At 34.6% G+C, this 144,179-nt stretch overlaps 1 protein-coding gene and 1 pseudogene across 4 annotated transcripts; both read left to right on the top strand.

Annotated features, from left to right (window-relative positions):
* The first annotated feature begins 54,480 nt into the window (after positions 1-54,480).
* On the top strand, positions 54,481-141,727 carry TFPI (tissue factor pathway inhibitor). Of its 3 annotated transcripts, none has more exons than XM_079134587.1 (8): positions 54,482-54,817; positions 102,163-102,283; positions 108,902-109,099; positions 112,253-112,291; positions 116,329-116,505; positions 117,092-117,187; positions 128,154-128,233; positions 128,519-130,536. In XM_079134587.1, exons 2-8 carry the CDS (start codon positions 102,163-102,165, stop codon positions 128,546-128,548), a joined length of 741 nt encoding a protein of 246 aa, XP_078990713.1. In that variant the 5' UTR covers positions 54,482-54,817; the 3' UTR covers positions 128,549-130,536. The 3 variants fall into 3 exon arrangements, with proteins under 3 accessions (XP_078990712.1, XP_078990713.1, XP_078990711.1); XM_079134585.1 differs by lacking the exons at positions 128,154-128,233; positions 128,519-130,536 and adding exons at positions 138,120-138,299; positions 139,344-141,727 and having other exon boundaries at positions 54,505-54,817; XM_079134586.1 differs by lacking the exon at positions 128,519-130,536 and having other exon boundaries at positions 54,481-54,817; positions 128,154-128,505.
* On the top strand, positions 91,464-102,151 carry LOC306657984 (la-related protein 1B-like; annotated as a pseudogene). The gene is made up of 2 exons (XR_013766614.1): positions 91,464-92,079; positions 92,189-102,151. The product of XR_013766614.1 is annotated as a la-related protein 1B-like (transcript).
* Positions 141,728-144,179: the final 2,452 nt, after the last annotated feature.

Here is a 144,179-nt window from a genome sequence, read left to right as displayed (position 1 = left end):
CCTTAACAATGAGAAAAACGATGTTTATTTTACACTATAAAAAATCTACTTTAGCAAAAATCTACTTTAACAAATGTACCCTCAGGTTTTAGGAGGACAGTCTGACATACATTTCTAGAGCAATATAAAATGTGTCTGTTGTTAATAATTGATGGCCTTAATTGGTTTTAAAAGATTTGATGTAAAAAGAAGTCAATTTTTGCCCATCTTAGCTATCCAGCTTAACTTTTAATTTCACACCTTATTGCCTTTATTTTTGCTGTTCTTGTCACTTGCACTACTCAGTTGTCTTTGTTATGCTTGGTTAACAGCTATTTACTGTGGCAAGAAAGTCCTTGCTTCAAGCAGCTACCCTGCCTGACTTAGTGAATATATTGTACTTCACTTAGTAATCCAATAAAGAGTAATATTGGGAACTAGGAAGAAAAGAATTCACGTATGAAATTCCAGTCTCCTAATCAGTGATTATGAACTTAAGCACATGGGGACAATTTAAGCTTTCTCAAACACTTTTAATAGCAAGGTGCATTCTTCATTAGATGATAGTGATAAGACATTAATTGTTGATTAAACAGTATTCAATAAGCATCTAAACAAGAAATAAAATATCTTGTAACCGAATACTTCAACTTGCTAACATTTTAGCTTTTGATTAAATTTTCATAATTCCACCATCCATCACATATCTTTAGTACAAATGTTACAATACGGCAATTTAATTTTGCGTTGACAATTTTATTAAAATGTGGCATTCTCAGAGGTTGTCACTATAGAAATATCTTACTCAGTATGCCAGTTTTCAACTGGACTTCCAAAAACAATAATTTCACAATTCAAAGAAAAAGTCTTACTCCCTGAAAAGTACCTTTTCTTCTTCTGGTGCGTGAACTAAGTTATGAGGTCACATTTCCCAAGTATCCTGCCCCTTAAGTTATAAATCGATTGCTTCGAAGATTTTTTAATTTTTGCTAAAAATGATTTATCAAATTCTTGAATTTGCATAGTAGTTCAAGGAAAAGTAAATAAATTAAATGAAAACATAAAATAACTTTTCTGAGTACTGTTTCTAAGCGCATTAGAAGGTTCTAGCTTCTAGAAAGCGAACAAGAAACATTGCTATGGAAAAGTATCTCTGCGATGATGGAAACATTTACTTTTGTTCTGTGCACCATGTGAGTGGCAATAACAACTCACATTTACTGAGGGCTCCTCATGTACTGTGGTAAGCGCCAGGTGCTGTGGAAGACCATAGAGTCAACAGTGAGGAAGAGCAAACGTGTCTCTGGACTCCATGAACTTATAGCTTTCTACATCCCTGAAGTACTCTCACCAGATCATCTCAGATATAAATATTCACAGAGCAACAACATAATTTCTCAATTTGCAGTGATAGTTTTAAGAGTTTATTCCTCTAACTAAAATTTGACTGTTGGAAAAATATTGTTAAAATTTTGAAAACCAGGAATTGTTCCATTATAGTTTAAGGATAGTTACCAAATACATATGTAAAATTAACTTTTAAAAATTCTACTTTGATGTGTCTAGAAAAAAAATAAAAATACAAAATTTTTAGGGACTACCTGGCAAGAGAAAAGAATTATGGAATTAATAATCATTGGGTACCACAAGGGCAACTCTTGACTCTTATTTTTATAAATATCCCATTGCCTTATTATATGTCCAGCAGTCATTATTTTTACAATGTGATGCTGCATTTGTGTTTACCACAATTCAAAACTAGGGGATAACTTATTTATTCTGATGAGCTATATAAAGCAGCTACAGAGATGGTACTGATGAAATTTATTATTCTTTTATTATGTGTTATAGATGATGTGTGCAAACAAATAGTGCTAAAACTTTCCAGCTTCTCATTCTTGTCCCTTATAATATTAATTTTTTCTCATTTCTGCATATTAACCTAAAGAGTGTATCTAGCCTGTTTTTAATCCTATTTTTGAGATACTTAGAGCTTGCTTCCTTGAAAGACGTAAATATATGAGAATTTCTTTTAGACAAGTTAACATTAGAAAGATAAATTGGTTGTCTACTCAATTGTGTAAAGAATCATTGCTTTATTTAATCTCTTTTGTAACCCTGGAGGTGTCTAAACTATTGAAGAATTAAACCCTCAATCATATAACTTGCAGGGACCATTTGACAGGAACTTACTAACTAAATAAAAAGTAAATCTCGAACCCTGCTTTATAACTTAGTCCTCTCGGTTCATAACTGCAATTTCCAGGGAATGACTTAATCTCTTTTCTTTCATAATGATGCATACTGGCTATATTTATCCTCTCAGAAGAGACACAATTTTCTTTTACTTTTAAAACATTTACTATGTGAGAAGGCTTAACACTGACATTATATCTATAGAAAGGAGAATTCTTCAAAGAACTCTTGACAAATAAAGATGTGATGGTCATTCACAAATCTTAGCACTCTATTTTATATATAGAACACCTGAGCAACTGAAGATATTAACAATATAAATAATGAATTCAAGATGTTGCATCTTGAATAAATTCTGTGTTGTATTTATTAAGACTCACAAAATACATTCTTATATTCAAGACATTACTAAAAACAACATAGTATTTTCAAATTGCAAACACCTTTTTTGTTATATTTGAAGAAATATATATATATATGAATATATTAATATTGATATTAATAGATATATGATATAGGAAGACATAGCATTTCCTTGGAGGACTTATTTTCACACCATTTATTATCATGTTAAAAAAATACATGAAAATGTATAATCTGCAAACTTGATCCATTACTTCATTACATACTCAGAATGCCTACTAGGTATATAGCTCACATACCCATGCATTATAAATAGAGAGCTCAAAAAAAGGTTGTTATACATTACAGATTATTTTTAGACAAATTTGAAAATAAAACAGTATTGACAATCTTTGATTTTTGCACTTGATCTTTATTCTGTTCAGTGTGCCTCATCTCCCCAGCAGTTTCTAGAATACCATTTACAAAAACAGAGAGTAATGTCCAGTGCCCCAGAAAGTATTTCAGGCCATACATCATATAGATTTTCTCTTTCCTCCAAGAAGCAATTTTTAAGATATTCTACATGCCTGCTAGGTCTATTCCATCAGGCATATTGGCCATTGGCAGGGAAGCAGAAAGCATTATGCTTATCATTCCCTTCAGAGTATTCTCCAGATCATTAAAGCCCAGGGAAGCATAGTTGTAGAGGAGCAATCTGGTTGTTGTATATGAAAAGAAAAAAAATTATTTTCTCTACTCAACATATCCTGAACAAATATGGGGGAATGTAAAAATAAGAAGAGCGAAAAGTGCTATATCTCTCCAGAATTAGCATTATTTGCTACCAAATAAAATCCCCCTTTTGATCTGAAATTCCATATTTAATTTTCCCCACCTATGACAGCTAACCTGTGAGTGTCATGGAATGCCACACAGTAGGATGGTCCTTGCACACTTGCTGAAGTATGACTCCTTTAATCTGGGGAATTTGGATCTTCCTTTCCAAGTCTCACGGTATTTAAGATAGTTTGACCACAGCAATTACAAAGCTCACACATCATGCAGTTTCATTAAGATCCTTTCACTGCTCATTAGCATCAGCCAGACATGACATTAGAATTCTCTATGATTACTAGGATAAATGTTCTCTTCTATTCTAAACATTTCCAGTAGATCATATCATTTGTCAGAGGTTACTGCAGAAGTTTGGTGCTGTATGCTATCTTGAAAGTCTGGGAACCAAAAGCACCCAGGTTTCACTAAATAGCACTGCGACACTGTGGTCATCACTTCAATGTAAGATGGCTTTTACTTCCTGATTAGAACCTATTTAAATATCTTAGTTTCATACATTATGACTTAAAAAATATATCATGGCACTTTTCTTTCATACAAGATTGCTAATGATGATGATGATGGTGGTGGTGGTAGTGGTGGTGATGATGGTGATGAATTTTGCAATGCTGGGTCTCAAACCTATGGCCTCATGTATGTTAGTTAAATACTCTAACACTGAGCTACATCCTACAAGCTAACATTTTAAAGCAACATGATTTTAACAGAAATAATTTTCATAGAAACCACACTTTCTACTACCTTTTATACCACATAATTTATGATTACAGTGTCTGTTATTATTATTATAATAATAATACAGTAGCTGTTATTTTTATTCATGCACATTAAAAGCAGTTACAAAAATTTGCTTTCTGATTATACAACATACAGTCAGTCTTGGGTTGCAAATCTGGTAACTCTTGCAAAACGTTTTCCTAAAAGCTGAAGGCCATGGCTCAGCCTCAACCTGACACTGTTTTCATTTTACAGATGAGAAATCTCAGTCTCAACTACTTTATATAACATGCCAGAGGTTACAGAATTATTGAGCAGCAGAGGCAAGATTAAAACCCAGATGTGTGAAACTCTGAAGTTCACACTTTCTCCACTAAGCTTTTGATGCCAACTTGTGAAGAATTTTAGCACAGGATATTGAAGACCTTTTCAGATTTTCATTGTTTTTGATCAAAGAATATTAAGAATAAGAGTTAGTCTGGATCCTGAAGGAAGTAAAGTCAATTTCAGAGATGAGATTGCTATTTTCCAAGGGCAGGAAAACGATGTTTGTTTTTGATATGTTTTAAATCAGGTAACTTTATCTCTCTTATTTCTTATCTCCCACTTAACTGTGATGTTATGGAGCATTTAAGAGTTTGAAACTAAAAGATTTTCATATTGATTTTCTTCCTATGACTTTCTGAGTTATAAATAATAGCTTATTATTAATATAAGTAACCTATTCTTTGGAAATATGGTGAAGTTTTGTTTGTTTAAACATGCCTTTACAATTCAAGAAATTGTTCATTTTGTAACTGCAATTCTACATAGAAAATCCTCTTACTTTGTATAGTATCATTTATTACTATAAATTAAGTAAAATTGATTATGTCCCCCCTAGCATAAATGGAAAAGCAAATATACTCTAAATTTATATTAATGCACTATAACGGGGCCAGAATAAAGTCAGTGTGAAATGTGGGTACTTCCATCAAACTGTTTCCCGAAGTACGTGTAGGCATTTGAAAATTTTATGTAACTTGGCAGGAAAAGGGAAAGTGTAATAGGACCATGATATTCTTTAATATTCTTTCACAGTGAGAGTATGTATAACCAGGAGATACTGAGATTGACATGGTACTTGAGATTCTTTAACAGACTTTGGTATCTCTTTAAACCTTTTTCTTCTATCATGCAACAAAATTATACATTTGTTAATCATAACATTCTTGAACCATCAGTTCCAGGAAAGCACTTTCATGATGAAGGAAGCATAGCAATGAGTCCAGCCCACAAAATTCACCAGTCTTACCTTCTGCTGTGCTGGGAGTGTGATGAGACAATGGGACAATTTAATGATCTTAATTAATGTTACAGATCAGTGGTTCTAATATGTCAGTTGGTGTTCAGTAATTTTTTTAAACATTTCACATCAAAAAAATAGACCTGACAGTACTATAGAAAGTTATTCAGTAAGTTAAAATTATTCCTTTTAAATCATCTTTTATTCTGAGATTTTGCTTGCCTACTTTTTGCATGTTAAAATATTCTTTCTTTCAAGATGCTAAAGTGAAAGAAAGATTTATTTTTTAAAATATAAACCTTCCTTCCATTCACTTCAGGAAAATTAAAATTTGATATTTGTAAAACACCTAACTTTTAAAAACTGTCATTTAAACATAAAATCTAAAAATATACTAAACTGATAAGCAGAAATTAGTAAAGTACATGTTTTTGGTTAACAGTATCTGTGCTCAAGAAAAGTACCTTGGAACAATAGAATTAGCAATCATTTTTTAAAATAAAGTGAAATATAAATGATGGGAATTTTCTGTTGAAATTAATTGCTCAAATAAGATAAAGAGACATCACAAATAAGCATGTAAAAAGAACAATACAGATCAAACGAAAAGGAATTAACTGCACTTTATTAATTTTGGAAGCAAAGGACAACCCATGAGAGCAGTGTAAGACCATTCTTGTAATCAAAATTGACTAAAGGTATTTGATTTTCTCTTAATTTGAATAACCGAAAGATAATATGTATTATTGAAGCTGAGGCATGCAAGCTCAAAGTCATTCTCAGAAATGTAGCAAGGTCCTAAGCAACTAGAGACCCTGTCTCAAAATAAAAAATTTTAAAAGAGGGTGGGGCTATTGATATGGTTTAGTAGTTAAGTACCCCAGGGTTCAATTCCCAGTGCCAAAGAAAAATAATACCATTACTGATAAAATTAAATATCATTGAGTTTGTCGAGTTTGAATATATCTTTTAAATTTATTTTCAAAATGTTCTAAGTTTGAAAAAACAAAACTTCAGATATTTTGATGGGTAAGAAAGTGGATGTAAATAGTAGGCAGGGTGATAGATTTATCATCTAACCTGGGTAAGTTAATAGCAGACAGATTAGTAGACAGTTTAATAGCTTTGTCATCTGAACTGGGTGGTTCTGACCACATTGTACTTTGCTCTTAAGATACTGCATTCTAGACTGGAGTTGGAGAGGGAACTGATAGCATTTTCTTTAAAAAGACTTTTTGCAAATATATAGTCATGCTCCAACTTCCTCATAAATAGTAAAAAACTTATTTATGGAAAATCAAACAAGCTACTATTACTCTGCCAACAGACAAGAATCGTTTTACCTCTAGTATTGAAACCTGACACTGTACCAATAGTTCCTCATCATATTCATTTTCCATTCCATTTCATCCTCTGCCTTTCTGGATACAGAAAACAATAGCAGAAAACAAGTTATATAGTATAATTCTACTTATCAATATGATGTATTTTTCAGTCAAAGTATATTTACTTTCCCTTTAAATTAGTGCTTGAGCTCTTAAACTAGATTTTATGAATTTCTTTAGCTTAAATCAAATGTTTCACTCTCTGATATCTTTAAAATAGCTGTAAGACTGTTCTTGTGGAATACAATTTTGAAGTTAGTTCTATTAAACAATAGGTTTTTTTAAATTGAAAATAACTCCCTAAAATGATTAAACTGTACATCATTTATTACACTATTTTCTACATATACCTAATAAATGAGAGTAAAACAATACTGAAAAAAGTTGGATATGCTTTAAGCTACAGGTGTTAAGAAAAATCATGATAGGTTAATAAAAAGATACCCAGGAATATTGTCATAGAATAGGATAGAGATATAGAAACATAATATTTAACTCTAGTCCCTTCTTGCTATAATAGGGGCTTACAATTCAAGGTACAAATCTTTGTCATTTTATTTCTAACTTTATAAAAATAAATATGTAATTACTGCTTCAGCTGTGAACTGAAGTAGACAACAATTTGATGATTTCATTAAAAGTAAAAGTTTTTATGCAAGAATTGATAAGGTATTATTATTAAATAAGATACAGGATTCAAATTCTCAAGCCCAATTTAGGTTGTAGTTTGGTGTAGATTAAAATTACTTAGAGAAAGTACTACAGAAAGTTAGTGGAGAAGACAGATTGAGGTAAAAACTTCAGGGTGCTTCTGAGTATGTGTCAGAGGAGAGAGGGCTAAAGACCCCAATCTTGCTGATTTTAACTGCCAGGCAATGGTGATGTAACCGTAATCAAAAAAATCTTCCAAAAACTGGTCTTGCATTTTTAAAATCTAAGTAATCACATATTTTATGTATAAATGCTACTATACATTGTACTATTTTAAGAATGTGTTCTGTGCTTCGTAGTTGAAAAAGTAGGAGGTTGTATGAACTGCCCGTTTCATATTATTTAATCATCTACACATGAAGATTGGAATTTTTGATCATTTTTTATAGTTTTCATTGTTTACCTTAAAACTTCTTCATCTTTCGGAAAACTCATGCTTTTTATCCAAGTTTTCTACATTTGACAATATTCTTGGGGTATTGCTATAAGAGGAACTTGTCTTTAAATGGTGAGACATTAATTAAATGTGTGTTCCTGAGAAGTGCATGGACCTACTCAGCACACATTCCAGCTCCTCTTCATGAACCCAGATAGGGAACTAAAAAGGTAACTTTCCTAGATTCCTTGCAACTACAGCTGTGGGTGTGATTAAAATTTTCTAAAGTAATTCTTGGCCTGACACTTTAAGATCTAAATCACTGTGGACAAGAAGCTAAGTCCAAAGTGCCTGTTTTCTGAAATAGACTAAGTAGATGATTACACTCCATCAGCATTTTTCTGTTTCCTGCTTTCTGGTAAGGCAGTAGGTTCCTAGAACTTTCCTTTCTGCTAAATGCTGATTTGCTCCACAACTGTGGTGAAGATAGTTTCTACAATCAGTGACAGATACTCCAGGTTGGTGATTGTCACAGACAGAACACTTAGTAAGGTGTTTCTTCTCTGGTGTTTGGCTGGGAGGGAATTCTTAGGGACTCAATTAACGAATTACCTCCAGGCCTTCAATAATTTTGTAATCACTCATTTCCTGTATTAAATCTCTCTGCTTAAGTTAAATGGAGTCATTGTCATAGTTCTCAATTGAACTCACAACACATTATCTCATAGGGCTCTTCTGAGGATTAAATTAGGTGATTAATAGAAAGCAAGTGCTGGGCCAACAGTAAATGTTAGAAAAATCAGTACAGAAATCCCTTAAGGAATATATGGTATTTCATTTGTAAGATACACATATTTTATTTATTTGTATGTTTTGCCAGAAGTTTAGTTAAATAAATTTTCTGATGTCTTATTTTTGCTTTTACTTGGGTAATTTTGTTTCCTTCTATTATGCTCTGTTTTCACAAAATTCAAATGCAAACACAGTCAAGACAATTTAAGTATAGAAGGATTAGTGTGCGTGGGTCATTGCTGGAGGTATCAGCAATTGATTTAAATTATCAAAAGATAAATTGAAAAGTGATCTGTTCTTATAACTGATCAATGTTGTGGTGAATACTTGATTTCACTTTATATTATACTATTTTTATAGTATAAATTTTAAAATTTATAGTTTTCAGAAAAAATATTTTAAACAATTTTTTTCTATTCCTAGGTACCCAATGAAGAATTACAGATTAAACGAATAGTTTTAATAATTGAAGAGTAAAAAATAAATAAATGTTTATATAGTTCTCTGTTTAAAACAGAGAAAAATAGAAGACAATTACCAAGTCATGCAGAAAATACAAATATATAACAAATTTATTTTATAGCAAATTATTAATTTCTTCAATAGTACAATATTGAACAGTTAAAGCATATATATATGTACATACGAATGTCACATTTTGTGTACATATATACACTATGTGTAGATGACCTATGATCCTGTAAGGGGCAGAATTGAATTAAATTTACCCTTTATCTCATGCCATGTTACCATCTATATAAAACTTTTCCTTGACCTTCATTTAGTTGTTTCTCCTTATCATTTTTCTTTAACTTTTGTTATCATCCTCCCCTTGCATCCACATCACCATGCATGGTATGTTTTTAATATGCATAAAGCTTTATTTTTTAAAAAGACATGTTATTTGGTATATGTGCTTTTAATTAGTATATAAATTTTCTTATAAATATGTTTACTATTTTTTATTCAACACTATAAAGTCTTTGTCACATGTTTCTCTAGATCTTTGTTCTCATTTCTGCACAATATTCCATTATAATTCATATTTCAATTCTCCTGTTTTAAGGACACTAAGTTCCCCAATTTCCTGCTGTAACAGACAAGTAATAATGGATCATGAAAATGTCTTGTTGGCATATGCTCAGTAGTAAGACTGCAGTATCATAGGAAAAACATAACCACAATTTCACTAAAGATTGGTAGTTCGCCCTCCAGAATCCCTCCTCCAAGTTATATTTGTATCAGCAAGATAAACCTGTTCTCAACTTTCTACAATCTCACCAAAACTTGATATTGTCTGGGTTGCTATTTCTTTCATAACAGATGCATATAACATGGTGGCAATGAAGAAAATATTTTGTCTATCCAAACCAGAGCATTTTTGATAGTTAAGACGAGAGGTAATTATAAGGAAATATCAATCATAAAAAGAGATTATTTGAAACAAACCAGAATCAGCATTCTTTCTATAACCTTGTTTTAATTATTTGTACTTATTTGATTATTAGCCAATTTGAACATTTCCTCATGAAACTCATCAGATAATCCTGATAAATCTATGTATACTTTTCATATTGTTCTCCTGGTTTCCCATATTTTTTTAAAATTGTAAACAAATGGGGTACAACTTGTTTCTCTGGTTGTACATGGAGTAGAGGCATACCATTTGTGTAATCATACATTTACATAGGGTAATGATGTTTGATTCATTTGTTATTTTTCCTTCCCTCCAACCCTCCCACCCCTCTTTTCCCTCTATAAAGTCCCTCCTTCCTCCATTCTTGCCTCCCTCCCACCCCCCATTATGTACCATCATCCACTTAACAGCAAGATCATAGCAAATCGCATACAAAAATATATTAGAAGTATAGTGCACCATGATCAAGTGTGTTTTATCCCAGAGATGCAAGGTTGGTTCAACATTCAGAAATCAATAAATGTAATTCACCATATCAACAGACTTAGTCAAGAATCACACGATTATTTTGATAGATGCAGAAAAAGCATTTGATAAAATACAGCACCCCTTCATGTGCAAAACACTAGAAAAAATAGGGATAGTAGGAACATTCCTTAACATTGTAAAGGCTATCTATGCTAAGCCCATGGCCAATATCATTTTAAATGGTGAAAAACTGAAAGCATTCCCCCTAAAAACTGGTTTCCCATATTTTTAAAATTAATGGACAAGAGTTCTGCTTCTAATCCCTTGATGCAGTTATCTTCTCCAAATCTGTAATTACTTACATGTTTTCTAATGTGTCCTTCACTATACAAAAGTATAAATAAATCTATTTCATTCTTAGGGACTTAAGTAATGATACATTTTCTCATTATAGTAACAAATATAGTGTCTTTTACTCTTTTCTATTAGCACACTGAATTCTTTCATTCATCGGAGGTTCACTTTTATGTAGGCATGAGGTCCAGAAAAACCTTATTTTTTCTACAAATTGTCAATCCCACCTCCTACACAATCTATCCTTTCCTTTAAAAATTTGTTAAGTCACAACAATTATACCTCAAGTTCCCCTATATTCATAGGACATCTTTATGAGCTACTTGGTTATATTACTTTAGTTTTCTGGTCACATGAAAATATGAACTTTCTATAATTATATTTTGTAATGTATCTTAATATATAATAAAGTAAATATCTTCTTTTTATTTCAGAAGTCTTTTAGCTATCAGTGGACATCAACTTTTACATAAAAATATTTTAATCACATGATCAAATTCTATAACACTTCTTTGGAAATGTTACTTTCATTATTAGTAAATTTATAGTTTACTTTGGGTACCAGAACCTTTCAAGGTATGTACATAAGTACCTTCACTATGGTGCTTAAAAAATGAGCTAATGTATTTCCTTGAATTTTTTTTCTAACTTGAATTCTGGAGCTCCTATAAGACAGAACATGAGTCACATTAGCTTTAGGAATGCCTGGGAAATTTTTTGTTTCAGTTTCATGCCTCTGCAGTAAAAAAAAAAAAAAAAAAAAAAAAAAAAAAAAAAAAAAAAAAAAAAAAAAAAAAAAATAGACCAACTAACCAGTAGCTGTTATGTATTTTAAGAGTCAGCTCTGAGTAGCTGCTCCAAATACAGTAACCACAAAAAATGTAACTACCCCATCTATTATGGTTTAGATATGAAGTGTCCCCCAAAAGCTTATATGTGAGACAATGCAAGAATTTTCAGAGGTGAAAATGATTAGATTAGGAGAGCTGTAACTTAATCAATGGATTAATCCACTGATACAGATTAATTTGGTGAAAACTATAGGCAGGTAGAGTGTAGGCAGGTCATTGTGGGTGTTCCTTTGGAGTTTACATTTTGTCCTTGGTAAGCATAGTTTCTCTCTCTCTCTCTCTCTCTGCTTTTTTTCCACCATGACCTTTCACCATAATGTTCTGCCTATCTTATGCCCAGAGCTATGGACTGAATCTCTGAAACTGTGAGCCAGTGCAAGATAGTTTAGAGGTGAAATGATTGGGTTGTGAAAGTTTTAACCTAATGAGGGCATTAATCCACTTGAATGGATTAACTGGGTGGTAACTGTAGGCAGGTAAGGCATGGCTGGAGGAGGCGGGTCACTGAGGGTATTCCTTTGAGTATACATTTTATCCCTGAAGTGCAAGACTCTTTCTCTGCTTCCTTATTGCCATGTTCTGAGCTGCTTCCTTTTTCACACCTTCTGCCATGATGTTCTTCCTCATCTTGTTAGTCTGCACTTTAGAAGACTTGCTAAATATCATCCTCCAAGGACCAACATTGAATGCCACAGAGATATTGCACTTCACAGACAATGTGTCGTGTGTCTGTCTATACACCCTTGAGAGTGAATGTAACAAAACGAGTCCATAAGCTAGAAATTGCTTGTCAGATGAAAAAGTGATCATACACAGGTATCAAAGTATAGGGAATCTCAATTATTATTTTGAAGTATTTGCTTTATTTTAGTTCCATATTTCCAATATCATGTCCATTTTAAGTGTTTAGAAAACTTGTATTCTGTTAATGCTCTGAATATCACAGTGTCATTGGCTTGTTGCATTTCCTTTCATAACAGAGATCCAATGTTGTGTTCCAATTCCTGTATTCCTTGGAAAGTTATGTACAATGTCAGAATTAATCTGGATTCTAAAATCCAGATTAATCTGCAGACTGCACTGTAAAATATTTGTTTCTGCTTTTGTTCAAGCAACACATATGAAGTCAATAGAAACTAGAGGAGGAAAAGGGGTTATTTATTTTTATCATGTAAATCTAGTTACATGACTACTAATTTAACTTTTATACACAACTGCAAGACTCAGAAATATGTTATGCAACTAATATTACATGTATAAGTGTTATCTGCTTCAGATTTAGATATGTTACAGGAGAAATTAGTCATGTGATATCCTGCTTGCAAATATTCATAATTCATATTTGCAGTGGAGTGTAAGACAGTGCAGAATGCTTCAATGTCCCCTTCACCCAGTTTTTCCTCAAGTGAACATGTTATATAACCATGGTACTATTGTCAAAACTGAGGAATTAACCTAACTACATAATATACAATACTATTAGCTACACTATAGACTTTTCATTTTTCAGTGACTTTTCTGCTAATAACATTTTTGTACTCCAAGTTTCAATCCAAATTTTAACAATTTAACACTGTTTATATGAATAATCTGTGCGTTATCAAACCCTTGTAGTCAATGAAGCAGATATGTGCCACCTTGCAGAAGTTTATAATCCAACAGGGTAAGTAGACATTCAATTAACAACTTAGGTGGGGATTCTTTTAAAACAATGAAAAGTGGAAAACAATGTTCTAAGGTAATGCAACATGTGAGACTTAAACCCAGTGTACCTGGAGTCACTGAGGAAAAGATGCTTAAGGCAAGAAAAATTTAATCAGACAATGGGATGGTAGTAGGAGCATGGTGAAAGCATAGAAGGATATATTACATATATATATAATATATATATATACTAAAGAAATACATATATATGAATATCACACCAGTTCATTATGTACAACTATAATGCACCAATACAAATATGGGAAAATTCTTTAAAGAAATGTTTATAGCAGTTTTATTCATAATTACTACAAACTGGAAGCAATCAATATTTATAGAATATAGATATGCTATACATTATTTGTGTGTGTATATATATATATGTATGTGTGTGTGTGTGTGTGTGTGTGTCTGTGTGCATGTATGTATGTATGCATATGACTAGTAACTGGACATTGGGTGCTTTACCAGAGAGCTACATCACCAGTCCTTTTTTTTTTTTTTTTTAATTTTGAGACAGTTGCTGGTGTCTCACTAAATTGCTGAAGCTGACCTCAAATTTGTGAACCTCCACCTTAGTCTTCTGAGTTGCTGGGATTATCGGCATGAGCCACTGTCAATGTACTGCTCAATTTTAGCATATTTTGCAAAATAATCTGATCTGAATACACAGATTTCTCTGTTGGTTATGATATCTTGTTTTCACATACTGATGTAGTAAACTGCTTTCCTTCAGATAGATTTTTCCTAAGAAATCTTAAATATAAAATTTTCAGAGAATATATCAGATTGCAATGGACAATGTATACAGGATGAATTTAATGCCATTTTATATTAAATTTATAAATTTTAGTACTAGTATATATAATATTTTATATGCATATACGATTTAAAATGTTTTTTGAGCAAAATAGCAAAAAGTTTAAATGCTACTCATATACTGCATGTAGGCTAAAGTTTACCCCTCTATTTTGAAAAACACAAGTCATTATTCCAATAGCATGTAAATTTAATTTTTTCTAATTCTCGATGCACTATAAAGCTTTGACCTAAATCTTATTGAAAAGCACTTAAAATGTATATTTGCTTCTTTTAATAAAGTGCTTATTTATAAAATATCCTAAATCATTGTCCATGTTAACAAAACAGTCATATTTGGTAAAGCAACAGTGACATCCAGTGACTACTCAGATTAATTCAAGTACTAGTATTTCAATTTTCCATTCAAGCAAAGGAAATTGAGTTAATGAACAGTGAACTACACTCTTTATTCTGTTTTCTAATGTTCTAAGACTGTTTCCATAAAACAACTCTGGCTAGAAACAGTCAGTCAGTCATGGATAGAATGAAAACAAGTCACAGATTGTGAGAAAATACTACCAAAACATACATCTAATAAATGACTTGTATTCAAAATATGTAAAGAAATTTTAAAATTCAGTATCATATGGAATGAAAATTAAAGCAATATCAAAATACTACTCCATACTTATAGAATGTCTAAAATCCAAAAAATGTATAGTGCCAAATGCTGGCAAGGATGTAGAGCAGCAGGAAATCTTATTCATGACTGGTGGGAATACAAAATGTTAAAACTACTTTGGAAAACAGTTTGGCAGTTTCTTAAAAAGCTAAATATAGCCTTATGGTTAGGCTCTTATCCCGCTATGTATATACCCAAATAAGGTAAAAACATCTCTATACAAAAAACTGTACAGATGGGAAGTGATATTGGCCAAATTACATTGTTATATTGTGTGCAGGTACTAATACATAAAACAAATCCCCCATTATGTTCAACTATAATACACCAATAAACACATGGAAATAACCTGTACAGAAATGTTTATAGAAGTTTTGTTCATAATTATGCCAAACTGAAAGTAATTCTTCTCTTTTCTAGGTGAATAGATAAGCACAAGTAGTACATTCATATGAACAGAATATTATATAGGCTTAAAAGTAAATGAGCTATTAAGCCACAAAAAAGTATGGAGGAAACATAATACATATTTCTAAGAGAAAAGTAAGTCTGAAAGACAATGTAATATATGATACTAATCATATGACACACTGGAAAAGGTAAAACTAATAAGCCATTTAAAAAAATCAGTGATTTCCTAGGGTTGATGGGGGAAGAAACAGATGAACAGCTAAAGCGCAGGTGATTTTTAGAGCAGTGAGCAAAACTATTTCCTATGATATGGTAGTTTAGATATATGATATTATGTATTTGTCAAAACCCACAGTACTGTACAGTATAATTGTGAACTTTAATGTAAACTACAGACTTTTACTAACAACAGAGGATTTATATTGTTTCATCAATTGTAACCAATGTACTACACTCGTGCATGATGTTGAAAACATCAGAAATTGTGTGTGGAGAGGACAAGAATATAATTTGGGAACTCTATTCTCTTCCCATTTTTTTTTTTTTTTTTTTTTTTTTTTGTAAACGTAAGCTCTTTTAAAAAGTATACCTTAATTTGGGAAAAAATAGTGAAAAAATTATTTTATAGGATTAATCTTTCACTGAATTGAGGAATGAAGCATTGCATAACCAAGATATTTTAAGGCATTATCAGATATTATTATTGATTACATGGAGTAAAATATATTGGGCAAAATGAAATCTATATGGCCATGTGATTTTTAATTACAAAATTATGTGAAAACACTAAGAAAAAAAATTTAAATCTATTTTATGGGTCATATTATCTTAGTTTTCTAAAATTTTTAATTGGAGGGTGTGGTCAATGAATCTTATAATTTTGAGAAAATATTAAATTTTCTTTTATGGAACAATATATCATCATTTACTTAAAACCATTGACTTGAGAAATTGAAGTACTCTATCAGTCTGTTTAATCTGACGAACATGGAATTCATATCTCTCTTGAAAAGAAAAACTGGCCCAGTGCAGAATTCTTCAACCAGGCAACCTTTGCTCTGTCATTGCCTTATTCTAGTGAATAATTTCCCCAGAGATGACCCCAGTCTGAAGCTTGCCTGTGCAGTCCTAATACTTCCCCTCCTAGCGCACACATTAGAACCCTCACAATCTGAATGCTTTCCTTGCCTTTTCCTATTCCCTTTTACTTATTCTTCACTGATGTTTTCCTTCAGTGAATCTTTTGCCTGTCTAGTCTACTGAGCATTGCCTCTTTGATGACCTAACCTGCTTCCGGGTCCTGTGATGGTTTTATATATCAACTTGACTGGACTAAGTGATGTCCAGTTAGTTGATAAGCATAATTTCTGGGTATGTCCATGAGGATGTTTTTGGAAGATCTTAGCATATGAATGACAACTGACAAAGTAGATGTGCCCTTACCTATATAGGCATTCAATCTGTAGAGGAACTGAACAGGAAAAAAAAAAAAAAAAAAAAAGATGGAATTGTGCTGGATTCTCCTCTCTTCTTGGCTACTTACATACATTTTCCCCTGCCTTAACATCAGAACACCTGGTTCTTGGGCTTTTAGACTCTAAGACTTAGCAACAACAACACCCCTCATCCTCTGGTATCAGGTCTTCTGCCTTGACCCAGGACTTAAGGAGTAATAAAGAAATCAGATGCAAGTACCTAGTTGTCTTTCTAGCTGGTGCCTTAGGGAAAATATGTAAGTTGTTTTCGCTGAACTTATCATATTGTGGATATGCAAGCTAAGTAAGTATTTGGCATTATTTTAAGACACTGTCTATGGCTTGTTATGTATCAATAGACAATGAGAATTGTAAGCATCACATTAACCCAATTTTGCTAATTACCCCTTAATGAATATGGTTTTCTACATGGGAGTTAATGCCTAACACCCAGTTCACAACCTCCCTTTCTGTCTCTGTTTTTTGGTTTTCTAATCACTGGGGAACACATTCCCACCTTTAAAGAAAACATTCAAAACCAACAATCATGTTACAAGGAAGAAACACTACTTACGTTATTTCAATTTTATCATTCCGTATGACTACTTGGAATTTGTGTATATGCATTTAAAATGTAAAACGTCAAAATACAGTCCAAGTTAGAAAGAATAATATATTTTGCTAAGTGCATATTTATCAAATGTGAAAAAAATCTTACTAATCTAAATAAGTTTTTTTTTTTTTTTGGCAGTACTGGGGATTGAACCTGGGGTCTTGCACATGCTAGCCATGCACTCTACCCAAGCCTTTTTAAAAATTATTTTCTTTTAGAAATAATGTCTTTCTAAATAGCCCAGGTTGGCCTCAAACAAGCAATCCTCCAGCTTCACCCTCCCTCTGAGATGACAATACAGGTATGAGCCAATACTCCTGGCTAAATTTAAATAATATATTTAAAAGTAAAATGCATTCCTCTTTTAAACTATCGATTGATTCTTGGAAAACTATAACAAAAAATCAAGAAAATAAAATACTACAGCAGTTATTGTTTAGCCAGCTTTTTCATCCAAGTGACCAAAAGACTTGACAAGAACAAAATAGTGGAGGAAAAATGTATGTTGCTCAAAATGGCAGAAGTTCAGTCCATGTTCAGCTGACTCCATAGCTATGAGCCCCAGGTGAGGCAGAACAGTATCACCATAATGTTGGAGGAAAGCAGCTCAGGACAAGGCACCAGGAAGCAGAGAGAGAAAACTGCTCACCAGGGACAAAATGTAAACCCCAAAGACGTGTCCCCAGTGATCTATATGCTCCAGCCACACGCCACCTACCCATAGTTATAAAACAGTTTATTCGTATGAATGTATTAATCGATAACTCTCACAATCTAATCACTTCAACTCTGAATATTCTTGCGTTGTCCTACATATTAGCTTTTGGAAGAAACCTCATATACAAAACCTAAAAGTTACAATTCAGTAGTTTCTTAGATTGTTTTTAGATATTCAAGTTGTATTAAAATTCACTTATTAACAACCACTTATTTACATAAATATTTATTTTAGAAGACTTTCTTTTGAATATCAAATGTCTCTAATATTATGCATGATTTAACTTCATAGCCATTATTGAAAACAATTTTGTCAAAAAAAGAGAAATTTTGTCATGGAGACAAGAAGATGTTAACTAAATAATTAACTTTGGGTGTCATGATAGGCAGACCACTGGAATAGGTATTTTAGGTGATAAACTTCACAGCTGAAATTATGCCTATTTTTTTACTATGCTTGGAACATAGTAAGAACTTGGTAGATATATATAAAGTTTATGTATAAAATATTTACATAGTGAGCAACATGTTGAGCTTTATTTTTAAAGGATCATCACTGGTTTCAATTTGTAAACTAAATTAGAAATTTAAGTTTACAGTCAGGGAGTTCAATATCACCATTGCTGAAATAAGAAATCAAGAACCAAAATGATAGCATTTACAAGAGAAGTACTGATATTTAAAACATGCACTGTGTACTCGTTACTAAGGATATAAGGGGATAAATTGGGAATAGAATATAGATTAAAATAAAGAAGTGTACCAAAACTTGGGGAACAATTAGATTGGCGATTATCAAGAACACAAGCAACAATAGGTGTTGGCGAGGATGTGGGGAAAAAGGTACACTCATACATTGCTGGTGGGGTTGCAAATTAGTGCAGCCACTCTGGAAAGCAGTATGGAGATTCCTCAGAAAGCTTGGAATGGACCCACCATTTGACCCAGCTATCCCACTCCTTGGCCTATACCCAAAGGACTTAAAATCAGCATACTACAGAGATACAGCCACATCAATGTTCATAGCTGCTCAATTCACTATAGCCAGATTGTGGAACCAACCTAGATGTCCTTCAATTGATGAATGGATAAAGAAACTGTGGCATATATATACAATGGAATATTACTCTGTCATGAAGAATGATAAAACTATGGCATTTGCAGGCAAATGGATGAAATTGGAGGATATCATTCTAAGTGAGATAAGCCAATCTCAAAAAGCTAAAGGTCAAATGATCTCGCTGATAAGCGGATGAGGACATATAAGTGGGGATATGAGGGGTTAGCATTAGGGTTAGTGTTAGGTTTAGGGTTAGGCATAAGGAGGGTGGTAAGAATGGAGGAAGGAAGGACTGTATAGAGGGAAAAGAGGGGGGAGTGGTAGGGGGGAAGGGAAAAAAATAACAATGAATCAAACAAGATTGCCCTATGTAAATTTATGATTTTTAATTAAAAAAAAAAACCCTTGGGGAAATTCAGCAATTTGTGAATGAGCAGAGAAAGAAACTGAAAAAATAAAACTGGGGCATAGAGAAATAAATTAACTGGAAATTTCTAGAAAGAAACAGTGACTAGACTCAAATTACATAGGGTAGTCAAACTATAGAGGTTAAGATGGTCATAAAAAGTATTTATTTGATGTAACCAACTAGCAAGTCATTGGAACTCTTGGACGGGGGTCCCACACTTGTGCAGTGTGGGTGGGAAGAAGCCTGTGGTGGGACTTGTGTCAGGATAGAGAAATGCATGTAGCCACTATTGACTTGTGCAGGAGTTCCAACTGCAAACAAGTACAAAATGCTCAACGGGATGTCAGTTTGAAGAGTACAATTTCTTTTTAAAAATGAATGCAGCTTGATTATGTTACTGGGGAACACTGAAAGCAGAGATGAATAGAAAGTGAAAAGAACAATTAATGGGAGGAACTCAAGTACAAAAAAGGGAAATAAAATCAAAATCTTCCAGCAACACATTGAGGATTTATTTATTCAGTATTAATTCCAGTCTCCTTTTGGTATTTCTTTCTATACTGCAGGGATAGGAAAGCTGAAGATAAATTCCAGATTATCTCAAAGCAAGAATTTCAAATGTATTTTAGGTTCCAACATCCAATGTACTCACAGGAAGCTTGAAATTGGAACTGAGATGATTGAGAGAGGAAAATTGCATGGTTCTCTTTACTGGCAGCATGTATTTTAGAAGAGAAGGTGTGGTTCTGTATCTAGTAACTCTAACAACAGTGTGTGTGTGTCTGTGTGTGTGGTGTGTGCGTGCATGCAGTGTACGTGTGTGTTTGTGTCTGTGTCATCAATGCTTCTGAGAAACAGCAGCATGGAAACAACTTATCAACCCAACAATAAGTCTCTCATTATGGTAGGAAATGCTAGTATATCAACAGCAGAATTCCACTATTGCAAGTTCACGTTCGAGTCTCTTTCTTCAGCTCTCTCAATGATGTCCAACTGATTTAGCCATTAATATGTACATTTGTGCTTATATAATTAGAGTGGTTTCTTTGCTTCAATTTAACCACAAAACTTCAGAAAAAAGGCATGGATAGAGAAAAGGTGAGGAAAAGGAAGTTTGGCAACATATTATCTGACATTTCCTTTTTCTCTCAAAACAAAATAAAAATTTTCACTCAGAATAAAGAGGACTATCTTGGAGGAGGGGCTTGAAGCATATAATAAATATTTTAACCATGATATGGCATTCAAAAACTCACCTTTGCCCTAATAGTTGAAGCCACTTGTTTTGAAGGGAAAATAGAAATTCCTGAGTTAACAGAAATCCATTCAAAACTATTCTCATTAAGGTAATATGGTAGAGTAAATTGATAAAAATCTTTTCTGAAACCAATTCCTTGGAGTGCTTTATGAAAATGGTATTTTGCCGGCCCACCTACCCCATGCAGATCTCCAGCACAGGCAGGCCCCGCACAGATCCCGCCCACAAACCTTGCTGCAGCTCCCCATCTACCAAAGCTTTGGGTCACCTCTGCCACCATCTTGTATTATCTGCACCACTGCTGCCACCATATTTAGTTGGGACAGCTTTCATCTGGGGACACCTGCTTGAGACTAGAAGCTCATCATCAAAGTACCTACAGGTTAGTTGCTGCTGCTGTCACCAACTTGGAATGTGGCTGCTTATATCCAATAATAAGAGCCAGGACCTGTAAGATCACCACCAAGGGCCCTGCAGGCAAGGTGGCATCTGAGGCATACCTACTAAGTGTGCTAATAGCCCCCTTCTTGCTTCAGAGGTGGGAGAGAGCCTTGCAAGGGGTCAGTAGGTGAGCAAAAGTCAACAGGACCCTCCAGGGCCTCAATACCTAGTCTCTCAACCATCCCTGAGCCACCAACCAGACTTGTGCCTGCAGTTATGTGGCTGACCCACAGCTTCCCAAGACAGGAGCACAGGTCCTGGCACTTAGCCCTCAGGACCTTTGGGGAGAGAGGTTCCTGATTGAGAAGTTGAAAAGGCAGGGGCAGGAGAGATACAATGTAGAGACAAAATTGTATAACAGGAACTGTGGGGTCCACAAGTGAGGGAAGGGCCTAAGACCAGGCTCCTGTGTCACATGAGTACACCTCAAAGGAGAGTCTTGGGGTGCAGTCTTCCAGAGGGACTGGCAATTGCTATACCCTGCCTCCAGGAGTCCCACCTCCAAGTCTAATCCTCCCACCTTAGTAACTGTCACCATCCTCAGGGTGGAGTTACCAGCAAACTCCAGCCAACCCACCTATCAGAAGAGAGTCAGAGAAGATATTGAACTCCAACAGAAAAAATTGTTCAATTTTCCTTCAAAAATTTTTTTTTCCTTTTTTTTTCCCCATTTCTTTTTCTTTTTTCATTACCCACTCTCACATCCCCATCAATCTTGAAATTAAGTACCTTTCATGAATTAGGTGACTTAAGACTGGTAGGTTCAAATAGTATATTACAGTTTTGTTGTAGATTTCTTTCCCACTCTATTTTCCTCTTATCTGTTCCCTTAAAGTCTATTTCTCTCTTTTCTCCTTCTAATAACTTCTTTTGATTCCATTTTCATTCTTCCTATGATCTAGTACCTCTATATTCTCACTTCTTACTTCATTAACATTACATTCTATACACCTCCCCATCCTCTTTGTCCCCCATTAGAAATTGGAGACTTTATTGTGAACCTATTGTTTATGCTATAGATAGTAATGAAACATATCATCTCTGTTTATGACAGTACTGTTAACATCTTTTTTTTTTCTTATGTAATGTTTTTTTTTGTTCTTTTTTTATTTTAATTAAAAATCATAAATATACATAGGGCAATGTTGTTTAATTCATTGTTATTTTTTCCCTTCCCCCCTCCCCTCCCACCCCTCTTTTCCCTCTATACATTCCTTTCTTCCTCCATTCTTACCACCCTCCTTATCCCTAACCCTAAACCTAACCCCAACCTTAACACTACCCCTCCTACCCCCCCCCCATATGTCCTCATCCGCTTATCATCGAGATCATTCGTCCTTTAGTTTTTTGAGATTGGCTTATCTCACTTAGCATGATATCCTCCAATTTCATCCATTTGCCCGCAAATGCCATAATTTTGTCATTCCTCATGGTGGAGTAATATTCCATTGTATACATATGCCACAGCTTCTTTATCCATTCATCAACTGAAGGGCATCTAGGTTGGTTCCACAATCTGGCTATAGTGAATTGAGCAGCTATGAACATTGATGTGGCTGTATCTCTGTAGTGTGCTGATTTTAAGTCCTTTGGGTATAGGCCAAGGAGTGGGATAGCTGGGTCAAATGGTGGGTCCATTCCAAGCTTTCTGAGGAATCTCCATACTGCTTTCCAGAGTGGCTGCACTAGTTTGCAACCCCAACAACAATGTATGAGTGTACCTTTTTCCCCACATCCTCGCCAACACCTATTGTTGCTTATGTTCTTGAAAATCGCCATTCTAATTGGGGTGAGATGAAATCTTAGGGTGTTTTGATTTGCATTTCTCTTATTACTAGAGATGTTGAACATTTTTTCATATATCTGTTGATTGCTTGTACATCTTCTTCTGTGAAGTGTCTGTTCATTTCCTTAGCCCATTTGTTGATTGGATTATTTGCATTCTTGGTGTAGAGATTTTTGAGTTCTTTATAGATTCGGGATATTAGCGCTCTATCTGAAGTATGAGTGGCTAAGATATTCTCCCACTCTGTAGGCTCTCTCTTCACATTACTGATAGTTTCCTTTGCTGAGAGAAAGCTTTTGAGTTTGAATCTATCCCAGTTGTTGATTCTTGCTTTTATTTCTTGGGCTATGAGAGTCCTGTTAAGGAAGTCTGCTCCTAAGCCAACAAGTTGAAGGTTTGGACCTACTTTTTCTTCTATAAGATGCAGGGTCTCTGGTCTGATTCTGAGGTCCTTGATCCATTGTGAGTTAAGTTTTGTGCAGGGTGAGAGATAGGGGTTTAATTTCATTCTGTTGCATATGGTTTTCCAGTTTTCCCAGCACCATTTGTTGAAGAGGCTATCTTTTCTCCATTGCATATTTTTGGCCCCTTTGTCTAGTATGAGAAAATTGTATTTATTTGGGTTTGTGTCCAGGTCCTCTATTCTGTACCATTGATCTACCTGTCTATTTTGGTACCAATACCATGCCATTTTTGTTACTATTGCTTTGTAATAGAGTTGAAGATCTGGTATTGCGATACCCCCTGCTTCGTTCTTTCTATTGAGGATTGCTTTAGCTCGGTTTATTCTGGGTTTCTTATTCTTTCAGATGAATTTCATAATTGCTTGCTCTATTTCTGTAAGGTACATCATTGGGATTTTAATTGGAATTGCATTGAATCTATATAGCACTTTTGGTAGTATGGTCATTTTGACAATATTAATTCTTCCTATCCATGAACATGGGAGATCTTTCCATCTTCTAAGGTTTTCTTTAATTTCTTTCTTTAGTGTTCTGTAGTTCTCATTGTAGAGGTCTTTCACCTCTTTTGTGAGATTGATTCCCAAGTATTTTTTTTTTTTGATGCTATTGTGAATGGGGTAGTTTTCCTAATTTCTCTTTCTGAAGATTCATCACTTATGTTTAAAAATGCATTGGATTTATGAGCATTGATCTTGTAACCTGCTACTTTACTGAATTCACTTATGAGTTCTAAGAGTTTTCTGGTGGAATTTCCAGGTTCCTCTAAATATATTATCATGTCATCAGCGAACAGGGATAGTTCGAGTTCCTCTTTTCCAATTCGTATCCCTTTAATTTCTTTGGTTTGTCTAATTGCCCTGGCTAGAGTTTCAAGAACAATGTTGAATAGAAGTGGTGAAAGAGGGCATCCCTGCCTTGTTCCAGTTTTTAGGGGGAATGCTTTCAGTTTTTCAGCATTTAGAATGATATTGGCCATGGGCTTATCATAGATGGCCTTCACAATGTTAAGGAATGATCCCACTACCCCAATTTTTTCTAGTGTTTTGAGCATGAAGGGATTCCTGTTAACATCTTAATAGGGACTATTTGGTTTAAGGCTGCATATTGTTTGTATTGTGTTTTGCTAATATTGATCTCCTCCATAAAGGTGAGGTATTGGAAACCTGCAGGGACACTATAAATCTATAAGGTGGAAACTGTAAGACCTCAGATCCACAGTGCTAGAGGGGCAGATACTTGAACAACATGAAAAAGAACAAGGGAAAAGAGGCCACAAACAAACCAAGATGTTATATTAATAGAATCCATTGACAGGACAGTAGAAGACATACCAGAAAAGGAGTTCAGAATGTACATAATTAAAATGATCTGTGAAGTAAAAGATGAGATAAGAGAGCATATGCAGGCCATGAAAGATCACTTCAATTAACAGTTAAGAGAGCAAATGCAGGAAGCAAAAGATTACTTCAATAAAGAGATAGAGATTCTGAAAAAAAAAAAAAAAAAAAAAAAACTAAATAGAATCCTTGAAATAAACTGAATTAAAAACTCAATAGAAACAATAAACCAAATTAAAAACTCAATACAAAGCATCACCAACAAACTAGATCACTTGAAGGATAGAAACAAAGACAATGAAGACAAAATATTTAATCTTGAAAATAAAGTTGACCACACAGAGATGATGGGAAGACATCATGAACAGAACCTCCAAGAAATATGGAAGGTGAAAAGATAACATCTGTGTACAATGAATCGAAATGCAGTCTGTAAAAATTAAAAATCAATAAATTTTAGAAATGCATAAATACATTCTACTGTAATGTATAACTAATTAGAACAAATAAAGAATTAATTAAAAGAATAAAAAAAAAGAATTATTGGGATTGAGGAAGGCACAGAGATAGAAACCAAAGGAATTAACAATCTATTAAATGAAATAAAATTTCCCAAACCCGAAGAATAAAATGGAAAATCAAATACAAGAGACTTACAGGACACAAAATGTAAAAAATTACAACAGACCCACACCAAGGCACTTTATAATGAAAATGTCCAACACACAAAATAAAGATAGCATTTTAAAGTACATGAGAGAAAAGTATCAGATTACACATAGGGGAAAACCAATATGACTATCAGCAGATTTCTCAGCCCAGATCCTAAAAGCTTGGAAGGTCTGAAATAACATATTTCAAGTTCTGAAAGAACATGGATTCCAATCAAGAACCCTATATCAAGCAAAACTAACCTTCAGATTTGATAATGAAATAAAAGCCTTCCATGATAAACAAAAAATAAAAGAATTTACCAAATAGAAAGCCTGCACTAGAGAACATTGTCAGCAAAACATTCTGTAAGTTGGAAATGAAAAACAACAATAAAAGTCAGCAAAGGGAGTAACTACCCTGAAGGAAAAGCCAATCAAAGAAGAACCCAAGTCAAGTTAAAGACCAAAAACAAGTCAAAATGAATGGGAATGCAAATCATATCTCAGTAGTAACTGTGAATGTTAATGCCCTAAAATCATTAATCAAAAGACATAGACTGTCAGATTAGACCTAAAAAAAAAAAAAAAAAAAAATCCAACAATATGCTCCTTCAAGAGACTCATAGGAAAAGTCATTTAGAGACTGAAAGGATGGGAAGAAACAGATCTTATACATGACTCTAAAAAAAGCAGACGTTTCCATTCTGATAGCAGATGAAGTGGATTTCAAGCCAAAGTTAGTTAGGAGGGATAAAGAAGGACATTTCATACTGCTTAAGGGAAACCATAAATCAACAAGATGTACCAATCATAAATATTGAGGCCCCAAACAATAGAGCATTATCTATATACATCAAAAAAATCCTTCATAATTTTAGGAATCAAATCAACCACAGCACAATAATACTGAGTGATTTTAACACACCTCTCTCACCACTGGATAGAGCTTCCAAACAAAAACTGAACAAAGAAACTATAGAACTAAATAATACAATAATAATTTTGACTTAACAGACATATATAGAATATTACATCCATCAATGAGCAAATACACTTTTTTCTCAGCAGCACATGGATTCTTCTCTAAAATACACCATATGTTATGCCACAAAACAACTCTTAGCAAATACAAAATAATAGAGATAATAACCTTGCATTCTATCACATCATAATGGAATGAAATTAGAAATCAATGATAAAATAAAAAATAGAAACTACTCAAACACCTGGGGACTAAATAAAACACTATTGAATGATGCACAGATAGCAGAAAACAAAGGGAGGAGATAAAAAACAATGCTTAGAGACAAACGAGAACACTGATACAATATATCAACATCTCTGGAACACTACCAAAGAAGTACTAAGAGGAAATTCATTCCATTGAGCTCATTCAGTTAAATAATAAAAAGTCAATGAATAAATGACCTAACATTACATCTCAATGGTCTAAAAAGAGAAGAACAAATTAACACCAAAAGTAGTAGAAAACTGGAAATAATTAAAATCAGAGCTTAAATGAATGAAATTGAAACAAAAGAAACAATTCAAAAAATTGACAAAACAAAAAATTGGTTGATTGAAAAAAATAAACAAAATCGATAAACCATTAGCCACACTAACAAAGAGGAGAAGAGAGAAAACTCAAATTACTAAAATCTGTAATGAAAAAGGAAAATCATCACAGACATCATTCAAATATAAAACATAATTAGAAGTCATTTTGAAAATCTATACTCCAACAAAATAGAAAATCTCGAAGACATTGACAAATTTGCAGACATGTGATCCACCCAAACTGAATCAGGACATACACAATTTAAACATATCAATTTCAAGCAATGAAATAGAAGAAGCTGTCAAAAGCCCACAAACCAAGAAAAGCCCAGGACCAGATGGATTCTCAGCCAAGTTCTACAAGGCCTTCAAAGAAGAATAATACTCACACTCCTCAAAGTATTCCATGAAATAGAAAAGGAGGAAACCCTTCCAAATTCACTACCAGAAGCAGAGAGACACATCAAGGAAAGAAAACTTCAGACCAATATCCCTGATAAACATAGATGCAAAAATTCTTAACAAAATTCTGGCACATCACATACTAAAACATATTAAAATGACCAAATGCACCATGATCAAGTGGGGTTTATCCTAGGGATGCAAGCTTGGTTTGACATCTGGAAATCAATAAATGTAATTCATTATATTAATAGACTTAAAGTTGAGAATCATATGATCATTTCAAAAGATGCAGAAAAAGCATTTGATAAAATACAGCACCCTTCATGCTCAAAACACTAGAAAAAATAGTGGTAGTAGGAATACAACTCAACATTGTAAAGGCAATCTATGCTAAGCACAAGGCCAACATCATTCTAAATGGAGAAAAACTGAAAACATTTCCTCTAAAAACTGGAATAAGATAAGAATACCCTTTTTCACCCCTTCTATTCAACATTGTCCTTGAAACTCTAGCCAGAGCAATCAGACAGATGAAAGAAATTAAATGGATGTCAATAGAAAAGAATTCAAGCTATCACTATTTGCCACCAGCATGATTCTATATATAGAGGATCCAAAAAATTTCACCAAAAAACTTCTAGAACTAATAAATGAATTCAGCAAAGTAGCAGGATATAAAATCAACACTCATAAATTGTTGGGGGCTATGCCATGCGGACTGCACCGGGATGGTGCCTGGCAGCCAGCCAGAGGTTGCTTTGATCACTTCAGTGATGAGGAGGTTGATTAACATAAGCACACCCAGGTGATTTGTCATTGGCCGTATCCAATTAAGTCCATGCACACAACGTGTGCACAGGTGTTCCCGAGTGCTCCTGATCATGCCTGCTCATTTTGACCTTTACCATGATTGGGCAGCTAGCTCCTCGCCTAATCTTTGCATAATTGGCGTCAGCCCTACCCTTCACCTGCTGGAGGGGATATAAGCCGGCTCTCCTCCAGCGCCGGGGTTCGAGGTTCCGGTTCCCGGGTTTCCTGAATCAACAATAAACCTTTCCGAATTCAAGAGCCTCGCTCCTCTTTTGTCCCTCGGGCCAAATTGACTCCGCTGGACAGCATCAAATCTAATGCATTTCTAGTCATAATTGAGGAATCCTTGGAAAGAGAAACTAGGAAAACCACTCCATTCACAATAGTTTCAAAAAAATAAAACACTTGGGAATCAATTCAACAAAAGAGGTGAAAGATCTCTACAATGAATACTACAGGACACTAAAGAAAGAAATTAAAGAAAACCTTAGAAGATGGAAAGACCTCCCATGTTCTTGGATAGGAAGAATTAATATTGTCAAAATGGCCATTCTACCAAAAGTGCTACACAGATTCAGTGCAATTCAAACCCCAATGATGTACCTCATAGAAATAGAGAAAGCAATCGTGAAATGCATTTGTAAAAATAAGAGACCCAGAACAGGCAAAGTAATCTAGCTGGAAGAATGATGCAGGAGGTATCACAATACCAGACCTTAAACTATACTACAGAGCAATAAGTAACAAAAAACAGCATGGTATTGGCACCAAAATAGACAAGCAGACCAATGGCACAGAATAGAAGACACAGAGACAAACCCACATAAATACAGTTATCTCATACTAGACAAAAGTACCAAAAATATATTATGCAAAAAGATAACCTTTTAAACAAATGGTGCTGGGAAAACTGGAAATCCATAGGCAGCAAAATGTAATTAAACCCCTATCTTTCAGCCTGTATAAAACTCAACTCAAAATGGACTTAGGAATTAGACCAGAGACCCTGCACCAAATAGAAGAAAAAGTAGGTCCAAATCATCATCAGGTCAACTTAGGATCAGACTTCCTTAACAATACTCCCAAAGCACAAGAAATAAAAACAAGAATTAATAAATGGGATGGATTCAAAATGAAAAGCTTCTTCTCAGCAAAAGAAACAATCAACAATGTGAAGAGAAAGCCCACAGAGCGGGAGAAAATCTTTACCACACACACTTCAGAGGGAGCACTAATCTCTAGAATTTATAAAGAACTCAAAAAACTTAACACCAAAAATATAAATAACCCAATCAATAAATGAACCAAGAAACTGAGAAGACACTTCATAGAAGAAGATATACAATCGATCAACAAATATATGAAAAAATCTTCAACTTCCGAGTAATTAGAGAAATACAAATCAAAACTACTAAGATGATTTCTTCTCGCTCCAATTGGAATGGTTATTATCAAGAATACAAGCAACAATAGGTGTTGGTTACGATGTGGGAAAAAAGATATACTCATACATTGCTGTTGGGACTGCAAATTGGTGCATCCACTCTGAAAGCAGTATGGAGACTCCTTAGAAATTGTGGAATGGAACCACCATTTGACCCAGCTATCCCACTCCTTGATTTATACCCGAAGGACTTAAAATCAGCATAGTACAGTGATGCAGCCACATCAATGTTTATAGCAGCTCAATTCCCAATAGCTATATTGTGGAACCAACCTAGATGCCTTTCAACAGAAGAATGGATAAAAAAACTGTGGTATATATACACAATGGAATATTACTCAACCATAAAGAAGAATAAAATTATGACATTTGCAGGTAAATGGAAGGAGTTGGAGAACATCATGCCAAATGAAATAAGCCAAGCCTAAATAAAACCAAAGATCAAATGTTTTTTCTGATAAGTGGATGCTGATACATAACGGGGTGGGGGACAGGGGGGTAAGGGAAGAATGGAGGAATTTTGTATTGTGTAGAGGGAAATGAGGGGAGGGAAAAGAGCAGGGGTAAGGAAAGACAGTGGAATGAGAAAAACATCATTACCCTATTGTCAGGGTCCTCTCTGCCATGTCCCACATGGAGGAGGAAAGGTTAACTCCCAGAGGAGGATGTTGACAGTTTTTCTATCTATTACCCAAAAAACTTATCTACTCAATAAACACATGAGAGCCAATACTCTTGTTATATGAGAGAGGGTGTGACGGATCTGGCCATACCAGCTCTGGCCTCATACAACAACTAGCCCAACTCTCCTATATTTATAACATACAGGTAAAGGGGGCAAGGACAGGGAGGAGCTTTTGTGATGGACAGGATAGGGTGGAGTTAGGGAAACCATTCTCTTAAGGGGAAAATTTCAGAAGGAGACTGAACCACTCCCATACAGGGTCACATGCTTCCCAGCAGTTCCGAAAAGCCAGGCCTCTGCATCCCATGGCTCAACCTAGTTTGATTCTGTTAAATAAGGATGGTTTCACACCCCTATATACATGTATGATTACATGAATGATGTGACTCTACATCATTTACAATCAGAGAAATGAAAAGTTGCACTCCACTGTGTACAAGGAATCAAAATGCATTCTGCTTTCATGTGTAATTAAATAGAACAATTTAAAAAACAAAAAATAAATAAAAATATTATTTTTCTGATAAAATGTATTGCTGTGTTTACAGAAAAATAAAAAGTACTCAAGACCATGGGGGAAAATGAGATCTAAAATAGCCAACCCTATGGCGGTGGCTGCATATTAAGTTGGGTTTTACATACCCATGTGAACAAGAAATAAGTTTTGAGTTCATATGAAACAGGAAGTTAGAACTGAGACAACTGCAAAACATTGAAACCATACACAATGACTTGCAAGGAAGACTTGCAAGGAATATCTATTCACCTGCACAAGTGGGTCACAGGTCTCTTTTGCTGTGATTAGGGCCAGAAACCAAATTTTCCCTAATAACTTAAAGCAGTAAGCTTTTAATAAATTTGAGGTCAAACTTGCACAGCTTTAATGGTATACAAATATCAATTGAATTAAAAAAAAAAAAAACTGTTTTAAGTTTAAGATAAACAACTTCATAGAATGTTGCATGGTTTTGTCCTGAGCATTGGTACAACTTTCAAGAGGAAAGTGTCATATATCTTTGACATCATATTGTGTCTTTTCTATTACAACTTTTCTATGATGGCAGTTAAGCTGTGTTATTCTTATAAACCTCATGCATCATATCAATTTATAAAATAAAATGACTGTTAGATATGGTAACACAAAGTTCCCACATTTGGGATGCCTGGTACATGAAAATGCACAGCCTCTCTGGAAAGACACAATCCAAGACAGACTTCTCACAAATGATCACACGGTGAAGGTGAGTTCATTTTTACAATTATTGGCATTATAAGTGATAATTAGCAGACAAAGCTAATAAAATGATTGGAGTCCTAAAATCTTCAAAAGTAGAATAAACATACAAAGGAAAAAAGACCAGAAAAAAGTAGTTATAAAGTTATTAAAGAGAAAAGCAAAAAAACTAAAAGAATAAAACCAACATCATAAATTATGATAAATGGTAGATTTGAAAGGATAGATTTGAAAGCAGAACTCCTAAGATGAAACTCAGTAAGTTTAAGTACTATATTAACTGAGTTAATAGATTGAATGAGCCTTAGGGAAATAATCTGGAATGCAGCACAGGAAATCACCTTTACTTCCTACTTTATTGGAAAATAAAAGCCAACAGAAAAGAACTTCCACATGCACCTACCACTCTATATGTCCTTGTTTTGCATCCTGTTGTGTATAGACTCACCAGGACTGGCTTCTTAAATGGGGGTCCAGTGCAAAATGGAAACACGGGCCCTTTCATCAAATTTCAATATGGTAACAGCAGAGCATTAGGCCAACACAGAACTCTTCTGAGAACAGGATCCTGTGTGGTTGCAGAGTCACATCCATGAAGCCCATCTTCAGCTCAGAATTCACTTCTATTTTTGGAAATGAACTATCTGTTTTCCTCTACCTGGTTGCTGAATTCTAGCTCCTTTTAACTACTCATGATTTTTCTCCCCAAATTAATCTATTAAATCAGTTATTACTTTTTTTTTTTTTAAGAAAATGGCAAACCAATGTTAGACTATATGCTTAATATTTTTATAAAGAAATGAAAATCAGGTATTATCTTTCCTCATTGTTTAGACTGGCTGTTGGTGAAAATGAGTTTCACCTGGATTTTGAATGACTTCTATAACTGAAAGAAAGAAAAATGACTAATGTCAGAGAAATAGAAATTGTATTCTTTCCAGTTCAAGTGGGATATGGCAGGCACCCAATTCTCTAAACTGTCTCATGAGTTACTAATATATGGATCTGAACAGTACCAATAGAACTTGGAAAAAAATCATGACTTGAAAATACTCTTTCCTGAATTGATTTTGCTATTAGTGGAAGTGAATTGGTAAGTACAACATTTCTAGCTAGCTTTGCTTTCCTAAACCTGCAACGTGAATAGCAACTGCATACCATGGTGTTTTCATGGGAATAATGAGATGTGGTTTTGTGTTGCTTATTACACTATGGTATCAACCACACATAGTCTGCTTATCTTCTCTAATCTAAACTCAAACACAAACTCAATTAAAATTTAAAATTTGCATTTTCCTTGTTTGTTTCCACTTTCAATTCTAATCATTAAGTACTGAGGATACTAAATTGAAATTTTCCTGTTATTTCTCTGCTTTCATTTGTTCCCTAAACTAAAACCAGACTTCTCCTCCCATCTTCTGGGAAATCCAGTTTCAGTGATGACTACCTCATACTAAAACCAGATGTCAAGTCGGTCAAAATTCATCACACCAATGAAGAAAATTTGGGAAATTTTATGTGTCACATTAAGTGGGTAAAAGCTACGTTATGTGCCTGACCCCTTTGGTAAAAAATGTATTAAATTGTAAGTTCCAAAAAGTCAGAAGTATTTATCTGGTATATTTACTGTGATAGTGTCAGTAGTGGCCCATGTTAAGGGACCAGTAAATAGTTGGTGAATGCTGGCATCTCGGCACATGCCTGTAATCCCAGTGGCTTGGGAGTCTGAGGTAGGAGGGTTGCATGTTTGAGGCCTGCCTCAGCTACTTAGCAAGGCCCTCAGCAAATTAGTGAGAACTTATCTCAAAATAAAAAATAACTGAAGTGGGACTGGGAATATGACTCAGTGATTAAGTGCCCTGGGTTCCATCCTCGATACCCCCCCATAAAAAAGTTGATGAATGAGTGATTCTATAAATGTTCTGCAGGTCTTCCAGTGAGATGAAAGGCACCAAAGCATTATTGTAACCATATGTTAAACATCAGGTTGTTAATCAAGCTAGCAAATTATTACATAAAGTATTTTCTACCTCACTTAGCCAAATGTTTGTCTTAAAAGTAAAATATGTTGTAAAGCTATAATTTTTATGTGACTGAAAACTGATGAAATATCAAGACATCTCAAGTGAATTTTGGGTGCATATTTGGATATTGGGTCAATTGGAAAGTGACGCTTAGATGATTAATAAGCTAAGACATACATAATTCATAGGATTTTCATATTCATTTTATACCATTAATGCCATGTATTCATTTTAATATCATAATCAAGATTATCATGTCATTGTGTTCTACTGTATTTGAATATATGTAATTTGATATATTTTATCAATATTATAAGTCAAATTAAATATAAACAATTTACCAAATTTCAAAAAGTGTTTTTCTTCCAAAGCATTGGAAATTGTTCAGTAAGACACAAATTCAACATATAAATTTTAATGACCGTCAAAATTTAAAATAAAAAACCACATGAACCTAAAATTTTAATATAATTTTTAAAATTCTGATAAAGTCATGATATTATCAGCAGTTTGGGTAGTCTGTGTTCATCTAGGTGCCAAGGAAGAATATTTTTGCATTTATTTGCTATATATAGATCTATATATTAATAAATTTGAGTGGCATAAATTGTTTGGTGTAGCAAGTTTCCTTACTTTCCATGTGAAACTGTTGAAAATTAATATGAATAATTTGTGTAGTATTCTATGAAGAAGAATTTGAATCAAGATAGGACACTCAGCAATTTTGGGAAAATAATTTTTAGCATCCCCAGATTTATTTAATTCCTGCTTTCTGAAAGGATGTAAAAGGATAATTGCTTTGATTTTATTAATTTTAGTTGAGAACTTTCGTTATTTAAATCTGTCTTGTACACAGAGCAGAATAAAAGGGGTAACGTTCAATGGAAAAGCCCGCAGACAGCACCTTCATTGTGTGATCAAAATGAACTTTCATCAGTGGTGAACAAACCTAAATCGAGCACCCCCTGACGGAATACAGTGAGAACATCCAACCTTGCTACGACATGTTTTAAGCTGAAACCAAAAAAAAAAGTATGAAGCATAGTTGTCAACTTTGAAAAAATTATAGACAAGTATAAATACTTTATGGAACAATGAATAAAGATATAATCATTGCCATCTCTGGAATAAGATATAGACTCCAAGATATTTATTTTCCACTTTCCTCTTTACTGTATGATTTATATTTAACATGAACAAGTATTTTATTTAAAGATTTTAAAATAACATAATTTCTTAAATCATTTTAATTATTGTAAACCTTGTGTCTGAGGCTCAGAAAATGGAAAAGTATTGTTGGGAAAAATACAGCCGTCAGGCAATTACTGCTTTTAACTTAGTTGACACAAGACTGCCGTCAGTCAGTCGTGACCCATGGTGTGTCATCCTGTCCCTGACGGTAACTAGCTATGGATGTTGAGCAAGGCACTACAATGTTTTGGGATTTAATGACTGGACTCACAACTCTAACCTTACCTTACTCTTTAGCATAAATTAAGATTTCTACACAATGCTGTCAACAGAGGGCAGTAATTAACCACAAACAGTCCCACACTATCTGCAAGAATGAATCATTTTCACAGAATTTGAAGTCCCACCATTTTCCTATTTTTTAAAACTTTGATCATATTCCAATTTTCTCCCACCCAAAGACCTTAATCAAGCACCTATCTTTCTCAAAAAAACTTCAGTTTTTTTGTGTTAGGAAAATAAAACATGATAAAAGACAGAAGATTTTTTTAAATGTTTTTATGATGACTGAAGTGGCCTGATGAATGGAAATCAGAATTTCATTTACTCTCTGCCTCTAATCACTTGAGTGGTGGAGATCAATGTAGCAGTGCCCACCAGAAAGTTCACAGATGGTAGCAGATTGGGTTTTAAACTATGCATGGCTACATACTGTCTCAAAGAGTGAAAACTTGGGTCAATTTATTACGGTGTTCCATTCTCTGACTCCATTAAATTTAAGATAATAATAGCTACTTTAAAGGATTGTTTAAGGGTTAAAATAGTTATTTGTAAAGGGTCCAACAGGATACTAGAATATAATAGGTACTCAGTAATGTTTATTATTGTTATTATATTACTGCTACTATCATTGTTTCGGTCAGCTATTTCACTGCTGTGACTAAATGATCTGACCAGCACAATTATAGAGGAGGAAAGATTTATTTGAGGGCTCATGGTTTCAGAGGCCTTAATCCAAGAGGCTGGCTCCATTCCTTAGGATTCGAGGTGAGGCAGAACATCATGGTGGAAGGGCGTGGCAGAGGGAAACAGTGCATCATCAGGAAGCAGAGAGAGAGACTCCACTCTCCAGATACAAAATATTTACCCTGTAGCTGAAGCCAGAATTAAGGACAGGTAGTTAGTGTAGAAATAGGGAATCGGGTCAATTCGGGGAAATGAAGCCATGAAGCCATCTGCCTCTGGAAGTTGGAGACTGCCCCTGGAAGAATGGAATGTCAAGGATCTCCAGAGCCCATTGATTACCAAATTTACCTGCCTTTATCAAGGACTGCAAGCAAGGAGCTGCTAATTAATGCCCCCTGGGCCCTTACCTGCCTGAATCACCTTGGCCCTCCTCCTGCCCATGGCTTCTCACTTAATGCAAAACCAGGCCTAGTCACTAGGCAGGAAGGAGAGATAAGGGGAGGAGAGAACTGGAGAACAAAAGAGAATTTAACCTATAAAAGATGGAGGGTGCACTCACTTCTTGGGACTTTAGAACATCAGCCATGGCCCCCTTCTTCCTGCTGGGAGAAGTCTGTATTATTACCTTTAAATAAAACCTGCTTAATGTGCTTGCTTGGCGTGCTTCTCTAGTGTTCAATCTTCAACATTAGAAGTAGCAGAACTTGTTACCGGTAAAGGGCCGGTATCATAGCCATGCCCCAATTCACACCTCCTCCAGTCACAGCCTACCACTTCAATTAATCCCACCAGGGATTATATCACTGATTGGGTTAAGAATTTCAACCCAATCATTTCTCCTCTGAACCTTCCTGCATTGTCTCACATGTGAGCTTTTGGGGGACACCTTACATTCAAACCGTAATAATCATCATACAGATTTCTTTGTTTTAGGACAATTGAAAGTAATAATAGAATATTTCATTGTATCCTTAAATATTCATTTGTATATCCTTAAACATATATCTGAATACAGATACACATAATATGCATATGTTGTATGTCCCTATTCCTTTAACAAATAATGACTGATTTTGATTTTTTGAAAGAAATTTTGGAATTTTGTATACATTTTAACTTATTAAAAGGAAAGACCACGTTAGTTTTCTTCATAATTTTTAACTTTTCAAAAGAGAAAAGTCTGGAATAATAAATGAGAAGTCATAAATCAATAAAAAGTACACATGCCAGAATGGAAAAATGGTCAAATAGCATAATTAAAATTCTCAATTGAAAAAATAAAATATTCAATAATAAAAAGAAAATTACATTGCTTTTATTCAATGAATTGCAAATTTTAAAATATTGTCAGACATGTATTGCCTATAAGACTAAGAATTTATAAAGTGTAATTGATAGTTGTCATAGGGTCCTATCACACTGTGAAATGTTAGTGACTAGACATTGATATAAAATGTTAGATTTTTTTTTTTTTTTATTGTAAACAAATGGGATACATGTTGTTTCTCTGTTTGTACATGGCGTAAAGGCATACCATTTGTGTAATCATAAATTTACATAGAGCAATGTTGTTTGATTCATTCTGTTATTTTTTCCCTTCCCCCCACCCCTCCCACCCCTCTTTACCCTCTATACAGTAGTTCCTTCCGCCATACTTGCCCCCCTCCCTAACCCTAACTCTAACCCTTCCCTCCCCCCCATTATGTGTCATCCTCCACTTATTAGCGATATCATTCGTCCTTTGGCTTTTTGAGATTGGCTTATCTCACTTAGCATGATATTCTCCAATTTCATCCATTTGCCTGCAAATGGCATAATTTTATCATTCTTTATGGCTGAGTAATATTCCATAGTATATATATACCACGGTTTCTTTATCCACTCATCAATTGAAGGGCATCTAGGTTGGTTCCACAGTCTGGTTATTGTGAATTGAGCAGCTATGAACATTGATGTGGCTGTATTTCTGTAGTATGCAGATTTTAAGTCCTTTGGGTATAGGCCAAGGAGTGGGATAGCTGGGTCAAATGGAGGGTCCATTCCAAGTTTTCGAAGGAATCTCCACACTGCTTTCCATAGTGGCTGCACTAATTTGCAGCCCCACCAGCAGTGTATGAGTGTACCTTTCTCCCCACATCCTCGCCAACACCTGTTGTTGCTCGTATTCTTGATAATCGACATTCTAATTGGGGTGAGATGGAATCTTAGGGTGGTTTTGATTTGCATTTCTCTTATTACTAGAGATGTTGAACATTTTTCCATATGTTTGTTGATTGCTTGTAGATCTTCTTCTGTGAAGTGTCTATTCATTTCCTTAGCCCATTTGTTGACTGGACTATTTGAATTCTTGGAGTAGAGTTTTTTGAGTTCTTTATAGATTCTGGAGATTAGTGCTCTATCTGAAGTATGATTGGCAAAGATATTCTCCCACTCTGTAGGCTCTTTCTTCGCATTGCTGATAGTTTCCTTTGCTGAGAGAAAGCTTTTTAGTTTGAATCTATCCCAGTGGTTGATTCTAGCTTTTATTTCTTGTGCTATGGGAGTCCTGTTAAGGAAGTCTGGTCCTAGACCAACAAGGTGAAGATTTGGACCTACTTTTTCTTCTATAATCTGCAGGGTCTCTGGTCTGATTCCGAGGTCCTTAATCCATTTTGAGTTTAGTTTCGTGCATGGTGAGACATATGGGTTTAGTTTCATTCTGTTGCATATGGATTTCCAATTCTCCCAGCACCATTTGTTGAAGAGGCTATCTTTTCTCCATTGCATATTTTTGGCCCCTTTGTCTAGTATGAGAAAATTGTATTTATTTGGGTTTGTGTCCGTGTCCTCTATTCTGTACCATTGATCTACCTTTCTATTTTGGTACCAATACCATGCCCTTTTTGTTACTATTGCTTTGTAGTAGAGTTGAAGATCTGGTATTGCAATACCCCCTGTTTCACTCTTCCTGCTAAGGATTGCTCTAGCTATTCTGGGTTTCTTATTCTTCCAGATGAATTTCATAATTGCTTGCTCTATTTCTGTAAGGTACGTCATTGGGATTTTAATTGGAATTGCATTGAATTTGTATAGCACTTTAGGTAGTATGGCCATTTTGACAATATTAATTCTTCCTATCCAAGAACATGGAAGATCTTTCCATCTTCTAAGGTGTTCTTTAATTTCTTTCTTTAGTGTTGTATAGTTCTCATTGTAGAGGTCTTTCACCTCTTTTGTGAGATTGATTCCCAAGTATTTTATTTTTTTCGAGGCTATTGTGAATGGGGTAGTTTTCCTAATTTATCTTTCTGAAGATTCATCACTTATGTATAAAAATGCGTTGGATTTATGGGCATTGATCTTGTAACCTGCTACTTTACTGAAATCACTTATGAGTTCTAAGAGTTTTCTGGTGGAATTTCCAGGTTCCTCTAAATATATAATCATGTCATCAGCGAACAGGGATAGTTTGAGTTCTTCTTTTCCAATTCGTATCCCTTTAATTTCTTTGGTTTGTCTAATTGCTCTGGCCAGAGTCTCAAGAACGATGTTGAATAGAAGTGGTGAAAGAGGGCATCACTGCCTTGTTCCAGTTTTTAGGGGGAATGCTTTCAGTTTTTCACCATTTAGAATGATATTAGCCATGGGCTTAGCATAAATGGCCTTTACAATATTAAGGAATGTTCCCACTATCCCTATTTTTTCTAGTGTTTTGAGCATGAAGGGGTGCTGTATTTTATCAAATGCTTTTTCTGCATCTATTGAAATAATCATGTGATTCTTGACTTTAAGTCTATTAATATGGTGAATTACGTTTATTGATTTCCTGATGTTGAACCAACCTTGCATCCCTGGGATGAAACCCACTTGATCATGGTGCACTATCTTTTTAATATGTTTTTGTATGCGATTTGCTAAAATTTTGTTGAGAATTTTTGCGTCGATGTTCATTAAGGATATTGGTCTGAAATTTTCTTTCCTTGATGAGTCTCTGTCTGGTTTAGGTATCAGTGTGATATTGGCTTCATAGAATGAGTTTGGGAGGGTTCCCTCCTCTTCTATTTTATGGAATACTTTGAGAAGTATTGGAATGAGCTCTTCCTTAAAGGTTTTGTAGAACTCGGCTGAGAACCCATCTGGTCCCGGACTTTTCTTTGTTGGTAGGCTTTTGATGACTTCTTCTATTTCAGTACTTGAAATTGGTCTATTTAAATTGTTTATGTCCTCCTCATTCAGTTTAGGCAATTCATATGTCTCTAGAAACCTGTTGATGTCTTCGAAATTTTCTATTTTGTTGGAGTATAGATTTTCAAAATAGCTTCTAATTATGTTTTGTATTTCCATCCTGTCTGTTGTGATATTTCCTTGTTCATTCCGAATTTTAGTGATTTGGGTTTTCTCTCGTCTTCTCTTTGTTAGTGTGGCTAAAGGTTTATCAATTTTGTTTTTTTTTTCGAAGAACCAACTATTTGTTTTGTCAATTTTTTGTATTGTTTCTTTTGTTTCAATTTCATTGATTTCAGCTCTGAGTTTAACTATTTCCTGTCTTCTACTACTCTTGGTGCTGTTCTGTTCTTCTTTTTCTAAGGCTTTGAGCTGTAGTGTTAGGTTGTTTATTTGTTGAGTTTTACTTCTTTTATTAAATGCGCTCCATGAAATAAATTTCCCTCTAAGTACTGCTTTCATAGTGTCCCAGAGATTTTGATATGATGTTTCTTTGTTCTCATTTACCTCTAAGAATTTTTTAATTTCCTTCCTAATATCTTCTATTATCCATTCATCATATAATAGCATATTGTTTAATCTCCAGATGTTGGAATAGTTTCTGTGTTTTACTCTTTCAATTATTTCTAACTTCAATCCATTATGATCTGATAGAATACATGGTAGTGTCTCTATCTTCTTGTATTTGCTAACATTAGCTTTGTGGCATAATATATGGTCTATTTTAGAGAAGGATCCATGTGCTGCTGAGAAGAAAGTGTATTCACTCTTGGTTGGATGGAATATTCTATAAATGTCCGTTAAGTCTAAATTATTGATTGTGTTGTTGAGATCTATGGTTTCTTTGTTCAATTTTTGTCTGGAAGATCTGTCCAGTGGTGAGAGCGGCGTGTTAAAATCACCTAGTATTATTGTGTTGTGGTCTATTTGGTTTCTGAAATTGAGAAGGATTTGTTTGACATACATAGATGGGCCACTGTTTGGGGCATAGATGTTTATGATTATTATATCTTGCTGATTTATGCTTCCCTTAAGCAGTATGAAATGACCTTCTTTATCCCTTCTAACTAACTTTGGCTTGAAGTCCACATTATCGGAAATGAGGATGGATACTCCAACTTTTTTGCTGAGTCCATGTGCATGGTATGTTTTTCCCCATCCTTTCACCTTTAATCTATGGGTATCTTTTTCTATGAGGTGAGTCTCTTGCAGGCAACATATTGTTGGATCTTTCTTTTTAATCCAGTCTGCCAGTCTATGTCTTTTGATTGATGAATTCAGGCCATTAACATTCAGGGTTATTATAGAGAAATGATTTGGTTTCCCGGTCATTTGGTTCATTTTTAAAATTTTGTTTATTTATTTGTTTGACACAACTTGTTTCCTCCTTTATTTGACAATTCCTTTAGGATAATTCCTCCCTTTGCTGATTTGCTTCTTTGTTTTTCATCTCTTCCTCATGGAATATTTTGTTGAGAATGTTCTGTAATGCTGGCTTTCTTTTTGTAAATTCTTTTAGCTTTTGTTTATCATGGAAGGATTTTATTTCATCGTCAAATTTGAAGGTAAGTTTTGCTGGGTATAAGATTCTTGGTTGGCATCCATTTTCTTTCAGGGCTTGAAAAATGTTGTTCCAGGACCTTCTAGCTTTTAGGGTCTGGATTGAAAAATCTGCTGATATGCGTATTGGTTTCCCCCTGAATGTAATTTGGTTCTTTTCTCTCAAAGCCTTTAAAATTCTGTCTTTATTTTGTATGTTAGGTATTTTCATTATAATGTGCCTTGGTGTGGGTCTGTTGTAATTTTGTGTATTTGGAGTCCTGTAAGCCTCTTGAACTTGATTTTCCATTTCTTTCTTCAGATTTGGGAAATTTTCTGATATTATTTCATTGAATAGGTTGTTCATTCCTTTGGCTTGTTTCTCTAGGCCTTCCTCAATCCCAATAATTCTTAAATTTGGCCTTTTCATGATATCCCATAGTTCTTGTAGATTCTGTTCATGATTTCTTACCATCTTCTCTGTTTGTTCAGCTTTGTTTTCAAGGTTAAATATTTTGTCTTCAATGTCTGAGGTTCTGTCTTCCAGGTGTTCTATCCTATTGGATATGCTTTCTATGGAGTTCTTAATTTGGTTTATTGTTTCCTTCATGTCAAGGATTTCTGTTTGTTTTTTTTTCAATATCTCTAACTCTTTATTGAAATGATCTTTTGCTTCCTGTATTTGCTCTTTTAACTGTCGATTGGTGCGATCAATCAATGCTTGCATTTGCTCTTTCATCTCATCATTCAATGCTTGCATTTGCTCTTTCATCTCCTCGTTTGCTTCTCTGATCATTTTAATTATGTACATTCTGAACTCCTTTTCTGTCATTTCTTCTGCCATGCTGTCATTGGGTTTTATTGATGTAACATCTAGATTTGTTTGCAGCATTTTCTTTCCTTGTTTTCTCATATTGTTCAGATATCAGTGGACCGCTGAGATATTGCAGATTTCCTCTGTTGATTTACAATGTCCCTGAAGATTTCTATATATATCCCCTCTTAGCCTTCAGTAGGCTGAAGTCTTGGAGGAAGTTGATAATGCGGTGCTCCACAAGGAAGCTGCCTCTCTAGGAGTGGTGGCCTTCAGGTGGGGTATATTCCCTGCTAGTGGGCAGAGGTGCCTCCACTTGTTGACCAATGGTCATCCAAAGGGGACCTAGGCTGTGGGCTGAGGCAAGGCCTGTTTGGGCCTGTGTCTCTGGTTTTACCGTCCTTGTGGGGAAACCTCACCAGGCAGGGAAGACTCACCCAGTGGGGAGGTCTCGCTGGTCAGTTTCCTCCTAGAGGTTCCCCTCAATTTACAGCTACTGCCTGGGCTGGGCTGCCTTCCTCTGCAAAGTTTCCAGGGGCCCGGCCCTACCTCCTGGGCCTGGGAGCCTCACCCTTCGCAGATGAATCTCCTTAGGCTGCCCCTCCTCAGAGAATTTGCCCATAGGCCTGGAACCTTCGCTCTGCCCTAAGCCTGTCTCTGTGCGGCTCTTCCACCCAGAAGCCTCCTAGATCCTGGGACCCTGTTCTGCACCTAATCGCCTGGCTGCGTGGCCCCTCCTCTGAGCAGCCACCTGTGGCCCCGAACAATCGCTCTGAGTCCCAGAGACCCGCCACACGCCTCTTCCTCCAGACAGCCGCCCAGTATGCCGGTGCGGTCACTAGGAGTCCAAGAAACTCACTTCGTGCCTCCTCCTCCCACCAACCACCCGTAGCCCGGGGCAATCAATCACTCCGAGTCGAAGTGACCGTCCCCGTTCCTCCTCCTTCTCCAGATAACCCCCCGGGTGTTCAGGAGCAGTCCCTCTGAGTGGCTCTGAATCCACGTGACCCGCTGCACGGGTCCTCTGGGCACCGCCCGGAGCTCTGGTGCGGCCACTCAAGACCAAGCATCCCACCACGCTTCTCCTCCAGGCAGCCCCCCTGTGTTCAGGAGCTGTCACTTTAAGACCAAACAACTCACCACTCGCCTTCTCCTCTGAGCAGCCGCCTGGAGCGCTAATGCAGTCACTGCGAGTCCAAAGGACTCGCCGCGCTCCTTCTCCTCCTCCTCCTACTCCTCCGGGCAGGCCCCGGGGTTCAGAAGTGGTCAGAGTCCAAACAGCTCGCCACGCAGCCCCTTCTCTGGCAACCGCCTGTAGTTCCCGTGTAGTCACCCGAATCCAAGCGGCCGCTCCTCTTCCTCCTCGTCCTCAGGGCAGGCCCCGGTGTTCAGAAGCAGTCGTTCTGATTCCAAACAGCTCGCCGCGCGGCTTCTCCTCTGGCAACCGCCTGCAGCTCTGGCGCAGTCTCTCCGAATCCAAGTGGCCACGCTCCTCTCCTCCTCCTCAGGGCAGGCCCCGGTGTCCTGAGTCCACACAGTTCTCCCTGCCACTCCTCCCCCGGGCAGCCGCCGGAGCCCCAGTGGCTGCTCCGAGTCCCAGCGTTGTGCCGAGTGGCCTCCTCTACGGCGCTCCCAGCTGTCCGAGTTCACTGCTCCAGCGGGGGGAGGGGCGTCTCGCCGGCAGTTCTACTTCACAAAGTTTCCTGCGTTCCGGGACCCCCGTCCCGTCCGGGATGCCCCCCCAGGGGGTGAGAGTCACCCGGCTACTTTGAGTTGGTCCCAAGCGTCCCAATATCTCCTCTCTTGAATCCTGAGTCCTGGAGCAACACGAAATGCAGCCACCCTCTAGGCCGCCATCTTGAAAACCCCCTAAAATGTTAGATTTAACCATTGGATTCTAGTTCAAATTTTTAAAAAATCTATCAGGATATGTAATGAATAAAAATTTGTGTTCACATTTTGAGTTTGGAAAAATCACTCAAAATCTTCACAAGATACACTAACACTACACTAATTTATATACTTTAGAAAGAAGACAAACTCTTAAGTTTACATGAAATTTTGGAATAACTTCTTCCTAAAGCTCTTTAAAAAGAGATATATTAAAAGATGAGATATTCTTTAGTTTTCTATAATATTCATTCACTAAGGACTGCAATCATTAATAAGATTCATTTTATTGAAGTAAATGAAAATTACAAAAGCAAAAGTGGATTATCTATTTTATTCTTGCTGGTTTTTAAAAATCCTGGAGCAGTCATGTCGTATAGTTGATGCTCAATAAATATGCTCACATGATGTATTTATATGCTAAATTATTTTATACTTTTTTACTTTGAATTTTTTCTAAAAATTTTTTTCAATTATTCTTTTTCTAAGAATATTTTAATAAATATTCATAATCTTATACAAAATATCTTCAAAGATTATTTGTTAACAGTACCATTATGATTCTTACAAAAAATCAAACTGTCTCCCATTCATTTTTACTATTATAGACTGCATCTGGTGTCACCAATTGAAATAGGTAATCACAAAACCACCGCATTAGTGAGTCATTTCTCTTCAAAGTTCCAAATGACATGGGTCAATATCATTAGTGAAAACACAAACATACAGACTAAAAAGAGAAAAACAGAATTATAATTTGACTTAACAATTATTATACAAACCCATTTATTATGTAGCAGACATTTGGAAATTTGATGAGGATACATTAAAAAGACAAAGTACATTCAATTTTTTAATCCAAAGTCCAGTTCATTTAAACATGTTTAATTATATATAATTATGAACATACCATTTGACGCTACTGAAATACAGAAACATCTTCATGTACCTTTGTACATATTATATATAATTTGTCCTAATCTTCACTCAAGCGAACTTGTATTCTGGTCTAAGTCTTATATTTTAATAAACTCCTAGCACAGTTCCTCCTGTATTCAATACTCAACCAATCTTACTCTTGCTTTAATTTTTTTTCTGAAACTTCAATAACCTAGAAAAATATTATCAGGTAAGCATCTCTATTCTTTCAAATTCTGTCTTGCCATATTCCCAGGAAAGAATCTTAGTTGTGGGGAATAAATTTTTATCAGTATCAGACTATACTAATGGAAAAATGAGTTCATTTGCAAAATAAAATATAGAAATCCATGTATCTGTGGCAGCAACCTTATATCTTCTCAAAATGGGGTTGGCCTAATTCCTTGGAAATAAAAATACACAATTGGTACCAATGTGATAACTGAGAGCTACAGGCTTTCTAGACTATTTTGCCAGTGGATATCAGGTCTTTATGTAATCATTTAAAATGTGGATCTTTCTAACAACAGGAGATTGTCTTAATATATAATCAAATATTTTTGCAATTAAATAACATGGAACTATTTAAAATAATGTTAGAAAACCACATTCTGATAGCAAGATATACTCCCATTTTTAAAAAAGAAATATATTTCTATTTTTAGAGTGATCCATGACTGAGAATATATACAGCCATTTATTTATAATGCCTTTAGTTGGGAAATGCCTATTAGTAATGTGTATTATTTGAATTTTGTCATTTTTACTCTTAGCTTATTTTCTGTAATTAATGAATTCTTTAAAGGAGTACTTTACTAGTATTTTACGTTATTTGGGATGAACATCAGTTGCATGGCCCCATCCAATGCCCACATGAACTTTGATATGAAAGCACAAGAGCCCCAAAACTCACAAAAGGAAATTCCAGGATGAATGGCTGAAGACAATACGGGACACCTAGTCTGTAAAGGCTTGGTTAATCAGAACTCCCAGATGAAATTAGGTTTGTGAGACTTGAGTTCAGAGTGAAACAACTATTCTCAATTGGGGAGGATGTTGTCCTCCCATGGCCCCAAAGGGAATGTTGTATGCATGTTTAGTTATCGGCACTGAAGGGCAGTTATTAGGTATCTGGTGACCAGAGGCTACAGCAAAATAACCTACATCGCACAGGACAACTCACTGCAACAAGGAATTAACTCTCCAGAGTGTTGTTATGCTATACTGATAAATCTGGAGCAAATACAAAATTTAACAGCTGAGAAGGTCAATAAATCAGAGAAAGTTGTAATGAGTCTAAGTTATTACACTATTACCTGCAGAAACTGGAGCATCCCCAAAATGAAAATCTGTCCTCAATGAAAGAAATGAGAAAAGCATCTCATTGAGTTCAGTTGATCCTCAGTGAAACACTGAGATTATAATCAAGAAAACAATGAGGATGGTTGTCTGGTCTTGTGTGCTCTGAAATCCTAAAAATCACATTATCTAATCAGCCAGGGTCTTTGAAACCAGGATATAAGAGATTAACTCTCTACCTACAGTCTAAAACAACAGGAATGGAGAGGTAGGGATAATTCTCTCTGAGGCCACATCTTAGAGATGTACCTCAGTATAAGTGTATGCTAGTGGTGGAGACCGAAAGAAAATGTACCTATTCCTGGGAGATTCAGAATGAAATAGTTTGTGGTGTGAGAGCATAGATTTTTCATGCAATGTGCCAGGGTCTGTCTTCACAAGAGAGGTGAGCTTGGGATTGGAAATAACTTTTTGTCTGTAAGACTGTTAAATCACACAGTGTGGTGACCTTCAAGTCATTGAGAACCCTTTTGGTAATGAAAGGATAGTCTATTCTAGAAAGATAAAGGACTTGCTGCTATACCGATCGGAAAGAAATATAGACCCAACTTTCCTGGTTTAGATCATGCTAAATTTACATACATGGGTGCCACACATTACATATATATTAATATAGTACCAATGACGATGCTCAAGAAAGATGCCATGAAAATGAGAGATAAATAAAACTAGTGAAAATAAAACTTGAATGGTTTAAAAGTTTTTAAATGGAATACTAGTAATATAAATTGGATGAATTATTAAGAATGAGTGTTACAAAAATAATTAAAAGGCCCAGAAATTGAAAAGCTAGAGACCTGTTTAAAAGATAGAAAGTAATAGAACAAAAGAATTAAGGTCTAGAATATTAAAGAATAAAATACAAAAGTGTCAAAAGAAAACTCCAAGTTTTGACATTGCAAGGCAGATGCAAGCAGGATCCTGAGAGATCTATATACTGTAAAAACAAAGATGACCTCTTTCCTCTGTCCTCTGAGATTCGACTTGGGAAGGCTCCTCCAGATAGATATCTTAAGAGAGCGGATCTCGAAACTTGAGTAAGCACACTGAGTGATCTTCAGAAACAGGATACTGAAATTATTACTGACATTTTGCTTCTTTATTCTGTGCTCTTTATGTTCACCCACCCAAGGTGTTGAATGCACACACTGAAACCTTCTTACACTATTAATAAAGGGGAATATTTCAATTGCAAATATCTTAAAAGTGAGACAACACAGTGTAATGGTTAAAGCTCCAGGATTCTAGATTTGGATTTAATACTTGCAAGGTACTTGAGCATTCTATGTGTTATCCTACAGAGTAATTAAAATCAAATGAGTTCCAGTTCATTTAGCTCGGATTTTTAATTAACTTAGAATAGTTTTTGGTACCTAATGGCATTATTATTTTGTGTTAAATAAAATGTCACTTATAATGAAATGTGAACTTTAAGAGAATACTGTAAGCAGAACAATGCTGTCTTCACATCACTTGTGGCAGAACGCGGGACAGGAGACTGCATGATATTTTAGCACTTAAAAAAAAAAAAACTTTTCTTTTTTATTAGTTCCTTTCACTTATATATAGTATTAGGGTTCATTCTGACATAATTATATAAGCATGGAATATAATTTTCTCTAAGTCAGTCTCCAGACTTGCCTTGTCCCTCCCCTCCTCCTTCCCCCTGTTCCCTTCCCTCTGCTCTAATGATATTTATGCTATGTATTTACAGATTTTTTAAAGTTAGTGCCTTGTGGATGAAGGTGAGATTCACTGTGGTATATTCATATATGTACGTAGGAAGTTGGGTCAGATTCATTCCACTGTTCTTCCTGTTTCCTGTCTTTCCTCCCTCCCCCTCAGTCCCCTTGATCTAGTCCACTGATCTCTCTTTTGTTTGAGCACATTTTTCAACTGCTTATCAAATTCTCACAGGAGGTTTCCTTTTCCATCTGGACTTTTTTCTCTGTTAGCAAAATTCTCAAAAAGGATGAAAAAGCAAACTGGGTGAGAAGGCTGAGTCCTGATTTTTTTTTTTTCCCTCTAGCTTGCACACAGAGTTGAGAAAAGGCAGGAAGAAACAGGAATTTTTGTCTGCTAGACACTCCTAATCCACATCAATTCCTCACAGAACAGAAAAAAAGTAGAAACAAAAGGGGAAATGCTAAATTGTTCTTGTGTGTTTTCTCCTGTGCCACCAGAAAATTGTTGCAAGATTTACACTTAATGTTGCAAAACTTAAATTGATGTTCGCGTTACATACGGAGAATGCTATCATAAGGAGTAAAGTAGCTCTGGTACAAATAAAGTTTGTTGGTTTACTTTCTTCAAGAGAAAAAGACATGGAAGCAAAAAGAAGCCTCCTCTGAGAGGTAAATTCAGAAGGCATTTGTTGCCATGCATGGCTGGCAGGGGCGACCAGAGAGAGAGCTGTGCGTTAAAATTCACACATCTTGCCAAGAATGCTCACCGGCTTTGTGGGAAAGGCTATTGAAAAGAAAAATCAGTACAATTAAAATAGGAATGCTTTTAGCTTCACATGGTTTATATATTAGCAGTTTGTTACCTGGAAAGACATATATATATATATATATATATATATTTTTTTTTTTTTTAACCTTCCATGCACATTGACCTTGAAAACTTATAAAAGAGAATAGCATCATTTTGTAAAAGAAAAAGAATACCTGCTCTTTAAAATAGAAATCTGATTCTAAAAAACCAGGAAAAAAATCAGCTTGCTTTAGTTTCTCTCTCTCTGTGAGACATAGCATTTTTTTAAAAATTCAATATGTAGTAAGATTTTATTGAGAAACTGAATGCCTAGACCTAGGTCATATAAAGATTAGCCTTCTCTGTTTTCCTAATGAATATGTTTTATCTGATGAAAGGTGACTTGATCAAGATGTTGACCTTTGGATAATGCAAGCTATGATTAAGACTTCAGAAAACTTTCTGTGAGACTGAAAAAAAAAAAAAAAAACCCCTCCAACCATGATGAAATCTTCATGGTTCCACATGTTACAGTCACTTCCCAATAACCATTTCTACTAAAAATTATCTAGGTATGTATCTTATTAATAAGAAATATGAGCTAGATAAAATGAGCAACATAATGATTCTGGAACGCAAGTTTGTGGGAGTACATTTATTCTGATATTCATATGAAAATCAACCAATTTGAAAGAATGGAATTTTCCTACAGATGGGAGTCAGCTTGCTTATGACCATTAAATTCCTGAAAACCCTTTTGTTGTTACTACATTGCTTAACACAAATTTATTTTCATTGGCAATGTATTTCAAGTTAGTTGCTGTTTACTGTTGTTGTTTAATTAATTGCTGTTTAAAAGTCTGGGACTTTCCATAAGTCCATTTCCAGAAAGCATTCTCCCCCAATTACTTCATATCCTGCAACGAAGAATGCAAGAAGGAAAAGAAGATGGGGCTCCAGAGAAAAGAAAGACATGAGTTCTAGTGGTCCCAGGGGTGCAGTCAACATAGTATGTTTTCCAGGGAAAAAGGCATGGAAGCAGGAAGTGAATTATTCATTTCTTCCTAAATTATGCTTGATAGCAAACAACCCCTAAATCTGCAGAGCTTTTACCAGCAAAGGGCACATCTCAATCACCTTCATGTGTTAGTTCTCCATTTCCTCTTCATTGTGATCCAATTTGAAAGATTAGTCCTTATCTCAAACTTAACAATCATCTAGCAGAGAAAAATGGACAAGAATTGTAGAACACAGAACTGAATAACTGTTCATGAAGTCCATAAAAATGATACTCAGCTGTCACTTATATTTTCTTCTATTAATTCTATTTGCTGAAGTTACTAATGTAGCAAAACCTGGAGCTGATGAGGAAGGAAATACCTTCTTCTCACTGGATACCAAGGCAAGACCAGAGAGGAGCAGCAAACATGCTTGAATAAATGGTATAGATACAGACAGTATAGGAAGACAAGTTAAATATTCCCCCTTATCCCTAGCATATATCTAATTGTTCCTACTTCCTGACGAGATGAATTAAAAATATCTTGATTTAGAAATTGAAAAAAAATGAGATAACTTAATGGTTTCAAAAACTGAAGATAAGCTATTCACGTATATACTTTAACCTCAAACTCTTAATATTGGGTACCTCAACTAGCATTTAAATTTTGACCAGAAACAAAGCAGCTAGACTATAGCTGTTAGTACTTTCACTCACTGCTACATAATAGTGGTTTTTTTTTTTTTTTTTTTCCTTTTTTTTTCTTTACACTTTATCCCAGGCAGATAAAGCTAAGAGCAAAAAGCAGAGGCTTTGTGTGACTCACCTGATGGTTTTTAACAACAAATGGCAGAGCAGGTATTCTTAAAGGCATGATTTTAGATTCCAAGAATGATGTTCTGAATGGGGAGCATATTTTAAATTCAGAATCTTGTCCAAATGAATAGGTACAACCAGACAGAATGATCTTTCTTTCAGCAGAGGATGGTCAGGACAGAGGCCAGCACATGAGCCAAGGGTACTTGCCAAATCCTCCCAGAGTTCCAGGTGTCTTAAGGACAGGGAAGGAGAAAGAGTAGTTAAAATTTGACCACTTTTAGGAGAAGTGCCAGTTTAGTCAGTGGCAGATTACCTAGAATAGGAAAAGTTGCATTTTTTACAAGAGCAAAAATAGTATCTTAAACATTAAATTAATTCCATTAAGTCAGGAAAAGTGAACCAATCACAAATAGCGTACAGTTTAGATTCTGGAGGGAAGGATGAAGACAGAGTGAAGCTCAGGTTTCGTCCCTCACCTACTTTATTTAAACACCTTCACAGTCACATTTTGTGAAAAGTAATTGCTTGAATTATGAACTAATGGAATACTTCATTTTTCACACATTTAACGGTAGGCAGAAATACATGTAATGAATGTTCAATGTGATAAAATTTAACTTTGTTTTTGATGTTTATGAAAACTTTCTAATTTGAAGTTTTCACATCCTTTCTCATGTTGATATTCTCCGTCCTGGGTCCCCTTCTCAACAATGGTGGGGATCCAACTTCTATTCAGATTACATATCAATCTTGTACAGTTTCCTGAACTTGTTGAAAACTTAGATATATTTTAATAGACAAAATCTTAAAGGATAAAAGTAGGAAATGTTTCTTGATTTATAGAGTAAGAAAAGACAAAAGATTATTTTTATCTTGGTTAGGGAATATACAAGCTCATATTTAGGACCTAGAATGTTATTCAAATTGTGTGAGCTGTGAAAAAAAATAACTGAGTGTGGTAAGGAATGGAAAGATGAGTACTGAATGTTAGGTGGGTCCTTGGAACATGCAGATACTGGTTAGATTACGGAGAGGTTCAAGGTGCAATGCTGTACAGTTGAATTGGTGGTGAGAAAATTTATTTCATCCAAATAGTTTGGACTGGAATTATACACAATGGAATAGTCAGGTAGCAGGAAAACCACAAAAAAGTTTCTTACACAAACCTCAGAGAGACAAGCTGAGTCTATAGAGTTCATAAGTTAAGAAAGGTACAATCATACATTGCTGGTGGGGCTGCAAATTAGTGCAGCCACTCTGGAAAGCAGTGTGGAGATTCCTTAGAAAACTTGGAATGGAACCACCATTTGACCCAGCTATCCCATTCCTTGGCCTATACCCAAAGGACTTAAAATCAGCATACTACAGAGATACAGCCACATCAATGTTCATAGCTGCTCAATTCACCATAGCCAGATTGTGGAACCAACCTAGATGTTCTTCAGTTGATGAATGGATAAAGAAACTGTGGTATATATATACAATGGAATATTACTCCGCCATAAAGAATGATAAAATTATGCCATTTGCAGGCAAATGGATGAAACTGGAGAATATCATGCTAAGTGAGATAAGCCAATCTCAAAAAACCAAAGGTCGAATGATATCGCTAATAAGTGGATGAGGACACAAATGGGCGGAGGGAGGGGTTAGTGTTAGGGTTAGAGTTAGGGTTAGGGAGGAGGGCAAGAACAGAGGAAGGAAGGACTGTATAGAGGGAAAAGAGGGGTGGGAAGGGTGGGGGGAAGGGAAAAAATAACAGAATGAATCAAACAACATTACCCTATGTAAATTTATGATTACACAAATGGTATGCCTTTACTCCATGTACAAACAGAGAAACAACATGTATCCCATTTGTTTACGATAAAAAAAAGAAAAAAAAAGCAGCAGGCTGTGTTAATATTTTAACATCAAGTTTCTACATACTCTTAAGAACAAGAACACCCAACTTTGTCTGATTTACAGGAATACAAAATGATGGAAGTTTTCCTTGATACCAAACGCAGCTCAAGTATGAAGTCTATGTTTTTTGGGAAAATAATTTCAGCTCAGCTTTAGCTTTTTCAAATAGAGTTCTTAACACAATAAGAGAAAGAGATTTCTTGGATGACTGTAGGACCAAAAGGGATCTAATGTAAGGACACTGAGTATGCAGGAAAATGGGAACCAGGCCTGGGAAGAGCTGCCGCTGCAGAACTCAGGCCTCTGTCTCATCATTAGCTTCTCATTCCTACTCCTGCTTCATCTCTCCCTAGTTCTCTCTCGAGGCTGCATGTTCTCTTGCCTCTATTCTCTTCATCATTCATCTAGAACTAGCTTTCTTCACCTCATTCTCTTGCACACAACCATTATGGTGTCCAGGCCTTCCCTACACACTCTTATATTGAGGCTCAGCAGTCCCGTCTACTTTTTTCCATCTTAGTTCAAGTTTCCAAGAAAGGAAATCTGATTGGCTCAGTTTCTGTGTACCTCAGGAGAGCCTACAAATTAGCCAAAAGTTTAGTGTCCATTGTAGTACAAAGAACAAGCCTCTTTCTTCAACAACCTGAGTGCGAAGGGAGCATGGGTTGTTGGTGAGTGGCTGGACATGAGGTAACAATACTTTATTAATATGTTATGAAACTCAGAATGTAGGAAAGGAAGCAGCACCGGAAGGATTGAGACTCTGTGCTTTGAAGTCAGGCTGCATGATTTGAATCACAGCCCCATACACAGGACCCAGCCATCCTAGACCTGTGCAGGAGGTTAGTCGTGAGAATTAAATAAAACAATTAAATTACACACAAAAGGAAAAATTTCCTTTGACACAGAGGTCAAAGGAAAGAAGTGAGAACGTTGAAAGTGCAAAGAGAAGCTGAGATGGAGAAAACAAGGAACTGTTTAAAGTGAAATAGATTCTGCCATCTTTACAAATCTCCAGTGATATTAGCTTGATCATAGATCTATTATAGAAACACCAGTCATTAAACTCAATGACAGAGATCTACAACAGCACAAGGCCGAGTAACTTTGCTAAATATTTACATATTCTGTAAAAAAATAATATAAACATCAGCAATAATGATAGTATTTATTGGAGGTTAGCTATGTGAAGGGGCTTGCCTTAAGTCCTTTCCATAGATTAATTCATTTAGTATGTGTATCAAGCATAGGAATTATTATTAGTACCATTTTAGACAAAAAGAAACTGAGACAGAGAATTTAAATAACTTGGCCAAAGTTGCCAAGTTAGCAAGTAGCCATGCAGTGTTCACAGCCTGACATTTTGATTTGACAACACATTATTATATTTTCTCTCTAAAATGGGACTTCCAATAATCCTCAGATTTTTTTTTTCATAACTCTATTGACAATACGGGTAAAGTAATTTGAAGATAAGAAACCAGATGCAAAAGAAAGCTCACTTATTAACAATGTAATGATTAATATGTAATGTTTTTAAAAAGACTCCTAGAAAGCGAGAAAAAAAAGTTATTTAAAAATTCTGGTAATGTCTGAAACAGTGCAAGCTGTTTCCTTCATTTGTTTCCTCCATTATGGGGGAGAAATACAGAAAAAAAAAAAAAAAAAAAAAAAAAAAAAAAAAACAGGCAGGCTTTTGAAGAGTTTGGCAAAATGAGACTAAATAGAGTCAGAGCTGGCGTGACCTAACAGGAAGCCAGGCTACTCCCAGCTGGTGATCTCTGAAACAGACTCGGAGGCTCCCTCTCTCTTCCTAAACACACAGTGACTTTGGGCTGGATCATCCTCAAATTTACCTCGCCCTTTCACTGCTAGCAGGATCAGATTGCATTCTTTCAGTATTCTCCACTCCCGACTTTCTTGATCCGTTTAAAAGAAGTGAGAAGTCCTCTTTTCAATACCTGGAAGGGAAACCAAAATAGCCTCAAGTCCGTTTTGAAAAAATCTTTCCAAGAACTTTCGTCAGAGATTTTACTCGTGAGTACCTGGGAATATGCTGTCTAGCCCATGAGAAATAACCTTTATTTCTTTTTCTTGGGGGAAGAGCAGACCGGGAGAGGAGAACCACCATCTCTTCCTTTAAAATGAAAATCAGCTTTTCCTCATAAACAAAGTAGACTCATATTACAATGCAAAATTCAGAACTTAGCATTTGCCTTTAGTTCTTAAGCAAATGTGTGAGCAGCAGTTACATGCATCTGACCAGCAACACTGTTGTGAGCAGCTGGTGAGGTGTAGCCTCTTTATTATTTTAAAATTGTAGCAGAATTCTTTGATAATTGTGTTTGGTTAATTGGAATATTTAAAGGTTCGGTTTACCTTAAAATGTTATTTACTAACCTATAAAGAACTATAATATCAAGCATCTGTCAGCTTCTGTTTAAAGAAATTGTTTTACTTTGCCATTATTGGTGATTTTTAAAACAAAGTATAAACATTAAAATTCTTGTAATCTAAATCAAATATTTTATGTATTCATCTACTGATCTTTATGGAAATACTTTACAAGTCTCCAAAAACTAAAGCTCCTATTCTAAGATACTTAAATAAGAATATTTATGATCAAATCTATATGTCATAAAAAATCTATATATCTTGCAATTTTGTCAGTTGAAGCAACAGATTACATACTTACATGATTACTGTCATGTTCCTGTTGGTTATGAAGTGATATTAAATTTTGCTTCTGGTAATAAAGAAAAGGACAAAATATAACAGCACACATCTGCAGGACTACAACAAATAGTTACTTAATTATGGAAAAACCTCATTTGTATAAAAGAATTACACAAAACTGAGAACCAAGAACAGACTCATGTGGGAAAAAAGAAAAAGATAAGCAATAGCCACACTGTGACTCAGTGCTCTGGAAATTGGTCACAAAATGACTTTGTACAATATGCGATAACATAAACCCAAGGAACATAACCCAGGCAGGAAACACAGCCCAAAGAGTCATATTTTACATGTAAAAGAATAATGTTTATGTTAGAAGGGAAAAATTGGGGCAGTGTTAAGATATTACAAAGTTTTTGGACTTGACAAAAATCATTTCTTAAATCATTTTAAGGATTCTTTTAAATATATCATTTCAGTGCATGATTGTTGTAAGGCAGATTATTTATATTTTGCCTAACTTATACAAAAGAGTAAATAGACTCTGAAAAATTAGATGAAATGCAAATATGGGGTCTATGGATTATTCAAATGATATAAAATATTAACAGGATCTATAGAGCTTTGCAAATATTATTAGACACAGCTAACATAATAACATGAAGTCTTAAAGCAAGAGTAAAAAATTTAAGTAATTTAAACAATTTAAGTAGCTATGTTGGGAAACCGATTTTGTCTTCTTCAGGTGACCATGGAACATTGTTGGAAAGCTTTGGTGACACGTGTCCTCTATTGAATATTCTGAACCAGACACATTGGTTTTGGTTTACTTTGTTTCTCTTATTTGTAAGCAGTTGCTTTGCCGCCAGTGACATGAGCAAACCCTTCTTATGGAATGTGGCTCCTGTTCATATCGATCATGCCATCACCAGGTGCCTTCCATGCCCTGATGATCGTGACTGTCTATTACTCTATACTTCATGGGCTTGTTGGTTGTATAAGCATTTTAACTAGAATTTCTTATTACTGAGATTATCGTTAAGTTTAAAAATAATAATACATGAAATAGAAAAATATTTTTGCATTAAGCGAGTTAATTTATCTCTTCCTTGAAAATTAATTTCCCGGTATTATTTATCTATATTATCCAAATTCAAAAGCTAACTGGACAGAATGACAAACTATTGGAGAAAAAATGCTGAGCTCAAAAGGCTTAATTTTTTTCCAGGATGCCTAGAAATCTAATCAAGTAGTAAGCATACTAGATTCTTTAGCAATGTTTGGTTGATTAAATCATTGTCACAAACACTGAAGACAGATTCCAACAGATAACTTTGACTAATAGAAGAAAAAAAAATGCAAAGTAAACATCCTTGTCCCCAAAAGGTGGGGAGAGAATACAAAAAGTGAAGGGAAGTACTCAAAATAGAATTTTCAAAAAAATCTTAAAGATTTTTATACTAATTTATTAGTATAATTAAAAATTAAATGATAATTCATAAATTAAAATGGCTTAATTAGACCATCAATTTATTTTTTGCTCTATACACATGATCTAAGAGTTCTACTCCAGTCCAACTCATCTAGTCTTCTAACAAAAGCCTTCTCCAAACAGTCAATTCGTTTTTTTGTTGTTGTTGTTTACTGTCTACCCCATTTAACTCATTTGGGGAAATTAACTTGATGGGTTGCCTTTTCATATAAAAATTTTTTTTTGAATGCTCAGCATCAAAGTAGCTTCTGCTACCTTTTATAGAAATATATGAATGCTATAATTCTTTCAGTTATTATTGCCTTGTGCATTGGGAGAAATGTGAATTCTGTTGGCATGAAGTTTGTATTGAAGCCCTTGTTTCTGAGTGTCCAATATCACTAAAAATGAAAAAGTGCACCTTTTTCCAATAACTTCAGATTAGAGCATCACTCTCTTAGATTCTTGATACTTTCTTGGTATTACATATATCAACTCCAGGGATTCATTATTCTTCTCTTGTCTTCACATCTCCAAGTGACAAATACCATGCAGAACTAGAACCTAGGCTTCAGTCACCAAAAAGCTGAGGACATCATGGTCATTGCCATGTTTCTTTTGCCTCAAACCAACAATTGCAGAAAGAAGTGGGTCCACATCAGATTCACTGTTTTCAGCTCTCTCATGTTTCCCTTTGGGATCCTATGTTCTCTGTTAGTTGGAACAATGATACTTTAAAATCGCTTTTAAAACAAAGGAATACAAAGACACCATGATCTACAGAAGTTCCAATGCTGCAATAATAGTTCTATCCCAGTTGTTTTATCTGGTAGAACACAGATCTCTGGAGAGACTTGGAATTGCTGCAAAAAATTTCTCAATCCAAATATGATTGGAAAAAATATTGTTTATTTTTGATCAGAAGAAGTTTATTTCAACATTGGGAATGTGAACACATCCATCAATACACACTGATCAAAATGTATGTTTCTATTACCATATGTAAGTGTGAACCATACCACACCCTTGGTACCACCCCACTTTGCTGCCAACCTCATTTGAGCTTCCCTCGTACACTTCATTCTTGTTTATTACCATTGAAACCTTGAACACTAAAAAATAATTTGCCTCAAAGCATCACCTCATTCCTCATTTCACAAAATTTAAAACTGGAGTGAATCTCAGAAAGGGCATGATTCTCCAGAGTAATGGCATTTGTTGAAACTATTTTGGTAATCTTTTTGAAGTTCACATAGGAAGCTTCAAAGTCCTAGATTACTTTCATGCCAGAAAAATGGTTTTATATTAAAATGTCATATTCCACTGATTCAAATATGCTTAAACGCAAAAGGAATGAATTTGTGATATATAAGACATGAGTGAACCTTGAAAACATTAGGCTCAGTGAAATAAATCTGATACAATAGGACAAATAGTGTATGATTTCACTTATATAAGTATCTAAAATCAGGAAATTTATAAAAATAGAAAGTAGAGTAGAGGTTACCAGGGGTAGTATGAATGGTAAGGAATTGCTTAGAGATTCTGTTTGGCATGATGAAAAATTTTGGAAACAGATATTAGTGATGATTTAGATATACTTAAAAATTGTTAAATGGCAAACTTTGTTATTTTTATTTTATCAGAATAAAAGACTATTAAAAATTAAGGAATTCTAGATTCATAATAAATCTCTTTTTTCCTAATTAATATAGTAACAAAGTATGATTATTATAATGTTGGTTACCTTAGTAAAGATAAAGACAGGATTTTTCTTGCTGAAATTTAGAAAATTTTCATATCACATTGCTATATTCATAATTTCTTTTTCTGGTAACAGTATCAGGATAATTCTGCCCTTCTGGAAAGTTTGGCAAGAATTCCCTCCAATCTCTTGAATTTTCTGGAAGAGTTAGAGTAAAATTGGAATTATGTCTCCTTTAAATTTTTGGTAAAATTCTCTAATGAAGACATTTGACATTAGAGTTTTCTTTGTGGGAAATTTGTGAAAGTACATAATTTAATTTAAAAAATAGTTACAGGGTTATTCAGGTAACTTATTTCTTTTTGAATGAGCTTTTTGAGTAGTATTTTGTGTATTTCAAGGAATTGTATCTTTCATCTAGTTTGTTATATTTATTACTATAAAATTAATAATATGTGTTCATGTAACGATGCAAACTTCTACCTACCTACTTTGTTACCTTGAGCCTTTTGTTTTTGTTTTGTTGTTTTTTCTTATCAGTCAACCTAAAGATTTATCAAGTTTGTGTATTTTGACAAAGAGCCAGTCTTTGGTTTCATAGATTTTGATTTTTATAATTTTAATTTCATTGATATCCATGCTTATTTTTGTTATTTTTTTACTGTATAGTTCTCTCTAAATATTTCTTTAGCTGTGTTTTAATGTGCTGTGTCTTTCTTCAGTACAAAATATTTTCCAAAGTTCCCTGTGATTTCCATATAGACCCCATAGGTTATTTAGAAGAGTATTATTTTTAAGTACTTGGGTATTTCAACAAAGATTTCAGATAGCTTTATTTTATGTTTTTTTCCAATTTAATTACATTAGTTTAAGAGTACTTATAATTTTTATAATACCTAGCTTATTGAGACTCATTTAATGGTCATGAATAGTATATAATTTGATAAATGGTTGTATGCACTTAAAAATTACATATATTATGCCATTGTGGAACAGAATATTTTATAAATGTCAATTAGATCAAGTTATTTCATAGTGCAAACTTAATCTTCTAAGTCTTCATGAAATTTTTTTGCCAACTTTTCCTTCTGAATATTGGGACATAGTTACTTAAATATATGAATGTAGTTCTGTATTTATTTACTTTCCTTTATACTGTCAATTTTTGCTTCAGGTGATTTGAAGCTCTGACATTCTGTACCTAAACGTTTAGGGTTGTTTTGTCCTCTTGATGAGTTTTCCCCATGACTATAAAACAACTCTCTTTATCCTAGTACTATCCCTTGCTCTAAATATTATTTTATTTTAGCATAGCTAACCCAGGATTCTTTTGATCGGTGTCAGTATGGTACAACAATTTGTTTTTTATTTTGGGGGTTTTTCTTTTTGCAGGGAGGGGGGACCAGGGATTGAACTCAGGGGTACTCAAACAATGAGCCATATCCCCAGCCCTATTTTGTATTTTATTTAGAGACAGGGTCTCACAGAGTTGCTTAGTGCCTTGGTTTTTGCTGAGGCTGGTTTTGAACTTGAGATCCTCCTGCCTCAGCTTCCCAAGCCACTGGGACTGCATGCATGTGTCACCTCATCCTTCCAAATTTTTGTATTTTTAACTTGTGTTTTTACATATAAATTTGGTAATTTTAGGCAACATGTAGTTGGTTCTTGCTATTTCCTTCTATCAAGCAAAATTTGCCTTTAAATGGGAATGTTTGTGTCATTTTCTCTTGATGTCATAAGTGGTATGCCTGAGTTTAAATCTCAATGTTGTTATCATTATCTGTTTTCATTTCCTGTTTCACTTCTTGTGTGTGTGTGTATGTGTGTGCACCTACTTTTAGATTGAAAATTATATATCATGTTATTTGATCTTTAATGTTGCTGTACTTTCTGTAATAATTTAATTTTAGTGGTTGCTTTCTAGCTTATATATACATCTTTGATTTATTTTGGTCTACCTTCAAATGATATTAAGTCCCTTCTCTTATAGTTTGAGAAACTTCTCACAGTATACTTATATTTTCCTTCCTTGGCCTCTGTTGCTATTGTTGTCACACATTTTGTTTCCGTGTACCTTATAACCAATGCACCGCAATGTTATTTGATTTCAAACACTTAATAATCTTTTTTATTTGTTCTAATTAGTTATACATGACAATAGAATGCATTCTGACACATCACACATAAATGAAGTGTAACTTCTCATTCTGTTTGTACATGATGTGGAATCACACTGGTCATGTAATCATGTATGTACATATATGTATTGTTCATTCCACTATCCTTCCTCCCCTCATAGCCCCTGCCCTCCCTTCACTCCCCTCTGCCAAATCCAAAGTACCTCTATTTTTACCTAGCACCCCCCACTTATTATGAATTAACATCTGCATATCACAGAAAACATATTCCCTTTGGTTTTTTGGGATTGGCTTGTTTCACTTAGCATAATATTCTCTAGAGTCATCCATTTAAATTTCATTTTTCTTTAAGGCTGAGTAGTATTCCATTGTATGTGTATACCATATCCATTCATCTGTTGAAGGGCATCTAGGTTGGTTCCATAGTTTGGTTATTAAAATTTTTATTCAGAATACATTTAGATTTATAGTCTCTTCCTTCATTTATATAGATCCTCATTTCCATCAGTGTTATTTTACTTCTTTTGATATTCTCTCCTCTTTTAGGATTCTATTTCATGTAAACTAACTGAAAATCTTTAAGTTACCTCTCAGTTCACAAAAACTCTGTCCATAATTTTCGGTCTTTGTCTCTTTGTTTTTCAATTTGCACATTCTCTATTTTTTCAAGTTTAATATTTCTTTCTTCTTCCATGACAAATTGGTTTGTAAACACATTATATGTGTTTTTCATCTTACATATTATTGTTTCAATAGCTAGAAACTTGATTGGGTCTCTACATTCCAAACTTCTACTTAATGCACTTAGTATTTTCTTTAACTTCTTGAACACAGAATACATTTAAAATTACAGTTTTAATATCCTTTCTTATAACTCTAGTTTCTATGTCAAGTCTATGCATTTTAACTCTTCTCCTTGTGGAATATGTATTAGTGTACTTTGCATACGTAGCAATTTGTATGCAGATAACTGATATTGTGAACTTTACCTTGTTGGTTGCTGTATATTTTGTATTTCTGTAGTATACTTGAGCTATGTTCTGGGTTAGAGTTAAATTGCTGGAAAACAGTTTGGGTTTTTGCTGTCTTGCTGTTAAGCTTTGTTAGGCAGGAATAAAGCAATGTTTATTCTATGGTTAATTTTTCCCCACTACTGAGGTAAGCAACCTTCTGAACCCTCAACTTGATGCTTCATGAATTGTGTTTTTGGCAACTTGTGAACAGGAGTTATTTCCACTTGTATGTGTGCTCCCTGAGTGGTCCTCACAACCATGAGGTGGTTCTTCATCCAGACCTGAACAGTTCTCTCTCAGGCATGCTCTGATGAATACATGGCTGAACGCTTGAGGTCTCGCTGAAGATTTCATGCTGTAGCTGTTTTGTCTCCTAAACTCAGGGAGACCACTGGGTTCTCTCAGAGTTTGAGCTCCCCAAAATTTAGTGTGGAACTTCTCTTCAGGCCTTACACTAGAGATGTAGGAACATAGGGATAAACCTTGCTTCTCTCTCTGTTGAATCTGTTCCTTCCACTCACCAATATTATTTCACATATTTTGCTTTTGTTTTCAGGTGGCAGGATGAGTCTAGTTCATGGTGTTTCATTGGGGATGGAAGTAGTAGGACTATTTTTTTTATTGTATTTTAATGATGCCATTAATAAACATGCAAGGAATACAAATAAAATGAGAAATTTTAAGAGCACAGGTATTGTGATGTATTTGTTTGCCTGTATAAAATAAACAATATTGTTTGCCTGCTATATCCCAAGAACTACTTTAAGTGACTATATCCTTGCATCTTATATAATGAAACAAATTTTATGTTTCTATGAAATAGTTATTTCATCTGAAATAAGTAGCTTATTTACTCATGTTTGTCTGATAGTGATTATTTCAGTTTTGTTGTTGCTATTTTGTTTGTTTTGTTTTTTTGGTACTAGGAGTTGAACCCAGGGATGCTTAACCCACCATCTTTATTTTTTATTTTAAGACAGGGTCTCGTTAAGTTGCTTAGGGCCTTTCTAAATTGCTGAGTATGACTTTGAACTTGTGATCACCATACCTCAGTCCCCTGAGCTGCTGGGATTACAGGTGTGTGCAACCTGTAATACCTGGCTTGATAATTGCTATTTGGAAAGCTATTTTATTTCATTCTCTTCTGTTTTAAATGACAAATGAGTTCCACATGCCTAAAAATCAAGCTGTCACTTGTTTAGTAGGCACCAAAACTACGAGTGCCCAATGTTAGTTCCTCAGAACCTCTTAAGTTTTATCAGGAATTGCAGATTGCTGTTCCTGATAGTTTCTTGTCACCTTTTTTCTAATTATTACCTCTCCTCTGCTCCTCAGCTCCTTCTCTATATAGAAATCTAGGGAAAGTAAATACAAATTAAAGATTCTCTTCTGTAAAAGGGAACTACAGTTTTGGCTTGCTACTCAGTTATTTATAGCAATTGAGACTAGTTAAATAAATCTGAATTACAAATATTATTTGCATAATTTGTATTAATGTTGGAACTTGGTTATGTAGTTATGTAAAAATGTGTACCTTATTCAATTTCTTATGTATCTCATTTAAATTCTGTAGTTTTAATCTATTTGGGCAAGTCTATTTAGCTGATGAGGAAAGAAAACAGTGAGATAATTAATTAATTTTAGAAGTATCTAAGTCTCCCTGTCAGTGTCAATAATTTCATTCTAGTTTTAGACTTCCCAGAATTAACCTATTTTTTATGTGCTTTATTAAGGAATTGTTGAAGAATATGCAAACTGAGGAAAGATATTTAATCATGGGTTGTTTAGAATAGCTTCAAAGTCACATAACAAGGGATATCTTTTTTTTATATGTGGTCAACTCTGAGTGAAACACTTTTCAAATCCTTTTAAGTTTGCAGTCATTAATTAACTATCTCAAAAAAGTAAAAATATTACCAAGGAACCAATATTTGCCATATCACTCTTATCTGGATGCTACAATAAAATGGCATATAGCATGAGCCAACTAGATGAACTAAGTTTATTACAAATATCCATTTATCTGTTGAAGGGCATCTAGGTTGGTTCCATAGTTTGGTTATTAAAGTTTTTCTTCAGAATACATTTAGATTTACAATCTCTTCCTTCATTTATATAGATCCTCACTTCTATCAGTGTTACTTTACTTCTTTCAATAAGTTTATGTATCCTATTTTATTATCTACTTGTTCAGAGGATAGAGAGATACAAGTGACTACCTATTCTCCCTAATAGGTGGTGAAAGTCTTACCTATAAAAGACACCAGTGAGTGGTGATCCATGGGTGGTCTTCAAGAATCTTTGCGAAAAATTATATGTGCATGTATTTTTTTGCACTTTAGAAGGGAGTTCACAGCTTTCTTAAAATTTCCTAGGAGCTTGCACATCTGCATAAAACATGTACCTGAGATGTGTATCAATGTCTATACAAAAGAGTATGTATAGTTATATTCAGTAAAAGTATCAAACAATAGCATGTGCTGAAGAAGACAAGATAAACCTTTCAAAGGCAGATAACTTGACATGAGCCAGAGCAGTTGTGGCATAAGATATCCTAGAAATAAGACATCTTTAAGAAGAGAAGAGACTGTTTTTGAAAGCCAAGGAAAATATTATGCCACTTTAAAATATCTTTCAGTTTTGATTTTATTTCAATAAACAAGTTCAATGTTTAATATCTTCAAAGATGAACATTAACTATATTATTTTAATATATAATTTTTAATATATTTAATGCATTTGATTCTTTACAGGACACTAACAGTATACAATGTGATAAGCTTTTAATCATTTATAAATTAATATACTTACTAGAATTTCAGGTAGCTTATAAAAACCAAATCTCTGATCTACAACCCCAGAAAATTACATTCAAAGAATTTAAGCAGGGTATTAAACAAGAAATTTCATCTGATTATATGGTTAGGTACTAGGTAGGATTTGGTAGGAAAAAAAGAAATGCCAATTTTATAATCGAACCTTTATAAAAGTGTAAAATAAAGAACATTCAAAATTAGGAAAAAAAAAGAGAAAAAACTACTGAATCTTGTGAATTAAAAAGAAAGTGGTATCAATTGCTTATCATTCTTGGGGCAGCCCATGGGTCTCATTCTTTCATGAGTCTGACGTTTACTGTCTGAATGGAAGTGGCTCAAGATCAACTTATTAACAGCTCTCAGAAGACCATGAGTCAGCTGGCTGGAGCTCTCTGTTCCTTTAGAGAGATGATTCAGAGAAGCTGACCTCAGGATGTCATCTGAACAGATGGGTGTAGTCACCACCAGCTGTAGTTCCAATCTTGAACCAAACTCAGATCCCTCCCAAATACTTTCCGTGAGAGGACAATTAGAATTCTGGGTTTTTTCCCTACATTGACCTTGATTGTTAGTACGAGAAATTCTCTCACAGGATTGAAAAAAATGGGTTGCTATTGGTTTGCCATGTCTACTGTTCTTAAGGAGAAAAACCGTAGCTAATATTTGAAACCATAACAATTTTCTAATAAGTTACCTGATTTATCATTTATCTGAAACCAGATGTTCTAAAGATACAGTCTCATGTATATTAAGTATACATTTTTCTCCTCTTTCCTTAACAGACATAATACAGTACTATTTTGTTGGAAATTACTGTATATTGAGTATGTATATTGAGTATACATTTGTCTCCGCTTTCACTAACAGACATAATATAGTAATATTTTGTAGGAAATTTCTATATGTGAGCTAACATTTTGTTTTCCATTTCTCACACCACAAGCTGAGATAAGCAGAAGTAGAAAGTTGAGAAGTCTCCAGTGTATCTCTCTAAGCAGAAATAAAATGGGGAATGAAACCAGACTTTGAAGGGAAATGAAAATTTGGCCTGGCTTTAGCTATTGATCTTGAAATAAAATGGTAATAACCTGTCTTATGCCATAACTCAAAGTTCTAATTTGAACACTCACACAAAAGTTCAAACTATCTTTCCATATCTTTGCAAATACATATACCTCCTAAAAACAGACATTAAGTCAATGTGAATTAGTCGATAGTAGATTAATTTAAATTAATATATTAATTAATTAACCAAAAGAGGGACAGATAGATAACTTGGTCCTGAAATACCCTATGCCTATCTTACTGAACAATAAGATAACTAGAAGAACTAATTGAAAGGCAGGAAATATATCCCTAGGCAGTCAAAAGTCTCTTTGTATTATTCTCGTTCTTAGGATGTCTAACAGAAAAGCACATTTAGTATGTTTAATTCTTTTATTCCTCCCTCCAAACCAAAATTCATTTTATACATGTGCATTTTTTCAGTGTCCATCAAATATATTGAGTTAATTTCAAAATCAGAGTTATCATGATGAAGAAAGGTGAATCCATTTTAAAAAAGGAATAACACCTTCTTAAAAAAAAAAATAGTCTTAAATATAAAATCTAGGCAAGACAATTCCACATTTTGTTTTCCTGATAAGAGTTTTAGTACTTATGGACAACTCAGGCATAATAAAATAATATTCATTACCATTAGAAAGAAAGTTTGGCATTATTTTCTTTATCGCATGTTATTTCATGTTCATCGTATTCTTAGTAGTAAAGGATTGATGGTATGCCACGTTCTCTTTAGACCTCAATTACATATTTTAAGAAACATGTTTACATGTTTGCATTTCCTCAGTTCTTCACTTTCTAATTATCTCTTCACCCCATGCACCCACCTCCTTTACTACTTCTGTTTTCCTTCTCCAAATACAGATCTACCACTCATCTCTTTCAACTGGCAAAAAAAAAAAAAAAAAATCAATATTCCCTATTAATATGTAGGCAAAAATGATTTTTTCTTCATTGAAAATATGCATCCCCTAACTAAGAAAAATAAATGTTGAATCAATAAATTTCATGACTCAGATTTTACTAATAGAACTTTGGCCCCCAAAACAGAAAATTAAAATTAAAGTTATGACTTGACTAAATGATAATTTCTAGAAATTATAAGTAATTTGAAATTCCTAATGAGGAGTGGGGAAGAAGATATTTCTGACAATAGAGAATCTTTCTGAAATTTGCATTCATCCCTCTTTAAATGGTCACAACTCATGAGTTTTGAGTTGAAGCTCTGCCACTATGCAAATGTAAGACTTTAGAAAGAAAATCAACCTCTGATCTTCAATATCCTCATTACGAATACCAGGATATTTCTGATATTTATCTTTATAGTTTCTTTTAGCTCTAACAGCATATAATTACATGACCTGCCTCTGTTTTAGTCTTTTGATTTTTAAAATAAACTTAGTTGGCTCATGCTATATGCCATTTGATTGTAGCATCAAGATATTCACTCTGCCTGATACTGCCCTTTCCTTTAATGTGATTACGTTTACTTCTGTTTTTATATTGTATATGTACACAGTGAACAGCTTTTAACATCTTTATTCTTATAAGAACCTCCCTTGCTTTATAAAACAAAACATGGCAACTACTTGTATATCTAAAAAAAAGAGGATAAGCTTTTTTTTCTGTCAGTGAAATAGTCACAATTTACAATATAAACTGTTGGTGCTTTGACTCATAGGGAATTTTACATTAAGTAATTCTCCAGAAAATTATGACTTCCTACTAAAAAAGAGTCAAATCCAAAAAAAAAAATTTTCCCCACTGTTCTAACCAATCTTTTAGTACATGTAAGTAATCAATAAAGCCAGCCATTACTTTGGGAATTGGTTTTTTGTTTTGTTTATAAATTACACTATGTTTCTAATGTTAATTTCCTTAGCAGTTGCAGACTTTTGCTTCATGTTTCCCATATTTTATCTTTAATCTGGGTGAACGTTTAATAATTAACCTGAAATGTTCACTCTTATAGCAGAAATATTTGGCAATATTTTAACGTCAAAACAAATTTAAAGACAAAAAAAGGGGATTCTGGCCATGGGTTTGTAGTACTAATTTTCTCATTCCCTTTAGCACCTTCTAATTAAAAAAAAAAAAGTGTTTAGCAAGTTATTTAATAGATTGTTCTTGAAAGCAAAAATAACAAGAGAACAATCAAGTTACATTTGATTGCTAGTAGGAAAAAAATAAAGAAAACTACAGGACACACAGTTTAAATAATGTGACACTTATTATCCCACTTTATACAGAATACAGAGCTAGAATGCTTCAAGAGTAGTTGAATCGTCGAGAATTCAGGTTCTTTCCACCTTCTTATTTTCACCATTCATAGCAAATCAGTTTGACTTTAGGGTAGTCTTGATCAATGCTACCTGATGGCCACTTCAGTCACAGGCATAACATCAGACAAGTCAAAGAAGAAGCCATGTGGATCCTCCCCTGCAGCTGCACTTAAATCAAAGATCATTCTCAAATGGGCCCCATCCACAACCCTGGAAGACCCTCACATCTCATTGACCTTGATTTACCATATAGAAATATCTAAACAAATTGCAGAGAAATGGAATCTCAATGATTAATGTGAAGATTTATTCCTTAGGTGGGTGCAGACCATTCTTCCCCGAGTTGGAGTGATGAACATATTGAGTCTGTTAATTAGACAATGTTTGCTTCATAATCCAAAAAACAATGTGACCAAATATTTTAATAAGTCAAAGTGTCGAAAATGTATCTATGACTTCACAAAATTAATATAATGCCCCTATAAACCATCTATTTTCTCTATGAAAATCATTTCCTCTGTGAAGATCATTTTCATTGATCTGAAAGTACACACATAGTTTTATGTACAGTTTTCAAAATTTAGGTTGCCCTAATGATTTAGCACATTTCTTAAAAATACAGTTTTCTCTGCTTAAATAAATATGAATGTGTGTTTAAGCAGTTTTATAATTTTTTTTAATTTATAAGTGATTTTACTAACTCAATCATATATGTTTCTAAACAAAATACATGTACATGTAGGGAAAATTATCACTCAGTGATTAGATTACAAACCACTCATGTTTTCTCATACCTAAAAATTCTGTCCATTTTTGTCCTTTTATCATTATCTCTGTTCAATTGTTATAATTCAACCATGAATCATTCAAATATCTAATATCGTACCTGGAAGGAAGAACTACTGAATGCTGAGGGCAGAGATTATTATCAATTGATGGTTTGGGATTCCAACACTTCAGAAATGATTTAATAAGAAATTATTAATACCCCATTTCATTTTATCAAGAGAAAAATCATGTTCACATTTTTAAAATCTACTACTTGTTATTTTGAAAAGACAATGTCAATATTTTTTTCATGCAGAAAAATGAATCACAGCAAGAAAATCTTCAACTTTCAATCTGCTCCTCAACAACACCCTCACCACTCAAACACACACACATGCTGCAAATTTATTTTTATCCCCTAATTCTCCACCAAGAAAACCTCTCACTTCATGGAAGATACATTTATCTTCAGATCAAAGTTAAATCTGTTTCACTTGTGCTTAGGACTTCATCCTCTATTCCTTATATTTTTCCTTTAGCTTTTGTTTCTGCCTCTCCAGTGGCAGAACCAGGTACCACTGTGCCCTGGGCTGGGGCTGTAGCTCCGTGCACAGCACTTGCCTAGTGTGCACAAGGCCCTGTGTTCCATCCCCAGACAGCAAAAACAACAACAAAGAAAACCATATTCCCTGCAGGAAGTTTTCCTTCAAATACTTGCTCTCATATTTCAGCATAGATCTGTAACAGTGTCCTGAATTGCTATCTTCACGACCTTTGTTTCTTATAAGTTTTCTCCAACCTGTTTTCCTCAGACTTGTTCTTCAGAACCCACTCCCAGAATTTTCCTCTCTAATCTTCAGTTACCTGGTAGACTCACTGTGTTACATAATTACTGTTTGTAAATGCATTTGGGAAAGTGTCAGCCTCCATGTCTATATAATGCTCCTTAAACAAATCTCATCTTCTCTACAGTCAATCATCATTTAAATGCTGATTCTCATATTTTTATATCCAATAAAGAACTCTATCCTGAGTTGCATTGTATTTTTAGTAGTAAAGGATTGATGGTATGTCACATTCTCTTCAGGCCTCAATTACAAATTTTAAGAAACAAGGTTACATGTTTCTGAGCTTCATGTCTATGGATCGGGCTCCTTGTTTTATGGCTGCACTGAAGTCTCACAAATATTTCCAACTCAAACTCAATTCATTTTGAATTCATCTGCTTTCTGAGGCAATGTGTTTTATCTTTCAGGCTCAGTACCTAGAATCTCTTTGCTTTAGTTAGAAGCTGTACCTGTTCTTGATTCTACTCTCTACCTAAACTGCTTTATCATGTTTCAGAATCTGAAGCATCTTAAAGAATCTGTTATCGCTTAATCCTGTCCCTAAAATTCCCTCAATTATTCATTAAAGCTTTATTCTTTCTGAAAAAAAAAAATATTCAATGAAAGAAGTTCTTTCTTCAACTCCTTTCTTCAACTTCCATACATGAAATTTCTCACATACTTTGCTCACTCCTTGTATCTATCAAGTTTTCTTTCCAGGATTTCAAAGGTTTTTGATTTTTTAATTTAGAATCTATCGTTCAGATATTAACCTCTTCAAGTTCACAACTCTCATTATTAAGAACACTACTTCCCTTATACTGCCAATGTAGTTCAACCTCTGATTTTGATGGTAGTGCAATATGATTTATTGAACATGCTGTGTTTTTCCATTTAATTGTGCAATTTTCTAGAGACAAGGGTCTGCATGAAACACTTTCTGTTTATTGTCAAAGTAAACTCAGATGGTTAAGAGTTATAAATGAGGATGATGCTAGTGAGTGGTGTTAGTGATGTTAAAGGTGTCATAATTCTCTGAATAAAGCTAATGACGCAAAATGTTTATTTAATTTGAGGAGGAACTAGACTCTGTTTTCACCTTGCCTCACTCCCCACCCAATTATATGTCCTTTATCTCATTGCCTGACATGAGATAAATCTCATTTATCATCTTGAAAGCAAATGGGGCAATTTTTTGAAATTTTCTCATTTCTCCCATCAAACTATCTGGAAGCATTTTCTCCTTCGGTAAAAAAAATCACAGATGTTAGAGTTTTCAGGTGTGGATAAACTTTGCTGAGAAAAATCCACTTAGGTTACCCATTATCTGATGTGTGATTTACACATATTATCTTCACTCATTACGTACACAAGTAGGGTACAACAGGATACAGAAGAAAAACCTAAATCTTACAGATGTTTCAAACTTTTTGCTTAACAAAAGATGATAATCAAATTTGGATCTTCTAAATTCCTTTCTTATGCCCATTCCTTTCATTTAATTTTATCATATGACATAACATCACTGTGTTTATTTGCTCCATCATATCTTATGTATTCTTAAATTATTTTCAAAGAACAAAAAAGCATACAAGAGCAACCGCAGAACTTTAGTATTGCCAGTTCTCATATTACATTCTTGTGCTTTGTAAAATATTCCTCTAATCTGCTCACATTGTATTGTCCACAATAGCAGTCACTTAATGTTTGTTGAAAGTCAGATGAACAACTGATAAGTTTTAAAAGAACAGACACACAAGTCATTAGGCAAAGGGACAAAGAAGTAAACACTTTTATATGCTCATGAAAAATTGTACATGGACATTATATCTCTGAAAGTTAATTTTCAATACATATTAATAGTCTTGAAAATATGTAAACCTTAGGCCCAATAATTCCTCTCCTGTGAATTTCCCACAAAGAAATAATTAAGGAAATTATTGAATTAATGAATTGAATTAATTAATGAAAAATTAAACTAAAAATATGTTTATTGCATTAATGTTTATAATTGAGAAAATAGAAATTATTTAATTGCTCAGTATTATGAGATTGACAAAATTAATTTGTGATTAACCAGCAAAACTATTAAGAAGTCATTAAATGAGGTTATGCAGTCAGTTTGGAGAGATATCAATGTCATCATGTTGCATGATGAAGGAGTTTACCCAAGAGCATAGTGGGCATACATGTATGCTTATACAAATATAATTAAACACATATACTCATTAATACATTCAGGTACTCACATGCATGGGAAATCATGCAAAAGCAATTATTTCTGAATGTATACATCGAAGGCCCTTCTATATTTTCTTTCATTCTGCTTTATGTTTTATGATGTTTGAAAAGAAGCATGTATTACTTTTCCAATTTAAGAATATTACTTTATTTTGTAAATATTGAAGGAATAGTTAAATATATAGCTAAGATATAAATGAAATAAAGCATCTTTGAAATTTAATTTTTAAAAAATAGTAGTAAGAAAATATCTTTTCAATTTTCATCTCTACTTTTAGATTAAAGTACATATTTAAGCGTACTGGAATTAATAATAGATAACAAAGTAACATCTTATTAAACTATAATGAATACCATTTCAACAATATTAAATAGAATGCTTATTTTGGAATCATAGATATACAAACTAGCAAAATTGAACTACATTTTTTCTAAATGGCATAAAACACAAATAAAATAGGCAAGTTCTAGATTGATAAGAATTTTTAACTTTTTTCCATTTCAAAGATGGGAAAAAATTAAAATAGTATTGACATCAGATTTATGAGCTTAATAGAAGCATGGAAATTATATCACAAGAGGAATATACTATAGATTTTGAATGGACAATGCTATGAAAATTATATATACGAAAATGGTTGCGAAATACACGTAGAAAAAAATCTTGTGAATACATTTAGTATGCTGTTGTTGATGTATTTTATAATAAATATTTTAAAAAGATCAGTATACCAGTTAAAGTGCTGATTAAGATTCTCCATATTGTAATTATGTATCATGACACTACCTGACTGTAACAACCTCTCTAGAGAATTCTCATTTTTCATTCCTCTGTGGGTGTCTGTGCAAAAGCTCTCTCTATAGACCAGCAGTTGAACTGACTCTGTACAACTGTCACACTTCAGCAAATCAGCTGTGACCATATGCTGGTGTGACTCCATTATCGTCCGTTCAGTAGGAATGATAATAATCAGACATTATGAACACAGAATATGGGCAGTGAGGGTTGAGGAAAGGAAGAAATTGAATAATTATTGTCTTCTCTAATAAAGAATTAATTTAGAATTGAGATTCAATACGTTTATTAATACAGTTTCAGATAATTTTAGTTGGTATTTTTTTAAAATATTTCACCAGTGACCTTTTACTGTCTGTTAAAAAAACTTTTTTTTAACAGATTCTTTAATTCATTGATTTTTCCACAAATATTCATTGAGTTTATTATGTACCAGAGAGAATAGATATAAATCCTGCATGTAAAGAGCTTGTATTTGATAGAATTGTCAGAGGGTAAACAAATAGATACATCATGTGATAGTGATAGGCGCAGTGATTTTTAAAAAGCATAAAAGGTAGTAAAACACAACCATAGAGCTATTTTGTCTCTGGTCTTCAGAGAAGGACTTTGAGAAGACATCATCTGAGCTGAGATGCGACACAGTAGCAGTATTTTCATTTCATTCATGACAGTAAATCAGGGCATGATCCTGAAAATGGAGGATTCAGGATGGCCTTGGACTAGGGATTTTGACAGAAACCACTTTTGCTAAAGTTAGTCCATATTCAACTTAATGACTATTCATTTTCCTAAAACCATGTGGTAAACCTACATATTTAGCTTTTAGACCCTTGGGAAGTTTATTATACAAACTTTATTATGAAAAAAATCCCTAATTTCAAAATAAGATTTCTGAATAAATCTTTCAGGCTACAAGAATTGACTTTCAAAACAGTGTTTTCTTCTAACAATGTGATTTGTAATTATAGTAGAGGAGTGATTATAGAGAACCGGTTTGTTTTTCCTGCTGAGCCTTTCCTTCTGATCGTAAGTTATGTAAGATACTTTCTATTAGAAAATATTGTAGAGAATAGTTATTTTCCTAGAACAGTTGCTTCTTCTTAGGAAACAACCATACACACAACCTCACAATTTGGGCAAAATTGTTAGAGTGTGCATTTCTTATTCTGTATTTTCTGTAGGAATGAGATAGGTCATGGCCAGTCCTGGCCCAAGGTTAATAAGGCTGCAAGAAACAAAACATGGAAGTCTGTCGCTGTGTAGAAAGAATGGACTTCCACATTAGAAAGTAGATGCTAGGGCTGTTGTAACTCCTGCTCAGTCCCACTGACAGACAGTTGGTGATCATCTCTTCCTCCTCCTCCTCCTTTTTCTTCTTCATTGTTATTGTTACTCAGGATTTACCCCAAGAGCACTTTGCTATTGAGTTACAGCCCTAGTTCTTTTTTTTTTTTTTTTTTTTTTTTTTTCTGAGACAGGTTCTCACTAAGTTGCTGAGGGCCTCGCTAATTTGCTGAGGCTGTCCTTGAACTTTTGAACCTCCTGTCTCATCCTCACAAGTGGCTGGGATCTCAGGCATGCACTACTGCATCCAGCAGTGATCATCTCTTTTGAGATACATTTACAAATGCACTTCCTTTAAAGACCAGGAAGATTACAGTTCTGGATTGAATTGTTTTCCCCCAACACTCATAAGTTGGAACCCTAACTCAGAGTGTGACTGTGTTTGGAGATAAGAATTTTAGAAGGTAATCAAGTTAAATGAGATGATAAATTGTGGTCTAAATCCAATGGAATTAATGGTTTTATAATAAAGGAAGAGAAAAAGCTTTTTCTTTTCATGTGTACATGCAGAGGAGAGGCATGCGATGACTTATTGAGAAGGCAGCCATCATTTTCAATCTAGGAATAAAACCTTCACAGGAAACCACATTGGCCAGAACTTGGATGTAGGATTTACTAGTCTTTGGACTCTGAGAAACAAATTTCAATTGTCTTAGGCATCCAGCCTGAGATATTTTGTTTTAGCAGTCTCAGTAGAACAAGATAGCTTCTGTGAGTTTTTTACACAAAGTCCCTGTGTCCTCCCCTGGTGAAGATCCACTCAAACCATGCTGGCTGGTTTGGAGGTGATAGCAAAGGAATGTCACCCTTAACAGGATCTGATTCAGCATTCTTCTCAGACCTCTAACCTGGACTATTTCATTGAAGCTTGCCTACCTTAAATATGAGGGGGTTTTATTAATTTTTTACCAACTTCCTTATCAACATAAATTTCTTCTATAACATTGTATGTTCAGAGTTCCTAAACACTGTTTATACAACATGGTTTGGAATATGAGTCCATTGTAAAATGATAACTTCCTTCAAGACTTTAAGGCCTTTCTCAAACTCTTGCTATTTTTAGTAAAACAAATCACATTAATCAAATCAATGTGTAAATATAAATTTTACTTAATACTTAAATTTCCTTTCACGGATAGTTTTTAAAAATCAGATAGTGTAGGATGATAATTAAAGGCTTTGCTTCCATGAGATATACCTCCACTGCCATTTTCAAGGTCCTTTTCTGACAATTTATTTTAAAATTTTGAACCACTACCTCTTTCCTTTATAAAATTAGGATAAGATAAAATTCCCTTAAGGTAAGTGCAGAAAACAAAGGAGGAAAACTAAATAATAATAAAAATCCAATAATGGAAACTGCTATTTGCATCATGATCATTATAAATATGTTGACTAATTGTAATTTAAGTATAAAATGATAAGGAAAAGGCAACTGGAGATAAAATCCAAACAAGGAGATAAGCAAATAGCTGTATAATGAAAATGGATCTCAGATAATTCAGACTACAATTACATGCTTGAAAGTGGTCACAACTAAAATAGAATTTGCTCTTTACAACTGTGGTTTTCAGCCAAAATTTTTCTAATGTGGGTATATCTGGTTTCTATTTCCTCTAAAGTTTGTGGGGGTGGGGGGATAGAAAATATGATACTTGACAGCTTCTCAAGTTCCTTGGATATTCCTTTGCTTAGCCTTGTAGTCTGTTCACTCAGGCTTAGACTACTAGGTGAACTTCTGTACCCTATTCCCAGGTGCAAGAGGCAAAGCCCATGTTTTCTTAGGTTTATGACCCACATACTCTGCTAATGTTAACATTTGAGCTAAAATTCCATTCTATATGTTTATGTGGATGGAATGTGTGTGTGGAACTACTTCTATAGTAATAAATATAATCACTATGAAGCATAGAGATTAAGTTAGGAAACTCACTGAATTTAAGCTTATATTAATAATCTCAATAAAACTTCTATCAATTAATGAATTATACTTTTAAGAGCAGCAAATAAGAGAAACCGATTTTTATGCTGTATTTTCCTTGGTGATATTGCCTAACCTCCTATTTTTAAGTTATAATTAAGGAAATATTTCAAGAGAAGTAAATATTGAGAGATATCAGTAAGTAATATATTTTTAATTACATTTTCCTGAATTGGACTTTGGTTTCTATCCCATAAATCTTTTTCTTTTTCTTTCTTTTTTTTTTTTTTTTTAATTTTAAGGGTGCTCTGGGTTAATGTAATCCAGGATCTTGTTCTGCCTCTATCACTTGCCACCTAGACATATATTATCAAAAAATAGAGTGTGTATCTCTCAAATAAATTCAATGTACCTGCCGATTTGGTTACACTGTGTTATTGTCTCGATACAGTAGCCTAGCAGACAAGACACCACTCTGAAAAAATAGTAAATCATTATAAAAAATAATGTATAATTTTTTATAGTGATATATCTTTATGCTTCTCCTGGTATCATTTTTTAAAGTAAACGTGACACATATATCATACTTCCAGAACTACAATTTTATCTTCATTTTAATTTTATGTCATGGATAAATAAACTTGATGCCAAAATAATGCTTATGGTGATGACTGTAGGCCCAGGGAACGTGGGATCCAGGGGAAAGTTGACAGGGATAAATTAGGCTCTGTGCTGACTTGTTAGACTTTGGTATGTGGTAAATGTTCAGTTACAGCCTCAGACCTCTCCTGGGAAAGTGCCCAAACATTTGCATTCCCACAATGTATTTTTTCAGAAAATACTCTTTTCCTGAGAAAAGTCTGACTCTCAGATCTCTTCCTGAGATTATGCGTATTCTCCATTGGGGAACGTGACTTGGAAGTCTACTAAGAAATATTTTTAACAAAACATCCACTTTCAGACCCTGATTTTTGTGCATATTTTGGAATTTTCAGTTAAAAGTACTATTTATTAAAAATAAACTTAAAAAAAATGAAAAGAGAATGGGAAACAATTAGAATTACCACCTAGTTTGCTTTCTCGCCACACCACAGTAACTTCATTCATTTTCCTTGGTATTCATGTGTCACAAACTCACCCGAAAAGAGAAACGACAAAGGGAAAGAAAAAGGCACATGGGTTAAAGATAAAGACAGACTGCTGGGTTTTCCTGGGCAGAAGCATAACCCCCTGGAGACCAGCCAAATTGAGTAGATGGAAGTAATAAACACAACCAGGATGGCAGCAATGAAGCTGCTGAGGAGAAAATGGAAGAATTCTTCACATTATATTTTTCATTATTGTTGATTTGTTTCCATTTTTTTTTCTCCTTTTTCTTTTACTGGTAGAAAATAACAAAGCAGACAAAATAATACTTATTTCTTTTAGACATAGCACAGTCCTCACTGAGCTTAAGAGATTAATAATAAAATGTTTATAAGTTTGACAAGGTGTGATAAATAAAGATAATCTGAACCAGAAAATTTAAAGTATATTAGCACCATGTTTATAATACATATGTGATTTTTCTAGATAAATTAAAAGATGAGAAAATAATGTATGCATCCCAGGAATAATGATAGATCAATAACTGCCTACCAGTTGTATCGTGCCTTTCCCAAAATAATGTACCATAAATATTATGGTTAGAAGCTATAATTCCAACATACAGTTAGTCTTTTTCATTCTATGTGAGCTTCTTGCTCTTTGGATAATCCCATAAATTCTCACCCATATCAATATCCATTGCCATTCCCTTTGAGTTTTTTTTTCCTCTAGGCACTAAAGCAAAATTTCCAAAATATTTTCATTCCAATGAATTTTGACCCTTAGAGGAACATTTATTTTACATTGAGACATATACTGATTCACCTTATGCCTTATAGTCTACCAATTGTTGATTCCCATACCTAACTGATTTAGAAGGAAAATGAATCTCAGTTTGACTTTAAATTCTTTCTAAATCAGTGGTATTTTTCCATATTTTTAGTCCTCTAAGAATATGACCTAATATTCTCATCACTGAATTGACTATGAGCTTCTACTTTTACAGTGTACTCAAAATGGCATCAAGAACTACATGGGAACTGGGGATATAGCCTAGTGGTAAAGAAGGCATTTAGCATGCATGAGAATCTGGGTTTGACTTCCAGTACAAAACAAACAAAAAACTCCAGCAAACAAATATAAAACAAGGAAATAAGAATTACTCATAAAATCATGCTAACATTTGTTAAATTATTGCAAACATTTATTGAGTTAGCTTAGTCTAATTCGTTTTCACTTAATGCTCACAAAACACTATAAGGTAGAATCTGGTAAAATATTCATTTGATAGATGAGTAAATGGTGACAGAGAGAGAAATTGTAAAATTTATATAACTAGTAAGTTACAGAACGGATCACTTGAAATTCTGTGGGTCTAGCTTGTATTAGTTTGCTAGGGCTGCAAGACAATTACCACACACAGGTGGAATAAACAACAGAAATTTATTTCCTAAGTTATGGAAGTTAGAAGTTGAGATCAAGAGATCAGTAGGGTTGATTTTTTCTAAGCCCTCTCTGATTTATAGATGATCGGTCTTTCCTCTGCATGTGCATCTATTTTCTAATCTCTTTTCATAAGGACAACAGTAATAGTAGACTAAGGTCCACTCCCAGTAGCCTAAATTATCCATAATTACCTCTTTAAAGTTCTTACTTCCAAATATAGACACTTTCTGAGGTCCTGGAGGTTAGGACTTCAATATATGAATTTGGAGTGGAACATAGTTCCTCCCTTACTCCAGACGACTCCTCTTAACCACTAGGCAAACATAAAAAAAGGAAAAGAAGACAAAGAGACAGGGAGAGAGAAGGGAGAAAGGGAAGAAAGAAAGAAGAGAGGAAGGGAGAACAAAAAAGACTACTTGGAACACAGCTTGGGAGGCTACTTGGACTAATGCAATGCACTTGGTTTCCATGTGGACGACAGCTGTCTCCAGGGCAGTGATACACCAGCAAACCAGAACAACCCTGTAGGCAACTGGAGGTAAGGTTGGCCAATCCTTATGAAGGTAGCCTTGTATGGGAAAGTGACCATGAACTCTGGAGTCATAGAGAAGGAAGGAAGGAAGGAAGGAAGGAAGGAAGGAAGGAAGGAAGGAAGGAAGGGAGGGAGGGAGGGAGGGAGGGAGGGAGGGAGGGAGGAAGGAAGGAAGGGAGGGAGGGAAAGATATTATAGGTAGGAATGTAACATGTACGGCTGCTTTGGAAAACAGTCTAACAGTTCCTCATAGTGTTAAATGTAGAGTTATGATGTGCTGTGGTTTGGGTTTTTCCCCCAAGGGTTCATGTGTTGGAATCTTAGTCCCTAGGATGATGGTGGGGGGAGATTGTGTGGAACCTCTAAGAGATGGTTCCAGTGGGAGGTTCCCTGTCATTGGAAGAAGTGACCTTGAAATATATAAAGGTAGCTTTCATGGGACCCTGAGCTTTTGTGAGACAAAGCTGTTATGATTGAGCCCAGCTCCTGAAGTACCCTCTGGCTTTGTTTGGCAACAAAGTCCTTTACTTCTGCTTGAGCTCCTAACATGATGAAATCAGTCAGCCACTAGATCCTCATCAGAGATAAATTGAATGAGGCTGCCCGATCTTGGACTTCCAGGTTTCAAATCATTGAGGAAAAAACAAACCAAACAAACAAAAATATTTTTCCTTGTAAATTAACCTTGTCTTAGTTATCTCATTATAGTAGTGAAAAACGGACAAATAAACCTTTAATTCAACAATTCCACTCTTAGATATGTACCCAAGAGAAATATAAACATATGTTCATGCCAAAATCTATGTACAACTGTTCAAAGAAGCATTATTCATAAAATCCACAAAGTGATATCAGCACAAATGTTCATTGAGGAATGAACAAAAACATTGTGGCAAATCAATACAATAGAATATTTTGAGCTGTAAAAAGAAATGAAGTACATTTATGTACCACATCTTGAATGAAGCTTGAAAACAAGCTAAGTGAAAGAAGCCAGATACAAAATGACATTTATTATATTATTTTATTTACATGAAATTTTCAGGCAGTTCATAGAGACAGAAAGTAGTAGAATAATAGTTTCCTAGTGATATGTAGATAGCAAAATTGACGGTGAGGGAATAATTACAGAATGACGAAGCTTTCCTTAAGGTGTAATGAAAACAAAATATTTTTAAATTGATTCTGGTAATATCTGTATAATTATGGGATGATACTAATTGCTCTGGATTTATTTTAAAATCAAATTTGTCAAATCAAAATTTTTTGTTCATCAAAAGAAACATGCATGAAAATGAAAAGATAAGGTGACTGAGAAAATATTACATATGTATGAATGTATATATCTTATATATTTAAAAATGTATATATGTATTTATTTGACCAGAACTTATATCTATACTATATAACATATAAAGTACTTCTACAACTCAATAATGAAATGGCAACGTAAAAAGTAAAGAAAGAAAAAGTGGATTATGAAGGTAGAGAGTGACAGAGAAACTTGTGATTATTTTCTTTTTAAATATTGTACTTAAGGACCATTAGGAAATCTTTGGGAGAAGAAGATATCTGACCATAGTCCTGACAGAAAGACAGAGTCTGCCATTCCAGTATGTTGTAGAAGAGTATTTCTAGAAGAGGAAGTAATAATTTCAAAGTATTAAATCTAGCTTGAGCTTGCTTTATTTTAGAATCCACAGCTTCAATGGAGCTAAAGTATTGTGTCCATAAAGCCAAGTAATTGCTAAAAAGAATGATAGGAGATAAAATTAAATGGGTACTGGGAATGACCTATTATTCAATAAGTAAGCTACCTACCTTTCCCATAGGGAAATGATTCTGCCTCATGATGATGATGATATAGCAAACCAACTCCAAGCTCCTACTTCACGTCTCTAACAGCCCCCAGAGAGGTCCTCCTGGAAAAGCTATAACTACATAATGTGTCCATAAATAAATGTATGCCTAATATGCACACCAAGTAATACTTACTTAAATGTTCCTTGTTGTATGACTAGCACAACTCACTCAGAATATCCGTCCATCTTCTGTCCTTCATATTTTTTCATTTTGACTACTCAACTTAATCCATATTTAACTCAAAAAGTCTGTTACAGTTTTCCATTTCTGTGTAGCTTGCTGATAATTCCCTATTCATAGTTTCAATCTAATCCTCTGCAATATCCTGTTACTCCATTTATGATATTGTTTTCTTGGTCTCTCTCCATATATCCTGTGTTTATCAGAGCACATATCACACCATGTTTTTTATGTTTTGTGGTTCTGTATCCTTCAGAATGTATTGAGTACAGATTCCTCAAGAAACCAGACTTTGCCTCTATTTTCAGATCTCTCCTAGTGTTTAACATGTTATCACACACAACTATTCACTAACATATTTATATAAACTAATCTGATTTAAACAATTTCTGGGCTGGGAATATAGCTCAGTTGGTAGAGTGCTTGCCTCGCAAGCACAAGGCCCTGGGTTCAATCCCCAGTAATGCAAAAAAAAAAAAAAAAAAAAAAACTTCTAAGGTCAAATTAAAATTTAAAGGGACTTTACCAATACATCAGGAAGAGGTAAACAGACCAAGAATGTTAATTATGGTGGTGCAACAATTGTACTTGATTTTAAAGGTTATGGGAAATATTAACCTATATTTATTTCAATTTTTAAAGATACTAAGTCAGTTCTCATCTGTTAAATTTTCTTTGTAACAGACCAGTTCTTTGCGGTTGATAAATTTAAATACCTGAAGCATTCTTGACAAAACTTGATAAATCAGTTATAACAAATGGTATTCGAAAAAGTTTTTAAAAACTTTTCCACCTGAGAGAGGTTTAACCAAGAACCCTGTTGTTCTGAGCATACCCAGTCAACGATTCATTACCAGTGTTGGGTTCATAAGCACCATTAAACCAACTTCCATAAATAATGATGATTGGATTATCTAAGTGTTATAAAATTTGGAAAAAATAATTAAATTTGATGAACTGTACTTTTAAAGAGATGCTACAGTTTCCTGACTAGTGCAATATCAACTGAATGAAATTAAAATAAAGTTAAATTGTAATTTTGGATCTATAGAAAAAAATAAATGTTAAGGCAAGAAATTATGAATCAAAATATCACAGAAAACAATCCAATTGTACTTTCTAACTGATGGACTCTGAGATATCAAATTGTGACACTCAGTGAGTAGTTTACAAAATCAGTATATGCACACCAATGTGATATGATGCAAGACTGGAATAAAAAGTGGGGGGACAAAAAAATTCCACAAAACCAAAGAACACTCAGTACTGCATCCTGACAGTCACTGAAAAAAAAAAAATATATAAAAAATGTGACCCCACCTACCCTATAAAAAATGTTTACAAACCTCATATCTGATTAAAGGCATACATCCAAAATAGTAAAAGGATTCTTGAAAATCAGCAAGAAAGCATACAATCCAATTTAAAAATGGAAAAGAGATTTGAACAGACACCTCAACAAAGAAGATATAACAATAGCAAATAAGCATATGGAAAAATGTTAATCACTGTCATCAGGAAATTGGGACTTGAAACAATAATGAAGTAAAAGAAGACACCCCTTAAGATAGCTAAAACCTAAGAAATCAGCAACCCAGCACTAGCAAGATTGTAGGTAACCAAGTCCCCTTATTGCAGATAGAAATACAAAATGGCTCAGCCATTTTGAAAGTGGATCAATTTCTTACAAAGGTAAGCATAGTCTTAACATATAATCTAGCAATTGCTCTCCTGGATATCAGTCTGAATGATTTGAAAACATGTCCACACATGTACTGCACACATATTTATAGAAGTTTTAGTCAAAATTAACCAAAACTTGAGTATCCAAGATGGTTATCTATACATAAATAAGCACACTGTGATAAAATAGCACAATGGAATATTGTTTAGTGGTAATGAGGAGCTAGTAAGACATAGAAAGATATGGAAAAACCTTAAATGAATATCACTGATAAAAGAAGGCTATCTGAAAAGACTACATACTACATGGTTCCAATTCTCTGACATTCAGAAAAAGGCAAAGCTCTAGAAAAATAAAAAGATAATTGATCACCAGAGATCAGAAAAGAGGAAAGGATGAATGAATGGGGGATGTACGGGAATTTTCAGTCAATGATCCTATAATTCTACATCGGTGAATACATAGCATTGCACATTCCTAGATAGGACTACCAGGAAGAACACACACTGTGACAAGAAAATCATACTATATTATAAATGCATGAAACTACCTTACTGAAGGACTTATTAGGGTGAGTTCTGACCTAAATAACTTTAGATATTTGTGGGATCTGTAAATGTAAAGGGAAAAGGAACTGCACGTAAACACCGCACTGCTATTAACAAAGTTTTGTCTCATGAGGATATAGATTAACAATTCTATTATTGGCATATATACATATGAGAAATGAACAATTATTAAGTGGCTAGGTGGATGGTGGGAGTCTGGTTTCTCACTATTGGAGTGGGAATTTATACATAAATCAAAAAGGTAGGTTAAAATGATTTATCGGTTCTAGAATAGAGTTAAATGCATACAGAAGAACTTGTTTGGCTTAATATGGAAGAATGTGTTTTCATACAGATTTATATATGCATTTTGTGTTTTGAAGTAATTTTGAGATATAAAATATATAAATAATTGCCCATACTTAATATGTATATTCTGATGAGTGTGTTAATCAGTTTTTCATTGCTATGACAAAATACTTGAGGGAAAAAACTGAAAGGGGGAAAGATTTATTTCAACTCACAGTTTCAGGGGTTCAGTCCATGGTTGACCAGCTCCATTACTTTGGGACTGAGATGAGGCAAATCCATCATGGCAGGATTGGGCAGTGAAAAGTTGCTCACCTTATGGCTGCCAGGAAGCAGAGAAAGAGGAAAGGGTCAGGAATAAGATATCATCCCTAAGGGTACTCTCCAAGGACCCACTCGTTCCACATAAGCTCCATGTCCTACACCTTACACTAAATCCTTACAGTTCACTTAGCTATGAATCCCTCAACAGATTAATTCATTGATGAGGTTAGAATCCCCATGATCCAATCACTTCCCAAATACCCACCTTTGAATATTGCTGCATTGAGGACCAAGTATTCAACACATGAATCTTTGAGAGACACTTTATAGTCAAACCATAAAATGAGATTCAATATATGGAAACACCCATGGTAACCATTCGCTGCAATCAAGATAACAGACATCCAACAGCTCTCAAAGTTGTGTGTGTGTGTATGTGTGTGTGTGTGTGTGGTGCATGTATTTCCTAGTTTCTGTTCTGTTTATTGTAAGAAAAATTAATTTCAGATATACACTTAAATTTTGAAACTTTAAACACTGTTGTTTACACTAAGCATTACATTGTACAGCAGTCCTCTAGAATTCATTCATCTAGCATAACTGAAACTTTGTAACCTTGAAACTTAGTACAACTTCCGTTTTTTTTCCACCCTCCAGAATCTGAAACCACCATTGTACTCTGTGATTCTGAGTTTGGTTACAAAAGAGAGTAGGTGAAACTGAACAACTTCTGGAAAAAAAAAAAATTAAATAAAAACCTTTTTTTTTTTTATTGTAAACAAATGGGATACATGTTGTTTCTCTGTTTGTACATGGCGTAAAGGCATACCATTTGTGTAATCATAAATATACATAGAGTAATGTTGTTTGATTCATTCTGTTATTTTTTCCCTTCCCCCACTCCTCCCACCCCTCTTTACCCTCTATACAGTAGTTCCTTCGTCCATACTTTCCCCCCTCCCTAACCCTAACTCTAACCCTAACACTAACCCTTCCCTCCCCCCCATTGTGTCATCCTCCACTTATTAGCGATATCATTCGTCCTTTGGCTTTTTGAGATTGGCTTCTCTCACTTAGCATGATATTCTCCAATTTCATCCATTTGCCTGCAAATGCCATAATTTTATCATTCTTTATGGCTGAGTAATATTCCATTGTATATATATACCACAGTTTCTTTATCCACTCATCAATTGAAGGGCATCTAGGTTGGTTCCACAGTCTGGCTATTGTGAATTGAGCAGCTATGAACATTGATGTGGCTGTATCTCTGTAGTATGCTGATTTTAAGTCCTTTGGGTATAGGCCAAGGAGTGGGATAGCTGGGTCAAATGGAGGGTCCATTCCAAGTTTTCTAAGGAATCTCCACACTGCTTTCCAGAGTGGCTGCACTAATTTGCAGCCCCACCAGCAATGTATGAGTGTACCTTTCTCCCCACATCCTCGCCAACACCTGTTGTTGCTCCTATTCTTGATAATCACCATTCTAATAGGGGTGAGATGGAATCTTAGGGTGGTTTTGACTTGCATTTCTCTTATTACTAGAGATGTTGAGCATTTTTCCATATGTTTGTTGATTGCTTGTAGATCTTCTTCTGTGAAGTGTCTATTCATTTCCTTAGCCCATTTGTCCACTGGGTTATTTGAATTCTTGGATAGAGTTTTTTGAGTTCTTTATAGATTCTGGAGATTAGTGCTCTATCTGAAGTATGATTGGCAAAGATATTCTCCCACTCTGTAGGCTCTTTCTTCGCATTGCTGATAGTTTCCTTTGCTGAGAGAAACTTTTTAGTTTGAATCTATCCCAGTGGTTGATTCTAGCTTTTATTTCTTGTGCTATGGGAGTCCTGTTCAGGAAGTCTGATCCTAGACCAACAAGGTGAAGATTTGGACCTACTTTTTCTTCTATAATCTGCAGAGTCTCTGGTCTGATTCCGAGGTCCTTAATCCATTTTGAGTTTAGTTTCGTGCATGGTGAGAGATATGGGTTTAGTTTCATTCTGTTGTATATGGATTTCCAATTCTGCCAGCACCATTTGTTGAAGAGGCTATCTTTTCTCCATTGCATATTTTTGGCACCTTTGTCTAGTATGAGAAAATTGTATTTATTTGGGTTTGTGTCTGTGTCCTCTATTCTGTACCATTGATCTACCTTTCTATTTTGGTACCAATACCATGCCGTTTTTGTTACTATTGCTTTGTAGTAGAGTTGAAGATCTGGTATTGCAATACCCCGTTTCACTCTTCCTGCTAAGGATTGCTCTAGCTATTCTGGGTTTCTTATTCTTCCAGATGAATTTCATAATTGCTTGCTCTATTTCTGTAAGGTACGTCATTGGGATTTTAATTGGAATTGCATTGAATTTGTATAGCACTTTAGGTAGTATGGCCATTTTGACAATATTAATTCTTCCTATCCAAGAACATGGAAGATCTTTCCATCTTCTAAGGTGTTCTTTAATTTCTTTCTTTAGTGTTGTATAGTTCTCATTGTAGAGGTCTTTCACCTCTTTTGTGAGATTGATTCCCAAGTATTTTATTTTTTTCGAGGCTATTTTGAATGGGGTAGATTTCCTAATTTCTCTTTCTGAAGATTCATCACGTATGTATAAAAATGTATTGGATTTATGAGCATTGATCTTGTAACCTGCTACTTTACTGAATTCACTTATGAGTTCTAAGAGTTTTCTGGTGGAATTTCCTGGTTCCTCTAAATATATAATCATGTCATCAGCGAACAGGGATAGTTTGAGTTCTTCTTTTCCAATTCGTATCCCTTTAATTTCTTTGGTTTGTCTAATTGCTCTGGCCAGAGTCTCAAGAACGATGTTGAATAGAAGTGGTGAAAGAGGGCATCCCTGCCTTGTTCCAGTTTTTAGGGGGAATGCTTTCAGTTTTTCACCATTTAGAATGATATTAGCCATGGGCTTAGCATAAATGGCCTTACAATGTTAAGGAATGTTCCCACTATCCCTATTTTTTCTAGTGTTTTGAGCATGAAGGGGTGCTGTATTTTATCAAATGCTTTTTCTGCATCTATTGAAATAATCATGTGATTCTTGACTTTAAGTCTATTAATATGGTGAATTATGTTTATTGATTTCCTGATGTTGAACCAACCTTGCATCCCTGGGATGAAACCCACTTAATCATGGTACACTATCTTTTTAATATGTTTTTGTATGCGATTTGCTAAAATTTTGTTGAGAATTTTTGCGTCGATGTTCATTAAGGATATTGGTCTGAAATTTTCTTTCCTTGATGAGTATCTGTCTGGTTTAGGTATCAGGGTGATATTGGCTTCATAGAATGAGTTTGGGAGGGTTCCCTCCTCTTCTATTTTATGGAATACTTTGAGAAGTATTGGAATGAGCTCTTCTTTAAAGGTTTTGTAGAACTCGGCTGAGAACCCATCTGGTCCCGGACTTTTCTTTGTTGGTAGGCTTTTGATGACTTCTTCTATTTCAGTACTTGAAATTGGTCTATTTAAATTGTTTATGTCTTCCTCGTTCAGTTTAGGCAATTCATATGTCTCTAGAAACCTGTTAATGTCTTCGAAATTTTCTATTTTGTTGGAGTATAGATTTTCAAAATAGCTTCTAATTATGTTTTGTATTTCAATCGTGTCTGTTGTGATATTTCCTTGTTCATTCCGAATTTTAGTGATTTGGGTTTTCTCTCATCTTCTCTTTGTTAGTGTGGCTAAAGGTTTATCAATTTTGTTTATTTTTTCGAAGAACCAACTATTTATTTTGTCAATTTTTTGTATTGTTTCTTTTGTTTCAATTTCATTGATTTCAGCTCTGAGTTTAACTATTTCCTGTCTTCTACTACTTTTGGTGCTGTTCTGTTCTTCTTTTTCTAGGCCTTTGAGCTATAGTGTTAGGTCGTTTATTTGTTGAGTTTTACTTCTTTTTTTAAATGTGCTCCATGAAATAAATTTCCCTCTAAGTACTGCTTTCATAGTGTCCTAGAGATTTTGATATGATGTTTCTTTGTTCTCATTTACCTCTAATAATTTTTTAATTTCCTTCCTAATATCTTCTGTTATCCATTCATCATATAATAGCATATTGTTTAATCTCCAGATGTTGGAATAGTTTCTATGTTTTACTCTTTCATTTATTTCTAACTTCAATCCATTATGATCTGATAGAATACATGGTAGTGTCTCTATCTTCTTGTATTTGCTAACATTAGCTTTGTGGCATAATATATGGTCTATTTTAGAGAAGGATCCATGTGCTGCTGAGAAGAAAGTGTATTCGCTCTTGGTTGGATGGTATATTCTATAAATGTCCGTTAAGTCTAAATTATTGATTGTGTTATTGAGATCTATGGTTTCTTTGTTCAATTTTTGTCTGGAAGATCTGTCCAGTGGTGAGAGAGGCGTGTTAAATCACCTAGTATTATTGTGTTATGGTCTATTTGGTTTCTGAAATTGAGAAGGATTTGTTTGACATACATGGATGAGCCACTGTTTGGGGCATAGATGTTTATGATTGTTATGTCTTGCTGATTTATGCTTCCCTTAAGCAGTATGAAATGACCTTCTTTATCCCTTCTAACTAACTTTGGCTTGAAGTCCACATTATCGGAAATGAGGATGGATATTCCAGCTTTTTTGCTGAGTCCATGCGCATGGTATGTTTTTCCCCATCCTTTCACCTTTAGTCTATGGGTATCTTTTTCTATGAGGTGAGTCTCTTGCAGGCAACATATTGTTGGATCTTTCTTTTTAATCCAATCTGCCAGTCTTTGTCTTTTGATTGATGAATTCAGGCCATTAACATTCAGGGTTATTATAGAGAAATGATTTGGTTTCCCGGTCATTTGGTTCATTTTTAAAATTTTGTTTATTTATTTGTTTGACACAACTTGTTTCCTCCTCCTTTATTTGACAATTCCTTTAGGATAATTCCTCCCTTTGCTGATTTGCTTCTTTGTTTTTCATCTCTTCCTCATGGAATATTTTGCTGAGAATGTTCTGTAATGCTGGCTTTCTTTTTGTAAATTCTTTTAGCTTTTGTTTATCATGGAAGGATTTTATTTCATTGTCAAATTTGAAGGTAAGTTTTGCTGGGTATAAGATTCTTGGTTGGCATCCATTTTCTTTCAGGGCTTGAAAAATGTTGTTCCAGGCCCTTCTAGCTTTTAGGGTCTGGATTGAAAAGTCCGCTGATATCCGTATTGGTTTCCCCCTGAATGTAATTTGGTTCTTTTCTCTCATAGCCTTTAAAATTCTGTCTTTATTTTGTATGTTCGGTATTTTCATTATAATGTGCCTTGGTGTGGGTCTGTTGTAATTTTGTGTATTTGGAGTCCTATAAGCCTCTTGAACTTGATTTTCCATTTCATTCTTCAGATTTGGGAAATTTTCTGATATTATTTCATTGAATAAATTGTTCATTCCTTTGGCTTGTTTCTCTAGGCCTTCCTCAATTCCAATAATTCTTAAATTTGGCCTTTTCATGATATCCCATAGTTCTTGTAGATTCTGTTCATGATTTGTTACCATCTTCTCTGTTCAACTTTGTTTTCAAGGTTAAATATTTTGTCTTCAATGTCTGAGGTTCTGTCTTCCAGGTGTTCTATCCTATTGGATATGCTTTCTATGGAGTTCTTAATTTGGTTTATTGTTTCCTTCATGTCAAGGATTTCTGTTTGGTTTTTTTTCAATATCTCTAACTCTTTATTGAAATGATCTTTTGCTTCCTGTATTTGCTCTTTTAACTGACGATTGGTGCGATCATTCAATGCTTGCATTTGCTCTTTCATCTCATCATTTGCTTCTCTGATCATTTTAATTATGTACATTCTGAACTCCTTTTCTGTCATTTCTTCTGCCATGCTGTCATTGGGTTTTATTGATGTAACATCTAGATTTGTTTGCAGCATTTTCTTTCCTTGTTTTCTCATATTGTTCAGGTATCAGTGGACTGCTGAGATATTGCAGATTTCCTCTATTGACTTACAATGTCCCTGAAGATTTCTATATATATCCCCCCTTAGCCTTCAGTAGGCTGAAGTCTTGGAGGAAGTTGATAATGCGGTGCTCCACAAGGAATCTGCCTCTCTAGGAGTGGTGTCCTTCAAGTGGGGTATAATCCCTGCTAGTGGGCAGAGGTGCCTCCACTTGTTGACCAATGGTCATCCAAAGGGGACCTAGGCTGCAGGCTGAGGCAAGGCCTGTTTGGGCCTGAGTCTCTGGTTTTACCGTCCTTGTGGGGAAACCTCCCCCAGCAGGGAAGACTCACCCGGTGGGGAGGTCTCGCTGGTCAGTTTCCTCCTAGAGGTTCCCCTCAATTTACAGCTACCACCTGGGCTGGGCTGCCTTCCTCTGCAAAGTTCCCAGGGGCCCGGCCCTACCTCCTGGGCCTGGGAGCCTCACCCTTCGCAGATGAATCTCCTTAGGCTGCCCCTCCTCAGAGAATCTGCCCGCAGGCCTGGAACCTTCGCTCCGCCCTAAGCCTGTCTCTGTGCGGCTCTTCCACCCAGAAGCCTCCTAGATCCTGGGACCCTGCTCTGCACCTAATTGCCTGGCTATGCGGCCCCTCCTCTGAGCAGCCACCTGGGGCCCGTACAATCATTCTGAGTCCCAGAGACCCGCCACAGGCCTCTTCCTCCAGACAGCCACCCAGTATTCCGGTGCGGTCACTAGGAGTCCAAGAAACTCACTGCGTGCCTCCACCTCCCACCAACCACCCGTAGCCCTGGGCAATCAATCACTCCGAGTCGAAGTGACCCTCCCCGTTCCTCCTCCTTCTCCAGATAACCCCCCGGGTGTTCAGGAGCTGTCGCTCTGAGTGGCTCTGAATCCACGTGACCCGCTGCACACGTCCTCTGGGCAACCACCCGGAGCTCTGGTGCGACCACTCAAGACCAAGCGACCCACCACACTTCTCCTCCAGGCAGCCCCCCTGTGTTCAGGAGCTGTCCCTTTAAGTCCAAACAACTCACCACTCGCCTTGTCCTCTGAGCAGCCGCCTGGAGCGCTAATGCAGTCACTGCGAGTCCAAACGACCCACCGCGCTCCTCCTCCTCCTCCTCCTACTCCTCCGGGCAGGCCCCGGGGTTCAGAAGTGGTCAGAGTCCAAACAGCTCGCCACGCAGCCCCTTCTCTGGCAACCGCCTGTAGCTCTGGTGTAGTCACCCCGAATCCAAGCGGCCGTGCTCCTCTTCCTCCTCCTCGTCCTCAGTGCAGGTCCCGGTGTTCAGAAGCAGTCGTTCTGAGTCCAAACAGCTCGCCGCGGAGCTTCTCCTCTGGCAACCGCCTGTAGCTCTGGTGCAGTCACTCCGAATCCACGCGGCCACGTTCCTCCTCCTCTTCCTCAGGGCAGGGCAGGCCCCGGTGTCCTGAGTCCACACAGCTCTCCTCGCCACTCCTCCCCTGGGCAGCCGTCGGAGCCCCAGTGGTTGCTCCGAGTCCCAGCGTTGTGCCGAACGGCCTCCTTTACGGTGCTCCCAGTTGTCCGAGTTCACTGCTCCAGCGGGGGGAGGGGTGTCTCGCCGGCAGCTCTACTTCACAAAGTTTCCTGCGTTCCGGGACCGCCATCCCATCCGGGACGCCTTCCCAACGGGTGAGAGTCACCCGGCTGCTTTGAGTTGGTCCCAATTGTCTCAATATCTCCTCTTTTGAATCCTGAGTCCTGGAGCAACATGAAATGCAGCCACCCTCTAGGCCGCCATCTTGAAAACCCCCAAAAACCTTCTTGACCTTGATCCTGACAGTGATTTCTTAGATATAAGACTAAAAAGCATGGGTACAAAGCAAAAATAGAGAAGAAAAGCTACTCACACTAAAATTTTCTACAAAGGAAACAATAATTAATAGAAGAAGACAAGCTATTAAATGAGCCACATGTATTCTTTCTTTCCATTATTTTACTTTTTTTAAATGACTTTTTTGAGACATAATTCACTTAACATGTAACTCACCCATTTAAAGGCTACAACTCAATGGTCTTTAGCAGTATAATCACTTAAAAGTGAAATCTTCACCAATGCTTGTTATCTGATTTTTTTGATCACAGCCATTGTAGTGTGTGTGAAGAGCTTTCTTATCATTTTGATTTTCACTCCCCTACTAACGATGTCAAACATCTTTTCATATTCTGATAATTTATTTGAATATTTTCTATAGGGAAATGTCTGTTCCTTTTCCCATTTTTTTTTTAAATTGGGCTACTAATCTTTATATCATTGAGTTGTAATAAGAATTCTACATGTATAGTCATCCCTTTATATCTGTGAGGGATTAGTTTTAGGACCTCTGAAGATACCAAAATCGGCAGACGCTCAAATCCTTCATGTAAAATGGCACGGTGTTTTCATATCATCTTTTCTTTTTTTTTTTTTTTTGGGTGCTGGGGATCGAACCCAGGGCCTTGTGCTTACGAGGCAAGCACTCTACCGACTGAGCTATCTCCCCAGCCCCTTCATATCATCTTTATATATCCTCCCATGGACTTTAAATAATCTCTATATTCCTTATAATATCTAATTTGATATAAATGCTATGTAATCAGTTCTTATGCAGATTCCTTAGGGAATAATGATAAGAAATAAAAGTCTGTAAATGTTATAGAGAGATTTTTTCCAAATATTTTCTATTTACCATTAATTGTTGATAGAAAAGGTTGTCTATATTATAGTTATAAGTACTTTGTCATATCTACATAATTTTAAATTATCTTCTCTCTCTTTTAGTTTCTGTTTTTCCTTTCTTTGTAGGACAAGTTTCTAATCTTGATTGAATCCAACTGATTTCTTTCCTTTGCTATTTTGCTTTTGGTGTCATGTCTAAAAGACTTTGCCTAACACAAGATCACAAAGATTGAGTCCTATGTTTTTGAGACATATTTCAAGTTTTATTCTTAAATTTGAATCATTGTTCTATTTTGAGTTAATTTTGTGTATGGTAACAGGAGGGGTCCAATCTCATTATTTGATATGTGCCTATCCAGTTGTCCCAGCATTATTTGTGGCAGACTATTCTGCCCCCGCAAAGGTCTTGACCCCCTTGTCAAAGCTCAGATGACCATAAACATACAAATTTATATTGACTCTGGATTCTCTTTCATTAATGTACATATTCATCCTATGTCAGTGTCATACTGTCTTGATTACTAGAACTTTTAGCTAAGTTTTGAAATCAAGGCGAATCTTCCAACTTTGTTTGTAAGACTGTCTTGGTTATCCTTGATCTCTTGAATTTCCACATGAATTTTAGGACTACCTTGTCAATTTCTTTAAAAAGCAAAACAAAAACAAAAATTTCTGGGGACTTGGTGGGGATTGCACTGACTCTGCAGATCAAATCGGGGCATTCGCCATCTTGATGTTAATCTTCTTGTCCGTGAACAAGGGATATGTTCCCGTTCACTTAGGTCTGTGTGGGAATTTTTATTATACTGAATACACATCCCTTCAGGATATCTGTAGAACTCCCTCCACATTTAGCTCTGCTATCTATAAAAGTAGAAATAAATGGGCGAGGTACAGTGGTGTGCACCTGTAACCCCAGTGGCTTGAGAGACTAAGGCAGGAGGATTGTGAGTTCAATGCCAACCTCAGCAACTTGGCGAGGCCCTAAGCAACTTAGCAAAACCCTGTCACTAAATAAAATACAAAAAAGGACTGGGAATGTGACTCAGCAAAATTTTTATAAGAGATCTTATAAGATCTCATCTCTTATGAGTTTTTACAGAAACTTACATAATGCTCATCATCCTATTTTCATGTATAATAAATAAAAGTATACATGTACATGACAGCATATAAAAATGCTGGAAGAAAATATACCAATTTGATTTATTGTCTATAAGAAGAAGGAGTAATGGGATGGGGAAGATGAAAAGGGCTTTGACTAATACATTTTTACCATGAAAGTGTTTTCTTGTTTGTCTGTATTATGCTAAATATGAATAAATATAGCTATGCCTTACTGAAACTTTTTTCAGTATATAACATCCTAAGACTAAATAACCTGCCTGACCTTGAGATCACACACAATGCTGAGAAAATAGCAGGATTGAAGGTTTGAATTCACAGTGCAGAACATTAGGTAAATGGATATGTGTTACTCTTCTGAGGAACTTGTAATGAAAATAGGAAATACAGTTGTTGATGATCTGTTTCTCTGAGGTTCTATAATTTATATATATCTTTCATTTGCTTGATATTTGACATTTGAATAATTTTGTTGATTTTGTGGTGTTCTCATGTCTGAGGTGCAGTAAGATTTCCATCTCCCTCAGGGGTCTCTGGCAGTAGGTCTGGTGCTCGAAAAGATTGGTTTTGTTGATACCTACTCAACCTTTGTCATTATTATCATAAGCAGAGAGTTCTAGAGGCTTCAGTCTATGATCAGTTGGCCCTATTGCTTTGTGCAAAGTACTCCATCACTGCAGGGGTGTGTGGCAGAGCAAAACTATTCACCTCATGGCTGAGAAGCAAAAAAGCAAGAGCATATTTTTGGATTATACACCTGATAAGGGATTCATTCCAAAATACATAAGGAACTCCTTCAACTCAATAGCAAATAAATAAATAAATAAATGTAGAAGTTAAAGATTGTATAAAGGAACTGAACATGTATTCCTCCAAAGAAGACATAAAAATGGATAACAAGTATATGAAAAGATGCTCAATAACATTAATCATCAGGGTAATAAAAATCAGAGCATTAATGAGATGCCACCTCATACTTGTTTGTGTGACTATCATAAAAATATCAAAAGATGATGTGTTAATGAGGATATGGAGAAAATGGAGCCCTAGCACACTGTTGGTAGAAATGTAAAATGATGAAGCAGCTAAGGAAAATTATATGGAGGCTCATTGAAAAAAATGAAACAATTAAGAGCACGAAGAGAGAGTCTACTAAACGGGGGAAAACCTTTCCCAGCTACTGTTCCAACAGGGGATTAATACCCAGAACATACAAAGAACTTAAAAAAAATACAATAAATAACCCAAATCAATAAATGGAAAAAAAATCTGAATAGACACTTGGCAAAAGAAGAAAGGCAAATGTCCAACAAATACATGAAAAGAATGTTCAACAACTTTAGTCATCAGGGAAATGAAATCAAAACTATGCAGATTTCATCTCATTATACTTAAAATCATCAAGAATACAACAGTGGTTGCTGGTGAAGATGTATGAGAAAAGGTACATTTATACACTGTTGGTAGGACTACAAATTAATACAATTATGGAAAGCAGTATGGAGATGCCCAAAAGGAATGGGACCACCATATGACCCAGGTATCCCACCCCTGGATATTTATTCAAAAAAACCAAAATTCAAATACTATATACTCTAGTGATACATGCAGACCAATGTTTGTAGCAGTGCAGTTAACAATAGCCAAACTATTGAACCAGCTCAGATGTCCATCAACAGTCAACTAGATGAAGACAACAGAGTTTTACTCAGCCCTAAATAAGAATAAAATATGTTATTTGCTGGTTAGATGAAAAGTGGAGAGCATCATGCTAAGTGAAATAAACAAGACTCAGTCAAGGGTCAAATATTTTCTCTCATATGTGGAAGTTAAAGATAAAGCAAAAAAGGAATAAAAAAAGGAATGTCACAACAAAATTAGATGGTCCTATTGAAAATGTCAGTGAGGTTGAGGCCCAGTCCAGCAAAGACAGCTAATAAACACAAGTGGGTACCACTGCATTTAGATGAGGTAAGACCAGAGATTCAGAAGAGATCTGGATGCCAGAACAGCTCTTGGTGTCAACCTGAAGCAAATAACTCATCCCATACACAGGAGAAACTGCACATGAAGTTGGGAGTGAGATAGAGAAAGAAGAGATGATCAGGATGAAGTGTCCAGTGTGAGGAATGAGGTGGATAATATCTGAGGTTCCTTCAGACCCCAGGGAAGAGGACAAGGACAGGGAAGAGGATGAGGCAGAGGAAACTCTTGAGTGAATTTTGATTATTCATATGATCATGTTGAATATGTGAAAGGACAGATCAACCATTTCAAACAAATTAACACCAGTGTGATGTATTACCATGATGACAGAACGGGTGTACAGGAGTATCCTGTGGAAGAAGCATTGCTTAAACAGCATATTAAGCATCAAATTGAATATGACTTCAGTATAGAAAAATTGGAAGGTGACTTCTTTTCTCAGAGGAAGATGGATGGGCAAGGTTTCTTGCCTTTTTCCCTGGTTGCTGGATTTTACCACGTTCAGACTCTCACCACAAAACTAAATCTCATTTAGAGGCCCTGAGGGTCAGCACAGAAGTAGAAGTTGTGGATGAGAAATTGAGGAAAAGACAGAACCAGAAAAGTGGCCAATCCCAGGCCCTTCTGCCAGAAGTGTGCCACAGACAGACTTCTCCTAGCTGACCGATTGTCCAGAGTTGGTGCCAGGTCAAGCCTTTTGCTCACATACAGGCACTATGTCCAGGTCAATAAAGCAGAGAAAGAGAGGACTTTTGGTGTTTCCCAGCTTTCCAGGCCCTTGGCGCTTGATCTGCCCTTTGCCCTGGTGAACATTGCATAACTCACGTGTTACGATGTTTCACAAGGACTGTAAGATTCATTAATGAGGACATTTAAGGGGTAAGAAATTGAAGAAATAAACAAGGGCAATTTTTTCCCATTATTCTTCAAAATGTATTTCAACTACATCAGGATAAGTTCTGACCATCAGAAAAGCATTAATGATGGACAGTTTCACAGAAATTTTTATCTTATTTCTTTGTCAGCCCTGTACTTCTACTCCCAGCAAGCAACTTGGGCGTTTTAAAAGTTGAAGAAATGTGACATTGTTTGTTTGCTTGTTTTATAAAGATATAAATTAGATTTATTTATTGTGTACACTTGGGTCCAAGATGGCATTTTTAACCAACTTATGAACAATCTTTGGATAATATAGAAAATACGTTTTCCACAGGATAGTTAATTTAGGTCAGTCAAGTTGGTGATGCCTGTCCATTAATCATTTATGCTTTATTAATAAAATTAAAAGAATAAAATTTAAAAATGGATGTCACAAACATAGAAGGGAGACCAATGGAGTAAAAGTGCGTTGGAAGGAAGGGCATTGGGAAGTATCACAGATTAAAATCGACTGAATTATGCTATGTCCACATACCACAACACAACCAGTACACACACACACACACACACACACACACACACACACACACATGCACAGGCACATATATAATGCACTAATAAAATAATAATAGTAATAACAGAAGTATAGCTTGCAGATAATGGGGAGGGAGGAATAGGGAAAGTACTATAGAATGAGATAGACCCAATTATGTCATGTGCATGTACAAATATGGCACAATTTATCCCATTACTCTATATAATTACAATGCACTAAAGAAAATGATTTAAAAGTTACTTCCAAATGAAAATAGAATTATTGGATGATTGAGCTGTCTGACTTGTGGAAACATACCCAAAAAAGGTTGAAATCAGAATCTTGAAAAGATATCTGCATTCCAGTTTTCATTAGAGCTTTATTCAAAATAGCCAAGACAAAAACAACTCAAGTATTCATCAACACAGAAATGGATAAAAACATGTACTACATACACAAGGGAATATTATTCAGCCTTAATAAAGGAGATCCTGCTGTTGCATCAATGTGGATGAAACTTGGGGCTATTATGCAAGTGAAAAAGCCAGTCATAGAAGAGGACATAGATATATTTAAAGATAGTGTATCCTTCCACCTAAGGCAGTATACAAATGTATTTCTTTAGCTATCAAAGAGAGGGCTAAAAGAAACGACATTCCAGTAACAATGAGCATAACAAGTACCCAGACATTGTTTTGTAGCACCAATCGCCAACGAAAGGAGTCAGGTTTCTTTAGATAAATGGCTGCCTCTATGACTGGGACAGAAACTAACAATATGAACAACAGAAAATAAAGTATCTTGTAGCAACAGAAAATAAAGAGACACTAAACCCACATTAATGGAGCTGTGGCAAAGAAGTACAAGAGCCTGCTCAGTGCTCTCTCATATTGGCCAAAGCCAGGGGACAATTTGAAAAAGAATATAGATTGTATTTAATTATAATCTGAAATATAAAACAAATATTCATTAGTTCATATAGATAAAAATAAAGAATTTAATAATTTAACAAATAGAACAAGTGTCTGCTACAGATGAATTTCAAACAATTTAAATAGAGACTCTGACCTCAAGGAGAGAGGACATAAACTCCCCACTCCTTAAGTGTGTGATGTATATAGTGATTTCTTTCCAAAGGAAATAGTATGGACAGGTGAGAGTGTGCATTTTCACACGGGAGAAAACTAACCATCACTACCCCAGTCAGGTGATCAAAGTCAATATCAACAGCCAAAAGTCATTGGAGTATGGCCCCTTGGTATGATGTGATAAAAAATAACACTTTACCTCTATGATCTTTTTCCTCCAAACTCGCAACTATAGTCTAAATACGAGAAAAATATCAGACAAATGTGGAGGGGCATCCTACAAAAATAACTGAACAGTATTCCTCAGAATTGCCAAAAACATTTAAAACAAGCAAAGTCCAAGAAAATTGCCACAGCCAGGGGAAGCCTTAGAAGAGGTGACAATTGAAAGTAATTTGGTATCCTGGATGGGATGCTGGAGCAGAAAAAGGAATAGAGGGAAACTAAGGAGATCCCCTTCCAGTAAGGACTTCAGTTATTACAATGAATCAATATTGGTATGCTCCTGGTGACAAATGCACCATATTAATGAAAGATGTTAATAACATCAGGTAATGACTTAAAAAAAAAAAAAAAAAGGCTAAGAATGTGACTTGGTGGTTAATTGAACCTGGGTTCAATCCCTGGTACAAAATGATAATGATGATGATGGTGGTGATGATGATGATGACAGGGTTATGAGAAGTCTCTGTACTCTCTTCACACTTTTTGTTTTTGTAAATCTAATGGAGGGAAATGGTGTTGAATAATACCAGGAATTTAAAATGAAAGGCTTGTATGGGATATACCAAAGCAGGGTATTAAACATATTGGGAAAATGTAATAGTGCTGGAATATCTTGGAGAATGAAAGATGAAACTGGTTGATCTTGAGCTTACTGGGCCCTCAACCACCTAGTAATCCAAGGGAGTGAATCTGAGAAGGAATCACATCTGAGTTTGCCTAGCTACTGCCTCTAGAGTTTCAAGGAGAAACTCCAGCCAAGGTGTATGCTCCTTTATAGTGGACAAAAAGATGTCCGGCTTTCCAAGGCATCTGGATTTCATTATATGTTAGAAGTGCCTACAAAAGAAATGTCAACAAGGAAAGGTTCTGGGAGAAACTATATGTAGCTACCACATTTCGTTTAGGTTTATCCAGAGTTTTGAACATCCTCTAAGAAGCCCTAGTGCTCAAGGTAATTAATTTGAACAAAAGAAAATAAAACAAAGATATGAGGTCAATAGGAAAACACTGCTGAGTTGGATAGCATCCTGGAACTGACACCAATTGGCAGTTGACTGTTGGCCTAGAGTTTAATTGGAAATGTGGAGCAACTGTCAGTGGTGAAAGGAAAGGCATTGGTCCAGGACTCATTGAGAGGCACCGAAGCTGGCACACTAGTGGAGGAAAAATATCAACAGTTATGTTGTTAGCATGAATGAGTTGTGATAGAAACGGCATAAACGATCACATAAAATGTGATTATAAAATAATAGCAGTAATCCATAAATTGATAGAGGAAAGAAATTAATCCTTCTTCAAAAGTATTGAGAACAAATAGAAGAGGACTTTGAAGAGGGGACATTGTTTACCAAATGTGGTATTTAGCCCCCCCTTTCTTTCAACCAAATGGTTGCCCAGCAGAAGCCTATTTAGAAATGACTTAGACTGAACATCTAGTGTTATTATGCACCAAGTTTAGCACTGAACAGACAGAACTATGACACAGTTGTACTCTTTGTTAGTGAAAACCATTTCATATACTTTTCCTTAGCATGTCCCACTTGGATCCAAAATTGTGAAAAAGCAAATGTCTGCCTTCCACTTTCCCAACCAACTTTGTTCACTTTTCTGTTAATGTTTTTTTTAAAAAAAACTATCCATTGAAAGGAAGAAAGGCACTTTCAATTGAATTTCAGATAAATTGTTTCTTTACATGTAAAGACATAACCTCAAAATATTTACTCTTTGCAAACATAAAGCCCCAATTTTTTCAAATTTTTGTCAAGAGATGCTGTGCTCAACAAAAGTGCTCATGATATTGTCTTTACAAATATTTTAGCTCTAGCTTGCTGTATGTAGTATGTAGACAGTGTCTTTACCTGTCGACACCTTTCCCTCGTTCTGGAAGCAACAATTCCCTCCTTCAGAGAGCTATGCTCATTCACTCATTCACATTTGCCAAGCTATTACATTTTCTTGTTCCAGATTCCTGACTGGTTAAGGGTCCACTAAATTTTATTTAAGGCTCATTAAATCTATGACGTTCTCCCTCCCACGGTGCTCCACTTCAAATGTATCAGTCTGAAGTGTGGTACTTTTTACAAATTAAAACTGTGAACTGTTTGAACCTGGGGATAAAAAGAGTAGTCACACTATTTGGATGGATGAATCTTTATGGTTTAAAATCCAGAAATGGTAAATGACCATGTTTCAAACCATGTAGAAAAAAATCGTGCTGCACGGAGAGAATACAACCTTGCAAGCAGTTTAGCAGCATGAAGAGATACCAGCTGTGTTTAGCTCTCTGGTCTAGTTGTTTCTGTTATCCAACATACACCTAACCTTCTAATCCCAGATGGTTCCCATTTTCTAGAACAAAGTCTTATTACCTTTTGACTTAAATTCATTCAAATTTATTTTGAATTTTGCAACCAAACAAAGACTTAATGACTAAACTTGGTGTAAACACTTTAGGCTTCATTTTATAAAGATAGTTACTTGATAGACTTAAGGTCCTAATTCTTGAATTCTTTACCAAGCACTTAACTTCCACCTACTCCCTAGGTCATATGATGCAAAAAATGCTACATGTCACCCTCAAAGTATAGCAGGATTGCACATCATAGAATCAAATGAAAATAGAAAAGCTCTAAAAATTTCTTCAAAAACAGGATGATGTTGAGAAGTTTAGTAGATTCTTCACAGTCACATGTGCATATATATATATATATACATGTGTGTATACATATTTTGTGGATTCATATAGTGTGTTATAAGATATATAATCCTGCCACTGACAAAACAGCAAATATGTGCTCATCTTTCCCATGTGTCATGAGAAAATAGATTATACATTTCACCAGTGATTTTCAGGAATCTTAAAGTAATATTGAATTATGACTTTTTTATTTATATTAAGACTGCCTAATCTTAATAGTGTACATTTCCTCTTCATAATGGTGCCTTTTGTGTCTGGGACTACACCAAACCCCGAGAAGTCTCTAAATCGCTGTGGGTGGAATATCTGACCCTGCCCTTGTGTTCCCTGCTTTCCTTCCTGACTCTGCAGGCATCAGTGGCTCAACACGAGCACATGTTCCCCTCTTTCCTCTTCTCCTGCTGCATGCACATTACACATTTCCTTTCATCTTTAGTTTCAAAGGAGAAATCATTCTGCTTTTAAGAGTTGCTTGTGTTTTCCCATTATTATTTTGCTATGGACCTTTAAATCATTCTGGAACAGGAAAAGTCTCACTCTACTGCCGAAATCTGTTTCCATTAAAGGCTAAGAAGGTTAGCTTACTTCTTACAGTCACTTTTCTGTGAAACTCTTGAAACAGATCATTCTCAATCAGGGAGAATGAACAGGCAAAGGGGACGCACTGAAATGTTAGTCATTTCTTTTGTCTGCAATTCTCTCTGTTTGCTAGCTCATAGAAAACCTGGTCAGGAAATCAGTTATAAACAAATATATCTCAAAGGAAACAAAGTTGGAACTTCTGAAAATGTGTTTCCTCTTTAAAAGAGGGATCAGAGCAGAGGGAAAGGGAAATCCTCAATTGAATGTTGCATTAAGAACATAACAGAAAAATGCAAGAAAAATTAAAATGTGATTAGTTCCGAGAAATCAGAATAGCTATAAGAACTATATGGAAAGTACGATTGCACATGAAATGAACCTTAATATGCACAGCTGTACAGATCAGCATTTAACCATGTCTCTCCGTAACTGCCCCTTGAATCTTATTATCAGTGTTGAAATATGACTTGTATACTTGAATATTATTAATTTTATGCACTAATTATGTTTTTCTCCATAAATTTAAATTATCCCAAGTGTTTCAAATATGATTAATGGCATACATGAGTCTTAGAGATATGTGAGTATGGAAAGTCACAGAAATTTGTATTCCAACTAGTCTAGAGATGAGTTTATATTGGCACTTTATTTACTAGATATGTTTGGGTTCTCTATTTCACAGATGATTTATGCAATGCAGAAAGAACACATGTTTTGGGCTTCTGTATGCCTGTTGCTTTGTCTTGCCCCTGTGTCTCTTAATGCTGTTCCTGAGGAAGATGAAGAACACACAAATATTACAGGTAAAACATTACAAACATCGATCTTATTTAGCTAGTCAAAGTTCTCAAGTTTAGTCTAAAAATTCTTATATGTTTTTCTTCATGTAGGAAAATTTGTTTTTATCAAAGTGTTATTTTCCTTTGGAAACCTCTTATACCCAGTGTGTTTATTTTTTAAACTCAGTCCCAAATCAAGTCACCAGAGTAAGAAAAGCTCTGGACTACAGTATTAAACACTGAAGTAGCTCTGGGATACTGCAAGGAACAAAGTGTTGAAGAAACACGGTGCCACCCTTTAGCTGGTAGAAGCGTGGGAAGGAAAAGGAACTATAGACACCCGAGGTTTCAGCCATTCTCTCCTTATCACCCATATTTACGAAATAAGAATTTTAGAAATGAAGCTAAATGTAAGAATCTAGTCAGGTAGAATGCCACAGGATCTAGTAATGGAAGTTAGTTCCAATCCCATAAAACTCCATGTATAAAAATGAAGATAAAATGAAAAACAAGGAAAAGACTGCAAAGCGTTTGCTATCATAGATTTATACCTTATATAAAAAGGAACATCTTGTAGCAAATTACTAAATATTAGTAATATTTAGTATATTACTAAATATAAAATTATTGATAGACATCTCAAACTATTAGTAATAGAGAATATAAACATTGTGGGGCTGGTTTGTGGTTCAGTATTGGAGCGCTTGCTTGGCATGTGTGAGGCACTGGGTTGGAATCTCAGCACCACATATAATTAAATAAATAAAATAAAGGTCCATGAACAACTAAAATACATTTAAAAAATTTTGATAACCTCTATTATTTATTTAATAGTTCATGATAGACATTTCCATAAATATACCTTTCAGTTTCACACCTCTAACCACTTTAAATTGATGATTTTTAGTGTATTTCCTTTTAACAAAGATGAAAAAAATATATTTTTTTTTTGTGCCTGAAATGGGTTGGTGCAAAGCAGAGAGTGATGATTGAGGTTCTTAAGGAACTTACGGTTTCATAGAGGAGACTGAAGGATAGGCCATTTCAGTAAAGTGGAGTATACACAAGCATCAGAGCATGCAGAGGCTGCTGATCATGATACAAAGAGGTAGAGACTTATCCAACATTGGTGATCTGAAAACTTGGCATGGAAAATGGGGTTACGAAAATTTCCTAGAGATGGAACATTATTTCAAAATTTATAAACCATTATGTTCCTTTGGACAATAAGACTGTGGACATGAGATGCATGTTAGTCCTTTACTGAACTTTCTCTCAAATGGGAGTGAGATAAATAATGACATCCTGAAGGTTAGGGAGACAAGGGATGTCAAGGACAACATTCCAACAAGATAAAGATGGGCACCCTCATCTTGGGAAGTACCAAGAAAATGTGTCCAAGAGCTCCCAATGTTCTTCTCTCTGTCCAGTTTCCCTTGAAAGATTGAGAAAATGCAAGTCAGTCATCCAGGAGTTGCCACAGTCAGACAGGAAGTTGCTGCTGTTGAGCCAGTCTGGCAGGAAACCAGAAGTAAATCATCAATAATTAAGTCAAACCTTAATGTCACTACAAGGTAGCTTGCTGACCTAGATGATTAGGAAATGACTTTGATCATAACTTAGGCTTGAAGACCTCTTGGCTTACTAGATATAGTCTTACTTAGTTTTGTTTTTCTGTTTTAGTTTTAATTCATCTTGCAATCCCATGATACCACGTCTGAGGTACTATTTTTTACAGAAAAATATACAGAATTTTTCCACTTCTCTCATGGTCAACTGTAGACTTCAAATTAAAAAAAAAAAAAAAAAAAAAAAAAAAAAATCAGCCCAAACAGCAGGGAGGTTATATAGAATAAACTTCTTGATAAGAAAACATGGTAATAAATAAAAGTATTGATGAGTTACCTTTTAACTAAGAGACACAAGATTAGCAGGAAACATTTAGAGAAAGGCAGATAACTTTCAGAAGGTTCAGAACTGGGCAGACCTGTGTTCACAGGTTTGGTTTTTCATCCATACCTTTGTGAAATTAAAAGTTATTTAAACCTTCTGAATTCCAGTGTTCCAAATTGTAAACAAATGATGTATACTTACTTCCACATGGTTGGAAACTGTATAAAGGCATCTGGCACACTTTTCTGGCATAGAGAAGGCAAAAAGTACCTCTTTGTATTCTTCCTTTCCGAGAAGTTGAATTCTTTAGTCAGGCAAACACATGTGGCCTCTGTTACCTGAGAGCCCTAGATTCCCAGAGGCTTGCCCGGAGGATGAGAGTTCTAACAGACAAGACATCACAGTTCCTCAGGCACCAAATATTTTACCGAGTCTTTTATTCAACATCGCAAGACACATTCTCAAACTGTGAAACGCAAAATACTTGGACTCAACTACAAAAATGATTGAATAGAAACCGTCATTTTATTCGGATGGTTACACTAGATTAAATTCCTGTTATATTGTCCCTTGTGATCAGAAGCAGATAATCCTGACCTGCCCACATTTTCTCAGGTCTCAATTTCAAGTCTCTGTAAAGTTAGCCTTGCTTCCCTCAGCTAGACATCCTGTTATAGACTTGTAGGGCACCCTGAATCTCCCAAATATTTATGTAAGCCTGTAAGGTTTACATGCTCCAAGAAAGAGGGATTACTGCTACCTAATCTATTGTCCGCCTGCTGAGATAATGCAATGTCTAATAGATACATGCTGAAAACACGATTATTAACATTCAAAAGATTTGTCTTAGTAAGCATTGAAAATCAAGACACACTCCCATCTCTTCTGAATGAAGTGGTGAAGCATTGCGTGACAGACAGCACATGGAAGTACTCCTCCATTTTAGGGATGCTGTGTTTAGGTATGGCTCACAAGCTCGATCCGTGAAAAGCTATTCTCATACAAAACTTCTGTAAAAAATGCATTAAACTGTGAATGGTAATGAGGAATAATCAGAGTAATAATATTAAAATGTAGTTAATAAAATTGGATAGTGTTTCTTTAACCAATCATTATAGAGTTATCACCTTTCATTGTTGAACCTATTTTTAGTTTCATAAAGTAAATTTAAGAAAAATGTAATTAATTGAGTAAAACTTTTATAATTAAATCTATGTTATAATATCAGTCATACGGGTCTGTGACAATGAGTGAGATATCTGTTGTAAAAGCACTTGGGAGTGTCAATGCTATGTCCTTCACTTGTAGTGTGAATTTGAGAAATTTGCTTAATTTTCGCAATGCTATTTTATGATTTATAAAATGAAGATAATGCCAATCTCAGAAAGTTGTGATCATCGAATGACATAATTATTTTTAAAAAAGATCTAAGTAATTACTCAGTAAAATTAGCTGTCATTGAAACAATAACTACATAAGGCCACTTTTGTTTTCTGTCTTTTACTTTGTGGTGCACCGACACACTCTTGTGGCCAAATTATTGAATAGCAGGATCAATCTGAGGCAGGTGTTCGGATGAGAGACGATGTCAAAGATTTAGCTGGATGATAAGGACTATCAAGTAAATTGAGAGAAAACAGTGGGACTATTAATGTGAATGAATCTTATTTAAATCATTGAGTAATAAAACATGCTCTTCTTGAATATGTTTGAAAGCATGGGTATTAGGTAATGTCCTCGTAGGTGTCAATCTATACCAGAGTCTATCTGAAACACTGCTTCAATTATTTGGAGTCTCTAAAGTTCTAAAGTCACCTTAATTTGGGAATGAGGACCACTTCATTTTATGAGAAGGACTGTAGAAACTTCTGAGTTAACAGTTTATAGCTATAAGATTCAAAATGCTGGAATATTTTTATTCCTGGTTCATTTCTTGAAAGTAAGCAATTCTGAGGTCCTGATTCTGACGTCAAATGTTTATAGAATCAATAGGACAAATTTTTATCAGTTCCCCCAAAAAGTGTGCAGAGCATACAAGCTCACAGTCCCAATTCTTTAAAGCTAACTCTGGCCTTCTGTAAGTCAAATACACTATTTACCGTCCTTACGTAAAACTCTATAGATTTTCACACCTTAACAATTCAAATATGAGTTATAGCATTCTAAACTTCTTAAGACAGGGAATATGAGAAGAATTTATGATTGTTTATTAATATACCATGACAAATGTATCATTTGACTATCATAACTAGTATGCAAAGGGAGAAAATACATTTTTTCCATCGGTCATTTTTGCTTATATACAGACATTTATGTATGAAAAATATTTCCAGAAACCCTCTAACATACAACTTCTTAATATTTTAAAATATATAGAAAAATATTTTTGCATAAAATTTTTAAAAAATATAAATATCAAGGAGGAATAAAATAATTTAAAGAAAATGATAACTATGAATTTTAGTGTGCAGCATAGGTATTGGAATCTGTGTGTGTGTGTGTGTGTGTGTGTGTGTGTGTGTGTGTGTGTGTTGCTAGGGATTGAACCCAGGGGTGCTTTATCCCTGAGCTATATGCCCAGTCCCTTTTATTCTTTATTTTGAGGTAGGGTCTCACTAAGTTGCCAACACTGACCTTGAACTTGCAATTCCCCTGCCTCAGCTTCCTGAGTGGCTGGAATAATCGTTTTCACCACTAAGCCTGCTCAGAAACTCTTGATATGTCTGAGAAACATTTGGGAGACAATATTCATATTTCAGACAAGTTTGTCAGCACAAAATATTAAAGAAGTAGAAAAAAATGAAATTTAAACGTGTATACATTAATGAATAATTAATTCACTATGATGAACTTATGTGCAAAATACTATAGATATTGATTGAATTTGATGACAATATGCTATAAGTAAAAATTATTGAAAACTATATTGACAGCCAGGTTTGATGACTTACTCCTGTGATACTTGACTAGGGAGGCTGAGGTAGGAGGATTGCAAGTTTAAAGCCAGCCTCAGCAACCTAACAAAAGCCTTTTTCAAAATTTAAAAAATGTTAATAATAAATAAATAAAGGACTGGGGATGTGGTTAAGCACCCATTGGTTCAATCCCCAGTATTAAAAAACAAACAAACAAACCAAAAAACTCTATGGGCACAAACACAAAACTTGTTTGACCAATTGAACAGAAACTCAGAAAAAAGCTGAAGCAAAATGCAAATGCTGAAATACATAGAACTAAACTTTAGTTAAAGTTTTGACCAACGTTATAATTTATTAATAAGGGACTTCATGACAATTGTGTTTGGTGCTAAAGGTTTCACTTTATCATAACAATCCTCTGTCCTGTGTATATTTGTTCATCATCAAATTTAGGCTCTAAAAAATTTATTATTCTATCATTTCTGTTAGTTCAATTTATTTCATTTGAAAACAATTCAGTTATCAAATAGATCAAAATAGTGCTCCAAAAATTGTAAATTAAAGATTGGTAGTTTGAGATAAAATTCACATGTTCATAAATAATCACTGTCACATATATCAAACATCATAAAAATGCAAACTTATGTATAGAAAGCTGTGTGTGTGTGTGTGTGTGTGTGTGTACTCAATACATAGACAATACCTGAGGAGTATTCTATAGCATTCTTTGGTCAATGTTGGGTTTCACCAATCACAATTTTATTTTTTCTTATTTCTTTTCAGTTTTTAAAAACAACGAATGAGTTCATATATATTTACTGTGTATAACATGATGTTTTAAAAGTATATGTGCAATGTGGAAGGATTAAATCTAGATTAAATCTATGCCTTACTTCACATAGTTACCAGTTTTTGTGGTGATAGCACTTTACATCCACTTTCAGCATTTTTCAATAAGAAAATGTATTATTAGCTAGAGTGACCATGCTGTACAATTGAGCTCCTGAATTCATTCCTCCTAACTGAATTTTTTATGCTTTGGCCACTAGATCCCCAACCCATCCCCAACCAACTATAAGTTTCAAGTTATCTCACTGGTAAATTCTATAAACAGAATTAGGTCTTTGTTAATATTAATGGACTTGATAAAAATCAAATGTTAAACTTTGTACTATTTCCTTTTTAGTGAATAGTCCTTCCCACAATGGGAAATTTTCCTATGACAAAAATAAGTAGATATTTAGAAATCAAATTTATGATTCAAGGTCAAAAAAATTTCCTCAATTCATTTAAAACAAAGATTTGTTTAAACTTTTCAACATTATTAAACATTTTTATTAAATATGTTTCATGTGCAAATTGTGGCACAACTATGGATTAGGGAGGAAAACTCAGAAAACTGTCCATTAGCATTTGTCTTTAAAACCTGAGTCTAAAGAAGAAGTTTCTATTGAAGTAAGTGAACACATTCTCTTAGTTAGATTGCCTTATAATCACTGTTGAATTCCATCTTTATAAACTGGTCAAGATTTAGGTAATCATTATTATCAGAAGTCTAGGAAAAATACTCTGTGTTTTTCTTTAATAGTTGATGAATATTAAACTTTAACAGTTGATGAGATGAATCTCATTTAGTGAATTTATTAACTTTACCCTTTGAATAACCAAATCACTTGTCATGGGTTTTTATGTGCCTGCTTTATTGTTGTTATACTTTCTCTAAAATTGGAATACATTTTAAAAGAATTGAAAAGGAAAGAGAGGACATTATTATGGTTCTGGAACACTCCATGTTGTTTTACATTTTTATTTTTTCATTTTTACCTTGTAGGTACTAAGTTGCCACCACTGAAATTGATACATTCATTTTGTGCATTGAAGGCGGATGATGGGCCATGCAAAGCGATGATGAAGAGATTTTTTTTCAATATTCTCACTCAGCAATGTGAAGAATTTGTTTATGGGGGCTGTGAAGGAAATCAGAATCGATTTGAAAGTTTGGAAGAGTGCAAAGAAAAATGTGCAGTTGGTAGGTTTCTGACCCAAGAACCTTTGTGTCTATTGAGTCTAATCATAGACTTGGTAATCTTAGAAAAAAGTAATGGAATATTATTTTAACTTTGTCAAAGAATCTTTTTTTTTCCTCCACATTTTTGGTTTTCAGAATCAACTGATGTTTTTAGTTTTTGTGTTGTGATTATAAGCTGATTAAGCCTATTTGATTGTATTCTACTCTTCCATATTGTAGAGTGAGAAGAAAATACTCAAGTTCACAGGACAGGTTTATACTTGCAATGAAACAAGTAATTCAGCCTCCCTTAATAGCTATGAGCTGGTAGGAAAAGAACTGTTATTTGAGTTGACTGAGTTGTACACAATGATCTTGCAGCTGTCTCTTTAGACAATGGAACTGACAGTTTGAGGCTGTCAAGGTACCAACTGGAAAACACTGGTAAAAATATTGGAATGTATTCATCGCAATCTATTCTTCGGAATATCAAGATAAATGAAAGCCAAATAATCTGAGTCAGTTTTATGTCCCCGGTTTCTAACACAACATTCCCCCATGGCATGTTCTTTGTATTGGCTGAACAGTGGTGCTATATATAAAGGCAGTATCTTCAGTTAGTAATACTAGATGCCTTGCTTTGTGCAAAGCAGCAGCTCTGCATTCTGTCTCCATAGATGTCTTAGGAATGTCACCAACACAGATCAGGCAGCTCAGTGGTCCTCAGTACCACGGGCATTAGTGATTGCTAGGTTATTTTTCTGTGATAACAGATGTCTGTACATTATTTTCTCCCATGAGTGTTGGGATTAAGTATCCTATGTTGAGTTGAAAATAACTCTTGGTCTTTGGGCATCTTAGTTAGAGTCCTGGTTGACCCATTTCTTTTTAATCTTTTATTTTGGGGGTGGTGTACTGGGAATTGAGCTCAGGGACTGAGTCACATCCCCAGCCCTATTTTATATTTTATTTAGAGACAAGGTCTCAATGGGTTGCTTAGCACCTCGCTTTTGCTAAGTCTGACTTCAAACTCATGATCCTCTTCCCTCAGCCTCCCAAACCACAGGCATGCACCATAGCACCCAGCTAATTCTTTTTTTTATTTTTCAGTCTATTTATTTTCATCAACGGGTCTTTTCTCTGAAAGGCGTATCTGTTTCTTTTCCTTTCTTCCCTAATTCAGAAGTCTTATTATTCAACATTGTGCAAAAGTTACCCTTTTCCTCAGAAGTTATCAAATATAATAATTTGTCATTAGTAACAGCCCTGCTTACAATCTTTTAAAACATAAAAATGGATGAGCACACAAATAAATGTAAATCTCTTGTCCTCATTTATTCATTGTCTCTTCAAAGTCCACTTAATATTACTGTATGAGTCCCTGTGCTTTTTATACAGTAGGATACCGTTTGGGTTATAGATGACATATAGAAAAAATGCTGCTAGACTTTAAAAAAAATCACCTAAGGAGAGAATTCTATCTTGAACCATGATGGAGTAACTAGAACTTGATGTTCATTTCTAACATAAAGATCTTTAAAAAAAAATACTGTACAAAATATATAAGGCAACTGTTTTCAAACATTGATCAAGAGTTATACAGGATTATAATCACTGAAGGAAGGGAAATACACAAGATGAGTCCTGCAATCTACCCTGTTTTCTGCATGAAGTCATTCTAGACCACTGTTAAGGTGTGGGGGATACCCAAAACCAGCACTGAAGAGACTCTGACTCAAGGAGATGGAGACCTGGGCTTAGGAGTCTGGGGCAAATAGAGTTTTGGCAACAATATCTAGGAGACAATGAATTTGCAGAGGGGTAGAGAAAACTCAGAAATCTGGATAGAATTCCCTCCGAGTTTGTCTAGATATTTGGGAAAATAATAATTTGGGAAAATAATTACCAGGAATGTATAAACAGAATAGTTCCCAGATGCCCCACATAACTGAAAATTATGGAGTATTTAATTTAATAATAGAAGTAAATTAGACCTAGAGTGAAGACTACATTGGACTTGCTCCAACAAAGCTTAAAGACAAACCGTAAGACATCTAGTTGATCTTCAAGTGACTTAACTACCCACCAAAAGGAATTTCAACTTTCTTCTTTAAATGAAGACAATAAAATCCATCAATCAATAGTATGATAATTTTAAAAATTTATAATCTGTCCTTGCAAATAGTGTTAAACATTTAAAGAACACATAAATTATGATTCATAACTAAGAGAAAGCAATGGCTCAATTGAAATAGTCAGAAACAATATAGGTGACAAAATTTTAAAAAAGCATGAACATAATATGGAGAAAACTGGAAAATAAGAAAAATATCTAAATAGAAATTCTAAACCTGAAAAATATAGTATATAAAGTAATAAATTTTCTAGTTGTACATAAGAACAGATTAGACCCTATAGAAGAAAATATCAGTAGATCTAAAGATAATGAAACAAACTGTTAAAATGAAGCATATCAGTCGCACTCACACACACACACACACACACACACACAGATGAAATCCTGTCATTTACATCCACATGAATGGAACTGGAGATCACTGTGTTAAGTGAAATAAGCCAGGCACAGAAAGACAAGTACCACATGTTCTCACTCATACATGGAATACTAAAAAGTTGATATCATAGAAGTTCAGAGTAGAACGGTGGTTCCCAGAGGTGGGAGACACCAACAAAGCCGGGAGGAGAAGGTTGATCAGTGGATCCTAAGTTATAGTTTGATAGCAGCAAGCAGTTCCAGTGTGCTATTGCACAGCAGGGTGACCACAGATAAAAATAAAGTACTATGTTTCAAAAGACTAGAAGAAAGAATTTTTAAAGTTTTCATTCTAAAGAAATGATTTATGTTTGAGAAGATATGTTTAACTTCCTTCAAATGTCTTATGCTTGTGTCAAAACAACACACCATTACTATGTATCATTTTATGTTTTTAATCTATCTGTTAAAATATATTTCTTAAATATGGCAGCTTTGTGGTTACAATAATTGGAAAAATAATCTTTGAAGAAAGTGAACAGAATTTTAATTATTAAGGAATCCTGTGTAAGGATAACTTAAATGGTAATGATTATGTTGTCCTAGTTTGTTAAATTCAAACTCATAATATTACATTATAAACTCTTGCAATTGATACACATGTATTGTTTTTATTGCAGGTTATCCAAAGAAGACTGTAAGGAAGACTTTGAAAAAAGGTGAACATTAATTTACGTACAAATTAGTAGAATTTATGCAAAAGGCATTTAGATATTCAGTTCTTAGTTTTCTCTGATACAAGGTTGATCATAAATCCATATGATGTTTGAAATGATATTCTGTTTCAGTAGATTTGATGCAAAATTAGAAATAAGATACATGATATTTGGTGGGATAGGTTCCAAACATCTTATTTGCTCTCATCCTAAAGCAACATAATATTTAGTGTCAGTACACCTAGAATCCAGAGCCACACATGATATTTTAACATTTTCTAATAGCGATTTAGGTATTGCCAGTCTTGCTTTACCTCTCCAATCCCTTGTTAATCTCAGCACTGTGTGACTTTAGCAAATTTTATTCAGTCTTTACCTGAATGGATGCTTGTCTCTGAGTCAATAGTTCTATATGCAAAAACAGTGAAGCTATGTAGCAATTAATAATTGCCTTTGTCAGCATTATTTACTGTGCATGCACATCTTTGATTTTGTCATTTAGTTTGTATAAATATTTACAAGAACTGATTAATTTTTAGTGAATATATTATAGCAGGACTAGAAACAATGTTAGAAATAGATGAAAAATAAAAAGAAAACAGTCTCCACTTAATAAAGTTCTAGAAACTTTATTAAATAATTTATATTTAAATATTCCAGTTACAATTTATAGTTTTACATTTAAATGAGAAAAACATTAAACAAAGAGAACAAGTTATTAACTCAGAACATGAAAGAATACAAAATTCAAAGCTCATTTTTCAATTTAATTGTGTGGGGGAGAATTAAAAATTTTTAACTCATTGATATTCTGCAGATTTAACTCACTGACCAAAATTTGAATCATAGTCTATAAATTCAATGGCAAAGTTTTATAAGCAACATAAATATGTATTTATTTATAATTTAGAAAAATTGCTTCTTGTAGGAAAGTAATGAATATTACTTCAAGTAAATGAAGTCTTAATGGTCTGTAATATCAAAGAACACAGCATATTTAGAAAGGGAGTTTTATTTACCAAGTAAAAGAAGATATTTTAATGAAAGGAAATACCAACATTGAAACATTAATACCCTTTCCCAAAAACATAATTAAAAAAAACATATGCAGGTAAATTTTTTACTATAAAATTATTCTATAAAATGTCTTTAATAATTCAGAAACTAATCATATTGATAAGAGGCATGGAAACTGGATAATAAAATTCTATTCACATGAATATTAAAATGCTTAAATGCTAAAACAAATATGTAAGGAAGACCTCCATCAACTTGAAGTTAACTCTGTGGCATGACCCTTAACATTGAAATAATTATGAAGACAGTAGACATTCATTGCAGTGCTTTGGAAAAAGTTTTATAAAAGCAATTTCCAAGGATGTAGGCCCAAACAAAATTTCACATTAGGAATTCTATGGCTTATGAAAGTTGGCATATGGCTTAGAATCTACATTCTGTGCCACTGGAGTTTAAGTTCAAGTTAGAGCAAGAATGTGTATGCAAATTTGAAAAAAAATGGCACTTTATTTATCTAAGGACATGGGAAAATAATTTCTTGCTATATAACTGTATTTTAAATTTTAAGACTAAGAAGAATTATTTTACATGTGTGCATTTTCAACCTTGCCCTAAAATAAATTCATGTATTCCAATGGGGCCTCACATGAACAATATGAACTTTCAGGTGCAGAATCGTTAATTATTTCTCAGCATAAATTATATCTTAATTTTCTATTCCTTATAAGCAATATTTTACATACTTCTCTTAAACATAAAACTTTTATACACTCTGTTAATATTATTTAAAATTTTATAAGTACATACTGATTAAAAAGAATCAAAATTGTAATAATTGAATATATTCTTTCACTTCCCTTATGTGAAAAAAATGTTCAACAGCAGACATCATGAAGGAAATGCAAATCAAACCACAGCAAGATTTGACCTCACTCCAATTAGGAAGGTTATGATCAAAAAGACAAAGATAACACTGTTATTAGGAATGTAAATTTGTACAGTCCTATGGAAAACAATATGGAGAGTCCTCAAAAGTTTAGAAAAAATAGAAATACCATATAATCCAGCATTCCCACTATTGGGCATATGTAGAAGGTAAATAAAATTTATGAGTTGAATAGATGGCTACACCCCCATGCTCATTGCAGCATTAATCACAACAAACCAAAATATGGAATGAACCTAAGTGGCCATCAACAGATAAATGGACAAAGAAAACATGGTATGTTATACACAATGCAACACTAGTCAATCATAGAAAAGAATGAAATTCCGTCATTTGCCACAACATGGGTGGACTTGGAGAATATTAAGTAAATAAGTCAGACACAGACCAAACCAGCACTTCGTGTTCTCACTCATACATGGAACTTTAAAAGGCTGACCTCCTTAAAACAGGGTACAATGGCGGTTATCAGAGGTCAAGATGATGGGGGAGAGGTTGCTGGGAAAGTGTTAGTCAAAAGACACAAAATTACAGTTGGATAAGAGAAAATTTTCAAAAGGTCTCTCTTGCAGCCTGGTGGCTACAGTTAGTGCTAGGAGGGCATTAAGTGTCCTCAGTACAGAAATAATGACTGTGGGAAATCATGCATATTGATTTTCAGCATGTATATGTGAGGCAAGGCACCATGTTGCACATAGTAAGTATACACAAATTTAGCTGTCCATTTAAATAAATATTCTAGAAAATAGGATAAAATAGGGAAATCATACTAACATTTACTTTAAAAAAAACATTTGAAGTTAACTTCAAATTGGTACATTTAGAATTTATAAATAATAGTTTTTAAGTTATATTAAAATAGGGACTTTTATGTAAACAACAACAACAAAAAAAAAAAAAAGAACACTTTTTAATAGGGGATTGCTGCTCTAGATATGCAACTACTGTAGAGATCAATAACATTACTAAATAATTGCTTTTCCTCATAGTAAAACACTAGTGGGTGTTGCTTCCCTGAGATAGAAGAGCAAGTTGCTGTATGATATAAAAGCAACATTTAGGCACTATGGTACTAGAGTTACAAGAAAAAGTAGTAGAGAAACTGGAGCTTTGTTTAGTCAAGAAGCTTTGTGAACATAATACATTTGAGAATTAACTAAATTCTCTTTACAGAGTATGCATGTAGAAAGAACTTGTAATGTAGAACATGGTATCACAACTTTTGTGACAGCTGTGTTTAGCCTAGTTTGGAGCACTATCAAAGAAGTGGTATTAGATTTTTGCAAAAGCCTCTTCAATCCCTGAACATGTATTTCCTTTCTCTCTCTGCACTGTTGGAATCATTCCAGCGCTTGAAGAAAAGAAAACTTGCAGCAATGGAGGATGTCATACCTACCACAGATATTAATTTCAGCATAAGAATTCAGGAACTTCTAAGAATAACCATGAAAGCTTCCGTACCCTTCAAATCTCCTTTTCCAAATTTTAAAATTTAAGCCATTCTTAATGAAGCAATACATGGTACTGCATTCCCTAATGATACTCCAAACCTCAGCATGAAAGATTCATAGACCTTGCCTTAATATTGTTGCACATAAGCTCAATAGAAATAATTAAACCAAAATTTACCATGCTAATTTGTACTTCTAAAACAAAGGTGGCACATGATAAAATAACCCCACATCCTTTACTCTCTCAATTCATAAAAAAGAGAGTTAATTCTCTATTCATTTACTATGAGAAATTTAGAGCTTGAAATGCCAATTATAAAGAATATATCTGACAATGGTTGTGTAATCATTACTCTAAATACCACAATAGATATGGTGAATAATTTGCACATGATACAGTTTCCAGGAAAGTCACATTTGTATTTATCATTATTTTTAATGTTTTGCGTGCTGGGGATTGAACCCAGGGCCTTGTACTTGCAAGGCAAGCACTCTACCAACTGAGCTATATCCCCAGCCCTATTTTTAATGTTTACTCCTTAAATAACAGCTAGTTACTTATAAATTTAATGAAAATAGCTAAATTATTTACCCAAAATACTTTCTGATATTTTCATAATTTCTAGAAAAGCCAGATTTCTGCTTTTTGGAAGAAGATGCTGGAATCTGTCGAGGTTATATTACCAGGTATTTTTATAGCAATCAGTCAAAACAGTGTGAGCGTTTCAAGTACGGTGGGTGCCTGGGCAATCCAAACAACTTTGAATCATTGGAAGAATGCAGGAACACCTGTGAGGATGTGTGTAAGTTAATTTCCATCTCATTTTAAGCCATTTATAGACATCCTTTAAAAATAAGGCATCATAGAGGACATTCAGATTTACCCAGGGTTTGTTTTAGCCATGTAAATGAAGATAGTATTATAATGATCAGATCTGAAAGAAGTTCATTGCTGATTTTGGTTTTTAAACAAAGCATGGAGAATTAAAACATTTAAACTATTTTCATAGATTTCATATTTTCTTTATGACACATTATTTAATTTTCCTTACACAGAATATTGTAGTTTGATTTTGGCATAATTGTAGACCTGCTGAAATAGTTTATTCTTATCAAAATTTGAGAGCAAATAGTAACTTTGAAACAGTCACCTAAAATCAGTCTTATTTGCTGGTTAAATCTATTAAGGAGATGACTTAACTGTTACACTGTTTTTTTCACCAAGAAATACAAAGTTCCTCATGGAAAAATTACCTTAAGCTACATTTGCTATTCAGTATTTGCTAACTTAATACAACAATGTGAGTAAAATTGTGCTTTGCTTCATGTATACAAATATAAAAATGTTGCAATGTTTCCATAGTCTAATGGATTATATACTTTTTCCAGCAAATGATTTCCAGGTGGATGATTATAGAACACAGCTTGATTCTATAAACAATATCTCTGTGACTTCCCAACCTACCAAAGTTCCCAGCCTTTGGGGTAAGACTCTCATTTTTTATTTCAGAAAAATATTAAAATGATAACAGACAAAATGGATTGTGTGTTAGGAGTATTCCTAGTTAAAAAAAATAAATTCCACTTTTGTTATTTAATAATGGGCGCATTAAAGTACTGAGATTCCAAGTGTATAAGACTTTTAATCCTCTAAAAGTGATAGTTTTCCTAATCTCTTGTAAAGTACACTTTGAAGTAGGCTTTTATGTACCACATGAAAACTTTCGTGTGATATTTAATTTGGTGCCAATTTTATCTTATAAAATAGTACCAGGAATTAGCCTCACTATATGATGATAAATCATCGTATTGAAAGCAGCATGTCAAAGGTGGTCTAAATTGAGCACTGGCCCTGGGCAAGTTCTCTGGTATTAGTCAGAAGGTAGGTTACAAAAAGTGTTTTAGTAATCATCCCCAAAGGGCATGTCACTCTGGAGAGACATTTCTTTGGGACTTCTGCAGGATTCTCCTTTGGATTCTACCCTGTTTGCATATTTATTAGATTTTTAAAAGGATATAGGAAATATTACCTCAAAACATAGATCTAGCTCAGAAAATAGTGAAAATACTGGAAAACAACCAGAAAACAAATATCTGGACAGTTAGAAACAAACTAAGAAGCTGAAAATTAACAGTATAAAGCCCTGCCTAAATTTTAAAAATCACAGGCTCTTTCAGAGATTGGAGATTATACTTAGAAGCAGTCCTTGTGAATGTATCAAATGTAAACTTTGTATGCAGGTGTTCCCATGGCTGTTAAAATTACAACCTTAGCATAAAAATAAATAAATAAGAGTTTGGTCCAGGAGTTCTCACCATGTGTCAGAATTAGATGGTATTCATAATCAAAATACCATATTTTTATAACAAAACAAACTAGTAGGCAAACAAATAAAAATTCTGTCCAGATGAATTTAAAGTGCTTCAAAGGTTCCCTGAGAGTTATCTGGAATGAGGGCTGTGAATGTCCAACTTAGATCCACAGCTACCCAATCACCTGTGACTCTTTTTTTTTTTTTTCCCTTCCCCCCACCCCTCCCACCCCTCTTTACCCTCTATACAGTAGTTCCTTCCTCCATACTTGCCCCCCTCCCTAACCCTAACTCTAACCCTAACACTAACCCTTCCCTCCCCCCCATTATGTGTCATCCTCCACTTATTAGTGACATCATTCGTCCTTTGGCTTTTTGAGATTGGCTTATCTCACTTAGCATGATATTCTCCAATTTCATCCATTTGCCTGCAAATGCCATAATTTTATCATTCTTTATGGCTGAGTAATATTCCATTGTATATATATATATACCACAGTTTCTTTATCCACTCATCAATTGAAGGGCATCTAGGTTGGTTCCACAGTCTGGCTATTGTGAATTGAGCAGCTATGAACATTGATGTGGCTGTATCTCTGTAGTATGCAGATTTTAAGTCCTTTGGGTATAGGCCAAGGAGTGGGATAGCTGGGTCAAATGGAGGGTCCATTCCAAGTTTTCTAAGGAATCTCCACACTGCTTTCCAGAGTGGCTGCACTAATTTGCAGCCCCACCAGCAGTGTATGAGTGTACCTTTCTCCCCACATCCTCGCCAACACCTGTTGTTGCTCGTATTCTTGATAATCGACATTCTAATTGGGGTGAGATGGAATCTTAGGGTGGTTTCGATTTGCATTTCTCTTATTACTAGAGATGTTGAGCATTTTTCCATATGTTTGTTGATTGCTTGTAGATCTTCTTCTGTGAAGTGTCTATTCATTTCCTTAGCCCATTTGTTGACTGGATTATTTGAATTCTTGGAGTAGAGTTTTTTGAGTTCTTTATAGATTCTGGAGATTAGTGCTCTATCTGAAGTATGATTGGCAAAGATATTCTCCCACTCTGTAGGCTCTTTCTTCGTATTGCTGATAGTTTCCTTTGCTGAGAGAAAGCTTTTTCGTTTGAATCTATCCCAGTGGTTGATTCTAGCTTTTATTTCTTGTGCTATGGGAGTCCTGTTAAGGAAGTCTGGTCCTAGACCAACAAGGTGAAGATTTGGACCTACTTTTTCTTCTATAAGATGCAGGGTCTCTGGTCTGATTCCGAGGTCCTTAATCCATTTTGAGTTTAGTTTTGTGCATGGTGAGAGATATGGGTTTAGTTTCATTCTGTTCCATATGGATTTCCAGTTCTCCCAGCACCATTTGTTGAAGAGGCTATCTTTTCTCCATTGCATATTTTTGGCCCCTTTGTCTAGTATGAGAAAATTGTATTTATTTGGGTTTGTGTTTGTGTCCTCTATTCTGTACCATTGATCTACCTTTCTATTTTGGTACCAATACCATGCCGTTTTTGTTACCATTGCTTTGTAGTAGAGTTGAAGATCTGGTATTGCAATACCCCCTGTTTCACTCTTCCTGCTAAGGATTGCTTTAGCTATTCTGGGTTTCTTATTCTTCCAGATGAATTTCATAATTGCTTGCTCTATTTCTGTAAGGTACGTCATTGGGATTTTAATTGGAATTGCATTGAATTTGTATAGCACTTTAGGTAGTATGGCCATTTTGACAATATTAATTCTTCCTATCCAAGAACATGGAAGATCTTTCCATCTTCTAAGGTGTTCTTTAATTTCTTTCTTTAGTGTTGTATAGTTCTCATTGTAGAGGTCTTTCACCTCTTTTGTGAGATTGATTCCCAAGTATTTTATTTTTTTCGAGGCTATTGTGAATGGGGTAGTTTTCCTAATTTCTCTTTCTGAAGATTCATCACTTATGTATAAAAATGCGTTGGATTTATGGGCATTGATCTTGTAACCTGCTACTTTACTGAAATCACTTATGAGTTCTAAGAGTTTTCTGGTGGAATTTCCAGGTTCCTCTAAATATATAATCATGTCATCAGCGAACAGGGATAGTTTGAGTTCTTCTTTTCCAATTCGTATCCCTTTAATTTCTTTGGTTTGTCTAATTGCTCTGGCCAGAGTCTCAAGAACGATGTTGAATAGAAGTGGTGAAAGAGGGCATCCCTGCCTTGTTCCAGTTTTTAGGGGGAATGCTTTCAGTTTTTCACCATTTAGAATGATATTAGCCATGGGCTTAGCATAAATGGCCTTTACAATGTTAAGGAATGTTCCCACTATCCCTATTTTTTCTAGTGTTTTGAGCATGAAGGGGTGCTGTATTTTATCAAATGCTTTTTCTGCATCTATTGAAATAATCATGTGATTCTTGACTTTAAGTCTATTAATATGGTGAATTACGTTTATTGATTTCCTGATGTTGAACCAACCTTGCATCTCTGGGATGAAACCCACTTGATCATGGTGCACTATCTTTTTAATATGTTTTTGTATGCGATTTGCTAAAATTTTGTTGAGAATTTTGCGTCGATGTTCATTAAGGATATTGGTCTGAAATTTTCTTTCCTTGATGAGTCTCTGTCTGGTTTAGGTATCAGTGTGATATTGGCTTCATAGAATGAGTTTGGGAGGGTTCCCTCCTCTTCTATTTTATGGAATACTTTGAGAAGTATTGGAATGAGCTCTTCTTTAAAGGTTTTGTAGAACTCGGCTGAGAACCCATCTGGTCCCGGACTTTTCTTTGTTGGTAGGCTTTTGATGACTTCTTCTATTTCAGTACTGAAATTGGTCTATTTAAATTGTTTATGTCCTCCTCGTTCAGTTTAGGCAATTCATATGTCTCTAGAAACCTGTTGATGTCTTCAAAATTTTCTATTTTGTTGGAGTATAGATTTTCAAAATAGCTTCTAATTATGTTTTGTATTTCAGTCCTGTCTGTTGTGATATTTCCTTGTTCATTCCGAATTTTAGTGATTTGGGTTTTCTCTCGTCTTCTCTTTGTTAGTGTGGCTAAAGGTTTATCAATTTTGTTTATTTTTTCGAAGAACCAACTATTTATTTTGTCAATTTTTTGTATTGTTTCTTTTGTTTCAATTTCATTGATTTCAGCTCTGAGTTAACTATTTCCTGTCTTCTACTACTTTTGGTGCTGTTCTGTTCTTCTTTTTCTAGTGCTTTGAGCTGTAGTGTTAGGTTGTTTATTTGTTGAGTTTTACTTCTTTTATTAAATGCACTCCATGAAATAAATTTCCCTCTAAGTACTGCTTTCATAGTGTCCTAGAGATTTTGATATGATATTTCTTTGTTCTCATTTACCTCTAAGAATTTTTTAATTTCCTTCCTAATATCTTCTGTTATCCATTCATCATATAATAGCATATTGTTTAATCTCCAGATGTTGGAATAGTTTCTGTGTTTTACTCTTTCATTTATTTCTAACTTCAATCCATTATGATCTGATAGAATACATGGTAGTGTCTCTATCTTCTTGTATTTGCTAACATTAGCTTTGTGGCATAATATATGGTCTATTTTAGAGAAGGATCCATGTGCTGCTGAGAAGAAAGTGTATTCACTCTTGGTTGGATGGTATATTCTATAAATGTCCGTTAAGTCTAAATTATTGATTGTGTTATTGAGATCTATGGTTTCTTTGTTCAATTTTTGTCTGGAAGATCTGTCCAGTGGTGAGAGAGGCGTGTTAAAATCACCTAGTATTATTGTGTTGTGGTCTATTTGGTTTCTGAAATTGAGAAGGATTTGTTTGACATACATGGATGAGCCACTGTTTGGGGCATAGATGTTTATGATTGTTATGTCTTGCTGATTTATGCTTCCCTTAAGCAGTATGAAATGACCTTCTTTATCCCTTCTGACTAACTTTGGCTTGAAGTCCACATTATCGGAAATGAGGATGTATATTCCAGCTTTTTTGCTGAGTCCATGCGCATGGTATGTTTTTCCCCATCCTTTCACCTTTAGTCTATGGGTATCTTTTTCTATGAGGTGAGTCTCTTGCAGGCAACATATTGTTGGATCTTTCTTTTTAATCCAGTCTGCCAGTCTATGTCTTTTGATTGATGAATTCAGGCCATTAGCATTCAGGGTTATTATAGAGAAATGATTTGGTTTCCCAGTCATTTGGTTCATTTTTAAAATTTTGTTTATTTATTTGTTTGACACAACTTGTTTCCTCTTTTATTTGACAATTCCTTTAGGATAATTCCTCCCTTTGCTGATTTGCTTCTTTGTTTTTCATCTCTTCCTCATGGAATATTTTGCTGAGAATGTTCTGTAATGCTGGCTTTCTTTTTGTAAATTCTTTTAGCTTTTGTTTATCATGGAAGGATTTTATTTCATTGTCAAATTTGAAGGTAAGTTTTGCTGGGTATAAGATTCTTGGTTGGCATCCATTTTCTTTCAGGGCTTGAAAAATGTTGTTCCAGGACCTTCTAGCTTTTAGGGTCTGGATTGAAAAGTCCGCTGATATCCGTATTGGTTTCCCCCTGAATGTAATTTGGTTCTTTTCTCTCACAGCCTTTAAAATTCTGTCTTTATTTTGTATGTTAGGTATTTTCATTATAATGTGCCTTGGTGTGGGTCTGTTGTAATTTTGTGTATTTGGAGTCCTATAAGCCTCTTGAACTTGATTTTCCATTTCATTCTTCAGATTTGGGAAATTTTCTGATATTATTTCATTGAATAAATTGTTTCATTCCTTTGGCTTGTTTCTCTAGGCCTTCCTCAATCCCAATAATTCTTAAATTTGGCCTTTTCATGATATCCCATAGTTCTTGTAGATTCTGTTCATGATTTCTTACCATCTTCTCTGTTCAACTTTGTTTTCAAGGTTAAATATTTTGTCTTCAATGTCTGAGGTTCTGTCTTCCAGGTGTTCTATCCTATTGGATATGCTTTCTATGGAGTTCTTAATTTGGTTTATTGTTTCCTTCATGTCAAGGATTTCTGTTTGGTTTTTTTTCAATATCTCTAACTCTTTATTGAAATGATCTTTTGCTTCCTGTATTTGCTCTTTTAACTGACGATTGGTGCGATCATTCAATGCTTGCATTTGCTCTTTCATCTCATCATTTGCTTCTCTGATCATTTTAATTATGTACATTCTGAACTCCTTTACTGTCACTTCTTCTGCCATGCTGTCATTGGGTTTTATTGATGTAACATCTAGATTTGTTTGCAGCATTTTCTTTCCTTGTTTTCTCATATTGTTCAGGTATCAGTGGACCGCTGAGATATTGCAGATTTCCTCTATTGACTTACAATGTCCCTGAAGATTTCTATATATATCCCCCCTTAGCCTTCAGTAGGCTGAAGTCTTGGAGGAAGTTGATAATGTGGTGCTCCACAAGGAATCTGCCTCTCTAGGAGTGGTGTCCTTCAGGTGGGGTATAATCCCTGCTAGTGGGCAGAGGTGCCTCCACTTGTTGACCAATGGTCATCCAAAGGGGACCTAGGCTGCGGGCTGAGGCAAGGCCTGTTTGGGCCTGAGTCTCTGGTTTTACCGTCCTTTTGGGGAAACCTCCCCCAGCAGGGAAGACTCACCCGGTGGGGAGGTCTCGCTGGTCAGTTCCCTCCTAGAGGTTCCCCTCAATTTACAGCTACCACCTGCGCTGGGCTGCCTTCCTCTGCAAAGTTCCACCTGTGACTCTTGATTCAGTCTGAGAACCACACCTTGGAAGTCACAGAGAATTTGAAACGTGCTTATAAAAGTACTGGAAAGTGTTAGGTGACATGAGATCTAAGCAGGAACATTTCATGTATTCTCAGAACCTGAAACACTCTCACGTGAGAATCAGGTTGTGTCTGTACAGACCTCACCCTTCAGTCCCACCCAATTCAGACCTCCAGATTGATGCCCACATCCCAACTCTTCCCTGTTCTCCTGATTAATGAGTATTAATGTGTGAGATCTAAAGCTTAGCTATCTCCCTGCAAAATGTTTGTTTTTGTTGTGAGACCTTCAGAAAAGAATGGTTTTCTCATAGGTTAGTAAATTCTTTAAATCTTAGGTATTCAAGGATTGCTGTAACACATAAGATATCATAAAGGGAATGAAAATTCTCACTCATGATGTAGTTAATTCAAACAATCTTCAGGACTTTGATTTTATAATCAGGGAAGTGTATCAAATACCAGATTTACTGAAGTTTTATTTTTTAAATATTTCTTTGCTTGTAATGAGTATCTTCGTGTTTTATATTTTTATCTGTAAATGTAAGTGGTTTCATTGCATTGATTATTTCTACCAGCTCTCTCTCTTTAAAAGATGTTTTATTTTAGGCACTTAAATATCACATGTTCAATTTTAAATTTATTGTTTTAAAAGATGTGAAAGTTTATAATTAAACTTAACAGGCCTAAAATTAACAGGCCTAAAGATGTGTGTGATACAATATGTCTACAAATAAATGTATGAAATCGGTTTTCAATATTTAAGTATTTTCTCTTTGAGTTCAGTACCAATTCAAGTAGAGATATTCAGTCAGTTATCATTAAAATAAGTAGAGTAGTTTAGGGGATAGTTTTGCCTCTGTGTTTAATGAAGCATAAAATTCATGATATTTTGCTAATACATTACCAAGAAAAAAGGTGGAAAGAAAAGCATGAGAAACTAATTTCAATGGGCTTTCAATAGATGTCCATTCTAGGTTTTCATGAAGATGCATATTGAAGTGTAACAAATAAATAAATGTTTATAAAATAAATTTACTAAGCAGTAAAAAAATGACAATATGAATTTAAAAGAAAATACAAATAAGGATTTTTATTTAAAATTATAGACATTTGAAATATATTTTTACAGAAAATACCTTTAAAATTAAGGCAAATGCTTCCTTCATTTGTTCTGAAAACTTTTAAAATTTTGATTGTAGGTATTTGCCTCAAAAATCTATATTCCAACAATCACTCTGATACTTTTTCCTCTTTCTCTAGAAGCATAATAAATTCTTTCTTTGTCTTTTGTTTTGTAATCTTCCTAATCCAAATCATGAAACAATATTAAAACTACTTTGAGAGTTGTATACTAATGGTGGCTTAGCCTGGAGAGCTTGGTGATGAAACCAGGGCTCCATTTTTCCTAAGATCTACATGATCCCTGAGCTGCCCTATGCAGGATGCAGAAGGTAGTGTGCAGATATCCTTCCTCTCCGTGGAAAACCAAGGTAACCCCTTCCCTGCTCCATCCAAGGGTCGTGCTGAGATCTATAAAGATCTCCAAATTTAATAGCTCAAAAAAAATTACATCCATCACTGCTTGCAATAACATTAATACATTTTGTGAGAGTTTAAGAAAATTCAGTTCTGGTTTAGGTAAAACCTTGTTATTCAAAGTTTTTTACAAATGTGTAAGGATCTTTGTATTATTTTTTTGAAAAGATGTAAATTTTAAAGTTTCAACTCAATGTGAAGGAATTATAGCAACAGAAACAGAATTAACTAACAATCCTTTCCATTAAATAAAAATCCTTAGAGTATTTGAATATTATAAATTTAATTATTATTCATTAAGTGGAATATTTGCAAATATAATTTCAAATGTTTCTCTTCATGATACTAAAAAAACCTTGCAGAAATTTTGTTTAGTGTTTACCAGTTACTAGAAAATATCTTGGTACATTCATTTTTTAAGTTTCTATTTATTCTTAATTATTATATTAGTGTATGAAAATTTGAGAATATGTTTTTTCAGTAGTCTCTCTTGGCTCAAGGTTAAGTATAATGGAGGTTTAGTTTTTTTTTGTTTTTTTTTTTACATTTCAATGTTAACAGGCTATATGGGTGATTCCGAAGATTGTGCCCTACTCTTTCTTAAAGACCATTTTTTAAATGATTTGTAAGCTGAGTGTGGTGGCACATGCTTATAATTTATCCCAGCAACTGGGGAGGCTGACACAGTAGGATTGCAAGTCCAGGGCCTCCCTGGGCAACTTAGCAAGACCTGTCTCAAAATAAGTAGATAAATAGAACGGTAGAACGGTAGATCGGTGAAAGAGAGGGAGAGGGAGAGGGAGGGGGGGAAGGGGGAGGGGGAGAGGGAGGAAAGAAAGAAAGAAAGAAAGAAAGAAAGAAAGAAAGAAAGAAAGAAAGAAAGAAAGAAAGAAAGAAAGAAAGAAAGAAAGAAAGAAATGGTGAATTAAAATGGGTGGGGATGTAGGTCAGTGGCAAAACATAAAACACACCTGGTTTCAATTCCCAGTTAGAGAGAGAGAGAGAGAGAGATTATAAGCATCCCAGAGAACAAGTGAACAAGTGGAGACTTTATTTGACCAGCTGAATTAAGAGGATATCCATTTAGTTACAACAAATGTGTTTTTATGTGTGAGAGAAATAATTCTAAAGCAGTTTCTCTAGATGAGTGCAGTTTATGCAAATCTTCTGAATGAAAACCCATCACAACTGGTTCTTCTCCACTTCTCCCCTGTGATTGACCATATGATATTGTAGCTCAAAGCTATGGGTTTTAATCTCTGCTCTTGCACTTAATAACAGTGTGAGCCTAAAATATTTCATAATCACTCAGAGTCTTATCTTCCTACTGTATAATGGGCATGCTGATACTATAGTAATGGTCAATGTACAGATCTCTCAAGGCATTCCTGATACTTTACCAAGTATTATTTTATTATTCCCCATGTAATTCAGAGAAATACAGTTAACTCCCCAGATCTTAGTTTCTCATCTATAAAAACAACTCTGTAAGCTCACATCTGTAGGAGAAATAGATATTTCAGATGCTTAAAAAATTCTAATGAATAGATTAACGTCTCAGAAAATATATTGTCTCAAAATCACAACAAACTTTTAAAGGAGATTTCACACTATAACTAAATAAATCTATGTATGGAAAGAACCAGTTCAGACGTGTTAATTAGATCACAGTATGCAAAAAATCAGTGGTATACAAAAGTAACATCCGAATTCAAAACCCAGTGAAGCCTATTTGTGTGATTTGTCTTCACCCTGTCAGTATTTCCAACTCTCCACATATTCTAAGTTCTGCCACTGTTTTTGTTTCTATCATTCCAGCTTGAACACTTGAAATTTTATTTTGATTACTTCTTTTCTTAGTCATTCATTAAATTCTATTGCTTTTTATAGTGAGACATTCATTTCTGCCTCTTCAATTTTCATTCTGGTTTATTTTGTTCAGATTGTGAATCCCTCCAAGCCCTGTTTAGTTTACTCAAACAATGTAAATCCAAACTGAGAGACTATTGACAGTGAAAAAGAATGCTAAAAAGTTTAAGTTATATGTTTATTTTAAATATACATGCCTTGGCAGAAAAGCTGAACTGTCATTTTGGTTAATCTATAAAATATTTTATTATTTAATGTATTTTAATTATATATAGAATTAGAAAATCAGATACCTGATATAAGTCAATTAAATGTATTTATGCATACATATATATGAAGAGAGAGTCAAATATAAGATGAATTATGTATGACCTATTAGACATCACTATTATTGTTCTGTGCATCCATGATTTTCTGATAAGCCTATCAGAAAGTTCACATCTCTGCTTCTTTATAGAAAAAGCAAAAGAAAAACGAAAAAAATTCTTACAGATGCATTCTTTTTGTGTTTCTTTAACTGTATCTAGTTGATTTAAACTTATCTGCATTATCTGTTGGCTCTCTACCTACTCCAGATTTTCTTACTATCCCTTAAATATAATATAAAAATTATAAATTAAATATAATGTAAAAATATAAAAATTATCCATTGAAATTGCTCTATTCATTATCATTAAACACAAGTTGTTCGCTTTTCAGTCCACATGATATTCTATGTGATGTCTCTCACCTAACACTCACTGGCCCTTCCAACTTCTTATCTAAACTGATTTTCACTGCCATTAAAAAGAAAGAAGCCTTCTTCATCTTTCCTCTGGCTTCTTAGTGTGATTCTTTTATATGCTTGTACTATTTGATATTGTGTTTGCTTTGCCTTATTGACTATTTTACAAGTTTTTTGAAAGAAAAATGATGTATTATATATTTTATAGCCTACCCCTTCCCCCAGCATTTAACCCAGTGTTAAGCATGTGACAGATGACTTACACTTTTTGTTTATTAATTTTGTGATCCACAGTTACAAAAGAAAGAACAAATGATGGTTGGAAGAAAACTGATCATACTTACCAAGTGTTTCTGATCGCCTTCTGCATTTATGTATCCATGTTCTTATTAGCGTTGGATAGCATTTTATGAATATGTTAATATTTGGGCTTTTGACATTTCTTAATATTTATATAGTATCTATGATATCTTTGATAGCATACCATTAATAAAGTTTTAACATTTACATGCATAGTTAATATATTCCTTCACTATCTTACTGGTAAATTGCTAACTAGCAAAGAACAATTATTATTCTCAAATATTCATACTGGTTCTGGGTCTTTGGGGTGGACCTGACCATTCATGGAAAAAGTGAGTTATTTTCCTATCTCACAGCCCCCTTTGCTTCTATACATCAACTCTTAACAGCTGCCTTGGGACTACATCAACTCTATGATATTTTGGAAAAAATCATCTTTGGGTAGTCTTCAAAAGCCTGCTGCCAACCCAGTCTCTGGCACTTGCTCTCTGACTGATGAAAGAAACACCTACGTATTTGATCCAGGGCCACATTGCTCTGTGCCAGCTGCCAAGTCCAGGGCGAATGATTGGATGTCATGCTGAAGACCATTTGGCTACTCGAAACTCTCTCCTGACTGTATTATATGTATGACCTAGTGGCCAGAAATCATATATGTGTGGAAAAGTGGTATAGAAAGCAAATAAAAGCATATACATACATATGCATATATAAATACATTAAAAATGTTTTTGGTTTTCATTGGCCTTCTGGAAGAGGATTATACTGATGAAGGACTTAATCGACAGCCAAACACCAGCACTGATAGAGTTGATTTATAGATTTGTAGGATAATATTCCCATGTACTTGGCCTCTTTTTTTGAAGTTGTAATTACCTGTAGAGGAATTCATGATTATGGAAATTCTCTGGGAAGAAAACAACCCCAAAGAATCACATATTCAGTTGCATACCCTAGCCATCATGAGCATGCAGACAAGGCAGGAAAAAAAACATTTCACCACAACTTACCTACAATTCCAAAAATCCTGCTTTTCAAATACATTCTCTAACCAAGAAGTATAAAAACATCCCTCATAATCTCAATATTCCCGCATAGTAAATCTGGTGCCTCCTACTGAATTTCTGGCAAAATAGCTATCCAAAAATAGATAATTTTTGGAGAGCATCCATCAGACCTTCTGCTTCCTGGCAGGAGTGCTGGTAAGAAACAAAAATGTAGCACTTCATCCCTGCCAAAATCGAAGTCATCCAAATGCAGTCACCCTAAGTGACCAATGCCTGCCTTTCTAACCCCTTTCTTCCTGGGCCATCTTGAGTCCAACCAAAGATATTTTTTGTCCCAGACATAACAGTCCTCTAGAGAAGAGTTTCTCAGCTTGAATATACTTTTAAAGGGAGAAAAATCACAGCTTCTAAAGTGTAAACTCCTAAAGTTTATAACCATTATACACCTATTAACCACAATTTATTTACAGAGTAATACAATCTAAACTACTAGAAAATAAATTACTACTACTTATTTGATAAAACATGTTTTGCTACAAAACGAGAGAGAGAGAGAGAGAGAGAGAGAGAGAGAGAGAGAGAGAGAGAGATCCTCACTGAAATATGAATTTAGTATAGTATTGTCAGTAACAGGGCAGGTTATGAATGAGATAGAATTAGTTTAGAAAAGTCCATGTGACTGTGTTGTGTGTGATTCTTTGAATGCCCTTTATCTACTTGAATGCAGAAGTGAATTTGAGAAGCACTGATATAAAACCTGTTCATTAGGAAAATCCCAACTCTACTTTTAAAGGCACACCACAGAGTGGTATTTCTAGCTTTCATTCACAGCTAATGCTATGAAATGGATCAGTCTGACTGGCATGTGATTATGGGTAAGACACATCTAGGACACTTTGGACACTACACTTCAGTGAAGAGGCAATTTGGGGATAAGATACGAGGGAGAAGTTATGACAGCTTTCTCTTTAGCTGAAAAAAATCATTAAAACATCTTTGCCCAGATTTCTTTTTTTTAATTTTCAGGTTAGTTCACTGAATAACATCATAATGGTTAAGAACACTGACTTTATAGACAGAAAGGTGTGTTTTTAAATCCCAGTTCTCCTATTTCTCCACTTACTCTGTGACCTTACCAAAAAAAAAATCATACAACTTCTCTCAGCCTCAAGTTCCTCATTGGTTATAAGTGGATATCTGTGAATATTTTTATAACACGAAATTCTTAATCCAGTGTTTAACACAAAAGACGAGCTCAGAAGTACTAACTTTTGAGATTGTTTTTGATGACGATAATGACCTAGTTCATTATCATAGCAGAAAAAGTAATGACATAATTAAGGAGTATTACTTGAAAACATTGATATTTATAATATTAATATAAAAAATATCTGTAATCTCCAACTTAAGTGTTTTAATATATTTCATATTGTTATTTCATACTGTTAACATATAGCCCTTGTAAACTTCAAACAAAAATTTTGAAATACAAGTATATTTTTTATGTTTCTAGATTTTATTTCTAATCAGAAGACTTATAAAATTTGTCTTTCCAACTTTATGACCTGAGGTACACTTCTATGTACTAATTTCAGTTCAGTTCAACAAAAGTTGTGTGTCTTCTACATCATAGAAATTATAACAAAGAATGAAAACATAATTATAAGTACAAGGTGGCTTTGTTCTCTACAGGTGTACCCATTGAACAGAGGATGGATTTAAATCAATAAATGATGGAGGAAGGATTTAAATCAATACATGATTTTGATGCCTATCTCACATGCTAAGACAGAGACGGACACTTGGTCTTCTCAGAACCTCTTTTGTTTTCCACCTTGGATTTTTTTGCCAAGATGCTGGCTAATCTGTAGGCGTAGTTAATTCCAACTTTATTCAGGGATTTTTCTAAGGAAAGTCAAAATGAAAGAAAATCACAATAAAATAATAAATTATGAAGCAATTATAATTTATTCTATAAAGATGTTTCATAATATAAAAATAGTCTACCTTTTAGGTCACCCAGTCTAGAAACACTAGACTTTTCTGTTGCTCTCTTTCTACCTATGTTGAGTCTAGGGCTTTATTTTGTTCATACTGATACATAGCAAGGGTCATTTTACAGTCTCCTCTACTGAAAGTTGCTGAATTCAACTAATACATGACTAGATGAGTTTGTTTCATGCATTAAGCAAGATCAGAACTTGCCTCTTTCATCTTTCAATACTTTCAAAGGTTCATTAAGATCTATTTCATAAAGACCAAATATATTAACATTCAAGAATCTTCTTAATTTGATCTGAATCTACTTTTCCAGTCTTGCATCCACTGTCCTTCTCTGTGTATTCTGTTCATCAGCTAGCCTGGAGTTGGCATCATATCTGAAACAACTAGAAATAATTCAACCTTTGTGGTCTCACTTTCTTAGCTCGTGTTCCTCTGTATCTCCTCTGCTTATTAAAATCCCATTCTTCTTTGAAAGTCAATCAAAGAACTAAATGGACATTAATTTTCACATTTTACTAAAATCTTAGAGTTTTGATTTTGCATATCGCAAAGTTTTTCTAATATATTTAGGACATACTTGTCCTAGAAAAAATATATTCAAAATTGTTCGATAATTTATCATTTAAGTATTGCTTTCTCTCTTTATGGTTTGTTTAGAAACATCCCCGAGCAATGATGACTTTGCAAAGTCTGTTCATGGACTAGGCAGTGTCTAGGCAAAGAAATCCACCCCAGCAATTTTCTACTCAATTCTCTTTTTCATTTTTCATCTGCAGAGGCTTTCCTGTCTGGGCAAGATTTCTTACAGTCTATGCCCTATGACCTTTAATTTCAAATTCCCTGGTATCTTCTACATTTCACCCTCAATTAAGTGGCCCAGGACACAAAGAAAACAAAAATAAACCCTAAAGTGATTGTTTTCTCAATTCTTGCCCTCCTTTCAGCTTGGTGTGGATGTCAGTTCCTGTCAGTTTAACACCACTAGCCTAATGAATGGTGATAAGTGCTTTTCTTTAGCACAGAGAGAATGGCAGGTTTAGTACTCATTCCTACTCAGATTTCTACAGATCGCCAGCCTTTCATTTATGATCTTGAGACACTGGACTCCCTCTAAGGCCTTATTTTTATTATGTAACTTGACCAATGTAATTTCAGACTCTCGAAAAAAGAAAAAGAGAGAAGAACAAAAATTGGCCATGTTCACATTATAGACAAACAGTTGCTGTCAATATTTAGAATATTTAATTTTATTCTTTCTTTTACTGTTTTTAAATTAAACTCATCATGAAGTAAAAGATGAGATGATGTTGCTGGAGGAGCTCCAGCAATATAAAGTAAATCTATTTTGAATTAAGATAAATTAATTTATTTTACAGAATTTTAACCTGGTGAACTTCAAAGATCATTACAGGTTAAAACTCTAATGATCAGCAGGGCATGATGGTGGAGGCCTGTAATCCCAGCATCTTGGGAGGCTGAGGAAGGAGGATTGCAGGTTCAAAGCCAGTCTCAGCAAAAGTGAGGAGCTAAGTAACTCTGTGAGACCTTATCTCTAAATAAAATACAAAAAAAATAGGACTGGGGATGTGGCTTAGTGGTTGATTGCCCCTGAATTCAATTCCCAGTACCCACCCCCCAAAAAGTATACTAATGACCATCTTTCCTACTGAAGGTACACCCTCTCAGTTTTATGCCCCATGGAAAATACAACATTTTCCATTCTTATATACGTGTAATTTTATAAGTATATGTGTGTGTGCGTGTGTGTGCTTCCTGCATTAATACAAATTATAAATCATTTTATCATTTCTAGGGTGCATATTTTTCAACATTTTAACATGACTGTAATTATGATGAAGCTTAGAATAGATCATGTATTGTAGTGTGATTAATTTTTTCTTCATTTGTAACTTGTAAATAAAATAATGCATCTTAAATTCAATGTCATCTTAGATCCTGGGTAAGTGATACTTTGTCAAACATTGGAGAACTGTAAACAATTCCTTGTTCTATGTAGTACCTTCTATTTTTGTTGGTGTGGGGAGGAAAAAAAAGTTATGCAAAGTAGATAAAGGCATAGCAGTGAGATTTTTGTTTCATTAAAAAATGTTCAGGTGCTTTTGAACATCATTATAGACATAAAAATTTTTATAAAATTTTAGTGGAAATTTTAGCAACACTTGCCAAATTATAAGTTGAATGTTGGTTGCTTTTGTACTATTGCACTTCTAGAAAGATATCCTCCAATAGCATCTGAATCAGTACACAAAGACATTCATGAGCCATTGTCTGAAACTGAAAATAAAAGATTAATGGAAATAATCTATTTATCCATGAGAAATGGATTGACTAAATAAACGTCAATTCATTCATGATGAAATACCATGCATATATTAAAAATAATGAGATTATAACCATATAAAATGTGTAAATATATCCACAAAATATTGTCAAGTACAGAAATAAGATGTACAGTAGTATATTGATACAGTTTTGCATATGCAGATATTTTGGAGAAAGATGTTTACCCAAACATTGAGTATGGTTGAGGGGCAAGGATCAAATTATGAAGATCTTTTGTTTTACATTTATTCTACCTTTATATTATTTTAAATTTTAAAAAGGCAATTTATAATATTTTTTTAATTTTCTTTTTCTTTACTGAAAAATTATAGGAGAAAAATCATAAAGGAATGATAATTCCTTAAAAATGAAAACTTAATGAGCATGCAAAACAGAAAACAATAATTAAGACACCACAGTAAACATTCAGAGTGAGTATAAGATTTAATGTTTACTGTATAAAATTCAAAGCAAATTGACATAAACCACTTAACCTCTAAAACTAAATCTGATGCACCAGCTTACACTTTAGCTGACATACTAGATCGCTGTCATTCCTGACAGGAAAAATATACGGAGAGAATCTGAATTCTGAAACCTATCAAAACCCTCTAAATAGAAGTTATTAAATTTATTGATAAAGATAGGATCCAGAAAGAATACATTTGGTTACTAAATTCTCTTTTGAAAATGAACAATAGCCAGGTTAATGGCTTCATATTGTACCTTAAGTTTCTGTGAAAAATTATAATCTAGATCAAAGAAATCACTTTATGCCATTACTTCAAATCTTTTATATTTTCTTTCACTGTATATGTAAAAGTCTGGGTTTTGAATAGGTAAGTGCCTATCTATATCTAGAATACATTTGTTAATTGAAAATAGTCAAGCTTATTTCCTCTTAGTGTGCAAAAAAATTAATTTCTTTACCTTTGGAGGTTTAACTAAATGCTATTAAAGGACCAAAAAATCCTGAGACTAGGAGATCCTTAAGAAACTATCTGCTTCCTTGTTTTAATCCTACTGTGATTTATTCCATAGTAACCCAATGATAGTCTTACTGGTTACAGTTAAAATGATCTTAAATGAACTACTTTACATTTCAGTAAATGTAATTTACTGAATTATGTAAATTACATTTCGTAATTCATGTTCTGAAGAGTATTTTCCTTCTAAAAACTCCCAAATTGATAATTGTATTGCACTTTTAAAAACTTCTAAAACTTAACAATATCCTTAGTGATTAATTTCAAATCCTAAACCACTATGGAAATATTCTTATGTCTAGTCTTAGAATCCTAGATCCTAAGGTTAAGTTGTTAACTTAGTCAAAGACATGTTGTGTTTGATGATCTATGTAGCCAGGGATGGAAATCAGAGCAAGTGCCTTTGGGAGGTCCTTGGGTTGGTCATGGCTAGCACCCTCTGAGAGAAGCAATGCACATCTGCCCACAGATCTAACAGATCCCAGGCTGTTAGAGGCAGCATGCTGGACACTTTCAGCATCAGAAGTCACAAAAAGTATCAGGTAGAGTCAATCTGGTGCCTTGGATAATTTAACTGATAGGGAAACTTTCTCTGCTTTTATCTATACTGTCAATTGTTTGTTCTCAAACCACACACCTGCCTTCCCACTGCCCTGTGCTGCATATGGTAAATCGTTTCTCTCTGACTTCTGAGTAGGTTTGGTCATTACTAGACATTGTTGGATTGCTGAATGGTCAAAGGAAAACAGAAGTTATGGTAAATGTCCCCACTACACTTGTAGCATGTCCCCCATGGATTAAGCTCTGCTGAAACAATCTCTTATAGTTCTAGTTTTCACCTAGGGTTCCAGGATCTTGGTCTCTGATAACAGTCTCCTTATGCAGTACTACCTTACAGGTCCATAGGCCCATATGTATCAAGCTAGCTTGCTTAGAAAGCTGCTTTGATTTTTATTTCAAGGCCAGAATTATTATATACTGTTGTATTAGGGGGTAAGAAGGAGTTGTTTGCTCTTTGTCACCAGAAAACTCTCTTTATCCTGAAATAAGGGACTTTAGGGAAGGTATTGCTACTAAGACATAATAAACATTTGTTAAGAAGCACATTCTTAGCAAATTTATAAGTACATTCACAAGTACACCTGCAAATTACTGTGGGCTGGTACATCTTATGTACACAATGCTAAAGTGAAACTGATGTATAAATTGTATTATTTTGTCATACAAATAGAATTAAGCCTTCTGAGTGCTTGCTGAAAAAAAAATGAGAATAGCATTTTCCTGTGTTTATCTAATTGTGGAAATTGCTTATACTCTTTTTGCTTTCTTTCTGAACATAGGTGATGGCTTGGATGCTAGGTTTTGATAACCATTTTATATTTCTATGCTGTGGAAATTTGATAATCCACAGGGAACTCACTGGAATAGGTTATACAATAGCTAGACCTGATTACAACATACCTCTCCTAGATTGATAGAATTCTCTCATGTAAATCATCTGAGTGACAGGACATGTCAATATTTCATAGAAAGTTTAGAACACATTCTCACCAAATGCACCTTAACTTTGACTTAAGATGGCAAATGCTCTGTCCAATAATAAAAAGTAGCAGATATTTAGGATGAATAAGTCTATACTACATGATTTTGAACAATGTTTTAATTCTATTGATCCTAGAAGTTTCTCTAAAAGCAGTGTTTGTTTATTTGGTATTTACTCAAAAGAATGAAAATCAACATACTATAGAGATACACATATACAGGGAATTTATAGCAGTTTATAGCAGTGAATTTCACAGTAGTCAAGTTATGGAATCAGCCTAAGTGTCTGTCAACAAATGAGTGGGTAAAGAAAATGTGGCATATGTACACAAAGGAGTTTTATTCAGCTATAAAGAAGAATGAATTTATGTCATTTTTAGGAAAATGGATGGAACTAGAGAGCATCATGTTAAGTGAAATAAGCCATATTTGGAAAGTCAAGAGTTATTATGTTTTCTCTCACTTGTGGATGCTTGAGAGAAAAAGAGGGAAAAAGGGATCTCATGAAACTAGAAAGGGAGACTAGCAGGGTACAGAAAATGGGTCAGGGGAAGAAGGGAGGACAAGGGGGTTACTGGGATATAAACTGATTGAATTAATTATGTTATGTGCATGCACAAATATATCACCATCTGTTTAATTGTGCACCATAAAAATAAATAAATAAAAGCAGTATTTATATATCTAGTCAAAGACCTGAATCTAAACAAAGCTCTTAACTGGATTATAGCTCTTGAGTTTTACTCAAAAATATCACCTTTTTAAAATATTTTTTCATGTATTCTTCCCATAGTATTTGCTCATTCACATATGTTCCAAAGTTTTTTTTTTCTATTCCACAAGTTATTATATCAAAACACTCTAATCTCTCCTAAATATGTAGAAAGTAAAAGATGGCAAAAATGTATTTATTGAATTAAGAGTTTTTGCTTACTTTGCTCCATTTGACTTCTTTGCTTTTAAATTTGTTCATTTGCCCAAAGACTGCTTCTTATTTTAAGCACAATCTATGTATCTTTGTTAGTTCCTAGATCCTCAAAGTTCTATTTTCTGACATTAGACATTTAGCAAATCTTTATCTACTTGTGCTGTATCACATCTGGCAAAGGTACTAATGTTTTCTAACATTGATTCACCACCACTCAGCGACTTACCTATGTATTGGCCGATTGACATCCAGCAGTTTAGCTAGTCTACTGTAGAGTGCCAGTTTCCAATTACTGACAGACATGCCCAAAGAAGCTATTAAGTTGAAACCAATTCTCTTCTTTGCTTTACAGAAATTAATAGGATTTTATTATTATTATTAATATATCCTATTGCATTTTTTCTTCTTTTTTAAAAAATCAGTTCCAATGACAGACCAATCTGTCTGCCTGGTCCAAACCAATGTTGTATTTTACTAGCTTAAGCAATGCTGCTTCCTTTTCAAATACATTTAGCTCATTTAGAACCAACACTTCCATTCATCAGAAAAATGTATTACTGAGATAAACATCTCTTCTGGGCTCCTTCCTCAAAATGTAAAATGTACTACACCCGAATGCCTGCACTTGAAATTGTGATTGCTTTACCATGGTCAGAATGCTTTTAATTAAGAGAAAAAATCTCTTTTCCAGCTTCGGTGCTTGAGTCACATAATGAATGAGGTGAATGAGACTTTGCTCATCAGAATTTTTTCTGAGTTGAATATCCATGACCAAAGTATATGTAAATGTTGATAGTTTTATATTTGAACATATATGTATAACTATACATATACTTAACAAATTGTTATAAGGTAAGTTGTTAAATAGTGGTTGTTTGGGTCATGCACAGCTAGTTTGACCATGAAGAGTCGTCATACATTTGCCTTAAGCAAATGTGTCTGTTCATTGGAAAAAGATCTCAGTATTGGGGATGCCTGCCATTGTTTAGGCATTTGGAGCAACTTGAAATCATGAATTTTATTGATGTATTACTTTTTTCATTAAGATTACTATTTTATATAGACATGCCACAAAACTAACTTTTAAACCACATGTAATATTCACTATTACAAACAAATGCTTACCATGTTTTCTTAATATTTTTAGAATTTCATGGCCCCTCATGGTGTCTCACCCCAGCAGACAGAGGACTGTGTCAAGCCAGTGAAAAGAGATTCTATTATAATTCAGTCATTGGGAAATGCCGCCCATTTAAGTATAGCGGATGTGGTGGAAATGAAAATAATTTTACTTCTAAAAGAGCATGTGTTAGGTCATGTATAAAAGGTAAGAAAATATTCTTCCCATTAATTCTTCCCAATTGTATTTAGAATAGCAATTGTATTGAAATTATAAATGAATTTTAATCTATAAAATATGAAATTAGTTGCCCTTATTATACAAAACAAATTATAATGATTTCGTTAATATTCTCTTTCAACTAGATTTAGATTACATCACATGTAATAACTATAATTCCTCTTAATGTGTCATCATAGAAAAATAATTGATTTAAGACAAATTCAATATTTTATTCTTTAGCTTCTTAAATACTAAGAATTTCTTTTTAAATAATTATTACCAAAATTCATTTAAGCTTTCTTGAAATGTACAAAATTTTAATTTATATACTATTTTTTTCTGAATATAAAATGATATTTATAATGGAGTAGAAACTATGAAAAGGTAAATAAGAATCATCTGTAATTCCACCAACCATTTACAGCCACAATTCTACTCTGATACATAAATTGAACATGGATTTCTAAGTAAAGAAAAACATGCTTATCCATCTTTGCTAACTCTTATATATGCAAAATGACTTTCTTTTAAGTCAATCACCTTTGTTTTTTCAGTACTGGAAACTGAACTCTGAGTACTCTACAACTGAGCTACATTCTGAGATTTTTAAATTTTTCTTTTTTTTAATGGGTAAGGGAAGAATGGAGGAAGGATGGATTGTGTAGAGAGAAATGAGAGGTGGGGAGGGGGCCCGGGAAAGGAAAGACAATGAAATGAGAGAAACATCTTTACCCTATGTACATGTCTGATTACACAAACAGTGGGACTCTACTTCATGTACAACCAGAGAAACGAAAGTTGTACCCCATTTGTGTACGATGAATCAAAAAACAATTAAAAAAATTTTTTTGAGACAGGGTTTCACTAAGTCGCCCAGGCTGGTCAAAAAAAATTGCAATCCTCCTTCCTCAGAAGTTGCTAGCTAAACCAATCACATTTTTAGGCTCAACATTAGAAGATATTTGAGAGGTTTTAGATCAAATGTTTTGTTCCTTATCATTCATAAATATGTTGTTTTTCCTCTTGCAGGTTTCATCCAAAGGATATCAAAAGAAGGACTAATTAAAACAAAAAGAAAAAGAAAAAAGCAGACAGTAAAAATAGTATATGAAGAAATTTTTATTAAGAAGATATAAATTACTATGAGAGCATTAATTCTACTGTTTTATACAAAGCATTTCATTATGACTTCTGTTTTTTCCTTTGCTAACGTATTTTTAATGAACATGTTCATTAAGTAATTTTCTAGTCTTATACCTACTATTAATCCATTTGTATCAGAGTTCCTCTTCTAATCTGGTTAAATTGCTTATTCTAGGTACAATTTATTAGCTAGCTAATGTGAATTTATTCTATAACTTAAGCCCTAACTATTCCTCGTTTAACTACAAATTATACCACTAATCACATTAACTCGGTTTTTTTTTTTTTTTTTTCCAATTTGGGGATCATCTATTTGAAAATACGCTTGCACTTATTTGTTACAATCATGTATGAGATGATATCTTTTATAATCTATGACCAGATTCAGAAAAGCAGTTTTGAAAGAACAAGCAACCTTTGGGTTTCACATCTAAAATGATTTAAAAACACCTGATTCTAATAAAGATCACTCAACTGAACATTTAGAAATCACCAGTAATAATACAATTCTGTCCTGCGCTTCCGTCACTTGGCATGTTTTATTCACCTTTTGTAGCTATCAATACCTCCATCAATATTGAGCCAAGCTGTCTTTAAACAAAGAACAGTCAACTGCATAATGTGCCTGCCTGATTTCAGTTGGTTTGAAATTTCTTTTGTCTATGATCCACTCTATCAGTGAAATGGTTGAATAATTGTGTATTAAATATACTTCATAAGAAAAAAACTTTATGGAAAAGGAAAGTTTTAATGGCCAACAAAAGTAATTTTTGTATGTACTTGCTAATTTTATAATTTGATAAACTTTTCTCTCACTCAAAATAGCAAAAATTGAAACCGGTATTTAGTCATTAGGCTCTTTATACACTGCAACCAGTAACTCATGCTCGAAAAAGGCTATTTTTGTGACAGAGAAATTATTGGCAAGGAAGAACATCCCAGCTCTATTCACTCAGGGTTTTAAGTAACATTTCTGTGGAATTATATCCCCTATCCTATATCTAAACTTATATCTTTCCCACTGTAATGAGCTAACTCCCTTTGGCAGCTCAAAAGCCTCCTGGACCTTTTATAACCTTCACGTGAAGCTTCACCTGTAAACTCGAGGCTGTCATCTAGAAATAACAAACCACTTTGTCCATTTGGTTTCATTACTTTCCCTGAGCAATTGAATTATAATTCTCTCTCTTCCTTCACACTGAAAGTTCTAATTCAATTTAGAGTTTCATTTTTCCTCATATACTAAACCACAAATCCTCTCTAAATCACTTCTTTCCTTTCCCATCAAGTTCATCCAACCTCCAGTCTTTTTACTCTCTACTCTATCCTATATCATCCATACTGAGTTAATTTCTCAGAAATTTAGTATATTTCTCTACCACTCCACATCTTAACCCCCACAACCCCCACCTCCACAATTTAATTTTGATATATATTTTTGGATTTACCTAATGATACTTTCTTTCATAACTACTATAATTTAGTTAAGAGTATTCACTGTTCACTGAATATATCTTTAATCACTCAGCTTATTTATGCTGATTTTGTATTTAAAAATATGGTATCTTCCAGGATCCTCATCTGAAGTCAGGGCTCAGCTGATGCCAGCTTCAGAGTTGCTGTACTTCAAGATAGAATGTGAAAAGTTCTGATATCCAATGACAAACCATTTTCATCCTGTGGTACAGAATACCAACACAAAATAATGTCAACTTATTCAGTTTAAGGAATTTTATATCATAATTTTGAATGTTTGATACATAAATAATTGCCATAAACTGGGTCTTTGCTATAGAGGTTGAAACTTCAGGAAATCAAAATCCCTTGTGAAACATGCTCTGCTGTCATCTGTTCCTGGATAGCAATAGTTAAATAAGAGAGGTGTCCTTAGGTCAAGTGGCTGCCAGGGACATATGAACACCATTTTGGTGATTTAAATTATCCTTTTTTACAGCAATAATTCAGTATTTCATTACTTAATCAAGAAAGCATACACTGAAATAGGTTACAGTGTTTAATGCATGTGAATATTGTTTTTACTATATTTTAAATAAGAATTCCCAACATGATATTGTCTTCTTTTATTTTGCATTTTATTATTAAATGCATATATAACTGTGAATTTTATACAGAATTACACTATACAGCATATATGTGCATTATCCTACTTTGTTTATTCTCTGTAGTCAAAATTAAGTGGTCATGCTGAAAACTGTTAAAATGATTTTATTTTTTACATTGTAAGAAGTAAAATTTATGATACTGAACAATTAACTTGACTGTTGTGAAATTTTATTATTTAAAAAATATTTGGTGGTTTTTGGGTTTTTTATTTTGTCTTCTGATGCTGGGAACTGAATTTAGTGTGCTTTATCACAATGACACAAAGTCCTAAAACAAAATGAAACAAAAAATTGTTGCCACAGTTCCATTCTGCTTTTACTTCCTTAAATTGCAATTACCTAATAATCTCCATTTAATTACATCCATATATTATGATTTCTTACTCATCATAGAAATACTATGTATTATGGAGGAAGGAAGGACTGTATAGAGGGAAAAGAGGGGTGGGAGGGGTGGGGGGAGGGAAAAAATAACAGAATGAATCAAACAACATTACTCTATGCAAATTTATGATTACACAAATGGTATGCCTTTACTCCATGTACAAACAGAGAAACAACATGTACCCCATTTGTTTACAATAAAAAAAAGAAATACTATGTATTAATATTATACCTTAATAATCTCTATATATTCTGTTTACTACATTTATAGTACATCAATCATTTCATATATAATCATATAAATGTAAATAAATATATTTAATTACATATATTATTGTATATTATATAAATGGCTTCTAATCTCCATGCCCAAAGAAAGACGAAAATGACCCAAAATTTGTTATTTGGAAGGTTTATTGATTCTTTCATGAGCTGTTCCTGCTCTACCTTGCCTATGAGAAATGAGTGAATGTACTTGGATTTTCCAAGCCTTGGTTGTCAGTGCTTGCCTATGGACTGTAATGTAGACACACCATGATTGGCTTCCTGCCTTCTGCTGTGCAGGACAGGACAACCTTGCTCTTGTCAGCCCCTCAGGTCCAGGCTTTGGATTAACTCACACCACATGACTAGCGTCTTGGCTACAATTATCCAGAGTTTTTTTACAGGACAGATTTAGACAGTAGTGGTGCATGATAATTTATTTTTCAAGAGGGGAGATGGAGAATGTGAGAGGGAGATGCAGATAGAGACCGAAGGGAGAAAGGTGGGAGAGAGAAAAGCATTTTAATACTATGATTTGATATGATATAACAAGTAAATAGAACATTAGGATAAGGAATATGGTTGTTTTTGGTAGTTTTTTCCAAGATGAAAAAGATTTGAATCATAAACTGCAAAGACCAGAGGTATTTAACTTCAGAATGGGGTAAATTTTGTGCCTTTTAGTAAGTAAGTCTTCAAAAAACTCAGTTTATCTTCATCTCTGGACTCTGTAGAACAACATTTTTTACATTTATTTTCTAATCTCACAGGATTTTAAGTTGTCTTCCAATATTTAAGGCTCACGTTTGCTCAGGATCATATTGTAGAAAAGTCAGGATTCTCTCACCTAAAAATGTTAAATGAATTCCTGACATAATGCTCATTGACAGTAGTGTCTATGGCCACATCGGCACAATCCACATTGAGAGAAATATGATTTACTACTTGGCCATAATCTATTCCCAGGTATCTCTTTGGTATAAATTATTTCTGAAACTTATGATTTGATTGACAGGCTAGGACTAGTGTGAGGTGGATTAGATAAGTGCCCAGACACAAAATTTAAGGAGACCTAAAAAAAGAGACCTTATTAATCAATACTTGTTTATTATTTATCCTTACTTTGACCTTGGTGGCATAATATTTTAAATGGGTTTAATTTGCTTTGATCTTACATTTGTTTGTTTGTTTATAATTTGGGTTTTGTTCCTTTTATTGCTTTTTCTTCACTCTCTTCCCTATTAATAGTCACATTTTCCTGTTCCCTCTTCCTCTCTTTCTTTGGTTTATTATTTGTAGTTATTCTTTTTGTTCCTCCATCTTTATAACTATCATCTTCTACTTCTCATCTCCTCCTCTATTTACTTTTTAAAATTTCAAACTTCTTCTTGTCTTCCTACCTTGTTTTCTCTTCACTTGAGGAACTGCAATACTGATACCAAAACCAGACAAAGATATATGAAGGAAAGAAAACTATAGACCAATAAGCCTGATGAGCATAAATGTACAAATTCTTAATAAAAAATTAACAAACCACATTTAAAAACACATCAAGCTTATAATATACCATTATCAAGTGGGCTTCATCACAGGAATGTAAGTTTTGTTCATCATATGCAAATCAATAAATGTAATTTAAAACATAAATAGAATCAAGAATGAGAATCATATGATCATCCCAACAGATACAGAAAAGGCCTTTATTGAAATCCAGGGCCCATTCATGTTAAAAACTCTGGAGAATGTAGTGATAGAAGGAATTTATCTCAACATTATAAAGGTTAGATATGACAAACCCGAAGCTAACATCATATTAATCGAAGAAAAACTGAAAGCATTTCCTCTAAAATCGTGAACAAGACAAGGATGTCCACTCTCCACTCCTATTCAACACAGTCCTTGAAAGTCTATCCAGAGCAATCAGGAAAGAGAAGGAAACTAAACATTTCTG

Source organism: Sciurus vulgaris (assembly GCF_902686455.1).
Source record: "Sciurus vulgaris genome assembly, chromosome: 3".
Lineage (NCBI taxonomy): Eukaryota > Metazoa > Chordata > Mammalia > Rodentia > Sciuridae > Sciurus > Sciurus vulgaris.
The sequence above is the reverse complement of the archived record's forward strand: the minus strand, read 5'-3'. Positions and strand labels throughout refer to the sequence as shown.

Coding starts and splice junctions, on each gene's coding strand:
- TFPI (XM_079134585.1), top strand. CDS start 102,163: ATGATTTATGCAATGCAGAAAGAACACATGTTTTGGGCTTCTGTATGC. Junction 116,506..117,091: donor GAACACCTGTGAGGATGTGT/GTAAGTTAATTT, acceptor TACTTTTTCCAG/CAAATGATTTCCAGGTGGAT. Junction 138,300..139,343: donor TGTTAGGTCATGTATAAAAG/GTAAGAAAATAT, acceptor TTCCTCTTGCAG/GTTTCATCCAAAGGATATCA.